Source organism: Hyperoodon ampullatus (genome assembly GCF_949752795.1).
Source record: "Hyperoodon ampullatus genome assembly, chromosome: 8".
NCBI lineage: Eukaryota > Metazoa > Chordata > Mammalia > Artiodactyla > Ziphiidae > Hyperoodon > Hyperoodon ampullatus.
In genome coordinates, this window is record NC_136921.1 from 45,615,941 (window position 1) to 45,737,836 (window position 121,896).

A 121,896-nucleotide genomic window follows, 5' to 3' on the forward strand; every position below is an offset into this window, starting at 1 on the left:
ATCCTGAAGTATTGAGAGATCAAGTGTCATGAAGATTACATATGTCAAATGGTTCAGAAAAAAAATACAAACACATGGATTACTCTGGCAAATGTTAACATATGTATATCTAGAGGGTGAGTATATGGGTAATTATAGTACTGTTCTTTCAGTTCGTCAATATGTTCTAAAATGTTCATAATAAATTATTTGAAAAAATACATTAACATCCCCACAAAGAAAAGAAAATATACTACATCCACGAATACAATGTGAGCACTTGGTATTAATACCAGATTAGCAAAAAGTTTTTTTACAGTTGGAAAATAAATTTGAGGAAATCTAGAAAGTAAAGCATACAGGAAAAGAGATAGATAATTATCATTCATATATATATGTATATGTGTATTTGTATATATGTGGGCTTCTGTATATGTGTATGTATGTATATATGTATATACATATACACACACACATATATCTCCAACAGGAGTTTCATAAAACAAATCAGAGAAAACACCCAGAAAGCAACCAGCTAAAAAATAACTCAAGAAAATATCTCAGAACGAAAGAACATGAATTTAAAATTGGAAAGCCTGACGGAGTGCTCAGCACAATGATAAAATCAAATCCTCACCAAGACACATTACCATGAAATTCCAGAATATTAAGGATAAAGAAAAGATCCTACAAGTTTCCAAAGAGAATAAACAAGTCAGTAAAAGACCAAGATTTAAATGGTTTCAGATAACACTACTTCTGGAAGCCAAGACAAAAAAAGAGTAAAGTCTTTAAAGTTCTGTGAGAAATTTTTTTCCATACTAGAGTTCTCTATCCTGCTGAGTATAAGCAGTCAAATGTAAGTGATTTCAGATATGCCAAGTCTCAAAAAATTTAATTCTCATGCACTATTTTCCAAAAAACTACTGGAGGATGTACCTCCCTAAAATAAGGTAGTAAAATAAGAAAGAGCAAGACATGCTATCCAGGAAATGGAAATCAACTCAAGACAGATGTAAAATGAATCCCCCAGATGACAGTATTATAGATCCCTGGATATAAGCTGTGTATGAGGTACTGATGTCAATCAACTGGTTAGCTGACTTTAAGAAAATAAAAACAATAGGCTACAAGATGTATGTAAACATATTGAGAAGCAATTTAGACAACTGGGCAGATTTGGGGGATGAATGAATGGCAGATGTAAAAATCTCAAACAAAAAAATGCATAGCAAATATATTTTTATTTACTCTTAGAATTTAGAAAAGGGCTCTTTAAAAAACTGCTATTTATTAAAGCTGTTACACTGTACAAGTAATAGTATTTGCCCAACATAGCAAAAAATGTTAGAAAGTATAGAAAAGCATTTGGGAGAAAATGAAAACCACTTAAAGTTCTACTACTCAGAGAAAACATTCATTCATTCAATAAATAATTATTGAATGCCCTTTACATGCCCTACTCTGTTTTACAGTCTATGATTCAGCAATGACTAAAATCTGTTTTCATGAAGTTTAGATTCTAGTGAGTAGTGACAAATGATTAAACATAGACTAGGTCACTGGTAAAAAAAAAAAGTCGGATAAGTAGCACAGAGTGATGGAAAGAGAGCCATGCTATTTTCTACAGAGTGACTAGGGAAGTCCTTTCTGATAAAATGACATTCAAGCAGAAACTTCAAGGAAGTCAGTCAACAAACAGTGCAGGTATCTAGAGGGTTTTGGAATGAAAAGCAACTGGAAAGAACCTGAGAAAAGAACATGCTTGACACTTTGAAGGAACATCCAAGGGGCCAGTGTGGCTAGAGGAATGAAACAGGGAATCAGAGGTAGAATATTAGCATCAGAGAAAATGGAAGTTGCAGATGGGAGGCATAAATAATGTAAGACTTTGCAGGCCACAGTTAGGACTCTAGATTTTACTCTGACAAAGTCACTGGAAGTTCTGTGCATAGAAATGATTTTAAATGATTTCTGTAGTTAAAAGCAGCTCTGGCTGCAATGTGGAGACACATGATAATGAAGAAGAGTGAAACTAAAAGGTCAGTTAGGAAGTTGTTTTAATAATCCAGGTGAGAGGGCTTCCCTGGTGGCGCGGTGGTTGAGAGTCCGCCTGCTGATGCAGGGGGCGTGGGCTCGTGCCCCGGTCCAGGGGGATCCCACGTGCCGCGGAGCAGCTGGGCCCGTGAGCCATGGCCGCTGAGCCTGCGCGTCCGGAGCCTGTGCTCCGCAACGGGAGAGGCCACAACAGTGATAGGCCCGCGTACCGCAAAAAAAAAAAAAAAAAAAAAAAAAACAACCACACAAATTTTTCTTGGTTTCTTGTTTGTTTGCAAATTTAAGCATTAAATGATGTCCAGAAAGTTTAAATTAAAAAGTTGGGGAAATTATAACCTAAATATTAAGAAATAAAGGAATGTTTTAAAAGATGATAGTATATCTGCATGCTACAATACTACACAGCTATTAAAAATAACACTTAAGGGCTTCCCTGGTGGCGCAGTGGTTGAGAGTCCGCCTGCCGATGCAGGGGACACGGGTTTGTGCCCTGGTCCGGGAAGATCCCATCTGCCACAGAGCGGCTGGGCCCGTGAGCCACAGCCACTGAGCCTGTGCGTCCAGAGCCTGTGCTCCGCAACGGGAGAGGCCACAACAGTGAGAGGCCCACGTACCGCAAAAACAAACAAACAAACAACACTTAAAATTATTTTTAAAACATAGAATAATGCTTGTATAATAGAAAGAACAAAAAGCAGAATAAGATTCTATATACCAAATGTTCTTAACTATGTAAAATATATATATCAAAAATACTGGAAGTAAACTTTTTTTTTTTTTTTTTTTTCGGTACGCGGGCCTCTCACTGCTGTGGCCTCTCCCGTTGCGGAGCACAGGCTCCGGACGCGCAGGCTCAGTGGCCATGGCTCACGGGCCCAGCCGCTCCGCAGCATGTGGGATCTTCCCGGACTGGGGCACGAACCCGTGTCCCCTGCATCGGCAGGCGGACTCTCAACCACTGCGCCACCAGGGAAGCCCCAACATATTTTTTTATGTGGTAAGATTATGGATATTTTATTTCCTTTTGTATCTGTAGTCTTCAAATTTTCTACAGTGAACTGGAATTAATTTTATAATTAAAAAATACTTACATATTTTCAAAAATTAAGTAAAGGGGAGCAGAACCTGTGACCCCCAAAATATGCCACTTTGGCAGGAGGATTAATTTGAGCTAAAAGCAATCAAAACTCCAGCAGATTTAAGAAAAGCTCTTTTCCTCCCCCTAAACTGCCTAAATTTACACTGGAAAGGGGGGCCTGTACCAGGAAGGGAGCTATTACCAGAGACACTTTTTACCTAAGAAACTTATCTGCATAACAGCACAGCTTTTGTTTTCTAAACATCTCCTCTGCTTCCTATGAATGGGCCTTCCTCCCCTTTGTATCCCCAGACCCCTACCCCTTTCCTTCTCTCAGGATGTTTGGCCACCTTTTGAGTCTTTACATTTTTATGGGGATCCTGTACATATGTAATTTTGTTTGTTTTTCTCTTGTTAATGTCTTTTGTTAATCTGATTATTAGACCAGCCAAAGAACCTAGAAAGGTGGAAGGAAAAATTTTCCGGCCCTTCATAGAGACACATAGAATTGAAAGACATAGGTTAGGTTCAAATGCCTGATATGGCACTAATCAGCTATTTCTTGGACTAATTTCTCCCTTAAACATCCATTTCCTCACTTTTAAAATGAAGACAATATCATACTCAAAGAATAACTCTGACGATTACACATATGAGTGTACTCAACTAAGTATAGTTCTTAACATATTAAATGCTTGATAAATATGTTTAAACAAAAATGAAAATTTGACAGTCTGAGAATTCATATTTCAAGTAAAATGCAAAATCTCACCGTTAGGGAACCACCGACTGAAACTGCCCATCCCTGCCAGGCAGGATAATAACTGCTTGCATGAATTAATTCACAACAGGAGGTCCCGATAAGGAACACAGAATTGATAAGCTATCTACCACCAGCTGGAAGAATTCTGGAGGGGCCAAAAGGAGGGAGGAGATGCCAGCCCATAATATGTCCTGCCAACTTCCCAGAAACCCTCCTGCTGGAAACCATCCTGACTAAGAGATGCACACACTGCCAGGAAGGGCCTTGAATCGGACCAAATATGGGCACAAGTGAGGTGACTGGCCAGAGACAACCCAGAAAGCTAACCTCATTACCATAAAACCTGAGACTGTGAGCCACATGGCAGAGCAGTTCTTACCCCGCTGCTCGCTGCTGTCCAACTGGGCGCCCCTTCCCAATAAAGTCTTTTGCTTTGTCAGTACGTGTGTCTCCTCGGACAATTCATTTCTGAGTCTTAGACAAGAGCCTACTCTCACACCCTGGAAGGGGTCCCCTTCCAGTAATATCATCATGAAGACCTGATTTAAAATGAGTGAAACATGTTATTTGCTCTTATACTCTGCTCACTCTTGTCTGCAAACCAGTTCAAACTGGAGAAAAACATATCACTCTAAAATTAATGTAAAAGGTAAACTGAATTGTCACCTTCTTTCCTTGAGACATCCGCTTGCCTAAAGTCCTCCCCAATACTGGAAAGAAATTTTCAACTTTTGCTGTAAAACTCTATATTCCTAAAGCTGAATGTAAATGCCAGAGAGGAATTCTCAAGTCCCCTCTTGTTCAAACACATGCTAAATGAGTGATTAAAGCACAGCTTCCCACTGCTGATGAGAACTCAGAAATCCATATGTTGTTCTGATTCAACTTAATAGACGATTATCAACTGACTATAGATTGGGGATAGGAAGCACTTTTTAACACAATAAATATCCAAAATCTCAATACTGGCCAAAGATTCAAGGTAATCCTGTAGACTATAAACCTTGAAGACAAAGGATAAAACTTTCCTTTCACTAGAGGAATCGAAAACTACCTTAACAGCTACAGAAAGTGGGCATAGAGGGAACCTACCTCAACATTTTAAAGGCCATTTATGACAAACCTACAGCTACCATCATACTCAATGGCGAAAAGCTGAAAGTATTTCCTCTAAGATCAGGAACAAGACAAGGATGTCCACTTTTGCCACTTTTATTCAACAGAGTTTTGGAAGTCCTAGCCACAACTATCAGAGAAGAAAAAGAAATAAAAGGAATCCAAGTTGGAAAAGAAGTAAAACTGTCACTGTTTGCACATGACATGATACTATACATAGAGAATCCTAAAGATGCCACCAGAAAACTACTAGAAAACTACTAGAGGTAATCAATTGAATTTGGTAAAGTTGCAGGATATAAAATTAATGCACAGAAATCTCTTGCATTCCTATACACTAACAATGAAAGATCAGAAAGAGAAATTAAGGAAAAAATCCCATTTACCATCGCAACAAAAAGAATAAAATACCTAGGAATAAACTTACCTAAGGAGGCAAAAGACCTGTATTCAGAAAACTATAAAACACTGATGAAAGAAATCAAAGATGACATAAACAGATGGAGAGATGTACCATGTTCCTGGACTGGAAGAATCAATATTGTGAAAATGACTATACTACCCAAAGCAATCTACAGATTCAGTGCAACCACTATCAAATTACCAAGGGCATTTTTCACAGAACTAGAACAAAAATTTTATTCTTTGTATGGAAACACAAAAGACCCTGAATAGCAAAAGCAATCTTGAGAAAGAAGAACGGAGCTGGAGGAATCAGGCTCCCTGACTTCAGAATACACTACAAAGCTACAGTAATCAAGACAGTATGGTACTGGCACAAAAACAGAAATATGAATCCATGGAACAGGATAGAAAGTCCAGAGATAAACCCACAACCCATGGCCACCTAATCTACGATAAAGGAGGCAAGAATATACAATGGAGAAAAGACAGTCTCTTCAATAAGTGGTGCTGGGAAAATTGGACAGCTACATGTAAAAGAATGAAACTAGAACACTCACTAACACCATACGCAAAAATAAACTTAAAATGGATTAAAGACCTAAATGTAAGGCCAGACAATATCAAACTCTTAGAGGAAAATATAGGCAGAACACTCTATGACATAAATCACAGTAAGATCCTTTTTGACCCACCTCCCAGAGAAATGGAAATAAAAACAAAAAAAAAAAACAAATGGGACCTAATGAAACTTCAAAGCTTTGCCCAGCGAAGGAAACCATAAACAAGACCAAAAGACAACCCTCAGAATGGAAGAAAATATTTGCAAATGAAGCAACTGACAAAGGATTAATCTCCAAAATTTACAAGCAGCTCATGCAGCTCAATAACAAAAAAACAAACTACCCAATCCAAAAATGGGCAGAAGACCTAAATAGACATTTCTCCAAAGAAGATATACAGACTGCCAACAAACACATGAAAGAATGCTCAACATCATTAATCATTAGAGAAATGCAAATCAAAACTACAATGAGATATCATCTCACACCAGTCAGAATGGCCATCATCAAAAAATCTAGAAACAATAAATGCTGGAGAGGGTGTGGAGAAAAGGGAACCCTCTTGCACTGTTGGTGGGAATGTAAATTGGTACAGCCACTATGGAGAACAGTATGGAGGTTCCTTAAAAATCTACAAATAAAACTACCATACGACCCAGCAATCCCACTACTGGGCATATACCCTGAGAAAACCATAATTCAAAAAGAGTCACGTACCAAAACGTTCACTGCAGCTCTATTTACAATAGTCGGGACATGGAAGCAACCTAAGTGTCCATCAACAGATGAATGGATAAAGAAGATGTGGCACATATATACAATGGAATATTAGCCATAAAAAGAAATGAAACTGAGTTATTTGTAGTGAGGTGGAAGGACCTAGAGGCTGTCATACACAGTGAAGTAAGTCAGAAAGAGAAAAACAAATACTGTATGCTAACACATATATATGAAATCTAAGAAAAAAAAAAATGTCATGAAGAACCTAGGGGTAAGACGGGAATAAAGACACAGACCTACTAGAGCATGGACTTGAGGTTATGGGGGGGGGGAGGGAGAGGCAGTGACGAGGTGAGAGAGTGGCATGGACATATATACACTACCAAGCGTAAAGTGGATAGCTAGTGGGAAGCAGCTGCGTAGCACAGGGAGATCAGCTAGGTGGTTTGTGACCGCCTAGAGGGGTGGGATAGGGAGGGTGGGAGGGAGGGAGACGCAGGAGGGAAGAGATATGGGAACATGTGTATATGTATAACTGATTCACTTTGTTATAAAGCAGAAACTAACACACCATTGTAAAGCAATTATACTCCAATAAAGATGTTAAAAAAAAATACTGTTCAGTGAAAAAAGTTGCAGAAAAAAATCTATGTTTATATATTTTCATAAAGTTTAAAAACAGTGTGTGTGCACATGTATTATATATAATTAGGGATACAAACCTATGTGACAAAAATATAAAAATATGGACAGGAAGAATACATATCACCTTTAGGATAGCTATTACCTTTTGCGAGAGAAGGAGGGGAATAGGGTGGGAGAGGAGGAGTTTAGCTGGACATATATCTTCCTTTTTAAAAAGACTTACAGCAAAGTGTCAAATAACTTGGGAATTTTGTTAAAATGCAGATTTGATTCAATAGGATTGAGGGTAGGGGTGGTACTGAGATTCTGCATTTCTAATAAGCTACCAGGTAGGTAATGCTAAAGAAAATATGGCTAACTTTATTAAACCTACGTGGTGAGCACAAAAGAGTCTATTATTTTTTACATGTGAGAAATAATTCACTAACAAATATAAAATTCAGGAGAATTTCTAGCAACCTCCATAAGGTGCCACCAAGCAGTAGTAAATAATCCCTCTCTTAACTGTACATACAGTTTAAGGCTGCTCTCCTTTTGTGAAACATAAATAATATTTAGAAATTTACAAACACATAAAAATAAGGAAAGCATTTGGGATTCTAAGAAAAAAGTCAGAATAGTAGCTTAAATTCTTATAAAACTATTTTATAGTGAATTATTAATAAAAATTTTATTCTTTTGTCATTTAGCCCCTGACAGTTGACAAATTTCTCTGTTAATTTAATCCTATCCTCTTCATCTGTCATTGATGAGATACTCCTGAAGGAGATTTTTGAGGTGTTCTTACACTATTAAAAACAGAAAAAAAGAATATAATAGCATTAATTCAGATTAACATTTAGAATATAATAATTCAGATTAATATTTAGAGGAACATAAATAAATGACCTCACACACAAAAAGAGCAAACTCTGCTTCATGAATGGATATTAGCAAGTTTACATGAATTATACAGTCGTTGAGCATAGAATATAATAAGGTCTATAAAGGCCAGGACTTTGGTGTGCTTTGTTCTCTGCTATTGTGTCAGCATCTAGAATGCTCCTGGTATATAAAAGCCCTCAACAAATACCTGTCAAATGAATAAGTAAAATTTCATTTAGTGACTTCAATATACCAGGATGTTATAAGACATACAAAGATAAAAACAAAAGATGGCCTTACCCTTCAGGGTGTCAAAATCTAGCAAGGAACATAGACACATAGACTTAATACATCATACATTACAATATTATATGTGTAATATATAATATTATTTAGAAATCTATTTATATAGTTTTATATAGTAGAAAAAAGTATGGTCATGGGAAAATGAAGGAAAGATAGTATTCAGAGAGAGGATCTATATATAAAAAAGTATATAATGTGAAAAAAAAAGAGATAGCATGGATGGTAAAAGTGTATACAGCTGCTATGAAAACACATTAAGGAGTGAGTGTTCAATTTGCTCAGGGAGATCAAAAATTAATTCTCAAGAATTAACATCAATTCTGAGTCTTGAAGGATAAGGATAAGTAAAAGTTTGATGGGTGGCCTTGGATTGACGTGGTGTAGAGCAGGAATTAGGTAGCAGGAAATTGGAGACATATTCTGAAGAGAGGAATATATAGAGAAGGATGAAAAACAGGTTTATTCTGGAAAGCTTCAAGTAATTTAGCACTTCAAAGTTCAGGGTATTAGAGAAAAAATGATTGGAAATGAGGCTGAAAAGAGATACAGAGGCCAGACTATGAAGTATTTGATATATCATGCTAAGAAATTTGACTTGTAACTGATTATAATCAAGAGAGTGATTTGATTAGATTTCTGTTTGAGAAAGATTCTTTGGTAGCAACATGAAATATGGACAAGAAGTGGCTAGGACTAGAGGAAAAGAGAGTAGAAGTTTTTAAAAATGGTTGAGGCCAAAAGTAATTAGAGCTTGAACTAGGGCGGTGGCCTTGGAGGCTGAGAAGACAAAAGAGACTCAGGAGATTTTAGGAAGTAGAACTGACAAGATCATCAGGGAGGTGTTAAAATGGCTCTCATATCTCTTACTCGGGAGATTGCGTGGAATGTGTAATAGTGATTACATGTATACACGTGCACGTGTTTGTGGAGATGCCTTTTTTTAAAGCAGTCCTCATTTTAATTTCAAGTCACCTATAAGCTGTACTTACAATTCAGGCAACACCTAGTTCTCTGAGTTAATTTATATGTGTGTGTGTGTGTGTGTGTGTGTATATTTATATCTATCTATATATATAGGTTGATAGATAGATAGATAGATACACATATATATATGGTTTAGAATAGAATCTAGCAAATAGTAAATTTTAAATGAATATTAGCTATTTTATTATCACCCTGAACCATCAAAGAGCTTTAGTCCCTATTCTAACTTTTCTATTTCATTCAATTCTGAGTTCTAAAGAGGATATGGTAAAATCTCTGGGAAACATATAACTTTCAAATTCTTCAACACTGTCAGCCACTTAAAGCTTTTGTTGAAATAAAGATGATCTGTTTATTCAAAACAAGGAGAAGCTGGAATAGGAGCTTTCATTAATTACTTATATGCCCCAGGAAATATATAAAACGTACCCACCCCAAGTAGGTATTACAATAACAAGAGTTTCGGATCTACCTTAGAAAGATACTTTGTGTCATTGAGAGTTGATGTAATCTGTTTCTAAAGTGGAGTTGTGAGTGAGAGAATTTGAGAAGAAAAGGATAAAGAAATGTAATAAATTTCCAGAGTTCCTTGAGTTGGACCTTCAAAATGTTCTCAGTATTTTCTTTGAAGAACTATAAATAATCAGACCAAAAATATCTGTATTCTAAAACAAACTTCAAAGAAAATATAAATTATTTTTAACTATGCAGTGGCTCTCTTTCATTAGCTTAATAAAAAATTAACTATAAATTCATAGTATTATTGTCAGTATCTAATCATTAAGATAGCATCTGAAAAAGATACTGTTATGATGAGTAATTTACCAAAAATGATATACATTTGTTATACTTAGGTACACAGACTGAGCATTTTTAAAATGCTGTATTTTTTTTTAACTGTAAAATTTCCTTCAGAAATAGATGAAAACATATAAGGGATGGGCACTAATAATTGCTGAGTATCTACTATGTGGTAGGCATTGTACTAGATGCTTTATATTTCCTCTCACCTAATCTTTACAAATCTCTGCAAAGTAAATATTATCTCTATACAACACAGAGGAAGCACATAGAAGTTAAATAGTCTATAGTAACATAGCTAGTAATGAACAGAGCTGGAATTCAATCCTGAAGCTGTCCAACTCCAAGGCCCACAGCCTTACATTATACTGTATTATTGATTCATAAATATAGAACATATGTGCCTTATATTTGAATAAAAGTTATAAATTTAAAAGCAATTTATATATTGCACTGACATATCATGTACTTCTTTTGAACTACCATCTTCGCTTATAGTTTCTGTTTCTTCTTCAAGGAAAAGAAAAATGTAGTATTAGGGGTAGTCTTAAAATGTATATTAAGAGTAGGTAGTTTCCCCCCAAAATGTATATCCCTAAACTGCCTGAAATTCAGTCAATTAGAGATTAATTCAGGGCAACTAATTCCTTTTAAAATCCAAATATCCAAGTCACTCACATTATAGTTTTTCCCCCTTCATGCATCTTTATACCATTCACATTGATATAAATACTTTTTCAATCTAATTCCTTTTCCTTTAACACTTAGCCAGGATCAACCAAATTAAGGGAAAAGGAAGTATATTTGGTGGTTGGGAAAGAGAGAAAAAACAAGAGGTTATCTGGAAATATTTAGGCCCATGTGGAATGCAGGAGAAAGTACAGGAACAGCAGTAAGTATAAGGAACATACAAGATCTACAAAGAAGGATAACAAAATATGCATTTTCCCCCAGGCTAAACATCAGAATATTTGCTGTTATGAAAATCAAGATAAAATTAAATAAATTTAAAGCATCTTTTTGTCCATGTGCACCATAAACTTAACATTCTTGTTAAGTATGGTTTTGCCATCCTCCAAAGTCACTAACATATTTTACTGGAAATATTAGAACTAGAAAATGGAAAATAAAAATGTATGTTTTAAAATTTTACTTTGATTGAGTTTAAGTTTAGAAATAATATATTTTTACACCTCAAGAATGTCAAATTCTTCTTCAAGTTCTTTTAAAGAAACTTCTTCTTCTTCTATGTTGAATGAACATAATGAACATGAGATGACTAAGACATTTATACATAACAAAAATGGAAATTTAGCAGTTTGACTTTTTTTTCAACTGACCTCCCCATCTCTATTCTTACTCATTTCAATTCATTTTCAACACAATTTTAAACTAATATTCCTAAAGTACAGTTCGGATTATTTTATCTTCCTGAACAAAAGCTTTTAGCTGCTCTTACCAAAGTTGAAAATCTTTAGCCTTATATTCAGGGCCCCTCAAAATCTGTTTCCAAATGAACTTTTAATTTTATTTCCCATGACTCTCCTTTGGATGGGGAGTAAGACTAGTTAGTATCGGTTTGTCAATATCAGCAGATTTGAAATTGAAGGGAAAGAGCGCTAAATAAAATGCCATCATTCAAATTCACAGAAGATTGTAGATTGCCTTCTAGGTTAGGCACAACTCTAGGTGATGCAGATAAACAGGTAAACTAAACCCAAGAGAGTCACGATACTTAGTGACTGTAATACTAAGTATACCAATCATTGAATATACACAAGTGGTAGGGTATAGGAGTTATGTCATTGCTCCGGGGGAAAAAGAAAAGGAGATTTTGGCCAGCTGAAGGATGTCCAGACAGTGGGAATAATTATTAGTGCATTGTCCCATAAAGTATGAGTGATGAGGAGAAAACGAGAGAAGAACTTTTGTGGTGATCAAGCAACAGAGTTTCCCCCAACTCTAGGGCTTCTTCCTTTCTTCCTTTTGACTCTGGCTGTAGCTCTCCATTCAGATTAGTTTCATTTTGTCTTTTCTGTATTCTTCCATTTTCTCTTTCCTTTACTATTTAATTTGAATATTTTTTTCTACGTTAATGGTTTTGATCTCATTCTATTTGTTCTTTAACTGTAACCCACTGAAAATCCTTTTTGGAAATAAATGGTGTTCAAGTCCACCTTTTCTTTCCTCTTGCAGAGACTTTTTTTTCTCCTCATAAGTGTTGTTCTCTTAGTTGACTGAAATTCAGTACTGAGATTTTTTTTAAATTAAATTTTATTTTTTTTATTCCTTGGCCGTGCCGCATGGCTTGTGGGATCTCAGTTCCCGACCAGGAATTGAACCCGGGCCCTCACTGGTGAAAGTGTGGAGTCCTAACCACTGGACCACTAGGGAATTCCTAGTACTGAGATTTTTAATATTAATTTTAATGTTTAATATTCAGTATTTTACATTTGAGTCTAAATTTTCTAAATTTCAATTGGTTCTTTTGATTAAGAAAGTTTTTAAATGTGGGTTTTAAATTTAAAAGATATAAATCACATTATAGGGAAAGCATAAACCTTTCTGACATTTGAAATAAAATATTATGAAAGAGAGGCAATTTAAGGAGAGATGCCAAAATCCTTTCACATTAGGAAAAGGAGACTAATTTAGGCATAAGAAACAATTTAGGAGGAAAACTAAAAGTAGAAGCAGGATTATACAAATAAAATTTAATTGGTATGGTTAGTAGAAGAAGGAGAATATATGAAGTGATATGAAAAGAAATGGATCTATAATTGATGCAGGAGCCTCAAATATCATTGAAGGACTGAGCTTCGGTTCTTGGTTCTAATTCAAAAAAGAAGATTTTATTTGGGGATGCCCAAAAGATGTGGATGTCAATTCTACCTGTAGATTATATAAGCAAAATAGTAAAAAAAAAAAAAAAAAGCTATGAATATTCATTCTAAGGGGCACTATGATATTCAGAGAGACTACACTGAATGTTTGTTCATAAAAGTATTAAAATGTGGAAAAAATTATTTTTATCTACCCTTAAGCTGGTGCAAAGTTCATCCATCTTCCAAAGATTCTCAGTATAAGTATCCGATGTTAGAAGTGTTTATTCTGTTTTAATAAGACATGAGTGGTCATACTAATTTTTATTTTTAAAAGCATCTAAAGTCATTTTTGCTCTATTTCCTAATGTATAAAGGATACATTTATATGGCAAACAGGTTCATTTTCTGAGAGAGTTACTTTTATTGCACGATCACTCTTCCACCAGTGCTCCTTCTACATAATGTAGCCTTCCCTAGTGGTACTATAATTTATGCACAGACTCAAATTGAGCCAGCTGTAATGCCTAAGATGCACTGATCATCTATCTATCTATCTGTCTATCTACATACATAATTAGGCATTAAGTTCAATTGAGTCTATTTCCATTTCTTTTTTCCTCCTTTTAATTTCCAAGGTCATTGCATTAATTCATGCATTTGTGTTCTGACTACAGCAACAGGCCTCTATCTGAACTTGACTTTCTCTCTCATACAAAGAATGTCACACCTGGCTGCCACAGTTAATCTTTCTAAGTCATAATTCTAACATGTTGCATATCTAGTATCTCTATCCTTCTCTTCCCTATGTCTAAAATATCTTCTTTGATTTCTAATTAAAAAGCATGCATTTTATTTGGAACTCTCTGGGCCTCCTAGATCTGGATGTCTATTTCTTCCCCAAGTTAGGGAAGTTTTCAGCCATTATTCCTTCAAATAAGATTTTTGTCCCTTTCTCTCTCTCTTCTTCTGGGAGCTCTATGAGAATGACAGTCCATTTCATGTTGTCCCATAAGTTCCTTAAACTATCTTCACATTTTTTCATTCTTTTTTCTTTTCACTGCTGTGATTAGGTAAGTTCCACTGTCTTGCCTTCAAGTTGACTAGTCCTTTCTTTGCTTCATCTAGTCTCCTGTTGAACCCCTATCATGTATTTTTCAGCTCAGTTATTGTATTCTTCAGCTCTTTGACTTCTATTTGGTACTTTCTTACATTTTCCATCTCTTTGTTGAGGTTCTCACTGTGTTCATCCACTCTGTCCTTCTTTTCCCCAGTTCAGTGAGCATCTTTATGACCACTACTTTGAATTCTTTAACAGGTAAATTACTTATCTCTGTTTCATTAAGGTTTCTTTCTGAGGCTCACCTTGTTCTTTCATTTGGAACATATTCCTCTGCTTCTTCATTTTGCGTGACTCTCTGTGTTGGTTTCTGTACAGTAGATGAAACAACCACCTCTCCCATTCTTGAAGGAGTAGCCTCATGTAAATGAAAACTTTCGTTTAGCCCTGTCCCAACTCTTGGCTGACTCTCAAACCTTTGTGTTTGTCCAAGCAGCCTGTTACGTTTTTAGTAGCTCCTAGTTGTTGAGGATATGCCAAGACCTGTCAGTGTCCCTAGGAGAGGATCTCAGCACCTAGATTCAGGCTGACTGGAAGCCAGACAGTCAGCAGCAACTTTTAAAAGTATGCAAATATATATTGTCCTGAGGGGCCACAAGTGTAAGCCCTACCAGCCACCAGAGCCAGATGATCTGGAGGTGGCCCCTGGGCAGCAATCACAAAAATTGAAGCTCCAGACAAATGCATAAACTCCTTTCTGGGAGACACTGGTGAGCAGGAACAAGGCAGCAGGGGAGTGTCAAGACAGTGTCCACAGCCTATGTTCCTTGAGAGCACCTCTGTAGGCCAATAAATGTGAGCCAAACCTGAGGTCTGCCCCTCAGTATGAAGCTCCAGGAAAAGCAAAGTGCCCTCCTTTACAGAAAGACTGGGGGTGTATGCCTCAGTCTGCTGTCTGTGCAGTGTCCTGGTGGTGGTAGCCTGCCAAGAACCATTCCTCTGATTGCCGCAGTCTTCTGGGACCCTGAAATGCCAGCCTTTCTGGCCACCAGAGCCAGTGATCAAGGGGTGTCTCCCAAGCCATCAGCCACAAAAACTGGGCACCAGACATTTGCAAAGCTCCCCTCCAGGCAACGCTGTGCTCCGGAGCTTGGCAGAGGGTGACTGTGAAGATAGCATCCACCCTTCGAGGTCTCTGAGAAGGATTACAGTCAGCCCCTAGACGTGTGTTTAATTAGAAGCCTTCCCCGCTCCCCTCCCACCTACCCCACTGAGCCATAGTTATGATGATTAGCTAATAGATCTCCTTCACAGAAAGACCTCTGGGCCTGTTGCCTCTTGAAGTGCCCTGAGATCGTAGCTGTTTAAGAACTCTCCCTCCACTGGTTACAGTCTTGTGGGACCTGTGAGTACAAGCCCCACTGGCCACCAGAGCCAGGCAATGTAGAGGTGTCTCCTGGTAGGAGTCATAAAAATCAGGACACCAGACAGGGGTATGAGCTCCTCTTTGAGTGACACCATTAATTACAGTCCCATGTGTCTAGAAATGCAAGCTCCCCTGGCCTCCAGAGCCAGGTGATCAGGAGGCATGCCCTGCATGGCAGCTGCAAAAATCAGGGCACCAGACAAGTGTAAAGGCTTTTTTCTGGGAGATACTGGCTCTGTGAAGCATGGCAAAGGGAGAACGTGAAGATGGTGCCTGCAAGTCTCCATCCGGGAAGAGTGTTCCAGCAGGCTCATAGAAGTGTATGTTAAATTAGATGCCTGCCCCTTTCGATGGTTTTAATATAAGCAGGTGAGCCTCCTTCACTTTAAGTCTGGGCACAATCAGCTAGCTTCCTCTGAGCTGGGCCCTGGGGTGGTGACTCTGTGTTCATGAGCCTTTTAAGAGCTGTTTCTCAGATCACTACCATCATGTGGGTCTCGGGATGTGAGCCCTGTTGGTTTTCAAAATTAGATGTTATGGGAGTTCATCTCTCAAGCACATGTCTTAAAAACTGGGGAACTCCCTTTGGGGTTGAACCCTTTGCTCCTCAGAGAGAAGCTCTGGGTTTTGAGCTCCCTCCAGTTGTGGGCCATCACACAGGGGGTGAGATTGATGGCAAGATCGTGTCCCAGCCTCTCCAACCCGTTTTGATGTGGTTTTCTTCTTGTCTGCCTGGTGCAGAGTTGTCACTCAGTCAGTCTTTAGGGTTTTTTAAAGAGGAAATCGTTCCATATGTAGCTGTAGACTCAGTGTGTCCGTGGGAGGAGGTGAGTTCAGTATCTTCCTATATCACCACCATCTTGAACTGGCCAGTTAAGTAAACCCAAAGAGACCACACAAAGACACATAATTGAAATATCAAAAATCAAAGACACGGGGCTTCCCTGGTGGCGTAGTGGTTGAGAGTCCTCCTGCCAATGCAGGGGACACAGGTTCGTGCCCCGGTCTGGGAAGATCCCACATGCCACGGAGCGGCTGGGCCCGTGGGCCATGGCCGCTGAGCCTGCGTGTCTGGAGCCTGTGCTCCGCAATGGGAGAAGCAACAACAGTGAGAGGCCCACGTACTGCAAAAAAAAAAAAAAAAAAATCAAAGAAATGGAGAAAACATTAAAAGAAGCAAGAGAAAAATGACTTGCTACGTACAAGGGAACCCTCATAAGACTATTAGCAGATATTTCAGCACAAACATTGCTGGTCAGAGGGAGTGGCATAATATATTCAAAGTGCTGAAAGAAAAAAATTCCAACCAAAAATACTATACCTGACAAAGTTATCATTCAGAATTTAAGGAGAGATACAGAGTTCTCCACAGAACCAAAGCTAAAGGAGTTCATCACCACTAAACTGGCTTTACAAGAAATGTTAAAGGGACTTTTTTTTTTTTTTTTTTTTGCAGTACGCGGGCCTCTCATTGTTGTGGCCTCTCCCGTTGCGGAGCACAGGCTCCGGACGTGCAGGCTCAGCGGCCATGGCTCACGGGCCCAGCCACTCCGTGGCATGTGGGATCTTCCCTGACTGGGGCACGAACCCGTGTCCCCTGCATCGGCAGGCGGACTCTCAACCACTGTGCCACCAGGGAAGCCCCAAAGGGACTTTTTAAGTTGAAAAGAAAGGGTGCTAATTAGTAACAAGAACACATATTAAAGAATAAACCTCACTGAAAAGTAAATATACAGGAAAGGTAGTAAATTAAGTACTTATAAAGCTACTATGAAGTTTAAAAGACAAAAGTAGTAAAACTATGATTACAATAATTAGTTAAGGGATACACAAGATAAAAAGATATAAAATGTGACTTTAAAAACATAAAACATAGAGGTGGGGGAACAGTAACAACTTTCAGCTTCAGAATCAGATCAAATTTCAGTCATTATCAACTTAAAATAGACTGTTATAGATATAAGTTGTTATATGTAAGCCTTATGGGAACCACAAAGCAAAAACCTATAGTAAACACACACACAAAAGAGAAAGGAATATAAGCATACCACTAAAGAAAGTCATTAAACCACAAAGGAAAAGTAAGAGAAGAAGGGAACAGAGAGGAACTACAAAAACAGTTAGAAAACAATAAACAAAATGGCAATAAGCACAGATCTATCAATAATTACTCTGAATATAAATGGACTAAATTCTCTAATTAAAAGACATAGATTGGATGAGTGGATAAAAAAACAAGACCCACTCATATGCTGCCTACAAGAGACACACTTCAGATGTAAGGACACTTGCAGACTAAAAAGGAAGGGATGGAAAAAGATATTCCATGCAAGTGGAAACCAAAAGAAAGCTGGAGTAGCTATTCTTAAATCAGTTAAAATAGACTTTAAAACAAATACTGTAATAAGAGATTAAGAAGAGCATTACATAATGATAAAGGGAGTGATCCAACAAGAGGGTTTAACATATACAAATAGTTATGCATCCAACGTAGTGGAACCTAAATATATAAAGCATATATTAAAAGACCTGAAGGGGGAAATTGATAGTGATACAATAATAGTAGGGGACTTTAATACCTCAGTTACACCAATGGATAGATCATCCAGACAGAAAATTAAAAAGAAAATATTGGCCTTAAACAACATGTTAGACAAGTTACTAACAGCTATTTACAAAGCATTCCATCTAAAAGCAACAGAATACACATTCTTCTCAAGTGCACAAGACAGCTAATATGTTAGGTCACAAGACACGTCTTAACAAATTTAAGAGGACTGAAATTATACCAAGCATGTTTTCTAACCATATGGTATGAAACTAAAAATTAATGAAAGAAAACTGGAAAATTCACATTAAACACATTAACAACATTAAACATTAAATACATTAAACAACATTATACTGTATAACTAAGGGATCAAAGAAAAAAATCAAAATAGAAATCAAAAAATACTTTGATACAAATGGAAATGGAAATGTAACATACCAAATTTTATGGGATGCAACAGAAGCAGTTCTAAGAGGGAAGTTCATAGTGATAAATGCCTACCTCAAGGAATAGGAAAAGTCTCAAATAAACAACCTAATGTTACACCTTAAAGAACTAGAAAAAGGAGAACAAATGAAGCCCAAAGTTAGTAGAAGGAAGAAAATAACAAAGAGCAGAAATCAATGAAATAGAGACTAAAAAGACAATAGAAAAGATCGATGAAATTAAGAGCTAATTCTTGGAAAAAATAAACAAAATTGATAAAACTTTTGCTAGACTTACCAAGAAAAAAAAAGAGTGCCCAAATAAATAAAATCAGAAATGAAAGAGAAGTTATAATTGATACCAGAGAAATACAAAGAATCATAAGAGACGACTACGAACAATTACATGCTAACTAATTGGACAACCTAGAAGAAATGGATAAATTCCCAAAAACATATAATCTTCCAAGACTGAATCAGGAAAAAAATAGAAAATCTGAACAGACTAATTACCAGTAATGAAACTGAATCAGTAAGCAAAAACTCCAACAAATAAAAGTCCAGGACTAGACAGCTTTGCAGGTAAATTCTGACAAACACTTAAAGAAAAGTTAATACCTATCCCTCAAATTATTCCAAAAAACTGAAGAGGAAGGAATGCTTCCAAATTCATTCTACAAGGCCAACATTACCCTGATACCAAAACCAGATAGAGACCCTACAAAAATAGAAAATTACAAGCCTGATGGGTAAAAATCCTCAACAAAATATTAGCAAACCAAATCCAACAATACATTAAAAAGATCATATACCATGATCAAGTGGAATTTATTGCAGGGATGCAAGGATAGTTCAACATCCACAAGTCAGTCAATGTGATACATCATATTACCAAAATAAAGGATAAAAATCATATGATCATCTCAACAGATGCAGAAAAAGCTTTTAACAATATTCAACATCCATTTGTGATTAAAAACACCTCTCAACAAAGTGGGAGTAGAGGGAACATACCTCAACATAACAAAGGCCATACAGGACAAACCCCAGCTAACAAGCTAATGGTTAAAAGCTGAGGGCTTTTCTCTAGGATCAGGAACAAGACGAGGATGCCCACTCTTGCCACTTTCATTCAACATAATATTGGAAGTCCTAGGCACAGTAGTCAGAGAAGAAAAATAAAAGGAATTCAAATTGGAAAGGAAGAAGTAACACTGTCACTGTTTGCAGATGACATGATACTACATGTAGAAAACCCTAAAGACTCCATCAAGAAACTGTTAGAACTAATAAACCAATTCAGCAAAGTTGCAGTATGCAAAAATCTGTTTTGTTTCTTTACACTAATAATGAACTAACAGAAAGAGAAATTAAGAAAATAATCCCATTTATAATTGCATCAAAAAGAATAACATACCTAGGAATAAATTTAACCAAGGAGGTGAAAGACCAATATATTAAAAACTACAGGACATTAATGAAAGAAATTGAAGAAGACACAAATAAATGGAAACATATTCCATGCTCACTGGTTGAAAGAATTAATATTGTTAAAATGTCCACACTACACAAAGTAATACAAAAAATTCAATGCAATCCATACCAAAATTCCAATGGTATTTTTCACAAAAATAGAACAATTCTAAAATTTATATGGAACTATAAAAGACCCTGAATATCCAAAGCAATCTTGAGAAAGAAGAACGAAGCTGGAGGCATCACACTCCCTGATTTCAAACTATATTACAAAGATTAGTAATTAAAACAGTATGGTATTGGCATAAAAACAGACACATAGATCAATGAAACAGAATAGCCCAGAAATAAACCTACACATATATGGCCAATTAACTTATGATGAAGGAGCCAAAAATATAACAGCGGGGAAAGAACCATCTCTTGAAAAAATGGTGTTGGAAAAATTGGACAGTCACATGCAAAAGAATGATACTGAATCACTAACTTACCCCATACACAAAAACTAACTCAAAATGGATTAAAGACTTGGACATAAGACCTGAAACCATAAAACACCTAGAAGAAAACACAGGCAATAAGCTCCTTGACATAGGTCTTGGAAATACTTTTTGAATCTGATACCAAATGTAAAAAGTGACAATAGCAAATATAAACAAGTGGGACCACATCAAACTAAACAAGTGGGACCATATCAAAGCTTCTGAACAGCAAAGAAAACTACCAACGAAATTAAAAGGCACCCTATTCAATGTGAGAAAATAATTGCAAATCATATATCTGATAAGAGGCTAATACCCAAAATATACAAAAAACACATACAACTCAATAGCAAAAAAAAAAAACAAAAAACTGTAGACATCTAGAAAAATGGTACAGATGAACCTATTTGCAAAGCAGAAATAGAGACACAGACGTAGAGAATAGGCATATAGATACCAAGGTGGGGAAAGGGAGGGTGGGATGAACTGGGAGATTGGGATTGACATATATACACTGCTATGTATAAAACAGATGACTAATGAGAACCTGCTGTATAGCACAAGGAATTCTACTCAGTGCTTTGTGGTGACCTAAATGGGAAGGAAATCCAAAAAAGAGGGGATATATGTATACATATAGCTGATTCACTTCGCTGTACAGCAGAAACTAGCACAACACTGTGAAACAACTATACCTCAATTCAAGAAAAATAAAAAATAAAAAATGGGCAGAAGATCTGAATGGATGTTTTTCCAAAGAAGACATAGAGATGGCCAACAGGTACATGAAAAGATGATCTATGTCATTAATTACCAAGTAAATGCAAATCAAAACCACAATGAGATGTCACCTCACACCTGTTAAAATGGCTATTACCAAAAAGACAAAAAGAAATAGCAAGTGTTGGCAAGAATGTGGAGAAAAGAGAATCCTTGTGCATTGTTGGTGAGAATGGTAACTGATGCAACTGCTGTGGAAAACTATAAGAAGGTTTCTCAAAAAATTAAAACTAGAATTACCATGTGATCTAGCAATTCTACTTCTGGGTATTTACATGAAGAAAATGAAAACACTAATTCAAAAAGATACATGTACTCCTATGTTCATTGCAGCATTATTTACAATAGCCAAGATATGGAAGCAATCTAAGTGTCCGTCAATAGATGAATGGATAAAGAAGATGTGGTATATATAAATACAATGGAGCCATAAGGAAGAATGAAATCTTGCTATTTGAAACAACCATGGATGGACATGGAGAACATTATGTTAAGTGAAATAAATCAGACAGAGAAAGATAAATAACGTATGATGTTTCTTACATGTGTAATCTTAAAACAAAAAACCAAGCCCATGGATACAGAGAACCAATGGTGGTTGCAAGAGGCAAGGGGCTGGGGATTGAAGATATGTGTGAATTTTTTCTTTAGTTTAAATAAATTAAATTTAAAAATTTTTAAAGTACACTTAACATAATATAACCTGTGATGAAAGAATGTAAAAATATTTCATGTAACATAGGAAATGTGAAAAAAAAAAAACGATGCAAACAAGAAAACTTCCCCACTCCCACATCCCAGTTCAACTGCAATTTTCTTCATGAAGCTGATCACCCTTGCTGTTGTGGTTTTTCTCTATTCTGAACCACCCCTGCATTTTCATTCCTTTCATTTAGCATTGATTCTAACAGAGTTATGTGTGGACTATTCTTTTAACTGACTACGTGTTCCTGAGGAGGAGATTATGTTTTATTTAATCTTGAATCCCTGTGTATTGAGTTTCCCAGGGTGGTTCTGATAGATGTCTGGTAAAAACTGAGTGAATGAATAAGTTTTTACATGTCACTAAAATCATTTTTTATGAAAGAAATAAAGCCCCCTTAAGAGGCTATTGTGGGGAACAATATCTAGACAAATCATGGCATGAATCTAAGATACAAGAAAAGTTAATATTCAGTAAAGAACATTAATCTATTTCTCACTCATAGTTTGATCCCATGGATAGGTGACAGTATCGACTGGTGAGAATGGAAAATTCTAGTGATTATGTGGCAGAGCTGAAAATCAGGTCTATAAATAAACAATCCTCTAAATCAATATTATCCCTAATCTCAAAGGCATGATCATAAAACATGACTCAAATATGTTATTTAATACTAGAACATTTTAATGAAAATAAGATGCTAGACATTACATGAGTAAGTTTATAATAAAAAACCTAGACTGCAATATTATTTATGTGAAAATTTCAGATGAATCTGCAACCTCTATACTGATCATTTTCTGCAAGATCAACATGACATTTCGGTAATAACATTCAAGTTGGCATAACGCAAATGTTCTGTTTATCTACCTCTGCATAATAAACCTCAAAACTTTGTGGTTTAACAATTTATCTTTCATGGTTCTGGGGGTTGATGAGCTCAGCTGGGCAGTTCTCACTTGGGGTACCTCAAATAATAAAATGGCAGCTGAGGCTAGAGTTGTCTAAAGGAGTCGCCGCTCAACATCTGGCACCTGAGCTAGGATGGCTGAACAACTAGAAACCCATTAGTCAGGCATTTCTTTCTCCACACGGCCTCTTCAGCTGGCTAGCTTGTACTTTTTTACATAATAGCAGACTCAGGGTAGGCTGACTTCTTATGAGGTGACTGACCTTCCCAGAGAAAGTTTCAAGAGAGCCAGGAGGAAAGTTGCAAGGTGTCTATGACTTTGCCTTGGAAGGCATATAGCCTCACTTCTGTTATAATCTAATTAATGATCATGGTTATCGAAAACTAGCCCAGATTCAAGGGAATGGAGGAGTGGACTCCACCTCTTAATGAGGGGATGGCTTGTGTGTATAAGAAGGGAACAGTTGATGGTGGTCACTTTGAAACCAATATTTTGAGAATATAGTTGACCCTTGAACAACATAGGTTTGAATTGTGCAGGCCCACTTTTTTGGGACTTTTTTTCAATAAACATACAGCCAGACCTTAGTATTAGCAGGTTCCACATCTATGGAAACATAGGGCCCACTATGGGACTTGAGCATCCATGGATTTTAGTATCCCCCCCGCACCACCCCCGCCCCATGGATACCAAGGGACAACTGTATATAAATCCAACTACTTTATAAAGAATGATGTCCCAAAAGACATCCTAAATCTGTCTTCCTAACAAGAATGGAGAGCCATTAACACACTCAATTCTGATTATTTGACTTGCAGCATGTTTGGATTAAAAACATACCTGTATTCTATTGCAAGAATCTAGCATTTGGCCAAAAATTATGTGCACTCTTGTTAACCCAAGTATGGTTCCTGAACCAGCAGCACCTGGGAACTTGTCAGAAATGCAGACTATTAGACCCTACCCCAGACCTACTCAATCAGACATGTATTTTAATAAGATGTCTAGGAGATTCATATGCACATTAAAATTTGAGAAGTGCTGACTTAGGCCATACTCATATACAGTCATCCCTCGGTATCCGTGGGGGATTATTTCCAGGACTCCCTGCAGATCCCAAAATCCAAGAAGATGCTCAAGTTCCTTATATAAAATGACATAGTATTTGCATATAAACTATACAGATCTTCCTGTATATTTTAGATCAATTCTAGATTACTTATAATATCTAATAGCATGTAAATACTTTGTAATAGTTGGAAGTACAATGTAAATGCTATGTAAATAGCTGCTGGTGTATGGCAAATTCAAGTTTTGCTTTTTGGAACTTTCTGGAATTTTTTTTCCCGAATATTTTTGATCCATGCTTGGTTGAGTCTGCAGATGTGGAACCTGTGGGTACTGAGGGCTGACTGTACTAGTATACACAGAGTAGCCTCAAACTTGTCATCTGAAGAAACCTAGGAAACATGAAGTACTCTTCTTCACCTTTGGGGACAGAGAAGGACTGTATATTTCATTTGGGTTTTAAATGGAAAAAATAGCTAAAACTTGATTGCTCCTATAAAATCTTTGACAAGTTAGAAACCGCATGTGTGAAGGTTTGTGTTTTAATCTTGCTTTTATCTGGGACATCAAGGATCTCACTATGTATGGGGGAAAATTTTTGATTTATGAGTTTTTCATATGACTAGGGAAGCTAAGAAGAAAAGACCAAAAAAAGTGCAAAGGACTTTGAAATAGATAATAAGTACATTATATACATGTAGTTATTTACACATAAAGACACATGGAAAAAATTTTCACTATTATTATTAGCGAAATACTTAAAATATTTTTTTAGGCAGGATAGCATCATAGTTCTGTCATAGATAAAGTGAAAGCAAATTTAGAAACAAAAATGTTCTTTTTAAAGAAATAAAGTTAACTTTTGAAAACATACCATTTTCTGCCCAAAATACGTTCAATCCATTCACAGTTTCTTGCCTGTTCTTCTTAATTCATCATTCATTTCTATGATCTAAATTACAAAACATAATTAAAATGCCTATGAGAAAGTTCTTAAAAATCAGATAAGTTCAACATTAAAGATAATTTTAAATTTTCCAGGCATTACTTTATCTTGTTAAGTATCTGTCATGTTATCTAGAAAATTACATATGAATATTTAAGTCCTTTATAGATAAAACTATTTCATTTAAGGTATAACTAGAAACTTTAGGTTGGTTTCCAAATGGCACTTATACAAGCCTAGATTAAAAGTTAAGCACCAGATTTAACAATTTTTTAAAAAGATACTAAATTTGAGTAAGGAACACAAAAGGATTAGCTGAAATTATACTGACTTCTTATGTAGACAAGAAAGGCAAATGACTCTCCATTCTTCCAGTAATCTATTATCACCACAAATTAGCCAAATGGAGAGAGACCTCATTTTCTACTTTAATTCTATTATGGCATTATCCTAGAGAATCTAAACTGAAGACCACCACAAGGCTATGAGGGCCTCAATAACTATCAAATAGACTTTCTCTATTTGTTACCACAGAGTCAATTATCCCTTTTTGTTTGGATCACTCACATTGTCTGAATTCTCAAGTAGCCTGCTTTCTTTATCTGCTTTTAACTTGGCTAAAGTATTCTCTAAACCTTAATGTGTACTTCCCTGCTGAAAAACTTTATTGGCTTCCCACAGTCCTTGGGATAAAATCTACCAAATACTTAGAGGCCTATGAGACCCTTCATGATCAAGGTACTGCCTGTCATTCTACTCCAACCTCCATTTACTTCTCAAGATGCAGCAATGTAGAATTCCTTGCACTCACCAAGGCACTGGCACATGCTATTCCTCCTGCCTGAAACACCTTTCTTTTCTTTCTCCTCCTGGATAATCCTTAACCTTAAGATTCAACTTGCTAGCTTCTTCCATAGGTTTCTCCAAGGCAGTGGGTGGCCCTCTACACTTCTGTACTACATACTATTGACACATATTCTCATAACACTTATATTACATTGAAATAATTTTTCTCAACTGGAGGGCAAAGAATGTCTTTTCTCTGTATTGTGTTCAGCGCTGAGTTTGGCACTCAATAAATGTCACTGAATAAACAACGAAATGAATATACAACTAAAATAGAGATGAGGGAGTTATAGTGATTCTGAGTCCAATTTGAGTAGGGTGGAAGAAATCTACTCCCCACCCCCCACTGATTAGTTTAAAAGATTTTATGGGGAAAAATGGACCTCTTCAGAAATAGTTAAATACGGTCAATAGTAATACTGTGATAATTAACTGAAAATAGGTCATTCCAGGTCCTGCTAATGAATATTCATGACACAACAGGAAAAAACAAAATTACAGAATGTTAGAAATAACTGTGCACTTCAGGGTCAAGTTCAGCATCTTCATGGCAGAGATGAAAAAATATGGGCTAAAAGAAATGGACCTGAGATTGTTAGGGGAACTTTGATGTAGGATAGGGCAGTGGTTCTCCTAATGTGGCTCAAAGTTGAAAACCACTGAAACAGGATTTTTAAAACTAGAAGAAGTTTTACATTAATTTGCAATGGCTTAAGGAGGAATTAAAAAGTGTGATTAAAAAAATAAGCAAGTAGGGCTTCCCTGGTGGTGCAGTGGTTAAGAATCTGCCTGCCAATGAAGGGGACACAGGTTCTAGCCCTGGTCCAGGAAGATCCCACATGCCGCAGAGCAACTAAGCCCGTGTGCCACAACTACTGAGCCTGTGCTCCAGGGCCTGTGAGCCACAACTACTGAGCCCACGTGCCACAAATGCTGAAGCCTGCGCACCTAGAGCCCGTGCTCCACAACAAGAGAAGCCACCGCAATGAGAAGCCTGCACACCACAATAAAGAGTCGCTGAAACTAGAGAAAGTCCATGTAAAGCAATGAAGACCCAACACAGCCAAAAATAAATAAATAAAAATAAAAATGAGCAAAATACCTGAATAGACATAAAAAAAAAAATAAGCAAGCAGAGAAAACAATCTCAAGGCAGAAGTAGAGAGCGCTCAGTACTGTGTTGTTAGCATTACTGAAAACAATGAAGGTTTTGAAGATTTAAAATGTTTAAAGCTTAGGTGAGATCAACCAAAAGATCTAGAGTAAATTAATAGGTCACTTAATTATTCATGTTTATGAAGAGAACTAATTGACAATCTTGAGTCACTTTTTATTTGGTTCTGCAGTAAAATGTATGATTTTTCTTTCAGTACTTACCGTTCTTTGTTTTGTTTATGGTAATATCAACATTTGAAGTGGAACTGGTAAAGTACTAGATCAGCTGTGGGTACTCAGGCAACTCACAGTTAAGTATTCTGGGTTCTATTTTCTCATTTGCAAAATTGTTTGGATTATATCACCTCAAAGATGCTTTTTAGCAACTATGAATCCAAGAACACTGGTTTGCCAAAATTATAGAATTAATTTAAAGAACAAGTCTAGTTCACTTAAATACCTTAATATCATTATTGGTATTTTTAATTTGCTTGGCAACGTCGGTTTTTAAGTTAGTGAGTCACCTTGGGTCTCCAATAAATAGATCATATTTACATTCTTAGTTAAGAAACATAGGCTGCAGTGGAATGGCCTATAATTCCTGCAGTCTGAAGCCACAAAATATGGATAAGATCATTGAGAATCAAACAGCCAATGAAAATAACAACAAAAATCTATCCACCTGAATTCAGGTCTAACACTTTTCAGTACGTTAAATATTTGAAACCTCGTAGGCACTGCGGGACCACACATGGCGGGACCACACAAGGCGAAAGGTCCATCCAAAGGGGCTTTCAGGCCTCATCACCGCATGGGTTCGGCGTCATCCCTGTCCTATAGCCGAGGGTGGAATGCTAAGCAAGGCCCGCTGGTCTCAAGAGCACTTTGGGAGGATCACACCTTAAGAATCCTCCCTCTTCCCGGCCAAGCCGTAACCTAGCGAGAAAAATGGGCAATTTGGGAGGCTTTCCTTTCCCTCCAGATCTCCTCGCATAGCCCTTAATCCCCACCATCAGCTTCCCAAACTGCAGCGGCCGTTACCTCCAACCTAGGAGCCAGGGCTTTGTAGACGCTGCCGCCTCCTCCAGCCATTTTGTCCCGTGGTCGGCGACTGCAGCACCTACCGCTGCTGCTGCCGCTGCTGCCGCCGCCTCCGCCCTCAGGGCCTATGGGGGATGGGGAGGGTGGTGCGTGGGGGCGGGACTTCCGCGCCCTCGTCGGGAGCCAGGAGGCGGGGCCTCAGCAGAACCGGCCCTAATCCTGCCCACCAGACTCAGTAAATTGCAGCTCAAAGTTGATCTAGCATTGCTTAGAGTGGCATCAGGGGGCTGCTTTATAATTTTCTTCTTTTCCCGAATACTTCCGTAGACTCTAACGAATAGGGCCTGCTTCTCATGGCAAGCAATGAACGTAGTAAGGAACACGAGCTCTGGGATTGGAGACTCAATAGTACCTACAATCCTAAATCTGATGTGAACATTGAGATCATACAAGGTAAGTGCAGTGGATCTAGTGAACAAGTGATAAATACCTGCTGTCATAATTACTACCTTGACCTGATAGAATCCAGCACTGGAAAGAAAACGCAAAATGAGTTTATTCATCTAAGAAGCCATTGTAGGACCTCTTACAATAGATTACGTCAGCTGGAAAATAACTCCAAAATTTTGCTTAGGACTGGTACAAAGGATGATGCAAATTTTGTCTTTCTCAGTATCTCTCTGAACTTCTCTTTCCTCAATTTACCCAGTAAATTAAAAAGGATTACTCCCAGAAAGGTCTTCCAGAGAGGGGCCCCAAGTTATTAAAGGGAATAATGGGGAAAAAAACCCTCTAGTATTTGGGTTGTTGGAAACAGGACAATGTTAGGAAAAAAGTCCTAGCTACAGGTATAAATTATCACAATTTGTACCTCTTAACACAAGTGTCTTAAGAATTTAAAAATTCTCCTTGAAAACTACAGGTGATGTGAATGTGGGAACACTGTATCCCGTATATTATTTTATATAACAAATATATTCACTAAAAATCATGTTTCAACTTTTTGTAAATTAAGTACTTTGGTGCACTTGTGGGATCTGTTTTAATTTTTTTTTTGTTTGTTTGTTTTTTGTTTTTTGTTTTTGTTTGTTTTGTTTTGTTTTTGCAGTATGTGGGCCTCTCACTGTTGTGGCCACTCCCATTGCAGAGCACAGGCTCTGGACGCACAGGCTCAGTGGCCATGGCTCACGGGCCCAGCCGCTCTGCGGCATGTGGGATCTTCCCGGACTGGGGCACGAACCTGTGTCCCCTGCATTGGCAGGTGGACTCTCAACCACTGCGCCACCAGGGAAGCCCCCTGTTTTAATTTTTTTATAATTTTTTTAAACATCTTGGGATCTGGTTTTTGAAAGGACACATGCACAATGAACACTCAATCTAAATTTTGTTAAAAATCTGGATCTTCCTATGTTCTGACAAATTGTAATCCCAGAGCCCAATAATTTCCATGTAAGAGACAGCAACTTCTCAACTGTTACTCCCAAATAGAGGTAAATAGCAGGATTTTTGAAGCTATGTTTTATCTTCTTTCTCTGAATTTCATTTTCTTACTTTTCCCCACTCCCTCTCAATCCTACTTTACACAAGACTGATAACTTCTGCCATATATGCCAGCTGAGTCTGTGATTCTCCCTGCACAGGGCTGACCCATTGTATTAGATCAGGCTGCCATAACAAAATACTATAGACTGGTGGCTTAAAAGCACAAGACATTTTTTGATAGTTCCAGAGGCTAGAAGTCCAAGGTCAAGGGGCTGACATGGTTGGTTTCTGGTAAGAGCTCTATTCCTGGATTACAGAGGGCCACTTTTTCTCTCTGTCCTCACATGGCAGCTGGGGTGGAGTGGTGGTGGTGGGGGGGATGGGGGGTGGGAGGAGAAGAGAGAATGAGCAAACTATCTGGTATTTCTTCTTATAAAGGCACTAATCCCACCATGAGGGCCCCACCTCATGACTTCATCTAAACCAAATTACCTCTCCAAAAGGCCCATCTCCAAATACCATCACACTGGGGGTTAGGGCTTCAACGTACAAGTTTGGAGGATACAATTAGATAAATAGAACCTAGCAAATCAACCACCCAATAATAGTATTTTTCAATTTGGAGTTTACAACCAATAATTATTATGAAGGCTGGTTCTTGAGAATAAAATGAATTAATAGTCTATTAGTTTATTTAATATTTTTACAGTTTTGGAAAATTTTTTCAGTATACAAACAGGCCAGTGAATCCTTACTTATAAAACAACCATTTGACACATGATAGTACAAAGACAGTTTAAAACCCAACTCATATTATTTTATGACCATATCGATTTCAATAGTAACAAATTTTCTTAAACATATTTAATCATGTAGCTTCTGGGAGATGGGTTAAATGATGAAAAAATGGGCGACCATGAACACAGCCTTTAATTTCATTCCTAAATTGGTGCTTCATTCTGTAGATAATATCCTGGATGTCCTCTTTTGATAAGTACATGGGTAACTGTCTAGACAGACGCACTGCTTCTCCCTGTGGAGAGAAAGCCATACATTTTACTGCGATATACCCTGAAGCAGAAAACAGGTTTTTACTGGCAAGGAGGAAGACATAAAATTGATTATATTCTTTCATTATTTACTCACTCAACAAATATTTATTAAACACCAATTATGTGCTAGTCAGTGCTGTAGGTTCTAGGAATACAGCAGAGAACAAGACAAACAAGATCCTTGCTCTTCTGAAACTGACATTCTAGTGCAGAGAAGCAGAAAGATAAAAATACAAAGAAAATTTCAGCGACTAATAGTGCACAAAATTAAACTGGGCAACGTGATAGAGAGTGATTGTGTGATTAGGAAAAGCTTCCTCCAGGTGACAATTAAGCTTCAATTTAAGGAACTATGATGCAAAGATGATGGGGAAAGAAAAGCATTTCAGACAGAGGGAACAGAAAGAACTGAATGGTCAGTGTGGGTGCAGCAGAGTTACTAAAGTGAAGAGATGAACAAGAAAAGGAGTTAGGCAGGGGCCAGATCGCCCTTTGGGACAGGGTAAGCAATTTGGGTGTTAATCTGAATGCAAAGGGAAGTAACCAGAGGGTTTTTAAGCAAAAGCCTGACATTCATTTCACATTTTAAAACAATCAGTCTGGCTACTTTGTGAAGTATGACTTGAGGCAGATCAAGAAGAGAAGCAGGAGTCTTGCAGGCAATCACTGCAGTCCTGGTGAGAGCTGTTTTTTAAAATTAATTATATATATATATTATTTAGTGTAACTGACATACAATATTATGTAAGTTACAGGTGTACAATACAGTATTCATAATTTTTAAAGGTTACACTTCATTTATAGTTACTATAAAACCTGGCTATATCCCCTGTGTTGTACAATATATCCTTGTAGCTTATTTTATAAGCTAATCATTAATCCCCTACTCCTATATTGCCTCTATATTACCTCTCCCCACTGGTAACCACTAACTTGTTCTTTATATCTGTGAGACTGTTTCTTTTCTGTTATTATATTCACAGGTTCATTGTATTTTTTAGATTCCACATGTAAGTAATATCATACAGTATTTGTCTTTCTCTGTCTGACTTATTTCACTTAGCATAATACCCTCCAAGCCCACCCATGTTGTTGCAAATTTTCATTCTTTTTTATGGCTGAGTAGTATTCCATTGAATATATACCATATGATAACCTCAACAGATGCAGAAAAAACTCTTGACAAAATTCAACATCCATTTATGATAAAAACTCTCTAGAAAGTAGGCACAGAGGGAACATATATCAACATAATAAAGCCCATTTATGACAAACCCACAGCCAACATCATACTCAATGGTGAAAAGCTGAAAGCATTTCCTCTACCATCAGGAACAAGACAAGGTTGCCCACTCTCACCACTTTTATTCAACACAGTATTGAAAGTCGTAGCCACAGCAATCAGGTAAGAAAAATAATAAAAGGAATCCAAATTGGAAAAGAAGAAGTAATACTGTCACTGTTTGCAGATGACATGATGCTATACATAGAAAATTCTAAATATGCCACCAGAAAACTACTAGAGTTCATCATGAATTCAGCAAATTTGCAGAATACAAAATTAATATACAGAAATCTGTTGCATTTCTATACACTATCAGAAAGAGAAATTAAGGACATAACCCCATTTACCATTGCATCAAAAAGAGTAAAATACCTAGGAGTATACCTACCTAGGAGTACACCTACCTGTACTTGGAAAACTACGACACTAATCTAAGAAACTGAAGATGACACAAACAGATAGAAAGATATACTATGTTCTTGGATTGAAAGAATATTGTTAAAATGAACATACTACTCAAGGCAATCTATGGATTCAATGCAATCCCTGGTGAGTTTTTGACTAGGGAGATAGTAGTGGAGATGGGGGGAGTTATAAAAGACTCCTGACATGAGTTGGAGGCAAAGTCAAGACTTGCTGATGGACTGGTTATGAGGGATGCAGAATCAAGGATAATTTTTGGTATGGTAGTGCTGTTTTCTGCGATAGGGAAGACTGACAGTTTGGGGGTAAAATAGCATTAGTGAAGTTGGCTTGTTTTAAGATTTATTTTTTTTCAAAACTTGTTGTACTTCAAAGATCCTGAATACTAACATTATTCTCTCTAACCACATACTCTCTCCCATTATCTTTCAGATCATCCTACTTCCTTTATTCCAACTAAATCTATTCTTCTTCTTCACTTTGACCTTTAATCTCCTCAATCTTTCCTAATTCTCCTGGCTCACAAGCACCCTTCTGTCATCTTTCTGTACTTCACGTGTGAATAGTTAGTGAGGCATTAAAGATACTATCTCTAGCTTCGCTTCCTGCATTCCCTCTACATTCCAACTAGAATCTAAGGGCAGGTTCTTACTAGAATCTAATTCATCTTTATATTCCTCTAGGATTAAACAGTTTCTTATATATATAATGTGTTCAAATTTCGTTACTCACCCTTTTTTTCTTACACCATATTCCTCTTGCTAATCCTTACCCTTGGATAAATTCTACCGAGCATTGTTGGAGAATCACAAAACTTGCTGGCTGGATCCAATACCAATATTAGCTCTTATGAGCCTTTAATGTCATTTGAATATCCTATTCTTCTCTAATCAACCTTCTCTTGAAGTACCTGCAGCTTATTTTCACATCATTTCCAATATACTCAAATCCTCAAGTGCCTCCCCAGCCTCTTCACTCTCAGCAGATAACCTCTCCTATTTCATTACCACATATATCATACAGGACTTCTCTCAAGTTTACTCAAAATATTTTCACTTTCACTTTAAAGCTCTCCCCTCGTCTGCTCTTGATTCAGAGAATGGTTTCACCTTTCTACAGCTTATATTGTTAACTCATCTCCCTTCCTGCCTCTTCTGGAACGTCTGCTCTTCAATCTTTTACTGTAAGACTTTTTCAATGAATTCAATACAAACATGTTCTCTTTTTTTCCCTTCACCACCATGTAACTTGCTGCCTACACTTTTACTTTTCACCACTGCTCCCACTCTTTCACTATCACTACTACTTTTCCTTATGGCTCTCTTCAAGGATGTAACTCCCATCTAGCAGCCACACCTGCTGGTCTTCTAGCAACTATACCCTATAGAGAATGTGATACTACTTATTTTTAAGTTTCTTTCCTCCCTTGACTTGTATATCCACTCCTCCCTTGATTTGTATATCCACTCCTCCCTTGATTCTTTTACTCTTCTATCTTTATCTTTGATTCATCTTATTCAGCTTGACTGTCAATGGAAGCATAACTATGGTTCTGACAGAAGTTCTCTTTTTTACTTAGACTATCTTCCCTAAGAATCACATCCACTATTGCCTTAACGTAATGAGAGGTACAGTATTAGTAAAAGTATTTGTAACTAATCCCAACCACTTTTTCCTCTTATTTCTGAAATCTTACTTCTTCCCATGTGGTTCTTTGATATACAAAACACTACCCACAACTCCCTCAACCTTTATTTAGTTTATACCAACTCCTTCACAAGGAAACTTTCAGGTCCCTAGAAACTATCAGTGTTGAATTGCCTCCACAATAGGTTGGCAAGTTCCATAGGACAAACCTCTTGAAGTATTCACAGAATGCTACTGACTATAATCTTCAGGAAGGGTAAAAAATGGACTTTCCTGTTGAGGAAATCTGTCCCTCAGAATTCACGGCCCACCATGATCACAGTCTAAACAAAAATGACTCATTTTTTAAAAGGAAGAAAATAAACTTTATTAAAGTTCAAAATAACACCAGTCAACCTTGAGGGACAGAACCTCAATATAGAAACAATCACTATTGTTTTACTACCAAATGCCCAACACTTGGACATTTAAAACTTTATAACCTGCCTCCATCCTCTATTACTTTTGAATTTATTTTTTAATACACTTTTACTTCTCATTTGTGGTAGATACTGCTAGAAAACAAAAATTTCCATTTATTCAATAATCTACATTTTTCATTCCCCCTCCCCTCTTTTGCTCTTGAAGAGATCAGGGCTTAAAATCACATTACAGTTCTTTTTAGACAAGTGTTTGGTATCAAGGTGGAGTAATTATGAATCCCTTCTAAACAAAACAAAACAAAACAAAAAACTTCACAAAGTGTCTCATGCATAAGGCTCTTCCTCAATATGTATTCAAGAAATAATGTTATAGTAAGGATCCATGATAGAGTTTACCACAACCAGTCCATGATGTGAAACTTTTAATGGAGTTTTTTTTTTTAAATAGTATTTCCTCTTGCAAACAGATAACAAGCCTTATAGAAACTTTACTATTTTGAAACCATTTACTATTTTATTAAGGAAAAGTTAAGTATCTTAAAACCTAGACAATCTACATAAGCTAATAATGCATACCTCTAAATAACTTATCACTTTGCGAGGTCTACATTCATAAACTTCCTTCGCATTTTTGTTTAATATAGCGTTAAGAATTTCTTTTAAATCCATCACTCCATAGAATGGAAGACAATTAGCCATTCCTTCTATTTCCAAGTAGTTTTCAGCAATGGAAACTCCTAAGAGAAAAAAATAAATAAAACCACATATATAGTTAGTTTTGTTTAAACTATATTCCAGAAAATGTCTATTAAAAACAAAATTACTGTTAAAATATTTAGTTAACCTTCATTAGAATAGAGTCAGAAAAGTTTTGTTCCTTAGTTGAAGAACAAATAATAATTTCGCATAGGATTTCACATTCACATTAAGTCGTAAGTGCTCAAAGAATCCACATGTGCTTTACATCATTTAATTTAATCTCAGTTACTGTTGTTCTGTTCCCTACATTTATTTAGAACATTTCTTACTTTGGAGAGAAAATGGAGCCCCATTACTATTTATTAAAATAAAACTGGTTTAAATGTTTTAACAACTGCTGCTGTTCAAATTCTATCCTACTGGTTTAATATCTAAAAACCTGAATTACTTCTATGATTAGTTTAACTTAACAGGTTATTATAAAAATACTCACATAGTAACTTATTTTCTTCCAGCTTTATTGAGATATATTTGACATATAACACTGTGTAAGTTTAAGGTGTACAAAGTGTTGATAAACACACATATAAACTACAAAATGATTACCACTATAGTAACTTATTAATATAGTAGCAATTTGAGGAAATGAAATACTAATGTTTATTTTACTAGAATAATGTTTAAATCTGACATATTATCTATTATTTAAACTAATTTAAATAACTTAGTGATTAAAATAAAACTAAAAAGTAGCAACATGAGTGGATATATAATGGGGTAAAATATCCATAACAGCATACATTCCCAAGCATCAAATTTGGCTTTAGAATGCATTTTTGATTTTAGAAAATAGAAGAAATTTGTTTTCTTTGGTTATATCTGTGTAAAAGTGTTCTTAATATTGGAGACCACAAAATGTTACCTATAAGTACCTATAAGTAAAAAAACAAACAAAAAAAAGAGATAGTCCCATGTTGGATAAGTGGTAGCCATCAATGGAAAAATTTTAAAAGAGGAGTGATGTAGCTTGAAGAGTTTCAGGTCCTGAGATGTCAACGACCCTATTCCTAACCTGTTCCCAGTTACAGACTAGTTCCTTGACCTGAATGGCAGATGCACTGGTGGTATACTAAACAGAGAAGGCATCCTAATGTTCTTCCCTGGAAACAGCTGGAGAATAATATAAGAAGATACATAATCAAGTGTTAAGGGGTAAAATACAGAGTTCAGTGAAGGAAGACAAAATGAGAGTTTGAGCAACCAGGGGAACTTAAATGGGACTTGAAACAGGGTTTAGATAGGCAAAAGAGGAAGTAGCAGAATATTCCAGTTCACATCTTTTTATACAGATAGTAAAATTTATCAGTCAAGAGACTTTTCACTATTGCTGCTTCTATGCCATTTACAGTATGATTTGACTGAAAAGTCTAATACTGTCTACATGAATGCTGGAAAATTATACACATTTCACAGAATTATTTGTGGATATGGGTAAAAAGTATATGGCAACAAACAAGGAAACTGAGCAATATTTTAATATCTGTGCTTGCAAAATTTAGATATGGAAAACTTACAGACATTTGGAATCATGTTCAAGAAGTTTCCATAAAATTCTGTGAAATGCTTCCCAATTTCCCGAAAATACTTCAATAAGTGGTTTGACAAGTTTTCAGTTCCTAAAATGTGTAATTCTTATTGATACAGAACAAAAGCTATTCTCATTAACAAGCAAAGTTCTTAGGGTCACATTCAGAATCTTTTTCCTTAAAGCCAGATGTATTCTTCCTCTTTCAAGTGCTTTTATCTAAATATGTTTTATGACAACTGGCAAACTGCTGATCAAAAGTTAGTCCAACACAGGGCTTCCCTGGTGGCGCAGTGGTTGAGAGTCCGCCTGCCGATGCAGGGGACACGGGTTCGTGTCCCGGTCCGGGAGGATGCCACATGCCGTGGAGCGGCTAGGCCCGTGAGCCATGGCCACTGAGCCTGTGTGTCCGGAGCCTGTGCTCCGCAACGGGAGAGGCCACAATGGTGGGAGGCCCACGTACCGCAAAAAAAAAAAGTTAATCCAATACAACAAAACTCTCACTAAAAGACGGAGAAATGGTCTTTAAGAAAACATGACATAAAAATTAATGAATGAAAAAATGGTTTTAAAAAAATGAAGGAAAAAAACGAATGCCTTTAACTTGATCTGTTACTGAGAAGAGAAATAATGCTGATGATAATCGAAGTAAAGTTAATTCCGATCAAATCAAGTCAGTTCGCAGATGACTGGCTTATTCATTTTCATATCTTTGGTGCCATGCAAAGTACCTGGCATTTACAGGACTTAAAAACATTCTCTACAAGCTGAGAGCTGAAAGCATCTGTGGCACAGAAACTTACTGGGTAACTCAAAAACAAACATGCTTTTGCAACAGACATGGTAGTTATCCTAACTAAAAAAAAAATTGTTGTGATAACATCTTTCATGAAAAAAAAAAGTACCTGCCACCAATGCCACATAGTTAATTAGGAAAATAGATTAAGAAAAAATTATCTTGCTACACACACACATACACATACATAAACTCCTTGCTTCACACTTCAAATAAATTTTTAAAATGTCAGAAGTCCTGAGGATGAAAGATTTCTAGGAGGACCAAAAAAATGACTACAAGTCAGCTCAGGTCAGAAAGGGGGTGCTGGAAGAAAAGAGAATATCTGAACACATACCATTGCTGAGTACTATGCTGATTTACCTAAGTACCTAGTTTAGTGCTAACAACTTCATGAAGTAAATATATCAATTTTAATAGGAAATCAACATAAATTAGTTAAGAGTTGGTTTTAAAGGCAGATTGCTTGGGTTCATATCCTGGTTCTACCACTAATCTGTACCCTTAGGCAAACTTAGTTTCTCCATGCCTCAATTTTTCTATTTATAAAAAATGGGCACAGTAACAGAACCACAGGGCTATTAGAAAGATCAAATGAATTAATACATTTAATACTTAGACTACTGCCATGCACATAATAATTATTAGTTGCTATTGATGAGGTAACACTGAGGCCAACTGACTTTCCCTAGAACACGTGTTTTTAAATGGCAGAGGTGGGATTTGGACTAACTCTTCACTCCAGATCTAAACACCCAGGGTTGAGGTTAGGAGGAAAGAAGTTCTGGGTAGGTTTTCTTAAAACTGCTAGTCAATGAAGTTAAAGTTTGGAACACCAAAGCATTTTCTGTATTTATTCCATTTCATGATTTTGTACATTGTTTTTACTTATTTTCTTTTCATGTCTCAGTAAAACAATCCTTTAAAAATTTTCTACATTGTTTTGTTTTTGTACACTTTGGTCATGGCAAGTTTAGGGGAGGGTGGGGGAAGGGACAGTGGAATCACTCTTCCTGGTACCTTTGTGCTGCTTGATACCAGATGAAAGCAAAGTAATAGGACAAGACTGGCCTAGGTAGCTAGGGCAGAAGGCAGTTAAGTATGGAAACTATGAAAGAACAGAGAAGGGGCCAGCCAGGAAAACTGAAGTCTCCTAGCCAGAAGAATTTTCTTTTTTCTCCCCACCCAGTGAATTTCCACAGTAAGCAAACAGTATTATGACAGGTTTTTTAGCAAAGCCATGGAATCATATCATCCACTCTCCAAACAGTAAGACTGTTGATGCTACACATCTAATTGGCAAGACAAGTAAATGCTTTTAAAAAAGGAAGAGAGATGTTTAATTTTGTTAGTCAATTCTAGTACCCTACATGTCTATTTCTGCTTCATCATCTAAGGAGTATTTAATAATTTAGTTAGACACAGCAGGCAGTCTGCATATTGTGACAAAGGATGGCAAAAATTACAATTACTTGATTAGTTATGGAAATGCTAAAATACAAGGCAATGGACTGAGATGCTAAACTTGCTTGTTTCAGGCAGAGGTGACCTTTCTGAAATATGACTGTTTTTACAAAGCTGACACTGTACTTTTGGTGAGACAAAAATATACCGTGATATCTGTAAATTACGAAACCCAAAAGTAACTTTTGGAACAAGACTTATTTTTCCAAGTCAGGAAGTATTAAACCACATTATCATACCTGGTATCAATTTTATCTTGAAACCATTTGCTGTGAGACGAGGATCGGACAGGTAAGTTGATCCACTGTATCTTTGGTCATCTGCTGTCATTTTATGTAAAATCTCTAAATAATGAGATCCATTAAAAAGACTGAAAAAGAAATTATGGCCCTTTAACTTATTAAATACGTAAAATGAAATAAGAGAATTTACGGAGAAAAGTTAATCTGACGGCCCTTTAAACAGTGTTATTATCACTAACCAAAATATAAAGGTATAAGGAGCCCTGTGAGAAACTTTACCTTTTTACATTTCTGTTAATACTTCGTAGACCTACCATATATACAGTGTACAGAAAGGAGGAAGAATAGACACAAAGACAGTTTCTATCTTCTAGAATGTTATACAAACTAAATGTGAAATTTAAAAAGTACTCTCTCTATAATACAAATGAAAACTTTATTTATAAATAACGCCATTTTATACCTTTATTTACAAAGACATATTGTCAAGTTATTGATGTAGTCCATCCTGCGTAATAGTCTATTGCTAGTCAAGGTTTCTTCAATAAGAAGATAAGCATGTATCTTTTTCTCCCAAGAACTTATAAAAGTAATTCAGGGCTTGGGAGAGATACCTCCAGTATACTATAGGCACAGTATGTTTGCCAAAGGTGGCATACACTGAGTGGTACTAGCTCTAAACAAAATTTTGAGGTGGCCAAAGATTACCTAGGCCACAAATTAACCTTTCATGCTGGTTTTAGGCTTGGTCAGGTGCTTCATAACATGTTATTTACAGTAATGTGTCCGTTACAGTTGACACCTATGTAAATAAGGCGCTGTTCTATATTCTATCCAGTGCAGGATGATGAGCTGCTACTTCATTAAAATCTTGTACCCCTTGAAAATTAATAGATGATGTCTTTGCTTATCACCTCTGAAAGGTTGAGGACCCCACTGGCTTTAAGAGCAGGTATCATGGAGAGGAGAACTTTGGCTATATAGCAGATGTGCGCTGTCTGGTCTAACGCAACATTCAGAAGATCAACCTGAGAGCTGGTGGCGGTGGTAGTGGTGGTGATAATGATATAGTATAGAAATTAGTGGTGCAGGGTCTACAGTTACTGTCAAGATTGGAATGCTGGATCCACTGCTTATATACTGACTGAATGAACCTTGGTAAGTTACTTAACATTCTGTGTTTCAGTTTCCTCGTTAAAATGTGGATACCTCTCATATGGTTATTGTGAAGATAAGATCATGAAAGCAAGGGGCTTAGTAAAGTTCCTATCATATAGTAAGAGCTCAGTAAATATGAGCCATTATTGTTATTATTATTGTTAATATTATTAACAATATTATTATTATTATTATATTGTTATTATTGTATTATTATTATTATTATTGAGATTATTAATAAATAATCTCTAAATTATATACTCCATTGAGAGATAAACTACACAACCTGCATTAGAACTCTGACACGAAAATTGAGCCCAACCCATAATTACCTTCTTTATGACTCAGTTTTTAAAAACTTATATTATTAACTGTGATGGGGATGTCATATTTCAGAAGAAAGGTGAAAACAATTTTCAATTAAGCTTTGTTGCTGTCCATGTTCAAATAAGAAAGATTTATTCTCAGGCTAGTATGGACCCCAAATAATAACTTTTAATGTATTTGTTTTTAAATAACAGAATGTCACAAAGAAGAATATTTTTTAAAACCTATAATTCATAAAGCACAAAAATATTTTTGAGATCTAAATGAAAATTTACGAATACCATTTAGAAAAGCAGTGGAGTATACAAATACACCCTAGCTCTTTTTAAGGGAAGAAAAAGAAAAGTACTATCAGATTTTTGAACTGTTTTAATTAAGCCTAAGGCTGTATTAACTCTTTTTAATTCTTTCTTTGACAGTTTCCTAGCCAGTCTTAAAAGAATACTGTGAAAGACACTGGGTTTTAGTTACTGTGATTACTATTGCCTTAATTAAAAAGATAGCTTTATCACATGTTTTTTTGGTTCTGGCCCTGTTTTTCTTTCTGGAGGCAGGGTCTTTAACACAAGGGTTTAAATACATTTTTTAAATGATTTTTGATTTATTCTTGGAAGTCTGAAACAGAACGTTGGCCTCCAAAACAAACTGTCATCTTTTTAATTTCAGGTTTTTATCTCCTTTGTCATAAATATAATTTCTTCTACCTATGTCAGACTAAAAAAGAAATATTAAGTACAAGAAAGTGAAATATTAGTAGACTATTTAACAGTTATTTGTTTTTACAGAAAACAATTTGCTCACATAGGATATGAAAAGGAAATACCCCATTTTACAATCTATCATAAAGTTAGTTAAGGCAACAATCATCAATGGATAAAACCATTAGATGGAAAGGTTATCGGGGAACTTTAAGATGGAACATCAGGTTGTCAGCAGCTGAATTCAGTGATAAGTGCCTTTTGATGTGATGAAATATGAAGTACATAGCACCATGTATTAAGTAGTCTTACCAGAAAGTAGAATCTAAATCTATTCAATCCTCCTGAGCTAACTTCCATTTAAAAATGGGAGAGGGAAAAACAAGTTAAACACCATCACAAGAAAGCAAGAGAGACAAATAGAGACAATGGGATATTCCAATGAACAAGCAACTAAGAATCCACAATACATTAACGGCGTGATATTAGAAGAGATTTAAAATACAAAGCAGAATGTAATGGTTGGACCTTGTTTAAATATAAATTAAACTTAATTTAAAAACTATAAAAAGACATTCTGAGACAATGAGGAACAATTCCAAGGAATTAGTATTGTGTAACGCATGAAAAAAGGCATTGTGGCTAAGAAAATGGCCATTTTAGAGAGAGACATACTGAAAATTCTAAGGATGGGAATCGTTCTAAATCCTTTAGCAAAAGGAAAAACATAAGTGTGTGTGTGTGTGTGTGTGTGTGTGTGTATCAAGGACAGTAAATGTGGCAAAATCTTGATAATTGTTGATAAAGGTGTTCACTGTATAATTCTGTTTTGGTATATGTTTGAAATGTTAAAACAAAGAGTGCACAATGAAGAAGAGTCATGGCAATCCAACGTCAGGATTACCCTGGGGAAATCACTAATGTACGGGGGGGAACTGAGCTTGATATTTATTAACTGCAGAAGTAAACTATCTAGAATATTCTAAAATTATTTATTTAAAAGCAATTCCATTAAATATTTGAAATCAAATTACAAAAATTTCTTTACATAAATACTTTTCCCTGCTAGGAAACACTTTCAACTTTTTACCTTCAATTTCAATAAATGTTTTTAGAGTAAAAAAAAATTATATTACTTCACCATACCTCTCTGTTAATATAATTGGCTTTTCGAGTGGCTCTGCAGGAAGTTTGTGATTCTCAAGAAGTCTTTTAAATAGCAGAGCTTCTTCCACCCTGTATGGATTTAATACCATTATCTCTGTTTTGGATGTAATTAGCCATGCATCAGGAAACTTGAGATTGTGGATCAAGTAAGATTCGTCCTTTTCTTCTAAGTCAAATTTCCTATGTTTATCATAATTCTTTTTTAAGTTTTCCATAGAAAACGGGATCTGAACTTTTTTAATGTTTTGGCTTTTCTTTTCAATTTGGGACTGAAAGAGCTCATCAAGTTTTGGCTGATTAGATAATGAAGTTTTCAACTTGTGCTTCTGTGCCAAATTCCATGCGCTGGTGGGTTTTATCCTTTTTTTGCCATCTTTTAATGATACTTGCGACTCCTGTTCAATGGCTCTCTTGATTTGCCTATTGTATCTTTCCAAGTCTTTAGTAGCCTTCTCTTCATATCTATGAATAGAGATAAAAAAGAACTAATGAAGTCATAATGAGAAATACATTAACCATCCGAAGAAAATTTTATAAAAAATAAAGAGCTGGCATTCCAGGTTCAGTATTGACAAAGGAGCTCGTATTGGATTAACCCACCTTAATATAACCATAAGCTCTGAACAAAATACAGAAATCAACCATTTAAAATAGGCACTGAAGAGCAATGAAAAGCATGCAGAATTTGGAATGGATTCAACCCTTGAAAAAAAAAGAGATCCACATTTTTTTTTTTTTTTTTTTTTTTTTTTTTGTGGTACGCGGGCCTCTCACTGTTGTGGCCTCTCCCGTTGCGGAGCACAGGCTCCGGATGCGCAGGCTCAGCAGCCATGGCTCACGGGCCCAGCCGCTCCGCGGCATATGGGATCCTCCCAGACCGGGGCACGAACCCGTATCCCCTGCATCGGCAGGCGGACTCTCAACCACTGCGCCACCAGCGAGGCCCAAGAGATCCACATTTATACCACTTTTACCCAGAGGGCCATCCCCAGAGCATTAAGGAAGAGTAGCAAGAACTCAGTCAGAAAGCTGCACTCTTATTAACTGAGTCATCAGAACACAGAACTCCCTGCTTCCAAAACAACTGGAAATTGAGGGAGAAAATCCCGTGTGTGAGAATCTAGAGGAAAATAACCACTAGAAGGCTAAATAAGCTAAACAGAGATTTCAGTGGCTGCCTGCTGCAGGCGAAACAGAGTTTGGAGTTTAAATTCCACATAATTAGATGACTTGGAAAACACTTTGGGCTTTCAATTAAAACTGGAGGAGGGCTACATCTTACATCTTAGGGGTAAGGAAACAAAACAGAAACAAACAAACAAACAAAACAAAAAAATATGTTCTAGAACTAAGGAAGCTGCCCTAGGACTAACAGCAAAATTTAAAGTCTTTGCCTAAGGAAGTGTCAAACAAAGTCTCCTTAAGCTCCAGGTGATCTGTGAGCAATTTAAATGCGTGGTAGAACAAAACCCAACACTTTTCGGAAGATAACAGAATCCAGAGTTTCTACAACATATCAATCACAATGTCCATTATATGAGCAAAAGTTACCACTCAAGCAATAAAAAAGGAAAATGTGAGTTATGGTAAAGAGAAAAAGTGGACAGTATAAACCAACCTCAAGATGATGATGTAGGTGTCGGAACTGCAAAAAAATTTTTTTAAATTGGTTTTTACATATATTTAAGGAATTAAGAAAAAGATGATCACAATGAGAGCCTAGAAGGGATAATCTCAACAGAGAAGGGAAATTATAAAATGAACCAAATGGAAATGGAAATTCTAAAACTAAAAAATAGAATATCTGAAATGAATAATTCACTGGGTAGACTTAACAGCAGATAAGAGATGGCAAAAGAAAGGATCAGGAAATTTAAAGACAGATCAAAGGAAATTATCCAATCTGAACAACAGAGAGAAAAATTATTGAAAGAAGACTGAAAAAACACTTCAGTGACTTATGGCAAAACAAGCAACCTAACATATATGTAATTCGAGTCCCAGATAAAAAATATAAAAGTAAGGGGGGGTAGGGACTTCCCTGGTGGTGCAGTGGCTAAGAATCCGCCTGCCAATGCAGGGGACAAGGGTTCGAGCCCTGGTCTGGGAAGATCCCATGTGCTGCGGAGCAACTAAGCCTATGAGCCACAACTACTGAGCTTATGCTCTAGAGCCTGCATATATGAATTTATGAAATTCATATATGAATATATGAAATTATATTCTTTTAACCCTAAAGAGGTTGCCTCTCTCCCAAAACAAGGAGGAACAGAGGAGCAAAACTGAGAAGAAATAGGAAAATGGTAGACCAAAACACAACCATATCAATTAATACATTACATGGACTAACTATTGCATTTGAAAGGCAAAGTCCGTCAGACTGAATTTCAAAAGCAAAATCCAGCAATGTAGAGGTGTGGCCAACAAGGTGGAGTAGGAAGATCCTGAGCTTACCTCCTCCCATGGGCACAACAAAATTATAACTATTTAGAGAGCAGCTATCGATTAGAATGAACTAAAGACTAGCAGAGATCTTCTACAACTAAAGATATAAAGAAGGAACCACAATGAGATGGGTAGGAGGGACGGAGTCGTGGTATAGTCAAGACCATACCCCCAGGGTAGAAGACCCACAAACAGGAGAATGATATCAATCACAGAGCTTCTTTCCAAAAAGCATAGGGTCTGATCTCCACATTAGGATCCCCAGCTCAGGGGTCCTGCACCAGGAAAGAAGACCCCAGAATGTTTGGCTCTGAAGGTTAGTGCGGCTTACTTTCAATAGAGTCAGAAGGCTGAAGGAAATAGAGATTCCACTCTTAAAGGGCACACACAAAATCTCACACACCCCAAGACCCAGGGCAGAAGCAGTAATTTGAAAGGAGCTGGGTCAGACCCACCTGCTGATCTTGGAAAGCCTCCCAGAGGCAGGAGGCAAATGGAACTCACCTTGGGGACACAGACACTGGCAGTAGCCATTTTAGGGAGCTCATTCTACCACGTGGGCACCAATGCTGGTAAGCACTATTTTGGAATCCTCCCTCTAGCTTACTAGCTTTGGAATGCAGTCCTGCCCCCAGCCACCAGCCTGTCAGCATCAGTACTGGGACACCTCAGGCCAAGCAGCTAGCTGGGCAGGGACACAGCACCACACACCAGCAGGCCAGCTGCCACAGGACCCGAGTCGACAGCCCCCTTAGGACCCGGCCCCATTTACCAAAGGGCCCGGGATCCAGCTCCCCATACCAGTGCATGGGCACTAGCCCTGGGACATTCAGCCAGCCATTGGAACTGGTCCTGGAACTAGCAGGCAGAGACCAACTCTAGGACCCCACAAGGCCCTGTAGCTGGAAACCCTAGGACCCAGCTCTGCCCACCAGGGGTTAGACAACAGACCCAGGACATCTTGGGCCTGGGCCCATACACCAGCCCTGGAAACTCTAAGCCCTGTACCCAGAAATGCCAAGATGCAGCTCTGCCCACCAGTGTGCTGGCACTAGCCCCAGGACCCAGCCTCAGTACCTACTCTGGGACACCCCAGACTCCACAGCTAGCCATGTCAGGAACTGGGCCCACTCACCAGCAGGTCGACAGCAACTTTGGGACATCACAACTATACAGAAAGCTGTGTCAGGAATCACCTCTGCCTACCAGCAGGCAGACACTAGATCAAGGAACCCCAGCCAGCAGCCAGCCACCTGGAGACCCTGCTCCACCCACCAATGGGCCAGGACTAGCCTCGGGACCCCCCAGGACTCCACAGCCAGTCAACTCATGACCTGGCCCCATCTACCTGTGGGTGGCCCACACCAGTAACCAGGACTCCTCTGGCCATACCAGGACCTGGCCCTGCCCACCATCAGCTGGCACCCTTTGTATAAAGCAGGGCATGGCGACCAACTCTAATGGGGGCCAGCCACAACCACCAGCACACTCACAGTAGTCAGCCCACCACAACAGAAGGACCCACACAACCCACATAGAGGGCACCACTAAAGCATATAGCTCTGGTGACCAGACAGGAGTGTGCTACTGGGTCCCATAGGATGTCTCCTACAAAAGGCCACTTCTCCAAGAGGGGGAAATGGAATGAACCTACCAAATACATAGAAATAAAAACAGCATATTAGGCAAAATGAGGCAAGAGAGAAACATGTTCCAAACAAAGGAACATGATAAAACCCCAGAAGAACTAAGTAAAGTGGAGATAAGCAATCTACCCAATAGAGTTCAAGGTAATGATCATACAGATGCTTAAAGAACTCAGGAGAAGAACGGACAGACACAATGAGAAGTTAGAAGTTTTTAACAGTTAGAAAATACAAAGACAACCAAACAAAGATGAAGAATACAATAACTGAAATGAAAAATACACTAGAAAGAATCAATAGTAAATTAGATGATACAGAGGAACAGATCAGTGAGCTGGAAGACAGAGTAGTGGAAATCACTGAAGCTGTACAGAAAAAAAGAATAAAAAGAAACGAGGACAGTTTAAGAGACCTCTGGGAGTCTCTTATGTCAAGTGTACTAATGTTCTCATTATAGGGGTCTCAGAAGGAAAAGAGAGAGAGAAAGGGGCAGAGAACATATTTGAAGACATACTAGCTTAAAACTTCTCTAAACCTGGGAAAGGAAACAGACATCCAGGAAGTCCAGGATGCACAGACAGTCCAAAACAGGATCAACCCAAAGAGGACCACACCAAGACACATTGCTATTAAATTGGCAAAAATTAAAGATAAAGAGAGTATATTAAAATCAGCAAGGGAAAAGCAAGAAGTTATGTATAGAGAATTCCATAAGGCTAGCAGCTGACTTTTCAGCAGAAACTCTGAAGGCCAGAGGGAATGGCATGATATATTTAGTGATGAAAGGCAAAAACCTACAACCAAGAATACTCTACCCAGCAAGTCTTTTGTTCAGATTTGGAGGAGTGATAAAAAGTTTGACAGACAACCAAAAGCTAAAAGAGTTCAGTACCACAAAACTAGCTTTGTAAGAAATGTTAAACACAACAAATAACTTGGTGTGGATGTGGAAAAAAGGGAACCCTCGTGCACTGTCAGTGGGAATGTAAACTGGTGCAGCCGCTATCGAAAACAGTATGGAGATTCCTCAAAAAATTAAAACTAGACCTAACATATGATCCAACAATTCAACCTCTGGGTATTTATGCAAAGAAAACATGATAAACATAACTAACATCGATGTATGTTGTATATTAAAGGTGTTAAGAAAGTAAATCCTAAGAGTTCTCGTTCCAAGGGAAAAAAACTATTTTTTTCTAATTCTTTAATGTTGTATATATATGAGATGATGGCTGTTCACTAAACTTATTGTGGTAATCATTTTACGATGTATGTAAGTCAAGTCATTGTGCTGTACACCTTAAACTTATACAGTGCTGTATGTCAATTATATCTCAGGGAAAAAAAGAGTAGATGCCTAAAAATTTTAAATATTAATATTTTAAATGAAGTGACTACTAATATTTTAAAAATTATCAACATTTAGAAAATGCACTTTGTCAGAAACACCTTCACCTTCAGCATAGTTGAATATTTTTGTTTCACTTTCACATTTACTTTTGCTTTTGCATACTGAAATAAGTACAATGTTCTTTATTCTGCTAATCTATGCTATGCACAAGTTGCCAAGCTGCTTTCAAGTATTTAATCAATTTGTTATTCAATACTCTGGTCTAATTTCTTAGGGAAAAGCACCAAGAGATGGGCAACGGAATCTTTTTCTATCAAAACATCACTAACTCTCAGGGGAAAAAGTACTAAAATACAATGAAGGATTAAAAAAACCCTTTATAATAATTAAAATTTATTTTAAATCTAGGAACATAAAGCACTATCCAGTACAGCAAAATTAAAATTCAGTCCACTTAAATAAAAAAGCAAATTCCAGCTATATGTGTCTACAAGAGTTACACAGATAGCACGGGGGAAAAAAAAGACAGATAGTTTGAAAGTAAAAGAATGGAAAAGATAAACCATGCAAATCGTAAGCATAAGAGCAGCTTCTAGTAATATACGATGAAATAAATTTCAAAACAAGAAATAATAGCACAGATAACAGGAATATTTCATAATGACCAAAGGGAATCATTAGGAAGGTATACCAATCACAAGTGTGCGTGGATCTAATAACAAAGCTTCAAACTATGTGAAGCAAAAAATTACAGATCTAAAAGTAGAAATACATCCAGAATTACAGTTGGGACTTTAATGCCCCTCCCTTAGGAACTGACAGAATTAGACCAAAACATAAAAATCAGTAAAGCCTTAAGAAGATTTTAGCAATACTATCAACTACCTTGACTTAATTCTCATTTTAGAACACTACATCTAACAGCTATAGAATTCAGATTCTTTTTAGGTGCCTATTCTTCAAGATATGCTGCTGGGCCTAATTCTCAATAAATTTCTAAAGATTTAAATCTAACAGTATTTTCCCTGTCCGTGACAAAATTAATTAGAATTCAGTAGCAATAAGATATTTAGAAAAACTCCAAATATTTGGAAACTAAACAACACAGCTTTATTCATAATATCCCATATCTGGAAAGAACACACTGATCATCAACTGGAGACTGAGAAAACAAACTGTGGTATATTTATACAACTGAGCATTACTTACTGATTAAAAAAGAATAAACTATATGCATACATTCAACAAACATGGATGAAAACTACAAAAATATTTTGTTGAGGGGAAGAAGCTGGACATAAAGGAATACATATCATTATGACTTTATATATAAGAAGTTTAAGTACTGGAAAAACCAAGCTAGTGTGACGGAAATCAAAATAGTGGCTGAGAATGGAGACTGGTTTGTAGGTGGCATTAAAGAACCTTCTGGGCTGATGGAAATGTTCTATATTTTGTTTGCAGTGGTGGTTTCATCATTGTACACATATGAAAATGCAATGAGCTATATATACATTTAAGATCTATGCATTTCACAGCAGCTAAATTTTACCCAATTAAAAAAACCATTTAAGGTACAGGCAACTAAAAAAAAAAAAAAAGGAAATAATTAAACAATAAAACAAGGAGTCAGGGCTTCTCTGGTGGTGCAGTGGTTGACAGTCCGCCTGCCAATGCAGGGGACACGGGTTCGTGCCCCGGTCCGGGAAGATCCCACATGCAACGGAGCGGCTAGGCCCGTGATCCATGGCCACTGAGCCTGCGCATCGGGAGCCTGTGCTCCGCAACGGGAGAGGCCACAATAGTGAGAGGCCCGTGTACCGCAAAAAAAAAAAAAAAAAAAGGAGTCAATTTTAGATCTGAAGAGTTCCTTAAATACGTGCTGTAACATCAACATAGAAGAAGCAATTCCCTGAGCACAACAAAAGAAAACTTACATACATTTAATAATTATATACTAGTAAAATTAAGGTCACTATAATAATAACACTCAAAATAAAAATTATATGATTAAATTTATAATGGTTTCATAGATAAATGTTCATTTTTTTGTTACTATTTATTTCTCATTTTAGAGTCAGCAATAAAAAAATAAATTCAAATAAACTGAACACATCCAAACCACCTAATTTAATTCAATTTCAAACAAGGTAATGGACCTTTTAAAATTATACTGGGTAAGGGCTTCCCTGGTGGCACAGTGGTTAAGAATCCGCCTGCCAGTGCAGGGGACACTGGTTCAAGCCCTGGTCCGGGAAGATTCCACACACCTCGGAGCAACTAAGCCCGTGCGCCACAGCTACTGAGCCTGTGCTCTAGAGCTCGCGAGCCACAACTACTGAGCCCACCTGCCACAACTACTAAAGCCCGTGCGCCTAGAGCCCATGCTCCGCAACGAGAAGCCACCGCAATGAGAAGCCCGCGCACCGCAATAAAGAGTAGCCCCCGCTCACCGCAACTAGAGAAAGCCCACACGCAGCAACAAAGACCCAACGCAGCAAAAAATAAGTAAATAGATTTATTAAAAAAAAATTATACTGGGTAAAAAGTTAAGGGGTCTTTTCTTTTTGGTTAACAATAACAGAAGTAAAATGAAACTTCTGGGGTCAAAGACAGCAGTATGGTATAGTGGTTATATCAAACCCTTTTCTAAAAAATTGAGATGCCTGGGTCCTACCCTCAGAGTTTCCAATTCTCCACACCTAGGCTGGAGTTGGGCAGCACTGTCTTTAAAATGAGTTTTAAGTACTTAGAATAGTGCTTGGCACATAGTAAATGATAATAAATGTTCGTTATCATTATTTTCTATCAAGAAACACCTATCTTATAATGAACGGGGCACACAATTGACTAAACGTTGGTAATGATTTGAGCAACCTTGCTAAAAAATTCTTTAAATGCAGTTTTAAAACTGAGACTAGAAAATGTTATTTCTAATCTTAAGAAACTCTTAAACTGTTTGAGTTCTATTGTAGATAATATATATACATTTTTAAGGAGAAATTTGAGTAGTTATGTACTAGGAAATAAAAATGATACTATTGGGAGAATGGAATTAAATGTTAAAAGTGAGACTAAAACACAAGAAACAAGCATGTTATGTAATTTGTACTCAGCATATGTTTGTTGAATAAAGAAATGTTAGCTGGATGAGAATGTAAAAAAACCTTTATTTCGCTGTGAACTAGATGAATGAAAAATGCCTCTTTTGGTTACTGACCAGGCCACATTCATAATATTTTACATTATTTTCTCCCATTTCCGCTTAGAATCTGAAGTTCTGGATTATAAAACACAAAATTTTCAATACAGTTTACCTTCAATAAGTACTATAACTAAGTATTTTTAGCTCTTGGACATTCAAACTCAAGATTTTGCTCCTACGGTGGAAAATGAGTTCAAGATGAAGGTTACCATTTGTAATTAATTATGATGTGCAAATTTTAACATATGGTACTAATCTTTTGATTTATTCAAGAAGTCAATTTAATTAGTTCCTTGGGAACTATAAAAAGTTATGTGCAAAGGAATATTAAGTAAATGTTAAGTAAAAACAGCTGTTATCTTCAACTTTATATCACTAAGGGATTTAGTAACGAACAAAAAATATTAATTCTGATTTATCAGTAATCAATTCCAATGTTTCTGTGTCTCAAGATTAATGTAATTATAAAGTTTATTTACCATTTTTCAATAATATCCCAATTACAGTATTGTTCTAAGTTATTTTAAGTAGAAATATGTTCATAGCTACTACAAATGAAAGTTCAAGTTCACATCAATTGACTGAGAACCCAGTGGGAGGACACAGTGGTTTCTAATCCACTAGAGGAAAGGAGAAGAAAGCAAGGGGAAAAAAAATCCAGAAAGGAAAAATTTTAAAATGTAGGTACCCTCTATTGCAAAGTCTATCCTAAGCTCTCAGTAGAAAACCCGGATCCAATGCCTTATTCAAAACTGTCTGAATCTTCCAAGATCTGACCAGCCTACCCCATCTTTCTTTATCACACTCCCCCATAATCCATTCCTGTCATAAAGGGCATCTTTCAGTTCCTCAATAACGCTGTTTTCCTTCTAGCTTCTGGGCATTCTTACGTGCTGTTCCTTCTACACAGAAGATTCCCTACACCATTCTGATTAATTTCTATTCAGGGAAGCATTTCCTGTCCCATAGATATGATTAAGCCCAACTGCTCTTTTCGTAACTCTTCTGTGTTCCTTTTATTTAAAAACTCTTCATATTCTATGATTACTATTTGTTTAATAGTGTCTTCCTCACTAGACTGCACTTTTATGAGTAGTAAAAGTATCTTTTATTTATAATTTATCACTGTATCTGAAATGACTAGCTAGAGTACATAGGGCCTTGTACACAGAATGGCCTCAGTAAATAGTTCCTAACTGAAAGAAACAAGGAAGGGAAAGAGAAGGGAAGGGAAGGAAGCAAGGGAGGAAAGAAAAAAGGGAAGGAAGGGGATGGGAAAAAAACAGGAAACAAGAAGAGAAAAAAAGGGATGAAAAGGAAGAATGGATGGAAAGGCTGATTATCCGTAAAACAGGAGTCTACTCTCCTATCCCTTCACACTCCTTGTAGAATTTAAGACCATGGAAAGAATTCTAAGATAAAGACCAGAAGAGAAACGGTAGTTAGTGTGATTCTTGTGTTATAATATATTTACTCTAACTTTTCACTAATCATGATTTTGATTCCCAGACCCCTGGCTCTGGAAGATTCTAATAGAGCTTTTTGTGACATAGAGTAAGCTCTCTGATCCCAAGATACCTATATTTTCTTCACAGGTTTCTATTTCTGGGCTCCAAATTAAATTTAACCTTGAATAAGCAAATGAAAAATAATATCAATCACAATAGAGAAATTTCCTTTTCACAGATTAAAAACTCTGATTAACATCATGAACAATTATTTACTATGTGCTAGTCATTTATCTTGTATCATAACACACAATATATCTTATTTAATCTTCACAACAATCTGGGAGATACTGTCCACACATTTTTACAAGAAGCTATCAAAGAGAGGAAGTGAGGTTACAACGCAGGTGTAGCTTCAGAGACCTGCTCTCGACCAACAATGCCTCTTTTGTATACCTTATGGCAAGAGAGAAAATTCTGAATTCCAGAATACTGCCTGATGATTAACAAATTTTTAGATGAGACCTATTAACCATAACCCTTGTACCTTAACACCTTGGGGCCTGCAAGGAGAAACAATGCCGACATTCCTTGAAAGGAAACTGGAGTAATACCTGCTATTCTAAGGCTGCAAGGGAACAGCTACCTTGAGCTGTTCCAATGTCAATACTTCCATGAGAACTGGGAACATCTATGCTTTTTTTTCTTTTCTCAGACAGCTCTCAATTCATCACCTCCCTGGTCAATGCAGTTCAACTTTTGAGGGCTTACTGTATTAAAACTCAAGTGCTCTCATCTTTAAACTGAATGTGTCATTTATGTAAGACAAAAGATAATTAACAATGAGTGAACCTTATTTGCATCTTAATTCAAATAAACTTTTAAAAAATTTGACATTTATGAAATAATTAGAAATTTGAACAACGAAGATTAAGGAATTCATGTTTTAGAAAGTGATAACAATTTGTATTATGGCTCTGTTTAAAATAAGAGTATCTTTATCTTTTACAGATATATGTTAAAGAACAAAACACAACCACCATCCCCACTTAAAAAAAAAGATAGAGAGAAGTTAACTTGTGGAGGTTTTGCCTGTTGGTGTGTTAACAGTGGTCTTTATTACGTTAAATTAACAGTGTCTTTATAAGATTGAAAAGCTAATGAAAAAATGAAAAAAAAATGGTCAAGTATCCATGTAGCTTATCACCAAATATAAACTCTGGATGACAGGTTACATGTAAAATTTTTTCCAGATGTTTGACATAGTATTGCGATGCCTTAGGTCAGGGGTCCCCAAACCCCGTGACACGGACCGGTATCGGTCCACGGCCTGTTAGTAACTGGGCCGCACAGCAGGAGGTGAGCAGCAGGCAAGTGAGTGAAGCTTCATCTGCCGCTCCCCATCACTCGCGTGACTGCCTGAACCATCCCCACCGGCCCCCACCAGTGGAAAAACTGTCTGCCACGAAACTGGTCCCTGGTGCCAAAAAGGTTGGGGACCACTGCCTCAGGTAATAATATGTGACTGGAAGTACAATTGCACTCTTTCATTTTCTTGTGAGCTAAATCACTCAAAACATAGTATTTTGTGTTTACAGCAAGTGCCCTAAGTCAATTAGAAACACCCCTCATATTTTTTTGGAATATTTATTCAGATCACCTGATCTAAAAATGGCAAATAATATGTAGTTATTTTCATCAAGGAGATCAAACCACCTATTTACCTAGCCCCCAAAACCCACCATAGTTTATAAGTTGTCAATAAATAAAAGATTTTATAAGAAAGCCTTGAGTTATACTGAATAGGAACTGTATTAACATCACTAAATTAAATCTGCAACGTTACAATTTTTTATATTGTGTTACATATTTTAGAGACCAATTTAAAAAGGAATAGTCAAGATCTTAAAAACACCACTGTTCTAATGCAAAAGTTAAAAAAAGAAAAAGTCCTGTCATAGGAAGATTAACGTAAAAATAAAAAAGAAATAGAAGAAAATGGTAGTTTTTAGTTAAGAATGGAAAACCTTTAACTACAAACTTAAATCAGAAAGTAGTTAAGGCTTGTACCAAAATAAAAAACAAACAAACAAAAAACCCCCATAAAAGCCTCTAAATTAGCAAAAAAAAGTAATGCCAAAAAAGGTACTTTAGTCAAGCCAAAAGCCGTTTTTCATTCTGCTTTTCCATAAATAAGAAGTTAAAAAAAAATTTTTTTAATCCAGTGAGTCACATAGAATGGAAATATCTGAACATTTAGGTCCCATGAAAGCTCTGGAAACTTACTTCAGTTTTTCCTCTTCACTCAATGTCTTCCACAGTTCTTCAATTTGTACTGTTGCATCTTCCAAACTGGTCTTGGAATTGTCTGTGAGAAACTGAGCACGATGATCTTGAACAAAAAGGGCACTTGCTGACATGGGTTTCTTGATTACTCGATTGCTAATTAAATCATAAGCTGTAAGCTGTCCAGATTTGTTATCTACCACATTTGATTTTTTGTTATAGGAACTTTCATTCAAATTCTTTTGTTCAGGACTTGGGTTATTATTATTATTACTTCCTTTACATGCTAAACTTTCTTGAGGCACTAAAATTTTCACGGGTTCAATGTTTTCTCCTCTTGAATCTTTAAGTACATTTCCCTTGCTCCAGTCATCTACACAAATTTCCAAAGACTTCTCAGGAACCGCTTCTTCCTCATTTTCCCCACTCTCATCTATATGGCCTTTACTGCCATTTTCTGATTGGGCTTGCTTAACAGAACCTACAAAACAAATTCCACTAAATTCCTTTTGGGTGTCCTCACATGATAAATTATTCATTGGAATCTCCTGAAATGTATTTCCACTGTTCTTATCAATGCTAGAATTTTCACTATTAAAATGATCATCACAATGGTCACCAATATGCATCTGATGATTCAAACAATAATTAGTGTTTTGCCCAGATTTATCATTATGCACATCATTCTGGAAAGGAATGGCTGAAGTATCAACATTTGGATAATTATTTCCAGATGTTTCCATCGTAGTAAAAAGCACATCTGTTTCTGTTGTTTTACTAACAACCATGTCATCTGAGGAAACATCTGTTTTATTACTTTCATAAGAATTTGTACTAGTTAGTGATCCATAATAAGTTGTCATCAGATTTTCAAGAGCAATCAACACAGATTCCTGAAAATATAAATTAACAAATGTTAGAGGAAATTATGAAAATAATTTTTAAAAATCTACAGAAACAAGCAAATCTTTTTCATATGAAAATGGTTAGGACTGCGTAAATTTGTAAATAGCATAAACACACAAAAAATCTGAAAAAGATTACCTTATTCTGTAATAATACTTGACTTTTATCTGGTGTTAAATTCACATCTACATCAGCTGTAGGAACATCAATTTTCAGAAAGAAAATGGGATACAAACGAGTAGACTCCTTTAGGCATTTCAGATTGTAATAATGTCGGATTAGCTAGAAATATATGAAATGAGTGAAAGACAAAAAAAAAGACATAAAAAAAGATAGTATTGCCATCTTTAAAATACCACCAAAAGAAGCATATTTAACTGAGAAACTGAGTGGACGTAACTGCTTATTAGGAAAAGTAGTATCTAAATAGTAATGCTCATTTAGAGGCTCTGAACTTACATAAAGCACAAGCATTCATTAAGAAGTAAAAATATCCAATGCAACTGGCTTCATGGTTAAAAGATCATAGTGTCATGGATGTTTGGAAAGTCCTGGGTTCAAATCCAAATTGTGTTACTTCCTCGTTATGTGGTCTAAGATAGTCACAAACAGTGCAGTCTCTTCACTATAAATAGGATAATTCACCACAGAACTGTTGTGAAGAGTCATATGTAAGGTACCTAGCACAATGCTTAATAAATGATATTGTATCTATTTTTCCTTTTCCTTATTTTGGAACAAATTCTTAGAAGTAGTCCTTATAAGAAGCTGACAAGTGAGTTTTTATTTCCGATCCAAGTGATACTTTTTCTTAAAAAGATTACCTTTAATATATCTTTTTGGTGTACTGGTCGACTGTTTATAAAGATGAAACTCCTTTCTGGGGTTGAAAGACTTGTGAAAGAGTGGTCTGCATCATGCTTTGGAAGAAATCCACTTAGATAAATCTATAATTGTAATAAATAATTACAGAATTGATATGCAATGTCAATGATAAATGTGATTCCATGGGTCTGGCTATATACAATACATTAAGAGGTATAAAAAAATTGAGACTTCCCCAGTGGCTCAGTGGTTAAGAATCCACCTGCCAATGCAGGGGACATGGGTTCGAGCCCTGGTCCAGGAAGATCCCACATGCTGCAGAGCAACTAAGCCGGTGCGCCACAACTACTGAGCCTGCGTGTCACAACTACTGAAGCCCACACGCCTAGAGCCCGTGCTCCGCAACAAGAGAAACCACCACAGTGAGAAGCCCACACACCACAACGAAAACTAGCCCCCACTTGCCGCAACTAGAGAAAGCCCACACGCAGCAACGAAGACCCAACACAGCCAAAAATAAAAAAATTTAAAAAAATAATAAAGTAAGTAAAATAAATTAAAAAGCCTAAATAACACTGTATATATTTTTTAAAAAGGTATAAAAAAATTAACAAACAAATGGATTTCGATCTTAAGGTCTAAAGAGCCATATATTTCCTGATAACCATGTCATGACCATTAACCTTAAATAAATTACTGAAGCGTGTTAAATTGGTGTTCTCAGCCTCTGACTCTCCCTTTTTGCAATTCTATTTTAAGGAAAAACTGGCATTCATGAGAGTTTCACCAACGGGCATATATCTTATTGTCAAAGGACGTACAGCATAAATACTGCTCTCTGCTCAACCTGATCTTCTTTCTGTCTTCTAAGAATTTCTTTCCTCATATTGTGACTTTCCTCTGGCTCTTTATCCTTTTCTTTTCAGCCACCATTTTCTGTAAAGAAGTGGCTGTTTCTATTTTTATTCTGAGTATGCCATGAAGTCAGTCTGACTGGGTTTTCATTACTGAGGGAGAAAATCTTTTACTCTTTGATACATTGCAGCGTTGTACTTTATCTTCATTTTTGTTTAGAGAACTATTTTACAAATGTTTGAAGAGGGAGAAAATAAAGAAGAACCCTAGAAAAAATACCAGCGAGATTGATCGATTTAGGGAACAGAAGGCAAGGAAAATGCTCCTACTTTTACTTTTAAAGATAATACAGAGAATTGTTAGGAATACCGGATAGAGCCAGACTGACATGATTTAAATCCCAGCTTTCCTACTAGTGTGATCTTGGTCAAATTATTCAAAATACAGGCCTATAATAATCTCTTATCTGAAACAACTGGCATCAGCTGTTTTATTAACCTGTTAAGAAACAGTAATAATGGGAAAATTTCAGCTTAGGTTTAGAAAAGCAAGAGTGTCAGTGGGGGTGCTATTTTTAGTTAAGCAGAAACCGTAAGGCTCCTTACCAACGTATCCTGCAGGCTGCCACCTATGTCTATGGCTATCCCTGCCCTTGGAAATAAGTGCTTAAGGAGATGCAGTACCAATATTTGAACACTAAGCGCATTACCGTCACAGTGCCAAACTGTGCCAATTAAAAAAAGTTAATAAATAAACCTAGATAATCCATTATAAAATGAAAATACTTAATTAACTGTAAAACTTCATGACTTATAAATGGTTGTATAATTTACCAAGTAACATGAGACCCTTCTTAAAGCACCTGCTGAGCATCAGGAAGAGCCTGTTTAGCCTCTGAAAGACTTATTGGGCTTGTTGATGGAAAAAGAATACCCAGAATAGGGAAGAATGAAGATTAAAATGAAGAAAAAATTGGTAATATTGCTAGTGTTTTCCTTCCACACCATCTTGGCTGGCCACTGAATAAATACTATTACTTCCGAATACTGAGCTTTAAAAATGGCTTAAGACAACCTTAAGAACTAACAAACTGTAAGTTATATGGAATAGTAAAATCAAATGGCAAAGTCTTATAAAATGCTATAAAAAGTGAAAATCCATCTAGTTCGAGTGAAGAAAAATGTCTGTAAGAGACCAAATCAGTGCAACAAAATAAAAAATTAGATAGCCCTTATAAGATTCTGTACCCAACTATTAACTAAATAGCAAAACAAAAATCAAAGGCAAAATATAAACAAATAATTCTCTCCTGATTGTCCTTCAGCTATGGACCCCTCTCTCCTTCCCTTCATCTCCAATATTCTATAATCTGGCTTCTACCTCAGTGACCAACTCCAATGGACACTTCGTTCTACCCTTACCTGACTCTCTACAGACCCTGATACCAATGACAACTCTCTACTTTAGGAAGCATGACACTGCTTCAGCCTTCTCTTTTGGTCTTTCTGTTTCCTCTCTGACACTTCCTCTTTAGTCTGGTTTGCTGGTTTCTCTCTCTTTGCTTACAGCCTATATGATGATGGTCCCCCTGAGTTTCATCATCAGACCCTTTTTTCTTGCTCTCTACTCTCCCTGAGTAATTTCATTCCCATCTATACACATACACCAGTGACACTAAGATACAGATGTAGAACCTTTATTTCTTTCATCTCCAAATGCTTACTATTTTTTTTTTTTTGCAGTACGCGGGCCTCTCACTGTTGTGGCCTCTCCCATTGTGGAGCACAGGCTCTGGACGCGCAGGCTCAGCGGCCATGGCTCACGGGCCCAGCCGCTCTGCGGCATGTGGGATCTTCCTGGACCGGGGCACAAACCCGTGTCCCCTGCATTGGCAGGCAGACTCTCAACCACTGAGCCACCAGGGAAGCCCCAAATGCTTACTATCTTTAACAGCTGTCACACAAATCTTCTCAATCTCACCACATTCAAAACTTGATAAAATATTTAAGCTCACTTCTACCCTGCTGTCCAACTAGCTTCTCCTGTATTCTTTTACCATGATAAACAGCCCTGCCCCCTACCCAGTTTGTCAAACCCATCTCTTCTTCTCTGCCCCGATTCTGTTGAAGTGACCTTGATGTTCTCCTCTTTCGGTAAAGCTCTAGAACCCTATGGGATTTATGTTTCTAAAGTAAAAATTTAAGTACTTCTGATCAGGATAGTGGAATAATTCACACTTATTAATAATTCCCTTCTCTCCATCCCAACTGCAAATACATAGCAGTGATAGATAAAATAACTTTTTACAAAAATTTTTAAAGACCTAACCATTTAAAAATAAGACAAACATAAAGATGCTAAACATAACAGGGAGTGATGGCTGAAATCAAAAGCTCTTATGTGCTCTATGATCAGAAACCAGCTGTGTCAGAAAAAAAAATTGTTAACGATGTGTGATTATGGATGTAACTAGACTTACTGTGGTGACCACTTCACAATGTATACATATAACAAATCATTAACATCGTACACTTGAAACTAATATGTCAACTGTATATCAATTTAAAAAAAAAAGAAAAAAAAGAAACCAGCTGGTCAATTGGAAATTCAATTCTTGTATGGAAATAAGGACAGAAAACACATGTAGTTATAGGGGATTTAAATCAGTCTTTCCCTTTGAAATGGGCAAATTTCTCCTCCCACCCCCACAAATGTTTAAAAAATACTGTGACCACTGTTTGGAGCTGCTTGCAAGGATCACCAGAAAGAACAGAGACAACTCCAAAACCAAAAATAAGGTTAAGCCAAGTCCACTAGGAAAAAGGGTCTGCAAAATCTTGGCAGGACGAAAGGCATGAACTACTAATATTAATACCTAGTTTTGAATTGAAGCTGGGAGGGCAGTGGTATCTGCCAAACTATGGGAAGGGAGGGGAAAGTGGGAGGGAAAAACAAACAATAAATCTGCATTCGAAGTGATTTTGTAAATTAAAATGTCAAAGCATATAAAATGGCAGAGAATGAGAGAATATTCTCTCAGGAATAAAAATGATAGAACAATATGAAAATGATTGAAATTAGTATGTGTACCATGCTTTTAAAAGAGTAAATAAAAAGCCATTATTATTTAAAAAAAAAACCCAGAAGATAAAGAAATCAAAACTGGTAGCTATAAATCAAGTTTAGAAGAAAGAACAGAAAAGTAGATATTGCTGTGGGAATAAAAATCAGGCAGCACTGAGAATTCACCCAGAACTTAGCATGGATTGATGCAGAGCTATCAAAGAGAAGACAGATGTCAAAACAAACAAACAAAGAAACCAACCAACTTGAGGAGTTCCATCAAACCAACAAAGCCACACTGGGAAACTCCATAAGAAATGCCACCACAGCAGTGGTGCAGCTGGGATCACCATCCATAATTAGGAGATTCTTCCCATATGGAGTTGCTATAGATAAGAAAGGGACCCTCAACATTATAGAAACAGATATTATGAAGATTTTCTGCACCCAAGGTTCCCAATGACTTATGCATCTGCCACCCCAGTACAGTGAAGGGCCTTGGTGGCCAAGTTTCACAACTTGAATGTATGTAATGAGGACAAAAGTGAGGTGAGAGGGGAAACCATTAGCAGTTGCTAAATAACTTAAGATTGATTTTGGCTAGGAATGAGAATGGGTCAAGGAAACTCTGAAAGCCCAGAAAGCATGAAATGGTGATGGGTAGCTGGTGGCAACATAAATACAATACCCATTTAGACACACAGTGCATGAACAAAAGAGAGATTTGGTTAGACGATCATTCTCACTAGGGAGACACTCAAAAGTCTGTCCTTCTGACAACCCACTGAAGTGGTATTACTCAGCAACACATGGTTTCCGAGTTCCCTCATTCCCCCATGCAAGAATAACCACGTGAAGGTGCAGCAAAGTTTTGGTATCTGTCAAAGATTACCAGCAGCCCTTGTACAATTCTATCTCAAGAGAAAATTTAAAAATCAATGGACATGGGGCTCCCTGGTGGTGCAGTGGTTAAGAATCCGCCTGCTAATGCAGGGGACACGGGTTCGAGCCCTGGTCCAGGAAGATCCCACATGCCGCAGAGCAACTAAGCCCGTGCGCCACAACTACTGAGCCTGCGCTCTAGAGCCCGTGAGCCACAAGTACTGAGCCCACATGCCACAACTACTGAAGCCCACACGCCTAGAGCCCGTGCTCCACAACGAGAAGCCACGGCAATGAGAAGCCCGTGCACCGCAAGGAAGAGTAGCCCCCGCTTGCCGCAACTAGAGAAAGCCCGCGCGCAGCAACAAAGACCCAACACAGCCAAATAAAATAAAAATAAAATAATAAAATAAATTTATTTAAAAAAATCAATGGACATGCACAGATCTGGCAACATATCTCAATACAGATCAAAGAAAAGAAATCCCAACTGCAGGACTGACTCATGTTCCAATCACACATGGAATCATAACTAACAAAGGTCTAAATCAGTGCTTTTCCTACTTGAATATGCACTCGGAGACCGTATTAAAATGCAGATTCTCATTCAGTATGTCTGGGATGAGGCCTGAGATTCTTCACCTAACAAGCTTCCAAGTAATGCCAATGCTGCTGGTCTTCAGACCAAACTATGACAGGTAGAATCTCTAAAGCACAACACCACAGATATCATGTCTGGATCTCCTGTCACAAGCTTCCTGGGTTACCAGCATAGGCAACAAGTTCCAGGAAGCCACAGGGAACGCAGGGGAATTTAGACAGTACCCTTATTATCCCAAGTCAGCCACCATGACCAGTCCAAGGTGGCACTAGTGTCTAAGCTATTAAACAACTATTAAGAGAGCTCTGAAAAATAGAACCTATGTCAGATCATGGCCACTAAGGGTGGCCTGAATTGTTCCTCAGGAGAGAGAACTCTTAACACATTAATTGAGCGCAAGCTCCCATCCAAGACTCTAATAAGATGATAATTAAGAACTCAATACTGCAAAAAAGGATAGGAGGGGAACTAGTAGCAGAAAAGAGATTGCAACAAATTATAAAAAAGCAAAGGAGAACAGAGAAGTCATAGTAATGTATACTCCATATAAGCTTTCAACTTTTAGAATGAATCTTCAAATAAAAGATGATTACATAATTAAAAATCTTCCAACAAACAAAACATGGTAACATAAGAAAATAGGTTATTAAGTTAGATAACATAAAAGTGGAGCTGACATGACTGAGAGGGAGAAGAGCAGGTAGAAGACAGACTGGGAATGTTAATAACCTCATCCAATATTATTGGGACTGAAGAAGACTGAAGCTGACAGATCAAGAAAATAAAGCTGGAATACATATACCTAGAATGGGAAAGGGAAAACAAAGGTAAGAGAGCTCAACTTCTTTTCTTTCATTGTAGAAAGTAAACAGATGAAGATTCTAAATTGAAAATCACTTAAAAAATTAATGTAGCCACGATACTTAAAATTAAACAATAAACAGAAAAGATAAAAACAGGGAGCAGGGCTGGGAAGAGAGGTTTAATATGACCTCTGTGCGTATTTTCTTTTTGTACCTTATACACATACTTCGTTAAAGTTTTAAAAGAAAAAATTCTTGCAACCCCAACCCCACAAAAAGGAAATAATTTAACAGTTTCATTGGTAAATTAGAATTATTAAAGAACATTTTCATTGTATACCTGAGATTCTTCAGAGTGGTACTGAAAGGGTTCCATGTTGCCCATAACAGCAGTCCCCAGAACAGACATGAGAGCCATTTTATGATCTGATACTCTAGTTTTCTGCCAAATAATTGCCTAGGGACAAAATAACACAGACAACTTTTGACACAATTTGGATTTAGTAAACTCAAGTACTTATACAAATTATTGCTATATTTAGCATTCATCCCTAGCTTATATTTTCTGCATCATTTATAAGATATGCATGTCTGACAGAACTCCATTTCCAAATTTTAGTAGCTATATATGCTGCAGTGTAGAATCTATTTTAACTTCCCTTAACCCCAATTTTCTTCTCTCTATAAGATGACTAAGAATAATTATCTCCCCGAGTTGTTGGAAGATGAAAATATATGATGTAGGCAAACACATAGGCCGGTGTCTGGCATAAAACAGTTTCATTAAATATTAATTCTCTCCCCTCTTCTAATCCTAAACTTCAGAGTATATACTTCAGAGTATATTTAAATTAAATCGCTACTCCAAGTAAAGTATTACTGTTTTATTGAGGACAGACACCTATGCTATAAGATTTCTATAAATAGTCAAACTGGTATAAAAATTTAGGATAATGCATGCTTTTTAAAATTACCTTTATAATTACCTTTTATACACAGAAAACTTTAAAAAAGCTAACTGAACCTTACAGACATAAAAGCTGAATAATGAGCTTGGATTTTTTTTCACTGCAAGCATCCAGTAGGGTAGTTTAAGAGAAGCATAGTCCAGAGACTGCACCAAAGTTTGGCTGTGAAGTGTATGATCAGGTACCACATACTGAAATTTTTCAGTTAATAAGGTCCAATTATAGTCAAATCTCTTAAGAAACCACCAATACAGACACATATCATACATTCAACAAATATTCACTTAGAACCCCCTAAATGCTAAAGAAAATGGGTAAAGGGCTTAGGAGAAAACATTAACATTCAAGAGGCAGACAGAGGAAGAAGAGGAGACTGAAAAGGATTGGCCACAGAGGCAAGAAGAGTCACAGGACAGTATGGTGCATAGAACAAGGCAGTTTTTTTAAGAAGAAAGAAGTAGTTATGTGTGACCAGTGTTGAGAGACCAAGGTAAAGAGATGTGGCCACAGGATTTAGCAATCAGGAGGATGAGAGCAGTTCTAAGGAAGCAGAGTAAACGAAGCCAAATTTTACTTACTAGACAGTGACTATAGGGGGAACATATGAAAGAGACAGCTCTTTTAGGAAGTTTGGCTGTAAAGTGAAAGCAGACAGCAATAACTGGAGGCAGGTGGATCAAGGGAAGCTCTTGATGACACACTTGAACAAAAAGCAGTGAGGGAAGAATGGGTATACAAACAAGTAGGTTTGCAGAATCAATGGAAGGAAGTTGAGAAAGTTCTCCTTTGTTCTCTCTTTCTCTCTCCCTCTTTTTTTTTGTAATGTGGAAAGGTTATTTGTTCCAAGTAAAAAGACACTGATTTAAATATCTGATTGTAGAGAAGGTTTAAAAGAAAGAGAGACACTCTGGCTAGATCAAAGGATCCTAGCCAAACAAATGCCTTTACATGACCAGGAACCTATGTAGGCAGGAAGAAGTACTAACAATATTATGTATAATAAAATGAAAGGGGAAGTAAATGAATTCATGTTGTTCTCTAACTGGCACGTCAGGATAGCAGCAAAGGGCTGTTCTCTTCTGGACAAGATGACAATGGTCACTGACTCTGCTTCTTGATATGTATCATCTGTAAGCCACTTTTGTTTTTAGAATCTCAAAGACCAACCTGCTGGGGAAAACAGATAGTGTAACAACTGATCAAGAAGACAAAATGCCCAATATTTAGTGTAACAGGAAAACCTTTTACCTATTCCCAGGGTTTTATTAATACTAATCAAGTAGGAGTTATAAATTATGAAGAACTTACTTACCAGGCACTACTATTCTAGAAACCATTAGTTTTCACAACCATTTCAGGCAGGTATTATTATCTCATTTTCCAGATGAGGAAACTGAGGCTCAGATTGATTTACCCAAAGAAACAGAGATATTAAATCACGGAATCATGATTTATACCTTAACCTTTCTGGCTCCAAATTTTTACTTTGCTAACATCTCTCTCCTCTCTAGTCAGGGATAGTAATAAGTTAGAGCCAACTCCAGACCCTAATTGGGAATTCTCAAATGGTGTCTCTGACAAATGCATTTTCATGTATGAGTACGTGATACGTTATGAAATCTCCAGTTGTTTGAGGGTTTTAATACACTCTCAGAACAAAATTATTTTAAAAATTCATTTAAAGTTAAATAAATAATTTACCTTTAGAAGAGGGCAAGGAGAAAAATCGGGGTCTCCAAATCAAAGAAACCACACCAGAATAACAGAAATCCAAAAAAGACTAGGAGCTACTCTTATAGAATCCTGAAGTCAGAATATTTTTGAGAGTGCAGCTTGTCAGTACCAACCTTAGCCTTATTATGCAGATCCTTACACCTAAGGATTTCTAAATTTCTGATAAATTTTATTTATTAATATTCATATAAATACAGATGTGAAGTAATTAGTCCCAGCAAAATGACAGAACTAGAATTTAGGTACTGTTCTGTCCTAGATGCCAACTTTTCACTGTCTATTGCTTTGAAAGTGATCTGAATTAGAAAAAAGGACCTAAAGTGCATGAAATCAAATAGAAAAATAAATTGTAAACAATTAAAAAACTAAGGTATAGGTTCAATGTGTATATTTCTAAAAAAAAATATGTTTTGGTAACTACATTTCCACTTAAAGGACAATACACTATTTAAAATTGGAGCTGCTCCAGGAAACATGGGATGTCACATAAGTATTTTTAATCTTTATTTCAGCACATACTATAATATATAAATGCTCTGGCTAAATTAAAATTTTTGGAGAAACTTCTAAATTTATTCAGCAAATATTTTATTGAACATCTACTTTGTACCGGATTCCATGCTAAAAGCTGGGAATACAAAGATAGAAGGACAAGGTCCCAGCTTTCAAGGAGCTAAAAATACAAACGGAAAGTAAGGTATTAAAATAATTATAATGCATTATGAAAACTGCTAATACAAAACACAGTGGGAACACTGTAGAAGAAACCTAAGTCTACTCCACAGAGCAAGTGCAAGTGCGGTGAGACTTGAAAGGAGTCTGCCACCCACAAATTATGGGAAGGGCATTCCTGACAGGTAGAAGAGCACATGCAAAGGTATGGAAGCATAGAAAATATGCCTTGCTGGAGATGAAGCTGGACAGATAGATAGAGAGGAACAAGACCATGAATGACCTAGCATATCATGCAAAGAAGTTTATAGTTTCTCTTAGATGCAATGCAGAATCAGTGGACAAATCTAACTGGGAAAATGGCATGATCAGATATGGATGTTAGAAAGAGATCTTTTGACCTTGAGGACTTTCTGTTAAATGAGATAAGTGAGACAAAGACAAACACTGTATGAGATCACTCATACAGTGATACAGTTTTTCTAAGGAAAAACTCACAGAAACAGAGTAAAATTGGTAGTTACCAGGGCATAAGGGTTGGGGGGATAAGACAGATGTTATTTAAGGGTACAGACTTGGAATGAGTAGTAAATAAATCCTAGAGATGTAATGCACAGTACAGTGAATATAGATAATAATATTGTATTACAATCACCAAACTTGCTGAGAGACTAGAACCTAATTATTCCAACCAGTAAAGAGAAAAATTAGTTTATGTTATAGAGGTGCAATTATTGCTACAATGGCAATCATATTATATTCAATAATACAGTATCAAGTCAACATGTTGTATACCTTAAATTTACACAATGTTTTATGTCAAATATATTTCAATAAAAAAAGAAAGATCTTTGGCAAGAATGATTTAGTGAGAACTGAAACTAAAGCAATACGGATTAAAAAATGTGACTGTAATAATCCAACTCACAGATTCTCAACTTTTATTGAGGACACATAAAATGGATGAGGTTCACATTCGTAAAATAGTCTCATAGACACTGACGATTGTGTGTTTTTCCTGGCACACTAGCTATAACACAATTGCTTTCTCTTCTACTCACAAAAATACAATGGAACGCAAGTCAGTAAAAGTGACATTTACAGGATTATTCATCTTATTTTTTTAAAGGTAAAACATTTGCAAACTTTGGTGTTTTACTAATATTAACACTGTGGCTGAGAATCACTGGACTGGGTAACAGAACCAAGCACACTGCTAAGAGTAAAAGAAAACAGAGATAGACTAAAGGATATGAAACAGACTTGATGTGATTTTGTGACTCGCTGCATGGGGAGAGGAAGAAGAGGAGAAGAATCAGGAATTTGATTGAATCCCTAGTACCAATAACAGCGTCAAGTACTCAGAAGGGCCCAGTAAACGATTTGTTGAAGGAGTGAGCAAATGAATACATTTTTCTAGAGAAAAGTAAGCCTAGTGGAGTTGGAAACTAGCTCTTTATTTTTAAATATTAAGACTGCTGGTTCTCACACCACTACATGGGTTAGAAATTACAGTCTTTGTCTATTCCTTTAGGAAATCCAAAACAACTTTGCTTTTCCTTATTTTCTTTAAAATAATAGTTTTATTCTGATAGAACTGACATGATACAATTTAAGTATACTAGTATACAATTCAATGGTTTTTAGTATATTTACGGAGCTGTGCAACTAAATCCCCAGTCTAATTTTTTAAAACAATTTTATCATTGCAAAAAGAAACCCTGTACCCATTAGCAGTCATTCCCCATGTCCCTGCACCTTCACCTTATGCAATCACAAATCTACTGTCTCTATAAATTTCCCTACTTTGGGTATTTCATATAAATGGAATCATACAATACATGGTCATTTGTGAGTGGCTTGTTCACTTACAGCATAACTTTGTCAAGTTTTATCCACGCTGTATCAGTACTTCATTCTTTTTTTAAAATCCAGTTTTATTTAGCTACACAATGCTAAAGACTTTACAGACTGTCTCAGGTGTATCTTACAGTAATGATACAATTTAATTTACACGAAAGGGTAAAACATAAAATATATGAATTTAGTTTTGAGTTTATAGTAAGGGAAGAAGCTAGTATAATTAATATTATATGATCTAAAGAAAAAATAGGAGCTAACAAATTCTGTAACTGAGTGTTAATTTGCATGAGATGATAGATTCTCCAGATGAGGGACTTTTATGCTGCTCAACTCAGAAATTTAGTGTCTGTCACATAATGAATATTATTTACATGTTTTAAAATGAGATGGATGTAGAAAGCCATCAGCTGTACACTCCACTAATGATGATTCTAACTCAGCTCAGGCCACAGGAATTTCCAATATTCTCTCCCTTAGTTATGCTTCTAGATGGAGGGTAGAAATAGGTGACTGAGGTTCTTTCCAATTTCTATAAACAGATACTGATAAAATGATTCCTACCAAAAAGTTACAAATAATACTGACAGCAGCAAGGCTCTTTGAAAGAAGATCATTTTGAATGACATTTCTTCCTAGTTCTGTTTATCTTTTTCTTTTTCAAGTGAATTTTGAGTCACTGCTTTTTTAACACTTCTGAACAATTTCAGCTTAGATATAATTTTTATGCAATGCCTCTGAATTCTGACCATTATACACAATGTGTTTAGGTAGGAATCGTATTAAGTCATTAGTGTGCTTCATTTCATCAGCATCTGGGATAGTCACTGATTAGCTGGGTTGACTGGTTTCATATGTAAGAATGTGCAGAGTTCCTTTTATCTTCATCGCCCATACTAGAAATTTTAAAGGCAAAAAAGCTATGCTCAACTGATTTCAGGTTAAAACATGTGATCTCAAGTGATTTCAGAGTTTGGGCACTCAAACTTTAATCAAAGGCTCAATCTCCACATATTTATGTGCAAAATTCCAAAGTGATACTTATCAAATAAAGAAATCTTAATGTCCTATTAACAGCTATATAACCTACACTTCTGTATGTCACATAACATTTAATTCTTTTTGCACTGGGAGCTGCACTGCAAACATAAATCTATTTATATAAATACAGCCTTCCTGAAAGATTCCAAAAGCACTGGTCCACTCAACATGCCTATACACATCGAAGTACTGAGGTCCCATCACAGAGAAAAGAGTAATGGGTTACGTGGACATACAAGGAAAAAAATGGTCAGAATCCTTGCCCTCTAGGAAATTAAAAGCTGGCTGAATTAGAATGCAGTATTGGTATCAATAGGATAATTAAGGACGTGGAAATATTTGGTTGATAAAGAGCAATTTCTTTTTTAAAATCTTTTTTTCAGCTTTGAGGTATAATTGACAAAAACTGTGTATATTTAAGACGTACAATCTTATTGTTTCATATAACATTGCATATTGTGCAGTGATCACCACAATCAAGCTAATAAGCATTCATTACCTCACATAGTTACTATTTTTTGTTGTTTTACTTTCATCCCACCACCAACGCCCCTCTGGTAAACACCTGTTGGTTCTCCATGAATCTTTCGGTTTGTTATGTTTGCTCATTTGTTTTTTTAGACTCCACATATAAATGAAATCATACAGTATTTATTTTTCTCTTATTTCACTCAGCGTAATACCCTCTAGGTCCATCCATGTTGTTGCAAATGGCAAGATTTCATTCTTTTCTTATGGCTCAGTAGTATTCCACTGTATATATGTACCACATCTTCTTTATCCATTCATCTGTCAATGGACATTTAGGCTGCTTCCATATCTTTTTTTTTTTTTTTTTTTTTGCGGTACGTGGGCCTCTCACTGTTGTGGCCTCTCCCGTTGCGGAGCACAGCCTCCGGACGTGCAGGCTCAGTGGCCATGGCTCACAGGCCCAGCCTCTCCGTGGCATGTGGGATCTTCCCGGACCGGGGCACGAACCCGTGTCCCCTGCATCTGCAGGCAGACTCGCAACCACTGCGCCACCAGGGAAGCCCCATTCCATATCTTGACTATTGTAAACAGTGCTGCAATGAACATAGGGGTGCATATATTTTGTCAAATTAGTATTTTTGTTTTCTCTGGAAAAATACCCAGAAGAGGAATAGCTGAATTGTGTGGTAGTTCTATTTTTAATTTTGTGAGGACCCTCCATGCTGTTTTCCTTAGTGGCTGCACCAATTTACATTCCCACCAGTGCAGGAGGGCTCCCTTTTCTCCACACCCTCTCAAATAACACCAGTTATTTGTTGCTTTTTGATAATAGCTATTCTGACAGGTGTGAGGTGGTATCTCACTGTGGTTTTGGTTTGCATTTCCCTGATGATTAGTGATTCTGAGCATCTTTTCAGGTGTCTGTTGGCCATCTATATGTTTTCTTTGGAAAAATGTCTACTCAGATCCTCTCCCTTTTTTTTTTTTTTTTTTTTGCGGTACGCGGGCCTCTCACTCTTGTGGCCTCTCCCGTTGCAGAGCACAGGCTCCGGACGTGCAGGCTCAGCAGCCGTGGCTCACGGGCCCAGCCACTCTGTGGCATGTGGGATCTTCCCAGACCGGGGCATGAACCCGTGTCCCCTGCATCGGCAGGCGGACTCTCAACCACTGCGCCACCAGGGAAGCCCCTCTGCCTTTTTTTTTTAACATCTTTATCGGAGTATAGTTGCTTTAAAATGTTGTATTAGTTTCTGCTGTATAACGAAGCTATATGTATACATATATCCCCAAATCCCCTCCCTCTTGCATCTCCCTCCCACCCTCCCTATCCCACCCCTCTAGGTGGTCACAAAGCACCAAGCAGATCTCCCTGTGCTATCCTCTGCCCAGTGTTAAATCAGTTTATTTGTTTATGATGTTGAGTTGTTGAGTTCTTTGTACTTTTTGGATATTAACCCCTTATCAGATATATTGTTGACAAACATCTTTGTTCATTCAATAGGCAGCCTTTTCATTTTGTTGACAGTTTTCTATCGTTGTGCAAAAGCTTTTTAGTGTGGTCCCATTAGTTTATTTTTGATTTTGTTTCCTTGCCTGAGGAGAGAGATCCAAAAAAATATTGCTTAGAGCAATGAGTGTACTGTTTACATTTTATACTAAGAGTTTTACAGTTTCAGGTCTTACATGTAAGTCTTTCATCCATTTTGAATTTATTTCTGTAAATTGTGTGAAAAAGTTGTTCAGTTTGGTTCTTTTGCATGTAGCTGTCCAGTTTTCCCAACATCATATGTTGAAGAGGCTGTCTTTTTCCCATTGTATATTCTTGCATCCTTTATCATAGATTAATTGACCATATACATGAGGGTTCACTTCTGGGCTCTCTATTCTCTTCCATTGATCTTTGTGTCTGGTTTTGTGCCAATATCATATATATATATATATTTTTATAACTTTTATGTTTTATTTATTTTTGGCTGCACTGGGTCTTCGTTGCTGCATGTGGGCTTTCTCTAATTGTGGTGAGTGGGGGCTACTCTTTGTTGCAGCACATGGGCTTTTCACTGTGGCGGCTTCTCTTGTTGCGGAGCACAGGCTCTAGGAGTGCGGGCTTCAGTAGTTGTGGCACGTGGGCTCAGTAGCTGTGGCTCGCAGGCTCTAGAGCGCAGGCTCAGTAGTTGTGGCGCACAGGCTTAGTTGCTCCGCAGCATGTGGGATCTTCCCGGACCAAGGCTCGAACCTGTGTCCCCTGCATTGGCAGGCAGATTCTTAGCCAGTGCACCACCAGGGAGGTCCCTATCATATTGTTTTGATTGCTGTAGCTTTGTAGTATAGCTTGAAATCAGGGAGCATGATAATTCCAGCTTTGTGCCAATATCATATTGTTTTGATTACTGTAGCTTTGTAGGATAGCTTGAAATTGGGGAGCATGATAACTCCAGCTTTGTTCTTCTTAAGATTGTTTTCATCATTTTGGGTCTTCTGTGTTTCCATACATATTTTAGAATTATTTCTTCTAGTTCTGTGAAAAAAGCCATTGGTATTTTGATGGGAATGCACTGAATTCGTAAACTGTCTTGGGGAAGTATGGTCATTTTAACAATATTAATTCTTCCAATCCATAAGCATGTTTTATTTTTCCATTTGTTTGTGTCATTTTCAATTTCTTTCATCAATATCTTATAGTTTTTTGAGTACAGGTCTTCTACCTCCTTGGTTAGATTTATTTCTGGGCATTTTATTCTTTTTGATGCAATTGTAAATGGGGTTGTTATCTTAATTTCTCTTTCTGATAGTTTACTGTTAATATATAGAAATGCAACAGATTTATGTATATTAATTTTGTATCCTGCAATTTTACCAAATTCATTTATTAGTTTAATAGTTTTCTGGGGGCATCCTTAGGATTTTCTATACATAGTATCATATCATATGCAAAGAGTGGAAGTTTTACTTCTTCCTTTCCAATGTGGATTCCTTTTACTTCTTTTTCTTATCTAACTGCTGGGGCTAGGACTTCTAATACTATGTTGAATACAAGTGGTGAGAGTGGGCAACCTTGTCCTGCTCTTGATCTCAGAGGGAAAGCTTTCAGTTTTTCACCTTTGAGTATGATGTGAGCTGTGGGATTGTCATATATGGCCTTTATTAAGGTGAGGTACATTCCCTCTATACCTACTTTGTTGACAGTTTTAACATCATAAATGGATGTTGAATTTTGTGAAAAGCTTTTCCTGCACCTACTGAGATGATCCTATGATTTTTATTCTTCAATCTGTTAATGTGGTATATATCACACTGACTGATGTGTGGATACTGAATCATTCTTGCATCCCTGAAATAAATTGCATCTGATCATGGTGTATGATCCTTTTAATGTATTACTGAATTTGGCTTACTAATATTTTGTTGAGGATTTTTGCATTGGCGTTCATCAGTGATATTGACTTATAATATTTTTTCCACTGCCTTTGTCTGGTTTTGGTATCAGGGTGATGCTGGTCTTGTAGAATGAGTCCACAAGCATTCCTTCTTCAACAGTCTGAGAAGGATAGGTGTTAATTCTTTAAATCTTTGTTAAAATGCACCTGTGAAGCTGGCTGGTCCTAGACTTTTGTCAGGAACTCATTCCTTTTTTAATGGCTAAATAATATTCCCCTATATGGATATACATTTGAAGTATCATTGCCTCTTATGATGGACGTGTGGGTTATTTCCACTTTCTGCCTATTACAAACGATGCTGCTATAAACATTCATGTACATCTTTTTGTGTGAAATATATTTTTATTTTTCTTGTGTATATACCTAGGAGTGAAATAGCTGGTAAAGTGGTAAGTCTGTTTATTTTCTCTGTTTATTTTTGCCAGACTGTAATCTTTCCATTTCCTCTGCATGTGTTTCTGTTTGTATGTGTGTGAGTGTAAAAAGACAAAAAGGTGCTGGCTTCTGCTATGATGGTTGCTATTTTAAGCCAGCCAGTAGCTGGTGATTTAAGGAAAAATACTCAAAATAAGAGAAGCAGGTTACGGTTCTGAATAATCTGCAACTGTATATAAATTAAGTGTCATCTGCTTCATACTTTCTACATCACAAGTTATTTTTAACAAGGAGTAGTTGAGCAATAAAAACTTATTCACAAAAAGTTTATCTCCTTAAAGCTAGCCAGCTAGCTCTCTGATTCATACATATGTATAAAATGTATTTAAAATGAGTAGTCATGAAAATATTTCAAGAAAACTAATGTTTTAAAATTCCTGCACTTAATACAGCTAAAAAACCTGTGATTTTTCTAGTGGAAACATCATCTTGTATATTTTAGTTTGTATTAGAGTGATGCCTCAGATATGAATCTTAGCTGCTGATTAATGCAAAGATGCTATTGCACTGCCTGACCTATTGAAAAGCTAGTATACAGAACTGCAAAAAGATCACTTGAGGAAATGGGCTCTAAACAAGCTGTGAAACATGAGAACCACTGATTGAGAATTTTTTTTTTTAATGTAAATACTACTAGCAGTTCTAGAGCATTATTTCACACTGGGCAATTACTGCATCAGATCAGGGGGTTGATTTAGAAGCATTTTCTAAGTAGTTATAGTTGGGCTAACAATAAACAATAAATAGGTCTGCCAATAAATTAAATCTTCACTATTACTTAGGCAATTAAGATTCATTTTCAAACCAGGACCCATTATTAAAGAACTAAACAATTAAGTGTAGTACTTAAAAATTAAGGATACAGAAAGTACTGAATTTTTAAGTGCTACAGTTTTTACAGCAAGTGATTTTCAGTTTGCTTTCCCCACCATTTCATCAATCCTGTATTATTTTCTAAAACAGAGATCTTCTTTTCACTTCCTGAAGTTTTTCATATATTTTGCCCTTAGGCTGAAAGCTTAATGTGTGCTAAAAATACACACACATACCCACATATGTTTTCTATCTAGGTCACACAAAGCTGGAGCATCTGGATGTGCCAAGTAAGAATCTGACTCTAGTCAGGATGATGACAGCGAGAAAACACCTCAATAAAAAATATATTATTACACGCACGCCATGTAATTGATTGAAGTTAGCCAAATATATCTTGCCACTCTTCCTACTTCATTGACATATACTATTTGAAGTTAGATGAGAATATTCAGTATTTAATTAGTAAACCTCAACTGTGAAGGCAACTTGTGATAATGGGGAAAAGGAGGTTACACATAGATAATAAAGAATTAACTAAAAACTATAATGCTAATAAGACTGCCTGAGCAAAGGCGACTCCTAGAATATGAAATCAAAGTATACATATTAGCATAGAGTGCAACCAAACTTTTCACGCAAATTATTTGCAGACATGTACTAAGAACTTCATGTTTCAATTTCTTAAAAATCAGAAGTTTTAACTACTTCTAAGGTCTTACAATATAATTGGATCTGTATCTATTGCTATCTACTCCTGGACATGTATTTGTACTGAATGGTTCAGAAAAGGGCAGTGGCACAAACACAATATAAGAAAAGGCAATCTCTTTCCGCACTGGCAGTATGATAACAACATTAGCTATAGAAGCTTATAGAAACTTTATTGCTGAATGTTTTGAGTTTAGTATAAAATTATGGATTATTCCATCACAATACCAAATACTATTGTTAAAAGAATATCACATTCTATTAACATAATAAGCATTAATATGATTTGGTTCTTACTAAGCAGCCCTAGTGTTTAAAACTGGTAAAATTTATTTAGAAAGGTTCGATATTTAAAGTCTCTTATGTGGGAATTCCTTGGCGGTCCAGTGGTTAGGACTAAGTGCTTTCACTGAGCGGGGTGGGGGTGGTGGGGCTGAGTTCAACCCCTGGTTGGGGAACTAAGACCCCACAAGCCACATGGCGCGGCCAAATAGAAAAAAAAAAAAAAAAAATTAAAAAAGACCCCTCTCTCCCCCCTTAAAAAAATAAATATAAAATCTTTTATGCTTACTTTACTCTGCTTAAATGTTTATTTTATTTTATATTCATGTTTTGGAATATAGTATGCATAATTATTTTTTCCTAAGGTTATGAAGAAATTAGTAACTTTACCTATGGGAGGGGGGGCTTATAGGAGCTAGGCATATAAGAGACAAAGATGAGATTAATTTTTTCTCTACCTTTTCATACTTTTTGGGTTTTGAATCATGTAAAGAAGGTATGGTTCAGTCAAAAAAACTAAGCAAAAATTTGAAAACATAAGTTAACCTCTGCATAATTTTCAAAGGGAGATTGTAGATACTCTTTGTGGTCTTTAAAGCAAGAAAGATTATTTCCAATTGCTAATCAAATCTTATCTACATCAGAAATATTTTCCTTACCATAATTCCAAAAGATACATGTACCACAATGTTCACTACAGCACTATTTACAATAGCCAGGACATGGAAGCAACCTAATGCCCAACGACAGATGAATGGATAAAGAAGATATGGCACATATATATAATGGAATATTACTCAGCCATAAAAAGGAATGAAATTGAGTTATTTGTAATGAGGTGGATGGATCTAGAGTCTGTCATACAGAGTAAAGTCAGTCAGAAAGAGAAAGACAAATACTGTATGCTAATGCACATATAAGGAATTTAAAAAAACGGTACTGATGAACCTAGTGGCAGGGCAGGAATAAAGATGCAGATGTTGAGAATGGACTTGAGAACACGGGGGTGAAAGGGAAGCTGGGACGAAGTGAGAGAGTGGCATTGACATATATACACTACCAAATGTAAAATGGATGGCTAGTGGGAAGCTGCTGCATAGCACAGGGAGATCAGCTCGATGCTGTGTGACGACCTAGAGGGGTGGAATAGGGAGGGTGGGAGGGAAGCTCAAGAGGGAGGGGATATATGTATACATATAGCTGATTCACTTTGCTGTATAGCAGAAACTAACACAACACTGTAAAGTAATTATATTCCAATAAAGATATTAAAAAAAAAAAAAGAAATGTTTTTCTTGCCTATACCCTTTTCTACATGCTCTGTGCAACTGCTTGGACTACTGAACCAGCTTCTTCTGTTACACAATTACTACACATAATTTGGTTCATTCTCCAACTGCCATGAGAATTATCATATTCTGTTAGTCTCCTACTAAATGTCCTTATTATGTTCCCGTTCACCACTTGGCAAGAAGTCCATATTCCCGTAAGAAGTCCATATTCCCATGAAAAGTCCATAAGATCCTTTAGAATCTAGACCAAAGCAACCTTTCCAGCCTCATCTATTTTCCTATACCGGCTTACTCTGACCTTTCATAACTCCTTGACCTGCCATGTGCTTTGAATGCTTTTGCCCACTAAGTCTTTCTCAAGAACCAGTTCTAAAGCCACCTCCTCTGAAAATTCTTTTTTTTTTTTTTTTTTTTTTTTGCGGTATGCGGGCCTCTCACTGTTGTGGCCTTTCCCATTGCGGAGCACAGGCTCCGGACGCACAGGCTCAGTTGCCATGGCTCACAGGCCTAGCCGCTCTGCGGTATGTGGGATCTTCCCGGACCGGGGCACGAACCCGTGTCCCCTGCATCGCCAGGTGGACTCTCAACCACTGCGTCACCAGGGAAGCCCTGAAAATTCTTTTTGAATTCAACCAGAGTTTAATAACTGCTTCCAGATTACTTATATTCTTAATACTGTTTATAGAAATCTTTCAGATCAGTCTTTCTGATCAGCTCTTTAATTGTGGATCTCTGAGGCAATCACTACATCCTCCCATATTTAACTTTACAGAAAAGGTTATTTGCAAATCAAGCTGCTACTGCTTTATACAATATTTGATTTCAGCTTTTCCTCTTTATTCGAACTGAATAGATCACCTTTCTATTACATTTTGTTTTTCAAGAGACTTTTCTTCTCCAAATTGACTCTTACTTCTCCCTAACACATTTTTTTTTTTTTGCAGTACGCGGGCCTCTCACTGTTGTGGCCTCTCCCATTGCGGAGCACAGGCTCCGTACGCGCAGGATCAGCGGTCATGGCTCACAGGCCCAGCCGCTCCGTGGCATGTGGGATCCTCCTGGACCGGGGCACGAACCCATGTCCCCTGCATTGGCAGGCAGACTCTCAACCACTGTGCCACCAGGGAAGCCCTCCCTAACACATTTTAAAGGAAGCTACCCCAACCACCTCTTCTACAATGCAACTCCATCTTCTACATGGTTCTCTAGTTGTTCTTTTTTTCAGACCAATAATGGATAGAAAATCCAGACAGAAAATCAATAAGGAAACAAAGGACTTGAACAACAATATAGACCAAATAGACCTAATAAACATATATAGAACATTCCACCCAACAGCAGCAGAATATACATTCTTCCCAAGCTCACTTGGCTCTTTCTCCAGGATAAATCATATGTTAGGTCACGATACAAGTATTAACAAATTTCAAAAGATTGAAACATACGAAGTATTTTTTCTGACCACAATGCAATAAAGCTAAAAATCAATAGCAAAAGGAAAACCGGAAAATTCACAATATGTGGAAGTTAAACAACATACTCTTGAACAACCACTAGGTCAAAGAAGAAATAAAAAAGGAAATTATAAAATGCCTTGAGATACAGGAAAATGAAAATACAACATACCAAAACTTATGGGTGCAGCAAAAGCAATACTAAGAGGGAAGTTCACAGAAAAAACACCTACATTAAAAAAGAAAGATGTCAAATAAACAACCTAACTATATACCTCAAAGACCTAGAAAAAGGACAACAAACTAAGCCCAAAGTTAGCAGAAGGAAAAAAATAAAGATTAGAGTAGAAAATAAATAAACAAAATAGAAAAAAAAAAACAGAAAAAGAAATCAACAAAAATAAGAGTTGGTTTTTTGAAAAGGGACAAAATTAACAAACCGTTATTAGCTAGACTAACAAAAATAGATCCAAATAAATAATATTAGAAGTGAAGAGATATTACAACTAATGTCACTGAAATAAAAATAATCATGACAGACAACATGAACAATTACATGTCAACAAACTGGATAACCTACAAGAAGGGCTCAATTCCTAGAAACATACAACCTACGAAGATTAAGTTATGAAAGAAGAGAAAAGTCTGAAGAAACTTATAACTAGTATGAAGTTTGAATCAGTAATCAAAATCCTTCCAACAAAGAAACTCCTAAGACCAGATGGCTTCACTGGTGAGTTCTACCAAACATTTAAAGGAGAATTAACACCAATCCTTCTCAAACTCTTCCTAAAAACTGAGAAAGAAGAAACACTTCCAACTCATTTTATGAAGCCAGCATTTTCCTGATACCAAAGCCAGAGAAGAATACTATGAGAAAAGAAAACTACAGGCCAATATCCCTGATGAATACAGATGCAAATATTCTCAACAAAACACTAGAAATCAAACCAACAGCATATTAAAAAGATCATACACCATGGTCAAATGGGATTTATCTCTAGGATGTAAGGATGGTTCAACATATCCATTTAAATTAATGTGATACACCACATTAACAAAATAAAGGATAAAAATCACATGATCATCTCAATAGATGCAGAACAAATATCTGACAAAACTGAACAACCTTTCACAATTAAAAACTTTCAGCAGGGGCTTCCCTGATGGCACAGTGGTTGAGAGTCCGCCTGGCGATGCAGGGGACACGGGTTCGTGCCCCGGTCCGGGAAGATCTCACATGCCGCGGAGAAGCTGGGCCCGTGAGCCATGGCCACTGAGTCTGCGCGTCTGCAGCCTATGCTCCGCAATGGGAGAGGCCACAACAGTGAGAGGCCCGTGTACCGCAAAAAAAAAAAAAAAAAAAAAAATGCTCAGTATAAAATGCAAATCAAAAAGCACAATGAGATATCACCTCACACCTGTCAGGATGGCTACTGAAAAGACAACAAGTGTTGGTAAGAATGTGGAGAAACTGGAACCCTTGCATACTATTTGTGGGGATGCAAAGTGGTGCAGCTGCTGCAGAAAACAGCATGGAGATACCCCAAAATATTAAAAATAGAACTATCAAATGATCTAGCAATCCTCCATCTGAGTATTTTCCAAAATAATTGAAAGCAAACTCTCAAAGAGATACTAGCACTCCCATGCAGCACTATTTACAATGGCCAAGATGTGGAAACAACCTAAATGTCCACTGATGGATGAATGGATAAAGAAAATGTACTATATACATACAATGAAATATTATTCAGGCTTAAAAAAGGAAATTCTACAACATGGATGATCATGAGGACCATTATGCCAAGTGAAATAAACTAGTCATAGAAAGACAAATACTCCATAATTCCACTTATATGAGGCATCTAAAATAGACAAATTCATAGAATCAGAGTCAAATGGTGGTTAACAGGGACTGGGGGGATGGGGAAATATGAAGTTACTAATAAATAGGCATAAAGTTTCAGTTAGGGTTAGTAAGTTCTAGAGATCCGCTGTACACCATACCTCTAGTCAACAATACTATATGGTACACTTAAACTATTTGTTAAGCGTGTAGATCTCATGTAAAGTGTTCTTAACACAATAATATTTAGAAAAGAAAAAAGACGACCAAACCTACAGATTCTGAACTGCCAACACTCCTACAATCAGCTGGCTCTCTGGTCCTTAACTGATGGCAATTCTCTTCCCATACATCCTATTCAGGCAAATATGCCAACAAGTTTTAAGCAACAAGCAACAAGTTTTAAGGCTGACAAATAATATCCAGCCTGGAGGTGATTAGCTTTTCTTTCTTAACTGATTAGTTAACAAAAACTTTCTACTGATGAGGTAACAATAACTTCACTTTAAAAGTTTGGTTTGGGGTTTCCCTGGTGGCGCAGTGGTTGAGAATCTGCCTGCTAGTGCAGGGGACACGGGTTCGAGCCCTGGTCTGGGAGGATCCCACATGCCGCGGAGCAACTAGGCCCGTGAGCCACAACTACTGAGCCTGCGCGTCTGGAGCCTGTGCTCCGCAATAGGAAAGGCCGCGATAGTGAGAGGCCCGCGCACCGCGATGAAGAGTGGCCCCCGCTTGCCACAACTAGAGAAAGCCCTCGCACAGAAACGAAGACTCAACACAGCAAAAATAAATAAATTAATTAATAAACTCCTACCCCCAACATCTTCTAAAAAAACCCAACTTCTAAAAAAAAAAAAAAAAAAAAAGTTTGGTTTGATTCTATTAGGTTCTTTCTGGAGTGAAATCAAAATTATGCCAGAGTTATTCATGAAGGTACCACATATAAGAGGAGAAAGATAGATGCACCCATCCAGGAATAAAAAAGGCATGTATATAGTATTATCATTTGCCTAGGCATTAAGTTAAATAAATCAGGTACCCTCAAATCTTTTCTGTTCTTCATTTTCTATGTGCAGTCAATCAGTCTCATTGATTCTTCCTTATAATAGCAATCACACTGTTTTCTATGCCCAATCTGCTTATCCTATTCAGACCCATAGTGCCTGAACTTTTGTTACAGCTTCCTAACTAATGTCACCACTTATAGCCTCCTATAATTTCTCCCAGCACACTACTACCAAACTGTCTGAGGTTACACCCTGATCAAGTCACTTCCCTACTCCCAATTTTCTATTAAAAAAAAAATCAGCCTAGCATTCAAGACCCTTTATAATCTAGCCTCAAATTGTCTCTCAGGATTCATCTTCCTGTATTCCTTTATATAAAATACTTACTCACCTAAATTGACTTATTCACTGCCTCTAAATGTGCTCTGTACTTTCCTACCTACATCTTTTATATTCATACTATTCCTCTACCTAGAATGATCTTGGTCCATTTATCTATATTAGCAAATTATACTGTAATAGAATCAGCCTATGACCCACCCACTTGTGGAGTTCTAGGTGAAATCACTTTTACAGGTTGTTCCTACTTCACTGAATCAGTAACACCCACCTGCCAAGTGGCTAAAGTCAGCCCTCCCTCTTCTGTGACTTTCTAGGAGCCCTCCAGAAAAAAAGGGAAATGTCTCGAGTATAAAAGCTGATACTTGCTTGCTGTTTTCCCACCTCTCTTTTCCAGTTGCTATTTCTAATTCTAGTGACACCATTTACCACTGTATCTTTGGTGCTTTAATACCTATGCTCACAATCCAGTATGGGCTAGTGCCACCAATGTGATAGAGTACTCCTGTCCTCCATGCTCTCAATCCTTGATCACACTCATTATTTTAACACATATTTTTTGAGTACCTACATGAAGTACTACCGTCGACACTAGGGACACATCGGTGAAAAAACAGTCAAAAATGCTTCCCCTCGTGGAAATTATATTCCAGAGGAGGAGAGAGAGACAATAAATTAAGATAAGTACAACAGGGCTTCCCTGGTGGTGCAGTGGTTGAGAGTCCGCCTGGCGATGCAGGGGACACGGGTTCGTGCCCCGGTCCGGGAGGATCCCACATGCCGCGGAGCGGCTGGGCCCATGAGCCATGGCCGCTGAGCCTGCGCGTCCGGAGCCTGCGCGTCCGGAGCCTGTGCTCCGCAACGGGAGAGGCCACAACACTGAGAGGCCCGTGTACCGTAAAAAAAAAAAAAAAAAAAAAAAAAAAAAAAAAAAAAAGATAAGTACAACATACAGTGTATTCGATTTTGAGAAGTTTTAAGAAGAAGCAGCAGGAAAACGTGTGGGGCGGGAGAAATGGTTATAATTTTAGGGTGGCTAAAGAAAGCTTCATTGAGAAGTTTTAAGAACTAAAAGATGAGGACTGAGCCAGATATACCAAAGAATGTTCTAAGCAAAGGAACTACAAATACAAAGGTTCTGAGTTGGAAGTATGACTAGTAGGTTCAAGGAAAAAACGAGACCAGTTAGCTGAAGCCGAGAAAAGAAAAAAATGAGATCAGACATAATAGTGGATCAGATCATCTATAACAGGGGTCAGCAAACTATAGCCCAAGGACTGAATCCAACCCACTGCCTGCTTTTTAAAGTTTTAATACCTACAGCTGCTTTCATGCTACAACAGCAGAGCTGCACAGTTGTAAGAGAGACTGTATGAGTTAGAAAACCCAAAATATTTACACTATGGCTCTTTACAAAAAAAGGTTTACTAACCTTTATGTAGAACTCACAGGCCATTTATAAAGACTTTGAGATGAAAACTCACTGAAGAGGAGTTGCATGACCTGAATTACATTTTTACAGGTCACCCTAGCTGTTGGGCTGGGAATAGACTAAAGAGAGAAAGGTAGGAAGTGGGGAGATCCAATTAGAGTACTATTACAAAAATCCAGGTGAGAGATGATGGTGGCTTGGATGACAGTGGTAGTCAGACATGGTGAAAAGTAGTTAGATTTTAGATATATTTTGAAGGTAGACCAACAGAATTTACTCTTTTATCAGATTAAAATGTGAGAGAATCAGTAGTCAAGGATAACCCTAAGGCTTCTGGTTTGTCAACAGGAGAAACAGAATTCTCACAGACTGCTGCAGAAGGATGTGGAGAGAGCAATTCTGAGAGACAAGGCAGGGAGCTCACTTCTGGTCATGTTAAATGGGAGGAGCTTATTACTAAACATCCAAAGAGAGATTCGGGGTGGTAGTTAGATCTATGAGTTTGGAGTTCAGAAGAGAGCTATAGAATGGAGATAAAAATTGAGGAGTCATCAGTGTATAAATGACATCTAAAGGCATAGACTGAATAAGCACATCAAGAAAAGAATACATATGAGAATAAATTATACACACACACACACACACACACACACATGAGGATAAATTCCAGAATTGAGCCACAGGACACTAAATGTTTACAAGTTAGGATATGAGGTGGAACTAGAAGACTGATAACAAATGGTAGAAAGATAGGAAAAAAACCAAGTATGTGTGTTGACCTAGAAGACAGGTGAAAAAGTGTTTCAAGGATGCGGAGATCAACTGTGGCAAATGTTAAGTAAGATAAGATCTGAGAGGTGACCACTGGATTTAGAAATTTGAAAGTCAATGGTGACCTTGGTAAGAGCTGTGGACTGGCAGAAAGAGAAAGTCTAACTAGAGTGGGTTCAAGAGAGAATGGGGAAAAAGTAATTGGAGACAATGAATACAGGCAAGTATTTTAAGAAGTTTTGCCCAAGTGAAGGAATTGGCCTTGCCTGGAAACATGACACATACATCTGCAGTAACAGAAGGGAAGGCTGAATGTATGGGCACAATTGCAGACAGGTGGGTAGTTTGTAAAAGTTCTCTCTCAATTGCCTCAATTTTCTCAGTGAAATAGGATGTAAGATCAGGTTATGTCCTAGTTCCCTGTGCTACTCTTGTGAAGATAGGAAAGAAGGACTTGACTGAGAAGAGAACACATGAAATAGCCCTTTGGGACTTCCACTCAATGTGTGGATCATGGGCCAGCAGCAACTGCACCACCTGGAGACTTGTCGGAAATGTAGAATCTCAGGCCCTCCCTGGCCTTCTAAATCAGGATCTGCACTTTTAACAAGATCCCCAGGTGATTTGTATGCACATTAAAGTTTGTTTAAAGCACTGATATAGGAGACCAGGAGAGAAAATGGGCAAGAGAAACACAGTATGACTACCAGGCAGTACAAAGATTAGTGATCATGAATTTAAAGTGGTACTAGTAATTTTGATTTGCATTTCCCTAATAATTGGCAATGTTGAGCATCTTTTCATGTGCTTTTTTGGCCATCTATATGTTTTCTTTGGAGAAATATCTATTTAGATCTTCTGCCCATTTTTTGATTGGGTGGTTTGGTTTTTTTTTTGATATTGAGCTGTATGAGCTCTCTGTATATTTTGGAGATTAATCCCTTGTTGGTCACATCATTTGTAAATATTTTCTCCCATTTTGTAGGTTGTCTTTTTGTTTTGTTTATGGTTTCCTTTGTTGTGCAAAAGCTTTTAATTATGTCCCATTTGTGGTATATATATACAATGGAATATTACTCGGCCATAAAAAAGAATAAAATAATGGCATTTGCAGCAACATGGCTGGACCTAGAGATTATTGTACCATTAAGTGAAGTAAGCCATACAGAGAAAGATAAATATCATGCAATATCACTTATATATGGAATAAAAAAAAAAGATACAAATGACCTTATATACAGAACAGAAATAGACCCCACAGACATAGAAAACAAACTTTTGGTTACCAAAGGAGAAAGGGGGGAAAGAGGAATAAATTAGGAGTTTGGGATTAACATATATACACTACTATATATAAAAGAGATAACCACCAAGGACCTACTGTATACTACAGGGAACTATACTCAATATTTTGGGGTTTTGTTTTAATTTATTTTATTGAAGTATAGTTGATTTACAATGCTGTGTTAATTTCTGCTGTACAACAAAGTGATTCAGCTATATATATATATATATATATATATATATATATATATATTCTTTTCCATTATGGTTTACTACAGGATACTGAACATAGTTCCCTGTGCTATACAGTAAGACCTTGCTGTTTATCCATTCTATACATAATAATTTGCATCTGCTAATCCCAGACTTCCAATGTCTCCCTCCCCCACCCCCTCTCCCTAGGCAACTACAAGTTTGTTCTCTGTATCTGTGAGTTTGTTTCTGTTTTGCAGATAAGTTCATTTGTGTCATATTTTAGATTCTACATATAAGTTATATTATGTGGTATTTGCCTTACTCTTTCTGACTTATTTCACTTAGTATGATAACCTCTATGGCATTATCTCTTTCTTTTTTATGGTTGTATACTCAAAATTTTGTAATGCTAAGTGAGCATTAAGAGGAATACAGATATAAGCAAGATGCAGCCCTCCCTTCCACAAAAGGCTGTTGGGACGGGGAGAGAGAATGCAAATCATTTCCAACAAAGCAAAAGTGACATAATAGGAATACGCAGAAAATGCTATGGAAAAAGCTACATAATAACTAAGTCTTGCTGGCGGATACGGGAAGACTTCAAAGACGTTTTTAACAGTGTGAGCAGACATCAAAATTCGAAATCAACTAAACTAAAATTTGACTTATATATGTCCCTCATCTTTTCTATATAATATTTCACAGAAGTTAGGTGAAAAGTAAAAGAAGTTAATATAACAAAGAAGAAAAATGAGAAACATTAAAAAAATTTGTCATTAATTTGCAAATAAAAACAAATAAACAAACAACCAATCATGATTGATAATGAGCCCCAAGCTAACCTTAAAATATATCTGAAGGAACATCCACCTTCACTAATTAAAAAAGAAATAAAAACAAACCACCCAAACTTTCATGGTTAGAACTGGAAGAATATATTCTTCAGAAGGAAGGGGCATTTGAACCACAGTCCTGGACTGGAATTTCTCTTTGATTATACTGCCTCCACAACACTGGCTGGGATGGGCGGGGGGAGGGGTGACCCTTTAATACTGGTCCAGTTATGGGCAAAAGACTTTTCCTTAATTCCTCACAGCACAGGTGAAACAAAACTGGGACATTCAAAAATACATGAGTAAGGGCTTCCCTGGTGGCACAGTGGTTGAGAGTCTGCCTGCCGATGCAGGGGACGCGGGTTCGTGCCCCAGTCCGGGAAGATCCCACATGCCGCGGAGCGGCTGGGCCCGTGAGCCATGGCCGCTGAGCCTGCGCGTCCGGAGCCTGTGCTCCGCAACAGGAGAGGCCACAACAGTGAGAGGCCCGCATACCGCCAAAAAAAAAAAAAAAAAAAGAGTAAAAGGCTAAAAGATGCAAAGTAGAATAAAATGAACAAAGGGAATAACATGAATGTAGGGGATACAGATTATAAACTACCACTTATTTATCTTTAGTTTATAATCTAATAAATGTGTCCCTTCTTTCTCATTCTTGGTCATCATTCTTCCAGACTTCAAAAATAAACTGATCCCAATAAGCCTTAACATTCATGTCACATGGAGGTGGGATAGGTAGAAAGCCATTCCTTAAATTACTTCTCTCTCTCTTCTGCAAGAGACAGATCAGACCTTCTTATGTCAATAATATCCAATTCAGCTTTTTTTTTTTTTTTGCCGTACACGGGGCTCTCACTGTTGTGGCTTCTCTCATTGTGGAGCACAGGCTCCGGACGCACAGGCTCAGCAGCCATGGCTCACGGGCCCAGCCGCGCCGCGGCATGTGGGATCTTCCCAGACCAGGGCACGAACCCGTGTCCCCTGCATCGGCAGGCGGACTCTCAACCACTGCGCCACCAGGGACGCCCTCCAATTCAGCTTTTGCAATACCAGCAGGACTCTAATTATCAAGACAGGATTAAATTCAAAACAATTTTTAAAATACAAATGATATTTTAAACAAAGGAAAATCACAAAAATCCAAAAGTATGAAGTATGAAAGTATCCCTTATCTGAAATCACATATTTACCATTATGTTCTAAACTAGTGGTCTATAAAATTACTCATGAACTTATGAAAGAGCTAATACTACTAAGTGGGTTTCAGATATCACCACATTGAGAAAAACTTCTAATTCTGGGAAATAGCTAGTTTATAAATGAAAATATATGTAGCAGGACCTCACAGGGATTCAGTTACAAAACAAAAGTTGAAGACTGTAGTGCTCATCTAAGAAATGGCTCTAGCATTACTCCAAACAAAATCTACTTTAAATAAAGTCACTGAATCCACTTGTAAATTATTTCTCTTTGGCTGTCTCATTATTCAATATGCTTTCAAGGAACATGGTGATGAAAGAAGAAAAATACCTCTTTCTAACATAACCATACTGGCAAGAACATCAACATTATCAGTATTCAAAGAATGTCCTGGCAGGTTAAACCTTCATAAAAAGAAGGAACACTATCTAATCCAAGATGTCAAAATAGCAATAGTACTTCTCATATTATGTGCAATATGATTGTTTGTTTCTAATGTAGAAAAAAATTTCAAAAAAAGAAGAGACAACAATATTGCCATCTTTAAATTTTAAGTTAAGGCAAAAAAATTCTTCAGAAAAGCACATAAAGAATGACAAACATAAGCATGTTTATAAGAGCAGAGCAGGACTCAGTGTTCAAAGAGATTTATGATAATGTATCAGTGCTATTTTAGGACGTTTAACAATATAGCATTTGAGGCACAATAGCACTATTAATAAATAGAAGAGTGAAAAAATAATTTATACTAAAAGAAAAAAGCTTGAAAATATAATTGAGTTCATGATTTCCTTGTGTAATAATAGCTAATACTTAATTTTACTATAAAACTTTTGATAGTCTTACATTACTTGCATGGTATAACACTCTCCAGGACTTGAAATGCATCTGAAATTACTGAAGGCCACCGAGAGACCTGTGTTTGCTCAGTGTAAGTTCAGATACAGTCTCTTCCAAAAATTATAAAATACGGTATATTAAAAAATACTACTTTCCATTTTCAAAAGAAAATGCCTACACTGATGATCTTACACAGGTTGGGATAATAATATAAACTTATTCAAAGCTTAGAAGATATATATTTGACTTTAAATACGCATCTCCATTACACAGGGCAATAATATTCTTCTGTTTTCTCTTAAAACTTTTCTCTTTGGTTGTAGTCACTTTTCTTTTATAAAAATGTAGCTCCTGTCTTCATGTTTTACCTTTTTCCATTTGTTTTCCCTTCCTGATCACCGTTTCTTCTGCCCTTAATATTTTCTTAACTTGGGTAATTCAACTTTTAATGACTAAATGTCCTTTGGATCAAGAGGTCATAGGGTTATTTATATTAACAGGATGAGTCTCTATCAACATCCTGAGGAATCCTAGCATGATAGAGCTGGAAGGGATCTCAAGGTATCATTTGGTTGAGCTCTATGCCAGCAGGAACAGGTGGTTGACTATTCTTAATGTTTTTCTTTATTTTTTTAAGATGACCAAAGATTTTGATCATAAATATTCCACCATAACTTGGTTTAATATGGAATCTTCTTAATAACAAGTAAAAAGACATGGAGTGGGAAGAAAACTGGATGAAAAAAGGGTTCTGACCTCAGTAGTATTACTTACTGTAAAATAGAAAACAATTCCTTAGATCATTCTGAGCTTCAAGTTCCCCATACAAATAGCGATAAGGCTGTCTAACCCACAAGGTTACTGTAAGTGCTATGAAACCTGGAAAAGAACTACACAAATGTAATGTAATATTAAAATGGGAAGACAAAACAGTAGAATGTGAAGAACCTATACTCTGTAGGCAGGTAAAGTTTTGAACCCCATCTCAACAATTTACCAGCTGTGCAACACTGAGCAGAGTATCAAACCTCTGAGTTCAGAGGACAACTGCAAGTTGATATAATGTCTACCTCACCTGGCTGTTGCTGTGGATACAGGAGTTTCACACACCTAGCATAGGCCCTGGCACTGTGTACATCCTTAATAAATGTTAACTCTCTACTCCCCATCAGGTTTCTAAACTTCTGCTGTGTGGTTCTACTCACCTTACATTAAATATTTTGAAGTGCACGTGTGGAATTTTATGAAAAACATAACAATCAGAAGATATGTAAACCCCTCTTTCGCCTAAGATTCATCAAGCAACAAGAGGAATTCCTTATCAGCCCTGCTTTGAAAAATGGAAAGAAATGAGGTAGAGTTTCCTTTAAAAACTTAACAAAAAACTCTTCCAAAGAAGAAACAGTTTAGAATAGAAGGTGGAAAATGTTACTAAATTGTGAACTCTTTAAAGGAAAAGAACAAGTCTTACTCATCGTCATATTTAGGAAGCAAACATTTCTTGGATGGAAAAGTCTCTTGGTAGAATCACCTATCTTAGAAATTAAGAAATAAAAGGTTCAATGAGATTTCATATAGATACAAGGTAACAAAGTAAAGATGCTCTTTAAACAATAAAGAAAAAGCTAAACAAATGTGGACAAATTTTGAAAGAAGACGCTTTACATATCTAACTGATTTAGATAAAATACATTGTCCCTTTATTATATCATATACCAAAAAAATCCTGTAGGAAGTACAATAATGCTTACCTTGTTATGTACAAAAACAATCCTTACATCAGGTTTAAGTACACCATAGTTTATGAGAAGATCTTGGACCTTTTTTATTTCCTCTTTACATTTTTTAGCAGTTGAGAAAAATTGCTTTCTTACAGGTAGATTCTTAAACAATCGTAAAGCAGTTACAGTTGTACCTGTTGGCAGATAAGAGGAAAGCATATTTAGATGTGGAAGGAACTTCACAGATCTTCAAATCCACATACAATCAGTAATTAATCCCTTTTATCACTGAAGGCCAGTCCTCTTCAAACTCTGGGAACACAAAGAAGGCTCAACCTTGCAAGCTATTCTGATCCCTTGCTAGGCCCTCCTATTTGTAACAGGTCTGACCTGCTAAGTATGATCTCTTCTATGTGATCTAAACAAGAATAATCTTATTTCTACCACTGCAGAGAAACACGGGCTTACTAGAATGTACAGTATCTCAAGAAATCTGCTGATATTCAAACTACCTGGTGATGATGCTTATTCTGCACTTTGAAATACACAGGTGGTATAAGGCTAACAGCATATGTGATAACCTTAATTATTCAATTAAAAATTCTTATCTGATGCTCAACATCTCTAATTATCAGAGAAATGTAAATCAAAGCTACAATGAGGTATCAACTCATACTGGTCAGAATGGCCATCATTAAAAAGTCTACAAATAATAAATACTGGAGAGGGTATGGAGAAAAAAGAACCCTCTTACACTGTTGGTGGGAATGTAAATTGGTACAGCCACTATGGAAAACAGTATGGAGGTTCCTTAAAAAAAAGTTACCATATGATCCGGCAATCCCACTCCTGGACATATAGCTGGAGAAAATTCTAAGTCAGAAAGAAACATGCACTCCAATGTTCACAGCAGCACTACTGACAACAGCCAAGACACGGAAGCACTCTAAATGTCCACTGACACATGAATGGATAAAGAAGATGTGGTATATGTATACAGCAGACTACTACTCAGCCATAAAATAGAAATAATGCCATTTGCAGCAACGTGGACAGACCTAGAGATTATCACACTAAGTGAAAAAAGTCAGACAGAGAAAGTCAAATACTGTATGATATCACTTATATGTGGAATTTAAAATATGATATAAATGAACTTATTTACAAAACAGAAACAGACTCATAGACATAGAAAACAAATTTATGGTTACCAAAGGAGAAAGGGCAGGAGGGAGGGATAAACTAGGAGTTTGGAATTAGCAGATACAAACTACTATATATAAAACACATAAACAACAAGGTCCTACTGTATAGCACAGGGAACTATATTCAATATCTTATAATAACCTATAATGGAAAAAATATGAAAAATAATATATATATGTAAAACTGAATCACTTTGCTGTACACCAGAAACTAACACAACATTGTAAATCAATTATACTTCAAGTAAAAAAAAATTCTTATCTGAAATAATATCTAATTGCCTGGTTTAATTTACCTCATCTCCTGAACAACAACAAATATGCAAAACACAGGATAATCTAACAAAAGGCTTTTTTTAACTTTGAACTTATTTAACTAAAAAGTTGAGGGGTGGGATCAAGATAGCAGAGAAAGAGGATACAGAGCTCACTTCCCCTCTCTAACACATCAAAAATACATCTACTTGTAGAGCAATTCTTACTGAAAACAAACTGGAGACTGGCATTAAGACTCTTATACAACCAAAGGTGTAAGAAAGATGCACATGAAATCAAGCAGGAGGGGATGAGAAGCAAGTCTGTGTAATCCCTCTCCTCTTCTTGGAGGGGGCACAGAAGCGGAGGGAGTACACAGGCTCAAAGATCCTCCCTGAGGAGTGGGCGGTTTGAACCACTTATTGGGTGCCCCATCCCTGGGGTCCACTACCAGGAAGATGAGTCGCTTCAGGTGGTTTGAAAACCAGTAGGATTGACAGTGGCGCTATAAGAAACCTAGACTCCACTCATGAAGAGCACACACATGCTTGCTTACTTCTGAAATAAGGCAGAGGAAGCAGATTAAAACTGCCCAGGTCTCTGGCCTGTTTCCCACTACCACCCCAGCACATACCTCAGACAAGCTGAGCATCCACTCTGGCCTGGGCTCATTCTGTGGCACAGCTCCACACTGCGACAAGGGCTGCCACAGCTAAAGGGAGTGCACAGTTGTAGGGGATGGGGCTGGCTTGGACCTGGGGCAGTATCCAAATGGGGTTAGGGGCAATCGTTGCTGGCACTTGCAAAGGAAGTGGATTGGGAACAGTCCAGAACTCTGGTGCCAGGACAGCCATGGTGCATGCCCAGTCCACACTGAGCATCGGCCCTGGTCCCTCTTGCTCTGCAGCATAGCTCCACATTAGGGCAAGGGCTGTCCTTGCTGAAAAGAATGCACTACTGTAGAGGGTGGAGCCGGCTCAGGCCCGTTGCAGCATCTGAGCAGGGTTGAAGTCAGCCACTGTTGGTGCTCCTGGAGAGAGTAGATCCAGAGCAGTATGGAATTCCAACTGGTGGCAGGACCACCACAGCCTGCACCCTGACCCATGCCAAGCACCCACAGCAGCCTCTCTTGCTCCAGCTCCCCTTGAGGGCAAGTGTGCCAGTGCTGGGAGGGGAGGGCACACACTTAGAGGGAAGAGAGCCAGCTCAGACCTGACCCTCAGATCTTCTATTCTAGCAACATGGGACCTGATCCCATCCCCATTAGGGTGGTATTGGCCACTGAGCAGAGGAGAAGCCCCAGCTCACACGTGACTCTGGTTCTAGCCCATCTATCTCTAGCCCTACTGCCCAACAAAGGTGAAAGCTGCCACTACTCCATAGGGGAAGATGTAACTCGTGCTCATATAAAATCCAGCTCTCCTACCAAAGGCACCTGGCACACACAGACAGTATAGGGATGCTCCCAGACAAGGATGCCACTACAAGACCAAGATAGGTAACTGTTTCACCAAATTCCATAGAGACAGAAGAAGTTAAGCAAAATAAGAAGACAGAGGAATTTGTTTCAAATGAAAGAACAAGAGAAAACTCATGAAAAAAACAACTAATGACATAGGTAAATAATTTACTAGATAGAGTTCAAAGCATTGGTAATAAGAATGCTAACTGAACTAGGGAAAAGAACAGATGAACAAAGTGAGAACTTTAACAAGGAACTAAAAAAATACAAAAAGGAACCAGTCAGAACTGAATACAATAACTGAAACAAAAAACATAGTGGAAAGAATTAGCAGTAGACTTGGTGATATAGGAAGAACGCATAAGTGATCTGGAAGATGAATAATGGAAATCACCCAATCAGGACAATGAAAAGAAAAACAAATTTAAAAAAATGAGAAGAGTTTAAGGGACCTCTGGGACAACATCAAGTATACTAACATTTGCTTTGTGGAGGTCCAAGGAGAAGAGAGAGAGAAAAGGGGTTGAAAATATATTTGATGAAATTATGGCTGAAACCTTCCCAAACCTGAAGAAGGAAAGAGATATCCAAATATAGGAAGCATAGAGGGTCCCAAACAAAATGAACCTAAACAGACCCACATCAAGACATATCATAATTAAAATAGAAAGATTAAAGATAAAGGGAGAATTCTAAAGGCAACAAAAAACCCCCACAAAGAGTCATATATAAGGGAGCCCTCATAAGGCTATCATTTGATTCTTCTGCAGAATCTTTGCAAGCCATCAGGGAGTGGCATGATATATTTAAAGTGCTGAAAGGAAAAATCCTACAACCTAGGATATACTACCCAGCAAGATTATCATTTAGAATTGAAGGAGAGAGAAAGAATTTCTCAGACAAGCAAAAACTAAGAGTTCATCAATAATAAAATGACTTTAAAAGATATGTTAAAAGGTCTTCTCTAAGAAAAAGAAAAGGCTACAACAAGAAGTAATAATCTGTTGGAAAGTAAAATCCCACTATTAAAGACAAATATAGGGAACTCCCTGGCAGTCCAGTGGTTAGGACTCAAAGCTTTCACTGCCGAGGGCCCCGGTTCAACTCCTGGTCGGGCCTGGGTTCAACCCCTGGTCGGAGAACTCAGATCCTACAAGCCGCATGGCACGGCCAAAAAAAAAGCAAAAACCAATATATGGTAAAGGCTGACAATCAACCACTTAAATATGCATGCTACTACGAAGATTAAAAGACAAAAAATTGTAAAATTAACTATAACTACAACTACAATACAGTTAAGGGATAAAAATGAAGATGTAAAATATGATATCAAAAACACAAAATGTGGGAGAGGGAGGAAAAAAATGTAGATCTTTTATAATGTGTTTGAACTTAAATGACTACCAGTTTTAAACAAGTAGATACAGTTACAGGTCAACATATATGAACCCCACGGTAACCATAAATCAAAAACTACAATAGAGGGAGTACCCTGGTGGCTTAGTAGTTAGGATTCCAGGCTTTCACTGCCATGACCCAGGTTCAATCCCTGGCCAGGCAACAGATCCTGCAAGCAGCATGCGTGGCCAAAAAAAAAATAAAATAAAATAAAATACGATTCACAAAAACTAGAGAAAGGAAGACAAGCATCCCACTAAAGAAAATCATCAAATCATAACGAAAGAACCTAAAAGAAGACCAAGAAAATGTACAGAAACAACCAGACGATAAGTAACAAAATTGCAATAAGTACATACCTATCAATAATTACTTTAAATGTCAATGAACTAAATGCTCCAAGCAAAAGACACTGGGTAGGGTCTTCCCTGGTAGTGCAGTGGTTGAGAATCCACCTGCCAATGCAGGGGACACAGGTTCGAGCCCTGGTCCAGGAAGATCCCACATGCCATGGAGCAACTAACCCCGTGTGCCACAACTACTGAGCCCGCGTGCTGCAACTACTGAAGCCCACGTGCCTAGAGCCCATGCTCTGCAACAGGAGAGGCCACCACAATGAGAAGTCCATGCACCGCAACAAACAGTAGTCCCCGCTTGCTGCAACTAGAGAAAGCCTGCGTGTAGCAATGAAGACCCAACACAGCCAAAAATAAATAAATAAATAAATTTATTAAAAAAAAAAAAAAAAAAGACATGGGGTAGCTGGGAATTCCCTGGTAGCCTGGTGGTTAGGATTCTGGGCTTTCACTGCTGAGGGCCCGGGTTTGATCCCTGGTAGGGGAACTAAGATTCTACAAGCTGTGGGGCATGGCCAAAAAAAAAAAAAAGAGAGAGAAAAAAAAGCCATAGGGTGGCTGATTGGATTAAAAAACAAGACCTGACTATATGCTGCTTACAAGAGACTCACTTTAGAGCTAAAGACACACATAAACTGAAAGTGAGGGGATGGAAAAAGATATTTCATGCAAATAATGACAAGAAAGCTGGGGCAAATAATACTCATATCAAACAAAAAACACTTTAAGACAAAATCTGTAACAAAAGACAAAGAAGAGAATTATATAATCATAAAGGGATCAATACAAACTGAGAGTTTAACACTCATTAATATATATGCACCTAACAGAGGAACACCTAAATATATAAAGCAAATATTAACATATATAAAGGGAGAAATTGACAATGATATAATAATAGTAGGGGACTTTAACACCCCACTTACACCAATGGACAGATCATCCAGAAAAAAAAAATCAATAAGGAAATAGTAGTTTTAAATAATACATTAGACCAGCTGGACTTAATAGATACCTACAGAACATTCCATCCAAAACAGCAGAATACACACTCTTTTCAAGTGCACACAGAATGTTCTCCATGCTAGAGATCACAGGCTAGACCACAAAACAATTCTCAAAAATTTAAGAGAACAGAAATTATATCAAGCATTTTTTCTGACCACAACAGTATGAAACTAGAAATCAATTACAGAAAGAAAAATGGGAAAAACACAAACATGTGGAGACTAAACACATGCTACTAAAAAACTGATGGGTCAATGAAGAAACTAAAGAGGAAATTAGAAAATATCTTGAGACAAATGAAAAAAAAAACCACACCTTTCCAAAATCTATCACATGCAGCAAAAGCAGTTCTCAGACAAAAGTTTACAGCAATACAGGCCTACCTCAAGAAATAAGAAAAATCTCAAATAAACAACCTAAACTACTATCTAAAGGAATTAGGAAAAAAAGAACAAGCAAAGCCCAAATCAGCATAAGGAATGAAATAATAATGATCAGAGAGGAAATAAAGAGTCCAAGAAAACAATAAAAAAGATCAATGAAATCAAGAGCTGGATTTTTAAAAATATAAACAAAATTGATAAGCTTTTAACCAGGTTCTTCAAGAAAAAGAGAAGCCAAATAAACAAAACCAGAAAATGAAAGAAGAGAAATAACAACTAATATCACAGGGATACGAAAAAATCATAAGAAAATACTATAAACAGTCATATGCCCACAAATTGGACAACCTACAAGAAATGGATAAATTTCTAGAAACATAATGTTCCAAGACTGAAGCAGGAAAAAACAGACGATCTGAACAAACTGATCACTAGTAATGAAACTGATTTTATAATAAAAAACTCCCAGCAAACAAAAGCCCAGGGCCAGAGAAGCTCACATGGGAATTCTACCAAACATATAAAGCAGAAATAATACCTATCCTCTCAAACTATTCCAAAAAATTGAAGAGGAAGGAACACTCCCAAATTCATCCTATAAGGCCTCCATTAACCAGATACCAAAACCAAAGACACTACAAAAATAAAATTACAGGCCAATATCTCTGATGAGCATAGATGCAAAAATCCTCAACAAAAGATTAGCAAACCAAATTCAACAATATATAAAAAAGGATCATACACCATGATGAAGTGGGATTTATTCCAGGAATGCAAGGATGGTCCGACAACTGTAAATCAATCAATCTGATACACCACATTAACAAAAAGGATAAAAATCACATGATCATCTCAATAGACACAGAAAAAGCAACTGATAAAATCGAACATCCATTCATGATAAAAACTCTCATCAAAGTTGGTATACAGGGAATATATCTTAACATAATAAAGACCACTGATGACAAATGCAGTTAATATCATGCTCAACAGAACAACACAAGGATGCCCACTCTTGCCATTTCTATTCAACATAGTATTGGAAGTGCTAACCACAGCAATCAGACAAGAAAAAGAAGTAAAAAGAATCCAAATTGGAAAGGAAGAAGTAAAACTCACTTTTTGCAGATGACTTGATATTACACATTGAAAACCCTAAAGTCTCCCCCAAAATAACTACTAGTACTAATAAATGAATTTAGTAAAGTTGAAGGATACAAGATTAATACACAGAAACCTGATGGTAATAATGAAATAACTAATAACTAATAATTAACTATCAGAGAAAGAAAAGAAGAAAACAATCTTATTTAAAATTGCATCAAAAATACCTAGGAATAAACTTAACCAAGGAGGTGAAAGATCTATATTCTGAAAACTATAAAACACTGATGAAGGAAATTAAAGATGATACAAAGACATAGAAAGATATCCTGTGTTCATGGATTGGAAGAATTAATATTGTTAAAATGTACATCCTACCCAAAGCAATCTACACATTTAATGCAATCCCCATCAAAATACCCCTTGACATTTTCACAGAATTACAACAAATAATTCTAAAATTTATATGGAACCACTAAAGATCCTGAAGAGCAAAAGCAATCTTGAGAAAAAAGAACAAAGCTGGAGGTATCAGACTCTGACTTCAGACTACACTACAAAGCTTCAGTAATCAAAATAGTATGGTACTGACACAAAAATAGACACATAGATCAGTGAAACAGAATAGAGAGCCCAGAAATAAACTCAGGCACTTATGGTCAATTAATGACAAAGAAGGCAAGAATATACAATGGAGAAAAATTGTTCTCTTCAGTAAGTGGTACTGGGAAAACTGTACAGCTACATGTAAAATGAAATAAGAACATTTTCTCACACCACTTACAAAAATAACCTCAAAATGGATTAAAGATCTAAATATAAGACTAGAACATCTAGAAGAAATCACAGGCATAACATTCAGACATAAATCATAGCAATATTTTTTTGAACGTGTCTCCTAAGGCAAAGGAAACAAAAGCAAAAATAAACAAATGGGGCCTAAATAAACTTAAAAGCTTTTGCATGGCAAAGGAAACAATTAACAAAACAAAAAGACAACCTACTGAATGGGAGAAAATATCTGCAAATAATATGACCAATATGGAGTTAACATAAAAAATATATAAACAACTCAAACAACTCAATATCAAAAAACAACACACCTGATTAAAAAGTGGGCAGAAGACCTGAATAGATACTTTTCCAAAGAAGATATACAGATGGCTAGCAGGCATGTGAAAAGATGCTCAACAGTGCTTGATCATTAGAGAAATGCAAATCAAACCACAATGAGTTATCAACTCACACATGTCAGAATGGCTATCATATGACTACAAATAAACTGGCAAGGATGTGGGGAAAAGCAAACCGCAACACACTGTTGGTAGAAATGTAAATTGGTGCAGCCACTATGGAAAACAGTATAGAGGTTCCTCAAAAAACTAAAAATAGAACCACCATATGATCCCACAACTCCACTCCTGGGTATGTATGTGAAGAAAACAGAAACACTAATTCTTAAAGATACATGCACCCCAACGTTCACAGCAGCATTATTTACCATGGCCAAGATATGGAAACAACCTAAGTGTCCAACCACAGATGAATGGATGAAAAAGACGTGGTGTATATATAGAATGGAATGCTACTCAGCCATGAAAAAAAGAATGAAATTTTACCATTTGCAACAACATGTATGGACCTAGAGGGTACTATGCTTAGTGAAATAAATCAGACAGAGAAAGACAAATACTGTATGATTTCATTTATATGTTGAATCTAAAAAAAAAACAACAAATGAATGAAAATAATAAAACAGATTCACAGATGTAGAGAACAAAATATTGGTTACTAGTGGGGTGAGGGAAGGGGGAGGGGCAAGATAGGAATAGAGGATTAAGAGGTACAAACTGCTTTGTATAAAAGAAACTACCAGAATATATTGTACAGCACAGGGAATATAACCAGTATATTATAATAACTTTAAATGGAGCATAATCTATAAAAATATTGGATCACTACATTGTACACCTGAAACTAATATTGTAAATCAACTATATTTCAAAAAAAAAGAAAAAGGAAAAATGTTGAATAAAGGTATAAAAGTTATACTGCTTAAATATCAGGTTAATAATTAGCTTTTGTTGGGGGGAGAAACATGAAATTAGTACTGGATGCTTTCTCAAGGCCATATACTGTAAGTCTGTGTTTTTTCAAACACTGAGCAACTTTTAAAACTACCAGTCACCAGCTAATCCCGACTTATTAAATCAGTCTCCTCACATGATTCTAATGAATGTACAGCAGGGTTGGGATACAAAGCACTGAAAAGACAAAAAACCAATTTAGTGCACAGTTTCTTAAACATTTACTGGGGTGGGGGCTGTCTGGTGCGTCTCAAGATGTGTAGCTGCATCCCTGGGCCTCTACCTACTAGATGCAATCGGCACCCAATCCAGCTGTAACAATCAAAAATGTCTCCAGAAAATGTCAAATGTCTCCTGGAGGGGGTGGGGGGGTAGGAAACTGCCCTTGGTTGAGAATCAATGATTCAGTATACAGCAACTACCATTAAAAACAAACAAACAAGAAAAACTAAAATACAGATAGACTAAATGAAAACAAAAATAGAATGCATTACACGTAGTAAGTGTATATATTGCACTAAGAATTTTTGTTTTGATTAGATTTGTATAAACTGGGTTGCTATGTAAAATGTATTTCTTATTGTGAATTGGAATCAAAAAACCTGAAAGTTGCTGCAAAGGTCAACCTTTGACCTACTGCTCATAAGAAATGGCAAAAACACAAAGAAATGACCATCAAGAGGGAAATATAAGACATAGAAGCCTAGCATAAAATCAGGAGTTCCAGGAAGATAAAAGGAAACAAATGCAGATGTAATTAAATAAATAATAGAAGAAAATCTTCTTGAGTTAAAGGCTTGAGTGCAGGTTTCAAGAGCTTAGAGCATTACAAGTAGGAATTAAAAAAAAAAAAGACACCACATTCCACTGGAAGTCCTAAATTTTAAGGAGAATGGAAAGCTTTTTTCAAACTTTCAGAAAGCATAAGTTCCTTATAAGGAAAGACTAGCATCAAATTTGTTATCTATAACAGTAGAAGACAACCTCAAACTACTTAGGTGTAATTAAGAAACTTACATCAAGATATGATATGTATATGGGCAAAATGTAGACAGTTTGGGACCTGCAAGGATTTGAAAGTATATCAACCAAAGCATATGTGATGAAAAGAGTGGAGGATGAGCACTAACCAAGTGACAATTATATCAAAACAAGAGATTTCACAATAAGAGAAGAAAATAAACTTGGTGAGCAAAGAATCTTAAGACCTGAATGTAAACAGAAGATGGCAATGTGGCTGGCATTTACAATATAACTGTTAAATAAAGATTTTTAAAATGTAAGAGATATCATGTTGGGGAAATCCTACCAATAGCTTGGAACTCAATGTTTTAAACGATTCTTAGTAACATTGGGTAATAACTGGAGAAAAGAGTTAGGAATAAAGAGGGATAAAGCTTACAGGGTCCTATATAACCTTCACTATGGCTATCTCCTTTCCTCTCAATGTCCTTCCTTCTGTTATTCCAGCACATCAGACTTCTTTCCACTGGAGGGCTTTTGCACATGTTCTATCCCCTACCCTTGGCATAGCTAACTCCTTTATCAACCTTCAGTCTCAATCTAAGTAACACCTCTTTAGAGAATCCATTCCTGAATGCCCTATCAAAGGCTGTTGCTCCCAAAGTTAAATCATGTTTTGTTTCTTCTTAGAAATGATCAATATTTGAAAAAACTTGTGTCTGCCTCTTCTTTTAGAATACAAGAAGGATGAGAGCAAGTAACTGTCTACCATGTTTGCCATTAAATCCCCAGCACTTCAAACAATGACTAATAAGCTGTGGGCATTTAACTAAAAATTTTTGAACAAATGAATGAATGCACTGAAGAAAGAAAATAAAATAAATAAAGTAGAAACTTTGTTTAAATTGTTTCTGTAGTTAAAGAGGTACACATTGTGTTTTTATAATTTTTGAAAGGGAATTTACTATAAAAGAAACAAAGAAAACAAGGTTAGCGAAAAAAAGATCTTTGTGGAATAGGACCAAAGGAAAAGCTGTACTTCTACTTTGCTCACACCTGATGTTTTTCTGCTTTTTTTCTCTCGATTAGGTGCTTCATTAGCATATCACAGTCAGCCTTCCATATCAGTGGGTTCTGCATCAGCAGATTCAACCAACCACAGATCCAAAATGGTTGGGAAAAAAAATTCCAAAAAGTTCCAAAAAGCAAAACTTGAATTTGCTGCGTGCAATGGCAACTATTTACATAGCATTTATAATGTATTAGGTATTAGAAGTAATTTAGAGATGATTTAAAATATATGGAAGGATGCATGTAGGCTATATGCAACTACTACACCATTTTATATAAAGGACCTGAACATCTGAGAATTTTGGTATTCGCAGGGGGCCCAGGAACCAATCAGATACTGAGGGATGACTGTACTAACAATTTAAAGTGTTTTTTTTTTTTTTTTGGCCTCCCTCCATTTTTATGTAGGGTATTTTCTTGGCCTAAATGTACATGTCACTTCCACCAAAGAACAAAAGTCCTAGGAACACCACAGTATTCCTCACTAGTAACACCGTGGTGCTGGTATTCTCTGCCTTAGGGAAGTAAAAAAGCTACTGCTAAGTTCTGAGGTAAAGTTGACAGATCAAGGAATGCACACAGAACAAGTATGCACTCTGCCTCCATTGCTAAACAGAGGTCACACTCACAAAAGAATTCACATCACACCCTATTCTGAAACCTCTCATGCCTTCTGCTCATCTCACGCTACGTTCTCCCTAGATATTGCCTCCACTCCAACAGCTTCAACTGCCATTCATATGCCAATGATTCTTTTCATCAAAACATAAGAAACACTATGTTATGAAACTCTAAAAAAGATAAAACATGCCAATTAAAGTATGCTGCAATGCCTTAACAATAGTCCCATGCAACACAAAACTAGTCACACCAGACTTTCATGCTTTGAAGTTACTTTTAACTAGCTCCATGGATAAGGCAATTTCCTCTGGTGTCTTCAATTTCAATACTTGGCATGTGACAGCAATCTTTTTGCATTTAACACAGCTTTTTTCACTTGTGGCTATTTTCCCTTTTTAGGTCTCATAAAGCATTTGTTGCTTCAGAAAGAAAATACAAAATTGTTGTTTATTCCTGAAATCAACACACAAATTATGAACAATGCACAAAACTCTTGTCCAAAAAGGATTTGAGGAAGCCATTTATTATAAGCCAAAACCTGTTTTCAGAGATGTCAAAACATGCATCTTATAATTAAGATATACATCTGAGACCTGTAACACTCAAGTTATATACAGATGCTTATTCAAAATTATTACCTGGATATCCCAAAGATTCCTCAAATCACCACACGCAGACCTGAACTCATAATCTTTCTTCTTGAGTCTGATACTACATCTATCCTTCCTTTCTCACATAACACTAACATCCAACAGTTTCTAAAAACGGGTACTCTAGATTTCCTCTACCTCTTACTACCAATACTGCTTAAGTCACCTAGCCCTATCCATTCTATCCCCAAAATATCTCTGAAATTTATGTCAAGTCCCTTCCTCTCCTCAAACCTTAGTTCAGGATAACACCTCTTACAGTAAGACATAAATTATGGTAGGAGTTATAACGTCTTACTGGTTAATTTTGTAAATGGCATGATATTCATCCTCTACCTAAAAAGTTTCAGGGGCTCAACACTGGTTGCAAGAAAGGGTACAAACTCCTTACCATGATAAAACAGGCCCGTCATAACCTAATATCCAAGCTACCATTTTCTTACCTAATCTCCTGCATCTACTACCTCCAAACATTCTCACAGAACTTTGCTATGTCATTCTTAGTATACCAGTTTATCTACTTTATTGGTTTTTAGCTATACTTCTCTGTATTATTTTTAGTGGTACATTTTTTAGTTTTAGAATTTTCATTAGGTTCTTTTTTAGAATTCCATTTCTCTGCTGATATTCTCCACCTTCTTACCAATTGACCATCTTTTCCTCTAAATTCTTTAACAGTAGTTTTAGAAGTTCTTGTCCCTAATTCAAACATCTGCAAGTTTGCTTATATCAACTATTTTTTCTCTTGACTATGAACCCCACTTTCCTTTCTTCATGTCTCTCAATACTTTTATTTTCATCAGACATAATATATAAAAGAACAATAGATATTGAAATGATATTTCCCCCCAGTGAAGGTACTTCATTTTCTCATCAAACAGCTAGAGTGAAGAATAGATCTCTTCAATATATAATTAGAGGAGTTCATCTGGGTTGGAGCTGAGTTGCCCCTTTATTTAGTTCCAGTTCACTTCTGGTTTCAAATGTCTTGAGGATGGAATCAGGTCTCTCTCTGCCTCTAGCAAGGCTCTGGGATCTAAGTACTGTAAGACTTTAAGATATTTCTCTCTCTAGCTCAGTCCCAACTTTCTTCACCACTGCTTACTCAGCAAAAGTCCTGATGAGATTTGGCTTCTTGGGTGAACTAGCTCTGTGTTTGAGGATCCTATCCTCCAATCTGTCATGTCAGCTCACATTTGGCTAATAAAGTTCAGCTGGTTTCTCCTAGGGCCATAAAATATCCCTTGTCTATAGTAGGCTTGTTCCTTTGCATGCCTATGCCTCCAGGCTCAGTTAATGCTCTCAGGGATACAAGTAGCCACCAATCTCTTTGTGCCTAGGTGCACCTAGGAAGGGTCATCTTCCTCTTGAACTTGGTTCATTTAATTTCTTTGTGACACAGTTCTCCAATGAGTTTTTAAAAATACAAGTTTTTAAATTATGTGTTTTTCCCCCTCATTGTTACACAGAGAGCAATGGTCTCCCGAAATCTTCTAGAGCCATCATTCTTCTCTTATTGAAAGGTTATGCTCCCACCCCTCCTTACTACCATCTTCAAACTCAAATGTTATCTTTTCTGAAAAATTCGCTCACCTTCCTCTAGGCAGCTGGTGGCTTCTTTTTACTGTCATTGCCTGTTTACTCATCTGTGTTCTCCACTCGTCTGTGAATTCCTTTCACTCACCTGTGTTCTCCACTAGCCTGTGCAAATATAATGACATATACTGTAGCTGTGGACAGATGGTGGGAAGGAAGGTAGGCAGAAATCAGTAGGGCAAAATATGTGTTTATGAAAGGAAAAGATGTATGTTGGCTTTTAAATATGTCTGCATCCAAGACCACACTGTACCTAATCCATATACTAATTGATAAATTAGTGCTTCAAGAGCTAAAACTATTTTCTCTGAACAAACTGAGAATTACCAGTAAGCCAAGAATTATATATATGTTCAAATAAAACTTAATGATGGAAAACTTTGCTGATTCCAAATGAAATGTATATCCTTAAAAGAAGTACCTAGTAATACTGGCCAATAGGGAGGAGGCCCTAGTATACTATCATATTTTACAAGAGAACTGCTCAGCTCTCTAACTTTAGCACATTCTATAAACACCAGAATTAAACTGCAGTCTGTAATATGCTCCCTGTTATATTTTTACATGACCCTATGTTATGCCATTTATAAAGGCAGCTATTTATATTCCTAATGTAAAGAGGTATGATTGCTTGACTATATCAGAGTTTTCTTAAACTATTTAATGAATAAAGTTCCATTCTCAACATGAAAAAAAATCTTTCAACACCTGCACAATCACACATAGCAGGGATTTACAAAGACCATGATGCATTACTCTAATAACAGAGTAGGGAAAGGATATACCCTGATCACAGTACTTTAAATATACTACTTTTGATATCTGAGAAATTCCTAAGGCAGAAGTACTAGGAGGTGTTAAAAGAATTTGTCCAGGAGGGTAAATCAATTTAGAAAGCTTAATGCTGATTATCTAGGGTAAAGAGGATAGAAGTGATGACAGAAAAAAGATATGGCCAAAACAAATAATTTAGTCAGAGTTCTTGGTAAAAGAATTTAAAAGCTAGAAGTTTATTTTTACATTTCTTGTTAATTTTAAAAATGTCTTAGAACTGAACAGAAGGATAATTTAAAATGACATTCTATTAAACACATAAATCATTTTAAATGATTAAATTAATCCATAAAACAAATACCTACATCTGGAAAAACCAGAACTGGAATCTCTAGTAAAACTATTCTTAAACATTTTAAAACATGTTTTAAAGGGGTAATGAATTTTCCAATGCCTAAGAAAGATTTTGTCCTAAGTTGTCCCTGCACCTACAGTTAGGCTATCTACAGGTGTCATCATCCTATCAGATGATATGAGGAGTAACTGCTAAGCAAGCATATTCACACCACAGCAGAAATTAATCTACAAGAACCCTAAATGCACAGGTATTAATTAGGATGGTTGTACTGTAGTTTTATCTTACATAGAAAACATTTAAATGACAGGTGGTGAAATGTGAGTCTGTGATTCAATCACTCAAAAACTATCAGCACTAAGGCAATACAAATGTAAAAGACTTTTGAAAGTGCTTGTGGATTTTTATATGTCTACATAGAGCAATAAGAAACTAAGAGTTTGACTTTTTGTTGTTTTCCTAGGCAACCAGCTGTAATTGGGGAAAAAAAGTGAGTTATGAAAGGCGGTGACTGGTTTCGCAAATGTTGACCTTCTGAGTGGGTAGTTTCTTAAGATAAAAGGAATATGCTAAAGAAAATAAGGTTCATTTACTGACTGTAGAAATTTCTTAATATGCTTATGTGGTCTCACTAAAGTAGAGAAGACTCACATCAGCAAGAAAAAAAAATCAATAAGCGAATGGGCAAAGATCAGAAGGATTCCATATTTAAGGATTGTTATTTCATAGTTCCCATGGAGATGAATACAGAAAAGCATGAGAAGTATGAGTGATGCAGAGCCACTGGCCCTCCAGATTAGACTGGCTACTACCAAGATAAAAATAAATACAATTAAGTTTTATAAGGTGACTAAATTACTTCAAAGTACTCCATAGGCTAGCCACTCAAATATCTCCTAATGGTTTCTTAATCTCAACTCCCAAGAACTGGGGTCAGAGCATTTCTGAATAGGGACAATATTAAAAAATACCTTCTCTTTGTCTTTATCTTCAGTACATAAAAAAGAAAAAGAATCACAATCTATTACTTTTAATTAAAACATGTACAATATAATACATCAAATTAAATCACTATTAGACTTGAGCTCATTTTTTTTTTTTTTGTGGTACGTGGGCCTCTCACTGTTGTGGCCTCTCCCGCTGCGGAGCACAGGCTCTGGACGCGCAGGCCCAGCAGCCATGGCTCACGGGCCCAGCCGCTCCACGGCATGTGGGATCTTCCAGGACCGGGGCACGAACCCGTGTCCCCTGCATCGGCAGACGGACTCTCAACCACTGCGCCACCAGGGAAGCCCCTTGAGCTCGTTTTTATTAACTGAATAAATGAGAAAAAACTGTATTTTCTTAAGAGTTCCTATTAATTTTTTTTTTTTTCCGGTACGCGGGCCTCTCACTGTTGTGGCCTCTCCCGCTGCGGAGCACAGGCTCCGGACGCGCAGGCTCAGCGGCCATGGCTCACGGGCCCAGCCGTTCCGCGGCATGTGGGATCTTCCCGGACCGGGGCACGAACCCATGTCCCCTGCATCGGCAGGCGGACTCTCAACCACTGTGCCACTAAGGAAGCCCTATTAACTCTTTATGTAGATGCAAAAATAATTCTTAATGGGCAAAAGTAATCAGTAACTAATTTGAGGATTTATAAACTAAGAGAAAGGATGAGAAAATTTGGTATCAGTATTAAGATACAAGAAAATAAATTTCAATGAAGACAGAGAAGTCATTTGAAAAAAAAATAAATCCAATAATTTAACATGAAAACTGGAAGAAACCACAGGAAAAAATATAGGCTTTGACAGGGAGATCAGTTCAGTGCTTTGTGACCACCTAGAGGGGTGGGATAGGGAGGGTGGGAGGGAGACGCAAGAGGGGATATGGGGATATAAGTATATGTATAGCTGATTCACTTTGTTATACAGTAGAAACTAACACAACAGTGTAAAGCAATTATACTCCAATAAAGATGTTTAAAAATATATATATATAGTGCTTTCATAAATTACAATGAGGAACCCAAAAATTTAAAATGAACTTACAACAAAATTGGAAGGACAAATAACAAAAACAAACCCCCAACAACAACAGAAGTCCCTTTTCAGATCTAATAACTCTTTTGCACATGACTCTAAACAGGGCATATCTTTAATATTCTCTCAAATTTATACATCCCATTACCAGAACTTAGTAGCATGAAAAAGATTAAAGGAAATATGTGAAACTCAAGCCTGAAGAGATTTTTTCTTTAGAAGTAAATAAGTAGTAGAGGAACTTAAAAATATGTCAATTAAAACGTACTAAAATTACATAAGTGTATAAAACACTAGAGAACTAAATTACAGGACCTCCCTGGCAGTTCCATGGTTAAGACTCTGCGCTTCCAATGCAGGGGGCATAGGTTCAATCCATGGTTGGGGAACTAAGATCCCACAGGCCGTGTGGTGTGCGTGGCCAAAAAAATTAACAAATAAATAAAAATTTTTAAAAAGTTAAAAAAATGTAAAAAAAAGAACTAAATTACAAATAGAATATTATATTTATATACGGTGTAATTTATAATATATTTATTTGCTTCAAATAATATAGAAAGGAAGGAAGTGGCTGAGAGTATTAGATGAAACATTAGCAATGAGTTGATAACTACTGAAACTGAGTGATGGGTACTCCATTCCAGGGGTCCTCAACTCCCAGGCTGTGGACCGCTACCAGTCCACGGCCTATGAGGAACCAGGCCGCACAGCAGGAAGTGAGTGGCGGGCGAGCGAGCGAAGTGTCATCTGCCGCTCCCCATCGCTCACGTTCACCCCCACCCCCACCCCCATCTGTAAAAAAACTGTCTTCCACAAAACCCTGGTGCCAAAAACGTTGGGGACCACTACTCTATTCTATCTACTTGTACATATGTTTGAAGTTTTCCATAAACAGGTATATTTTAAATTAATTATTTAATCATAATATCTTGATAGGATGGTTTATTAACATGATTACTAAATCAATAATGTTTTAGGCATTTAAAGAAAATATTATCCTTCATATAAAAAGAAGACACTAGTGATCCAGCAACAGTAAAACAACTGCTCTTACGAGTTTTACAGAATAACTAATCCATATTGTTGCTCAAAGTCTTTCACACAGTTCCTCTTGAGGACAATTCTAAGTATTTAAAAGATTAGCAGGTAAAGTAAGGCTGAACGTTCACTTGGAAGTTAACCAGGCTTTATCAGAAACAAACCCAAAGCAATACATTTGAATTTAAGGAGTAAACAATTTTTTTAAAACAAACAATTAAAACAGAAAAGGCAAAGAATGCTACAAAGCTTCTCTCTTACCTTGACCAAGATGTGATGGTTTTTGAGAAATTATGTGGCCACTGCCATCTAAAACATACTGGGTGCTAAAATTATCAGCAGCTGTCCTTGTTGTAATTAAAACCTGGAATAAGAAAAACTCGAATAAAATTATGATTTTAGTTATTGCAGTGGGCTTATTATAAAATTAGACTTAAAATAATAATTACATATTTCCTTGATTGATATAAGTTCTACTTAATAAGGTCTTACAACCATTTCTATTGAAATATTCCTTAGAGTTACACTAATAAGCAATAGGCTAGCTTACATTTTCTATGTTGCAAATTACCAATTTTTATTTCAAATATTTTACTTTAATTAAAACACACACAAATCAGTATACTTGAAATGGCTATTTGTATTGTATGTATTAAATGACTTACATCTGTAAAATCAAATCAATTGCATTAGGGAAGCTTGCTTTTTAACAGACAATTCCCATAAATTTGTTGGCAAAGTGAAAAATCCTTTTGTAAAGTGATCATTCCCTCCTTCCTTTATATTCTGATAAAACTGCGCTTCTCTATTTCAAGTTAATGATTCAAAAGAATAAAAATAAATAAATTATACATATATGTATATTTATGGGCAGTTTTTTCTTAAACCCAAGCTTTGAACTCATTGTTTTAAATGTAAAATTTTTATTAATTAAAAAAACTAGCATTAAAACATGTAAGAAAGGATTCCATTCAGCATGAAAATATTTCCTAAGATGTTACAGTCATAGAAATATAAATTTTAAGAATGTCTGAACCCTTCTGAGCCATCCTCACCCTCAGCTTTCTATTTACCTACTTGGTGAGATTACCAGAAGTGTACATGCTATAACAGTAGTAAAACATTCCATTATCAGAAAATACCATAGGTAGGGAGTGGGAATGCTGGCAAAAAAAAAAAAGCAGGGTGGATTCAGAAAAGGGTAGCCTCCTCACATTTCTAGTGAGTAATGTTGATCCAAAACTGGGAGCTATCTTTCTCAGCCATCCGTGAACTCAGCAGAGCTATCTTAAAATAAATCTATATAATTTAGAAAAAAGCCACAAATATACAGCTCCACTGTTGGAACTCATCCAGGTCCAGTTGGGTCTACATTTGATGGTTCTGTCACCAAGTCCTAACCATGCCCTGATTTCTGGTAGGCCAGATGGCTCTGTGGAACATGTCAGTACCATGAAGGGAAAACCAGAGTCACCACAAAAAAAATCTGGTTTCTCTAGCTTACAGTCCTAGTAGAGTCTATTAGGTTCTGTCTAAGGGTGACGTCCATAAAATCCTTATTAGAGGCTCATTGCTGCAGGCTGCTATTTCTGTCAAAACTGTTCCCTCAAAGAGTTGTACCTGAAACAAAGTTGTGAGCCTCTGTATACTCTTAAGTGATTATTCTACTTCTTCTAAAAATATATTCCATGGTTCAAAAGTTGTATTTTAGAAGTTTTCCTGATAACCAATCTCAATCTTCCCACCTACATCCCAACTCTATTGTGTCCAACAGTGATTTCCTCTAGTAAAGTTTATTTAAAACAAAGAAGACAGAAATTGCTAGAGATTTTCTTTCTTGTTTCTAATTTACTCTATGATTGTCCCTTTAAAAACAATTCTACATTTAACCAACCACTTCTCCAAAATGCCAAGGTCAACTGAATTCTATTTCTATTCTCCAAAGAGCTAGCCACCTGACCTAAAGCTGGTGTCACTGAGCAAAGGCAACCCTGAAACTCTGAGTTCTAGTACTAACCCTGCCAGTGGCTTGCTAGATGGTCCTGAATAAATGATTACACTATCATTTTAAGAGGATGGTGATGATAAGATGAAGATGATGCTAATACTTTATAAGGTTACATGGGTTTTTGTGTTAACTACTTAAGAGCATTTTACAGATATTAACGTGTTCGTCCTTTAAACACATTAGTGAATAATAAATATACTCCAGCCAAGATGAATAAACTGAAGTGCTAAAAAACAAAAAACAAAATAGGACCTTAGTGGTCATAATGTAACATTTATGTTATGGTAAAAAAAAAAAAAGAGAACACAATATTGTTTTCCAATAGAATGTTTAGGGTACTATGAAATTTATTTAGATAAGAAATCCTTTGCAATTCACTTCAAAAGACAGTGAAGGATAACACGCCTAAGCACGTTTCACAAAGTCATGAAACACAGTGTGTTCCTCAAAGGAAAGAATTGTATTTCAAGAGTTCATTTCATCATATGATCCTGTGTCCTGGGCAGAAAACTTTTTTTTGGACGAGGCACAGGTTCAGAATGTGTTAGCTGTGAAGCAGCTAACACACTTGAATCTGTAGCAACTCCACCATCAGGAGCATCTCCAATATTACAAATTATTACTGGTGCTTCCTGCTAGAGACATTGAGGAATTGTGGCAGTGAATGAATCTAGTGGTGTCAAGAAAATAAATAAATAAATTTATTTTTAAATAATTTTAAAATGAGAGATTTATTTTAAAAGAAGCTTTAGAAGTTCTTAGAAGTTATATTAGTTATCAGTTATTACAAACTGACTGTCTGGTCCAGTTACTGAGTTTCAAGAAATTATAGTACTATTACAAAGTTAAAATTACATAAAAGCATTTAAGTTTTAGATAAGCAAAATTTTTCTCAATGTTTTAGAAAGTAAATTGAAAAGCTTAGGATGTATCCTAGCAATTCATGAGAAAAAAATATCCTCTCTTCACAAAAATTCATTGAAGATAATCAAATTAAAGTTTTGTGGGGTTTTTTGTTTTGTTTTTGCTGACTTTTGGACAAATACTTTGGCACAAAAACACAAATCTGAAAACTAAGGTAAATGGTCCTCATGATTCAGCTAAAATATGGACTGTGCATGGATCACTGAAATGTCTTTTTCTTTCTCTGTGTGAGTATGCCTACCTGCCTGTGCATAACTGCATACTATGATTTCAGAGCCTTCCTCCAGATAGTCTACTGAGGGAGACTAGCAACAGGGAGATCTTGGCCCTGGTTTTTCTCCTTTCAGCAGAGTTTTATTATTTGTGAGAAGGCTGCATTTATTTAGGAAGCAGGATATACCAAGTGTTTCAAAGATCCTGTGCCTATTCTAATTAAAGCCCTACCACAATGGCTCTAAAGGACACAGGAGGTATCCTACACTGTGGAACAGGAAGCAGGAAACAGCAGAATGAAGCTAGAGGCTTCCCTCTACTACTCTTTTACAGCTATGTGGAACCACAAATAAGGGCACCCCAACTCCCATCTTCGCTATGTGGAACCACAAATAAGGGCACCCCAGCTCCCATCTTCAAAACAGAATGACTTAGCTTCTCATTCTGCCCCCCTTAAGCCATGGAGGTTTAATGTAACATAAAACAAAAACAAATCTATACATCCCTTATCATCTCATCACAAAATGTATAATGAACTTGATAGATCAAAATAACACACAGCACATTATAACCACTTTAAAAAATTTGAATGAATGAATCAATAAACATGAGTTTTATGCAAGAGGATGGCTGGCAACTCTTCTAATTCTTCCCAGGGAAAAACAAGAGAAAAAAGTGAACTTAAGCTACAGAATAAAGACCACTGGTGAGAATGAGAAGGAATTTACCTAGGAATGGCGGTTAAATTTTAGAAGGATTTCCTGAAAATGTTGAGGAGTCTGCATAAACTTTGAAAGTTAAGGTGAAATACTGCTTACCAACAAGAGAATGAGCAAGCCTGATGACGCCATCACCTTACATGATACAGACGCATGCTACGTTTCACATTCAAGTCCAGAATAAACATAACTTTCATCTTCATGGTACATGACCATATTCTAGATACTTTAATACATATGATTTCATTTAACTCTCAAATCATTATCTGCACTTTATAGATTAAAAAAAAATTGGCTCTCGGAAAAGTCAACCTGTTTTATGCCTTTGGCCAGCTCTCTTATTTAAACTCTTGGAAATGATAATTAGGCTTCTGAATCTTCATCCCGCGTGTGTTCTAATTTGAAGAAAACAAAACAAATCAAAACTGTTCTGTATTCCTCTGAAAACTGAGATGTAATTTAGCCTCTATTTAAAATCTATTTCAAAAAACTTACGAGTTTCTCATACATTTCCTTGGAGAAAAAAAGATCATTTTTAACATAATGTGTACAAAATATCAGCCTAAAAGGAAATAAAATCTTTTATTGTGTGTTTTATTATGTAACAGGAAGAATATATACAAAGAGTCTTCTTAAAAAATTTTATGAACAGGTCAAAACAGGATTTTCACTATCTCTAGCTCATCCTAGTCAGTATGCTTAGTAATTAGTATCAGGAATTTAACACTGAAGACAGACAAATATCCCAAAATTATTGCTCCACAAACAAAATAAATTTCAAGAGAAGTTATGCTTGATGATACGATTTTTTAAAAACCGTATCAATTTGTTTCAGTCACTGACACTTTCATCACAGATTATGGAAGCAGTTAATTCCAGTTTTAAATACCAATAGATCACTCTGTAGATATAATTTTTTTTTTTTTTTTTACTCTTTTGGACTGTTTAAGATTGGAAGTCATTTTACAGTTGACAAATTAGGAGAACTGCCCATTCTTTTAAAATGTATAAATAAAAAAACAGAATTAGATGTATTTTAAATTTCTTCAGCCAATTTTGCTGAAAGTCTACTTAATTTCTTCTTTTTATAACTAAAATTATTAACATCTTTAAAATAATCTAACAAAAAATAATTTCAACAGTTTTGGGTGATGGCTGTTTAACAGTGTGACAAAACTATATCCCAATTGCATATTATCAATCTACCGAGTCTGAGATGATTTACATCTGTATGACTTTAAAATTATCTACATCAGTTAGTTTGGCAGATAAAATGACCAAATCACTAATTTTTATTATGTAACTGCAATCTCTATCCAAAGATTTTCAAAGTAAGTTGGAGCCTTTAAAATAAACATGCAACTTCTATACCTGAAACTTCAATTCTTTTTGAATGGTAAAGAATATTGTTTAAAAAGTGAATTTTTTCCCCAAAAAAGCACTCATTAATTTGCCTTGCTGAATAACAATTTTTAATTTTTAAATGTAATTGACCTTAACAACCAGGTATTACTTTCTGTGTTTCTGAAATACTATTCAGAACCCTCCCATATAATTTTCAACTTGACTACCCCTTGATAACCACTCTATTGAGCACTGTGGGACTGAGTATATTTATTATTTTAATATGAGGTATTTTTAAACTTATAAATACCTTTATAACCATGCTAGTAAGAAAGCAGCATGACCTACTGTGGAAAACTCATTACTGAGAGGCATGAAAATGTAAATGAATTTTTGGCTTTGCCATGGATACATTATGTGTCTCTAAACAGGTCACAATTTTCATATACCATTTACTTCACTGTGCACAGTTCCTCTAAAGTAAACTACTTAGCACAGAACCCTGCATACAGTAGATACTGAAATATTAGCCGACTTATTATTTAGACTGTGTTTTGAAGTTGGGGTGAGAAAACCTGGCATTTGGCTTCACAAGACCTTGTTTTCCTTATCAGTAATATAAGGAGACTAAACCATAAAAGACTGAGATGGAGACCAGCACTGGGGAGTGCTCCAGAGATGATCACTTGTGGGGGCAGGGCAGGAAGAGAAGTGAGGCTGTGCCATAGTTACAAGGCCTTGGCAGACCCCAGGGGGGCACTCTGGAGCAGAAACAGCATGGCAGAGCTGCTTCTGAATTGGAATAAGGCCTTTACAACCCCGCATCAACTAGTCATTGGATGCAGGTTGACCTGTATGAGGTGGGTAAGGGTCCACTACTAATACAAGAGTCCCCTGTATAAGAAACAATCAAACCTAAATCATCAAAAAATCTGTGACAAAATAGTACTTACTGTAAGATTCCATTCAGATCAAGTACAGGTATGACTAATCTATGTTGATAGGGATCAGAATAGCCATTACCTTTGAGGTGTACTAAATGGGAGGGGACATGACAGAAAACTTCAGGGATGCTGATAATGGTCTAAATCTTGATCTGAAGTATACATACATAAATACTCACACACACACACACACACACACACACTTATCTATGCGTGATTTTCCCAAAGACTTACAAGAAAAGAGAGTCCACAAAATACTGGAATATTTTCTAAGACAAACACTTGACATTGCAATATGTAAACTGAACATAATTTTTTAAAGCTTATAGTTTTCTATTATTGTGATACTTTGACAATTTTTTTATTCCTTTTGTGATTTTGATGAACAAAATTATTTTAAATATTTATACTTAAGGCACTCAAATGCTTCAAAAATAAAACAAGGCAAAATGATAAACCTGGATATCAGGTGGGCTTAAGTAACCAAATAAAAAAACAAGATAGAGAGTATCACAGGATAAGGACTTGCAAAACTGCCATCTAAAATCAGAACTACAGTGACAATTTGGAGAAATCATGGCTGAGGTACAATGCATTTTAAAAGACTAAGTATAGTACTGCCACCTAGCAGACAAAGTTGATAATGACCAACTTCAGTTCTGAAAGGTTATCATATATAATCTTAGAGGAAATACAGAAACGCTGGACAATATATTATTCAACAATACTTGCCAACATAAGGCTTAACAACTAGAACTATCTGCCAAATTTGGACGACAGCTAAAAAAGCGAATACTTTTATTCTCAAACAAATTATATGATTTCTAAAATAGCCACTGAGAACTCCAACAATAGTACTAGCACTGGGAGCTTCAAAGCTTCCTTGGTACAAATCCCACCCATTTTAAAAACAGACTCTTTGTACAAGATTCTAGGGCTATAGGTTCCCATACACAGTCTCTGGGGATAAAAATGGGCAACGGCCTGTTGTACTCTCTAGCTGCTCTCCCCTAAAATTTATCTGGAGACTCAGTGAACTCTAAATAAAGCAAGAGCTGAGAAAGATAGAGAAAGCACACGGTGTGCTGGAATTTGGGTAGAGATTTTAGGCAGAATGCACTTAACGAATGACAAGGTCTTTCCTTCTTTAGTGATGTCTGAACATCTGGATTCTAACAAGCAAGGGCCCTTAGTCCTCTGTGCCAGAACAGCAAAACCTCCCACTTTAACCTCTACCTCTTCCCCAACCCACACTTTTTCTTTCTTACATATAGGCATCAGCTTACAGAGTCCCGAAGTCAAAGAGTAAGTGAATACCTAGCTGGGACCCTTTCCACAGAAAACAGAAAATCTACACTTTGCCAGCATTCTAAAGGCAGAAGGGCCAAGGGAAAACCAAAATAAGCCTGAAGAATATATCATTGCTGGGGAGACTAGGCTACTAAATAGATAAAGAAATAGCAACAATATCTCATGTCCTTGCCACTTTTCTGGGAAAATAAGTATAAAGTCCTATCATTTTACTGTACCTGTGCACGCTCACCCAAACAAGGTCTGCCAGCCTAAGCACAAAAGAAAGGAAACACAGCCACTGGGCAAACTTAGGTAGATAAAGAGACCCTCACAATTACCATGTCACTCACTGGCACACAGATACTATCACACTATAAAACAGAGCCTAACACACACAGAATAACAGTACAGCACAAAGAAACTAGTGATCAAACATAACTGAGATACATACATGGAAATTAAGAGATCAAGGTTCTAGATGGGCTTTGCCACAAACTAGTTATGTAACTTAGGGCAGAGGCAGTGACGTATAATTGGTACTATGCAATGGAGTGGGTCAGGCACTGAACTTAAGGGTTCATAGAAATTGAAAACATCTAGCAGTCAGGAGAGCAAAGTTCTAGCTAGGGTTTAGCTCAAGTCAGTGCACATCTCTAGAGCACAATCTAGTTATCTGTATCGACTAGAGTAGTATTTCCAGAGTGCATTCCACAGCACAACAGAATAACAGTGATATGTGTCTCAATAAAAGAGTTTCATAGTCAAGTAAGAGCAGGAAATGTCTGTACTATAAACCACCAACCTCAGAGATTCACAATGCACTTTAGTACAGTAAAGGCTCTGAGAAGTGCTTATAGTTAAGATACCTGTTTAATTTTAATGTTTTTCCAAGTCAGTGGATCACTAAACCATTTTTTCCTCTTATAAATGTTACCACTGAAAAACACTCTTTGCCATTCCTCAAAAAATTAAACAGAATTATAGTAGTCCCCCTTTATCTGCAGGAGACATGTTTCAAGACCCCCAATGGATGCCTGAAACTGCAGATAGTATCAAACCCTATATATACTATGTTTTTTTCCTATGTATACATACCTAAGACAAAGTTTAATTTACAAATTAGGCACAGTAAGAGAATACCTGAATTGCTGGCATCACTGCTCTTGCACTTTGGGGCCATTATTAAGTAAAATAAAGGTTCCTTTGAACACAAGCACTATGATACCTTGACAGATCTGATAACCAGATGGCTAGAAAGTGACTAACAGGCTGGTAGTGTATAAATCGTGGATATGCAAGACAAAGGGATGATACACGTCCCAGGCAGGACAGAGCAGAACTGCACAAAATTTCATCATGCTACTTAGAATGGTGCACAATGTAAAATTTATGAGTTATTTGTGGAATTTTTCCACTTAATATTTTCCGACAGTGGTTGACTGTGGTAACTGAAACCATGGAAAGCAAAACCATGGATGAGGGGGGACTACTGGACCATATGATCCAGCGATTCCACTTCTGGGTATATACCCAAAAAAGTGAAAGCAAGGACTCAAACAGACATCTGTACACCAATATTCATAGCAGCATTATTCACAAGAGCCAAATAGTGGAAACAACCCAAATGTCCACTGACAGATGAATGGATACAACAAAGTATCATTCAGCCTTAAGAAGAATGAAATTCTAATACATGTTACAACATGTATGAATCTTAAAAACATTACGCTGAAATAGGCCAGACACAAAATGACAAATAGTGTATGATTTCAATTATAAGACATACCTAGAACAGTTAAATTCATAGAGACAGAAAGTAGAATACTTACCAGTTACCAGTGGATGGGGGAAAGGAGAATAGAGGTTTATTGTTTAATGGGCATAGTTTCAGTTTGGGATGATGAAAAAGTTCCAAAGATGGATGGTGGTGATGCCTACACAACAATGTCAATGTATTTAAAACCACTGAATTGTACACTTAAAAATGACTAAAATAGTAAATTTTATGTATATTTTACACAATAAAATGTATATTTTACGCAATAAAAAAAAACTGCCAAATTCTGGGTGAGTTGTCTCTTAATTCTAATATTGTGTTATTATGAAACCACTAAAATAGTCAATACAAATTACCTCACCTCAGCTACACAACAAATGGACCCCAAGGCTTCTCCACGAAAACCGTAAGTTGTCAAATTTTCAAGATCTTCATGACCACTTATTTTTGAGGTATAGTACTTCATTGCCATCACAGGTGCATCATTAGCCTTGATACCCTCACCATTGTCTCGCACCTCAATCTTATCAAATCCATAGTTCTCCTATGAAAGTTAAACAGTACTTTTAGTATATAAGGACATTAAACTACTATCACATTTACAAACAGAATGTAACACAAGTGAAATGGTTTTGTCATTTATCTATCTTTTATGGAAACTTAACATTAAAAAAGTAAGAGTTTAAATTCTTAACTCTACCAATTCCTAGCTATGGTACTATGGGCAAGTCCCTTGTTTTCCTTGGACTCAGATTCAACTGTAAAATAAGGAGATCAGTATGATCTTCAAGGTTCCCTAGAATTGTTTCAGTATGATAGGTATTTATGTTTAAATTTATGTTTAAACTTGCCCAGAAATACTCTTCTAAGTTATATACACCTTTGTATATATAATCTCTCAAATAAAACAGAATACCATCACCATCAAAAACACCAGCTGGGGGCTTCCCTGGTGGCGCAGTGGTTGAGAGTCCGCCTGCTGATGCGGGGGACACGGGTTCGTGCCCCGGTCTAGGAGGATCCCACATGCCGCAGAGCGGCTGGGCCTGTGAGCCATGGCTGCTGAGCCTGCGCGTCCGGAGCCTGTGCTCCGCAACGGGAGAGACCACAGCAGTGACAGGCCCGTGTACCACAGAAAAAAAACAAAAAACCCCCCCCAAAAAACACACAAAAAAACACCAGCTGGTTCTACCCACCAAGAGTCTAGCAATCATCATTATTCAATCTGATTTTTAATACTTTGTCCCTGAACTACTTATTGCTTTCATAAATAAATAAAAATCTGCTACATTATAGCTTTCTAATTTTCTTTCTGCAAATAGTCACCTAACAGACTGATGAGAAAATATAGCTAACTGGCAATCTCAGAGAGTTTTTAATTTGAAAATGGAGGGAAAAAAACAAATCATAGCTTAATATTGGTAATTTAATCCTAAAAATATGCATACATAACAAATACAAAGCCTAAATTCCTAGAGTGATCACACTTTCTATGAATACCATATTCTAAATTTGGTAGCAAGCTTCTATCATAAGCTTTACTTCACAAAGTTTATGTGGATGGCCTTAAATGCATGTTATAAAGGGGAAAAAAATCTTCCTACAATTATAATGACTCTGCTATTTAAAAATAATACTTTTTAATAACCTAGAATTATATAATACTGTGTCATTACTTTTTAGATAAATTAGAAATAAAAGGTGTTGGGGGGAGACACCTAAGATCTAGTTTCTTATCTCTCCCTCGATCTAAAAATTATCTTTCTGGGAATAGGTTGTCTGCTTCATTTTATAGAAAAATAATTAACTATAGAAATGCAAATCTTTCAATATAAATAAGAACTCCAGGCACCTGAGTAAAATAACACAAAGATCTGTTTAAATGTTTAAAATAATATCTACATGTTTAATTTACTAATTACAAAAACATTCCTAGTCAGAACAGTTATTACTGTATGAAACTATAATAAAACAGATCTTATTATGTAAAGCAACAGACTTGTTTATTCTAAAATTCTACAAAGTAGGAACTGGCAAATGTCAAAAGACTTAAATATGCAGCAGGATAAAAATGTGTACTTTAATTTACTTTTTAAAGAGGACTTCTGTTGGCTCTGTAAAATGATTTCTAAAAACTATGTTTTTCTTCTAAGAATTTTGAGAACAAGACATATGTTTGCCTGCCTAAGATTCTTAAGTTAAATTTGTCAGATATAATTATATAATCCTATTTAAGTATTATCAACTGTATTCTAATCAGACTGAACTGACAACATAAAATGTCTAAGAAAAAGAAAATGTCTTTCTTTTGGTTTAATTTAATTTTTTCATGTTTATAAAGCTTTTACTATATTATTTAAAACCAAAGTAGCGGTTTGATACACTATAGAACAGCGGTTCTCAGCATCAACCAGAAACTTGTTAGAAACACAAAGTTGGGGCCCTACCTAGAATCTGAAATTCTGTGGCCCAATAACTGTTTTAACAGACTCCCTAAAATTACTGATGCACCCAAATGTTATGAAAACCACTAGCATAGAGGAAAGATCCTGAATGAGTTTTAGAGTCATAAAGACCTGGAATGCAATCTCAGCTCCAGTACTTACTACTTACATGACTTTGGGAAAGTTCTCAGAACCTCAATTATTTATAAATGAGTATAGCAGTAGCTAATTCATAGAGTTTTTACAAGGAGCAAATGGGTAACATATATATAATATATGCATATGTATATGAAAAGGGAAGGTCTCTTTCCTACAAAGATATTCATATCAGTAGTCTTTCTAATGCCATAATACCAGAAATAATATGAATATCTGATAATTAGGAGATTACAAAAAATGTATTCTTGCATTCACTCTAATTTATTTACCATTTATGTACCAGATACTGGACAGGTATAGAGGACACAAAAAAATATAGACCTTACCTCCATGAGCTAGTAACTTATAACAGGGCAGGTAGACCTGAAGACTAATTGTAATAAATCATAATAAGAGTCATAAGTCATTATTAACTCATGATTTAATATGTAGCACTTAAATTTAAAAATGTGAAAACTATGAAGCAACAAGGGACACAGTTCTGAAATAAGATTAGGTAGAAAAAACAAAATGCAAATGAGAATATATAAAACAAGTAAACACAAATAACCAAGGATAGGTATTAGAAAATACGGACAAACTAAATTCATGTTTTATGTGATAGAGTCCTTTAGAATAAGCTTTCCTTTATAATTTCCTTTAATGTTACTGTAACAGTGATCTAAATTAAAACTTATTTTTGGGCTTCCCTGGTGGCACAGTGGTTGAGAGTCCGCCTGCCGATGCAGGGGACGCGGGTTCGTGCCCCGGTCCGGGAAGATCCCACATGCCGCGGAGTGGCTGGGCCCGTGAGCCATGGCCGCTGAGCCTGCGCGTCCGGAGCCTGTGCTCCACAACGGGAGAGGCCACAACAGCGAGAGGCCCGCGTACCGCAAAAAAAAACAACTTATTTTTAAGAATTTACTCTTAAACAAGACAAAGGGCTCAATGTCCTAAGAATAATTTACTGTTATATAAAGAAAAGAAAGGTAATAATTGTAAGGAGAAAACATCTGTCCAACCCTCTTCTGCTTTAAAGGTACTGGGCAGCATCTCAGGGACACTCACCAGTTTAACGTCTATGCTCGTGGCGCCAGCATCCAAGGAGTTTTCAATGAGCTCTTTTACGACACTGACCACTGAAGTGATGATCTGAGAACTTGAAAGGAGGCGAACTGTTGCTGCTGGCAGCTGTTTCATTCTAGCTGTTAGCAGAGGAGCTAGAAAATAAAATATAAGTTGTAAAGATAAAAATCGTTAAGCATTCCTAACAGAACTGATAGCAACAACAGCAGCAATAATAGCAACGCACATTTATTGAGCCTCACTGTATGTCAGGATCTACTGTTAAGCACATACAGTATTAAATCATTTATTTCTTACGAATACCCTTTAAAATAGATGCCATTATCATCTCCATATTATAAGCCTAAAGCACAGAGAAATTTGTTGGTAAATCACACTACGTTACTAATCGAAGAATGATAAGAACAATTGTGCAATAAGTGTAATGTATGATGTGTCTGGCTAGGAATCACCAGATGGTGCTGTCAACTGTTAGGCAGATAATGTCAGTTGTGTGCCTTAATGGCAGTTGCACTTGAACATCATTAGTCATCTACACATTTTGATGAATTACAATATCTCTTTCAATTATTGAGCTCTTTTAGAGTTAGGAAATCTAGACTCTAGAATTACTCTTAATCTAAACTAGTCATACCCAGACATATCATATCAGATTACTATCCTATGCACTACTGGGTCTAAAACATCTTTCTAATCATGTGGCTCCCCAAAGCCAAATTATGATAAAGCTCAAACCATATGCTGGCATTCAAGGTCCTTTACACGCCGATCCAACTTGTACATCCAAAATCTCTCTGCCAGTAATTGTTTTAGCCATGAAACTCTTTGTCTGAAACCTTTTCAAACAAAGAAACAAAAAAATTTCATATAGAAATCACGTATGTAAAATTTGCAGGGAGTGGGGTTTGCAACTACTTTAATGCCTAACTCAGAAAAGATTTTAGGCAAATAAAAAATACTAGCTTGACAACATGCAATTCCTCTAGAGTTATGATTTTTTTTTTTTTTTTTTTTGCTGTACGCGGGCCTCTCACTGTTGTGGCCTCTCCCATTGCGGAGCACAGGCTACGGATGTGCAAGCCCAGCCGCTCTGCGGCATGTGGGATCTTCCCGGACCGGGGCACGAACCCGTGTCCCCTGCATTGGAAGGCGGACTCTCAACCACTGCGCCACCAGGGAAGCCCTAGAGTCATGATTTTATTTGACAATAAAATGGTGGGGGGGAGGGGGAGGAGCCCTAGATACTTCCTTAATTTACCATGACTAGTTACATGCTCA

At 36.7% G+C, this 121,896-nt stretch overlaps 1 protein-coding gene across 6 annotated transcripts; it reads right to left on the reverse strand.

The window, feature by feature from the left end:
• Positions 1-30,202: 30,202 nt before the first annotated feature.
• PMS1 (PMS1 homolog 1, mismatch repair system component) lies at positions 30,203-120,741 on the reverse strand (the record flags this gene model as incomplete). Of its 6 annotated transcripts, none has more annotated exons than XM_079710562.1 (12): positions 30,203-30,486; positions 34,859-35,019; positions 39,066-39,196; positions 42,398-42,880; positions 54,800-55,692; positions 55,844-55,987; positions 56,530-56,652; positions 63,075-63,191; positions 89,409-89,572; positions 107,990-108,092; positions 117,312-117,494; positions 120,601-120,741. In XM_079710562.1, 12 exons carry the CDS (start codon positions 120,730-120,732, stop codon positions 30,322-30,324), a joined length of 2,799 nt encoding a protein of 932 aa, XP_079566688.1. In that variant the 3' UTR covers positions 30,203-30,321. The 6 variants fall into 6 exon arrangements, with proteins under 6 accessions (XP_079566688.1, XP_079566686.1, XP_079566684.1 ...); XM_079710560.1 differs by having other exon boundaries at positions 107,990-108,107; XM_079710558.1 differs by lacking the exon at positions 117,312-117,494 and having other exon boundaries at positions 120,601-120,732.
• Between the last annotated feature and the right edge of the window lie 1,155 nt (positions 120,742-121,896).